This window comes from Panulirus ornatus, chromosome 57 (genome assembly GCF_036320965.1).
Source record: "Panulirus ornatus isolate Po-2019 chromosome 57, ASM3632096v1, whole genome shotgun sequence".
NCBI lineage: Eukaryota > Metazoa > Arthropoda > Malacostraca > Decapoda > Palinuridae > Panulirus > Panulirus ornatus.
In genome coordinates, this window is record NC_092280.1 from 30,923,802 (window position 1) to 31,063,500 (window position 139,699).

At 40.9% G+C, this 139,699-nt stretch overlaps 2 protein-coding genes across 5 annotated transcripts; both read left to right on the forward strand.

Annotated features, from left to right (window-relative positions):
• Positions 1 to 1,285: 1,285 nt before the first annotated feature.
• Nprl3 (GATOR complex protein Nprl3) lies at positions 1,286 to 89,236 on the forward strand. Of its 4 annotated transcripts, XM_071695049.1 has the most exons (12): positions 1,286 to 1,464; positions 6,333 to 6,442; positions 9,286 to 9,468; positions 23,598 to 23,732; positions 24,815 to 24,909; positions 38,069 to 38,177; positions 48,792 to 48,995; positions 52,404 to 52,501; positions 61,901 to 62,030; positions 62,249 to 62,594; positions 71,062 to 71,224; positions 84,338 to 89,236. In XM_071695049.1, exons 1-12 carry the CDS (start codon positions 1,353 to 1,355, stop codon positions 84,498 to 84,500), a joined length of 1,848 nt encoding a protein of 615 aa, XP_071551150.1. In that variant the 5' UTR covers positions 1,286 to 1,352; the 3' UTR covers positions 84,501 to 89,236. The 4 variants fall into 4 exon arrangements, with proteins under 4 accessions (XP_071551150.1, XP_071551151.1, XP_071551153.1 ...); XM_071695050.1 differs by lacking the exon at positions 48,792 to 48,995; XM_071695052.1 differs by lacking the exon at positions 84,338 to 89,236 and having other exon boundaries at positions 71,001 to 71,157.
• A 17,959-nt stretch (positions 89,237 to 107,195) lies between these two features.
• LOC139766415 (sodium/calcium exchanger regulatory protein 1-like) lies at positions 107,196 to 131,944 on the forward strand. The gene is made up of 4 exons (XM_071695057.1): positions 107,196 to 107,610; positions 118,999 to 119,171; positions 120,070 to 120,183; positions 131,350 to 131,944. Exons 1-4 carry the CDS (start codon positions 107,409 to 107,411, stop codon positions 131,401 to 131,403), a joined length of 543 nt encoding a protein of 180 aa, XP_071551158.1. The 5' UTR covers positions 107,196 to 107,408; the 3' UTR covers positions 131,404 to 131,944.
• Positions 131,945 to 139,699: the final 7,755 nt, after the last annotated feature.

A 139,699-nucleotide genomic window follows, 5' to 3' on the forward strand; every position in this document is an offset into this window, starting at 1 on the left:
CATCTGCTGCCTCTCCTGACAGTAAGACTGACTGATGATCCATCTGCTGCCTCTCCTGACAGTAAGACTGACTGATGATCCATCTGCTGCCTCTCCTGACAGTAAGACTGACTGATGACCCATCTGTTGCCTCTCCTGACAGTAAGACTGACTGATGATCCATCTGCTGCCTCTCCTGACAGTAAGACTGACTGATGACCCATCTGCTGCCTCTCCTGACAGTAAGACTGACTGATGATCCATCTGTTGCCTCTCCTGACAGTAAGACTGACTGATGATCCATCTGCTGCCTCTCCTGACAGTAAGACTGACTGATGATCCATCTGCTGCCTCTCCTGACAGTAAGACTGACTGATGATCCATCTGCTGCCTCTCCTGACAGTAAGACTGACTGATGATCCATCTGCTGCCTCTCCTGACAGTAAGACTGACTGATGATCCATCTGCTGCCTCTCCTGACAGTAAGACTGACTGATGATCCATCTGCTGCCTCTCCTGACAGTAAGACTGACTGATGATCCATCTGCTGCCTCTCCTGACTATGTAAGGCGTGAGGAGGGTGTAGTTCCTGGCCGGCCAGGTCATGCTTGAGAACCGGTGCTTGGTAAAGCATAACTCGTTCTTGGTAATTACTGAATGAACATGATGAGACTACTGTAATCTTTCATTGTGTAAACTAATAAACAATTTGCGAAAGCTGTAGAAAGAGCACGAAATATGAAATATTGATTTCCTATAAACATTTATTCAACCAGGACAATACAAACACAGGCAAACCAGACAACGACAGTTTTTACACAAGTCATTTTCACTTGAAAAAAATTGCACAGACTCCCTGCAGTCTTATTGTCTTGGGCAACAATAACTTTTTAAAAGATATTTAAAAACAATACACAGAAGTATTACAAACTAAAGTTGTGATGTAATGTCCCCCCCAAGATATACCACAAGCTTTTTCTGACCTTATACCAATAAGAACAATAGAAGCAGGTTCGTTCACAACACTGGATGGTTCATAAATTCATAACAACTTGAAAAGTAAGAGAAACTTTATGTCAACAACCATACAACCTGAGGTGGGTGACATCGACCTCCACTTTAGTTAAAGGCTTCAGGTCAATTTTAGGGAGTGTGAATATTTCAAATTACAGTATTCAAGAAAATAATAATTAAAACATTAAAGTTTTGAAGCTGAGAATAGAATAATTATATTGACATAATTTTGTATATAAGTGAGAATATCTAATGTTACAGTGGTCCTAATGATAATGTTTTGATGGTTTGTGTGTGTGTGTGTGTGTGTGTGATCAGCTGGTGACAGTGACACCAGATGATACTTACCCTTCTACGTCATGGATGTCAACCCTCTCTCTATTATCTTAGTCAAGAATGGAAGTAGAGGAGATAGATTGCTATTTCGATATCCTTATTCTGTAGATACAACTCTAGAGACGAAAACCAAAAGTAAGTTGTGGTCTATGAACATGTGTGACCTGCTGACTGACTGACATGTCCTTAGTCACAACTTAACCTTCATACCATTACCTTATTCACTCATAAAATGTACAGTACAAATATCATTCATGTACACATGATTATATGTTAAGGATATTAAATTATGATCCTGTACATTATATATTGAGAATATTAAGTTATATTACAAGAAATGGCTGGGCCTGTAAAGTGAGGGAAATGTAACGCAAAAGAAAAAAAACTACTATTGATGAACTTCTGTTTGATATCATAGAAATAAATGTCTAAGTAAACGCATATAACTAAACTCATTATCTAGAACTGCTATATATTACGATAATAAATAGGTACTACAGTGAGTAAAGATCAGGGAAAATGTTGGGTAATATTAGATGATAAGATATGACCCATGTAAAGCTTACCTCCCAGGTGGCAACATCACATTACCATATTCTCTATGTTGTTTGAAAGATACTTTAATGTTTTTTATTCTTGTGTAGGGTTTGTTGCCTGTGTGTTTATGTATGTCGTCTGACTGAATACTTTGGGTAACATTGACTTCCCACCACATCCAACTGATAACAAGGAAGGAAGATGACATCTTTATCTTCATATATTTCCAACTTGATATTAAAGACTTATGTAAATTCTTTTGCCAAATGAAGTTAGCAGAGGTTTTTACAGCTTCTGCTGATTTCTGGGAGCTTCACTTCCATTTGCTATACATTATCCTTGATCACCATAGCCATCCATGAATTACATAGTCATCACAGGCTAAAATGAATGCTTCAGATCACCTCCCCCTCCCCATAGTCTAAATGAATTTCCACCAAGTATTAGAAATACATTAATGCTTGTTTCCTTCTTATCCAATAATTGTTATAGTCGAGTCTCTAAACCACAACTTTATCATCTATTATGGTATTACTGAAAGATTTGTTGTTTATGTTTTTATTGCAGGGGTTCAAAAGTAAAGCTTTGTCTTATTACTTACATGACAAGGTTCTTGAGAATATGTCAGGATCTTTCTCTAGTTATAAAATTGCCTGGTACATGCACAGAATTCATGATAGGAGGTTGTGTGTTGTGCACTTATCTGTTCAATTATTTCTCATGTAATTATATTTCCTGGGAGTGGATCTGGCAGTGGATGGAACCATGGAAGCGGAAGTGGATCATAGGGTGGGGGAGGGGGCGAAAATCCTGGGAGCCTTGAAGAATGTGTGGAAGTCGGGAACATTATCTCGGAAAGCAAAAATGGGTATGTTTGAAGGAATAGTGGTTCCAACAATGTTGTATGGTTGCGAGGCGTGGGCTATGGATAGAGTTGTGCGCAGGAGGATGGATGTGCTGGAAATGAGATGTTTGAGGACAATGTGTGGTGTGAGGTGGTTTGATCGAGTAAGTAACGTAAGGGTAAGAGAGATGTGTGGAAATAAAAAGAGCGTGGTTGAGAGAGCAGAAGAGGGTGTTTTGAAATGGTTTGGGCACATGGAGAGAATGAGTGAGGAAAGATTGACCAAGAGGATATATGTGTCGGAGGTGGAGGGAACGAGGAGAAGTGGGAGACCAAATTGGAGGTGGTAAGATGGAGTGAAAAAGATTTTGTGTGATCGGGGCCTGAACATGCAGGAGGGTGAAAGGAGGGCAAGGAATAGAGTGAATTGGATCGATGTGGTATACCGGGGTTGACGTACTGTCAGTGGATTGAATCAGGGCATGTGAAGCGTCTGGGGTAAACCATGGAAAGCTGTGTAGGTATGTATATTTGCGTGTGTGAACATATGTATATACATGTGTATGGGGGGGGGGGTTGGGCCATTTCTTTCGTCTGTTTCCTTGCGCTACCTCGCAAACGCGGGAGACAGCGGCAAAAAAAAAACAAAAAAAAACATATGTACATATTCATACTTACTGCCTTCATTCATTCCTGTCGCCACCCTGCCATACATGAAATGACCCCCCCCCCCCCTGCTCCTCCTCCTCCACACACACACACACACACACACACACACACACACACACGCACGCACGCACGCACGCACGCACGCACACACACCCCCACAACACATGTGCAAGGCAGCGCTAGGAAAGGACAAAAAAGGCCACATTCGTTCACACTCAGTCTCTAGCTGTCATGTGTAATGCACCGAAACCACAGCTCCCTTTCCACATCCAGGCCCCACAAAACTTTCCATGGTTTACCCCAGACACTTCACATGCCCTGGTTCAGTCCATTGATGGTGCATCAACCTCAGTATACCACATCGTTCCAATTCACTCAGTTCCATGCATGCCTTTCACCCTCCTGTATGTTTAGGCCCTGATCGCTCAAAATCTTTTATACTCCATCCGTCCACCTCCAATTTGGTCTCCCACTTCTTGTTCCATCTACCTCTGACACATATATCCTCTTTGTCAATCTTTCCTCACTCATTCTCACCATGTGACCAAACCATTTCAGTACACTCTCTTCTGCTCTCTCAACCACACTCTTTTTATTACCACACATCTCTCTTCCCCTTTCATTACTTACTCCATCAAACTACTTCACACCACATACTGTCCTCAGACGTCTCATTTCCAACACAGCCACCCTCCTCTGCACAACCCTATCTATAGCCCATGCCTCACAACGATATAACATTGTTGGAACCACTATTCCTTCAAACATACTCATTTTTGCTCTCCAACCTAACGTTCTCGCCTTCCACACATTCTTCAACACTTCCAAAACCTTCGCTCCTTCCCCCACCCTGTGACTCACTTCCACTTCCATGGTTTAATCCACTCCCAGATATCTAAAACACCTCACTTTCTCCAGTTTTTCTCCATTCAAACTTACCTCCCAATTTACTTGTCCCTCAACCCTACTGAACCTAATAACCTTACTCTTATTCACATTTACTCTCAGCTTTCTTCATTCACACACTTTACCAAATTCAGTCACCAGCTTCTGCAGTTTCTCACCTGAATCAGCCACCAGTGCTGTATGATCAGTGAACAACAACTGACTCGTTTCCCAAGCCCTCTCATCCAAAACAGACTGCATACTTGCCCCTCTCTCCAAAACTCTGGCATTTACCTCCCTAATAGCCCCATCCATAAACAAATTAAACAACCACGGAGATATCACGCACCCCTGCCGCAAACTGACCTTCACTGGGAACCAATCACTTTCCTCTCTTCCTACTCATACACATGCCTTACATCCTTGATAAAAGCTTTTCACTGGTTCTAGCAACTTACCTCCCACACCATATACTCTTAATACCTTCCACAGAGCATCTCTATCAACTCTGTCATATGCCTTTTCCAGATCCATAGATGCTACAAACAATTTCATTTGTTTTTCTAAGTATTCTTCACATACATTCTTCAATGCAAACACCTGATCCTTACATCCTCTATCACTTCTGAAACCACACTGCTCTTCCCCAGTCTGATGCTCTGTACATGCCTTCACCCTCTCAATCAATATTTATTTATTTATTTATTTATTTTGCTTTGTCGCTGTCTCCCGCATTTGCGAGGTAGCGCAAGGAAACAGAAGAAAGAAATGGCCCAACCCACCCCCATACACATGTATATACACACACGTCCACACATGCAAATATACATACATATACATCTCAATGTACACATATATATACACACACAGACACATACATATATACCCATGCACACAATTCACACTGTCTGCCCTTATTCATTCCCATCGCCACCTCGCCACACATGGAATACCATCCCCCTCCCCCCTCATGTGTGCGAGGTAGCGCTAGGAAAAGATGACAAAGGCCCCATTCGTTCACACTCAGTTCACTCTCAATCAATACCTTCCCATATAATTTCCCAGGAATACTCAACAAACTTATACTTCTGTAATATGAACACTCACCTTTATCCCCTTTGCCTTTGAACAGTGGCACTATGCATGCATTCTGCCAATCATCAGGCACTTATCTATACACACATTGAATATCCTCACCAACTAGTAAACAACACAGTCACTCCTTTTTCAACAAATTCCACAACACTACCATCCAAACCCACCACCTTGCTGGTTTTCATCCTTTGCAAACCTTTCACTACCTCTTCTCTGTTTAACAAACCATTTTCCTGACCCTCTCACTATGCACACCACTTCGACCAAAGCACCCTATATCTACCACTCTAGCATCAATCACATTCAACAAACCTTCAAAATACTCACTCCTCCTCACCTCACCACTACTTGTTATTACCTCCCCATTAGCCCTCTTCACTGATGTTCCCATCTGTTTTCTTGTCTTACGCTCTTTATTTATCCTTCCAAAACATCTTTTTATTCTCCCTAAAATTTAACGATACTCTCACACCCCAACTCTCATTTGCCCTCTTTTTCACCTCTTGCACCTTTCTCTTGACCTCCTGCCTCTTTTATACATCTTCCAGTCATTTGCTTTATTTCCCTGCAAAAATCATCCAGTGCCTCTCTCTTCTCTTTTACTAACAGTCTTACTTTTTCATCCCACCACTCATTACCCTTTCTGATCTGCCCACCTCCCACCTTTCTCATGCCACAGGCATCTTTTGTGCAAGCCATCACTGCTTCCCTAAATACATCCCATTCCTCCCCTACTACCCTTACAATATTGTCATTAAATATCTCATACAGATGAGCCTGAAGATTTCACTAATTGCTCAGTATCCCTAGACTCACTGTTACCATCTTGAATTGACCAGTCAGAATACTTGATACCTTAAAGTTGTTTGGCTAACCACTGCTGTCTGGTAGCTGCATTCTAATGTGTGTGTTATAGATGGAACTTGAAATATGGTATTTAATCAGTTGGTGATGTAGTCTCTTGTGTCTGCAGACAATAGGGCAAATCCATATTCTGTGATCACTGAGGGGAATACCCAGATATCCCTGATGCCCCACACATCGAACATCTCTAATGGCAAGCTTGTTGGTTTCAGTGATAAGGTATGAAGTAAGAAATTTTTTATTTGCCTTTCGTACCACATTACTTAGTAATGAATTCAGTTTTTATTTTCAGTTAACATTAACTGATAGATTGATACAGATTAATTAACAGTTGGGAAGAGAAGGTTAAGGATTATTTAGAAGGATAAGTTTGAAGTGGACACAAGGGAAAATAATTATACATGATTGGTTGAACAGGACACTAATGACAAGGTACAGAATAGGGTTCCAGAGTGTTGGACAGAAGACACAGAAGGATATTGATAACTTGGTACAGTATAGAGTTCCAGAGTAGTAAGTTGTGTATCATAGAGCTTAAGTGTGTTAAGATATCTCTTAATACAAATATAAACACACAGAAGATAGAGTAAATAGACGTGTGATTGATCTGTTCTTATGTTAGAGTTTGATAAGTTTTATGCCTGGTAGATAAGCTATGAAGGAGATTAGTTAGGGGTTTTTCATCTGTAACAGTGTGCAAGTTTTCACTTTATTTTAGATGATTGAATATAGTGCTTCTGTGTAAATGAAAAAGTAAGAGGAATTAAGTTGACAGGCTGAGAAATCAAGGTTTGTCACTAAATCATCAATAAGTTAGAGACTGACTGTGTTGAATAAACAGGAAAATAAGGGTAACATAATGTAGCATCAGAGGAAATCATTAACATAGGCTGCCAAAGAGGTATGTTATATATTATAAATTATACTTAACTGCCGTCTCCTGCGTTAGTGAGGTAGCGCACGGATACACACGAGGAATGGCCCTACCCACCCACATATGCATGTACATATATAAATGCCCATGTACGCACAAATACATACATGCACATTTCAATGTATAGATACATATACATACACAAACATATACATATGTACACATGTACATATCCATACTTGCTGCCTTCATCCTTCATTTCCAACACATCCAACCTCCTCTGCACAACCCTATCTGTAGCCCATGCCTTGCAACCAGATAACATTGTTGGAACCTCTTTTCCCTCAAACATACCCATTTTTGCTCTCTGGGATAACGTTCTCGCCTTCCACACATTCATCAATGCTTCCAGAATGTTCACTCCCTCCCCACCCTGTGACTCACTTCTGCTTCCATGGTTCCATCCATTGCTAAGTCCACTCCCAGATATCTAAAACACTTCACTTCCTCCATTTTTTCTCCTTTCAAACTTACCTCCCAATTAACTTGTTCCTCAACCCTACTGAGCCTAATAACCTTGCTCTTATTCACATTTACTCTCCACTTTCTTCTTTCACACACTTTACCAAGCTTAGTCACCAACTTCTGCAGTTTCTCACCCAAATCAGCCACCAGCGCTATGTCATCTGAGAACAACGACTGACTCATTTCCCAAGCCCTCTCATCCAAAACAGACTGCATACTTGCCCCTCTCTCCAAAACCTCCCTGACAACCCCATCCATAAACAAATTAAACAACCATGGAGACATCATGCACCCCTGCCACAAACTGACATTCACTTGGAACCAATCACTTTCCTTTCTTCCTACTTGTACACATGCCTTACCTCCTTGGTAAAAACTTTTCACTGCTTCTTGCAACTTACCTCCCACACCATATACTCTTAATACCTTCTACAAAGCATCTCTATCAACCCTATCATATGCCTTCTCCTGATCCATAAATGCTACATACAAATCCATCTGTTTTTCAAAGTATTCGTCACGTTCAATCTTCAAAGTAAGCACCTGATCCACACATCCTCTATCACTTCTGAAACCACACTGCTCTTCCCCAATCTAATGCTTTTACTCTCTCAATCAATACCCTCCCATAAAATTTCCCAGGAATACTCAACAAACTTATACCTCTGTAATTTGAACACTCACCTTTATCCCCTTTACCTTTGTACAATGGCACTATACATGCATTCTGCCAATCCTCAGGCACTTCACCATGATCCATACATACACTGAATATCCTTACCAACCAATCAACAACACAGTCACCTTCTTTTTTTTATAAATTCCACTGCAATACCATCCAAACCCACTGCCTTGCTGGCTTTCATCTTTAGCAAAGCTTTCACCTCTTCTCTGTTTACCAAACCATTCTCCCTGACCCTCTCACTTTGCACACAATCTCGACCAAAACACCCTGTATCCACTACTTCTGTTTACCAAACCATTCTCCCTGACCCTCTCACTTTGCACACCACCTCGACCAAAACACGCTATATCTGCCTCTCTATCATCAAACGTTCACCAAACCCTCAAAATACTCACCAAACACGCTATATCTGCCTCTCTATCATCAAACATTCACCAAACCCTCAAAATACTCACTCCACCCCCTTCTCACTTCACCACTACTTGTTATTACCTCCCCATTTGCCCACTTCTCTGATGTTCCCATTTGATCTCTTGTATTTCATGAAAATTCAAATTAGAAAAGTACATTAGTGTCAAGTGTTGCAGATAATGTATAAGACTTATTCATTTCATCACATGAAATTAAGGTGCATTCCAGCAGGTTGTGAGGATGCTTGTGCTGCATTCATTATAAGTAGCTTGAAACATTAAGCCAAAATTTGTAATAAGTATGATCAGTTTTAAGTTTTTAGGTATCTTTATCATGTTAAAAAGCACTGAATAGCCATTAGGCTCAAACACTTTACAAATGCCATAAAATCATATCATTATTATGTTAGGTACCTCACTTCATTCACTCACATCCATACTCTATCTGTAATGTGCAGTGCATCAAAACCACAGCTCCCTATCCATAACCAGGTGTCACAGACCTTTCCTTGATTTACCCCAACCACTTCACAAGCCCTGGTTCACTCCATTTTCTTTCTTTTTTCAGGTTATGTCAAATCTTTTTGCTGTGAAGAGTGAACTTTGTGATAGCAAATTTGAACTGAAAGTTAATGATGTGAGATTTGTAGGCCACCCTGTACGTCTCAACCCTTCCAAGTCGCACAGTCAACCTCAGGACAAGAGAAAATCTTCTACAATCATTCTTTTTAATATTGTTTTTGCATTAAAGGTGAGCACTGATTTGTACATAAGATTTTGTATCAATTTTTGATATCTAAGGTTTTCCTTGAAAAAGGATTAAGATAGGTAATCCCCAAATTTCTATTTAGAACTTTCCATGAAAATGATGTATTTTAACTCCTCTATCACTTGATGCCATTTTGAATTGTAGGGATTTCAAAATTATATGATAAGTAAAGTCAGAATTCTGAAATAACAGTTGAAGAGTATTTTGCCATGGCCACAGTGTTAGTAGTGCAGTGGTCTTTATTCAGTATCTGAAGGTCCTTTAAATCCAAAATCCATTATATTGGGGTCCATTAACGCAGGAGACAGTGACAAAGTATATTGATAATATTTTATTTTATTTATTTTGCTTTGTCGCTGTCTCCCGCGTTTGCGAGGTAGCGCAAGGAAACAGGCGAAAGAAATGGCCCAACCCACCCCCATACACAATGTATACACACACACGTCCACACACGCAAATATACATACCTATACATCTCAGTGTACACATATATATACATACACAGACACATACATATATACCCATGCACACAATTCACACTGTACCCCCATTCATTCCCATCGCCACCTCGCCACATATGGAATACCTTCCCCCTCCCCCCTCATGTGTGCGAGGCAGCACTAGGAAAAGACAACAAAGGCCCTATTCGTTCACATTCAGTCTCTAGCTGCCACGCAATAATGTCCGAAACCACAGCTCCCTTTCCACATCCAGGCCCCACACAACTTTCCATGGTTTACCCTAGATGCTTCACATGCCCTGATTCAATCCACTGACAGCACGTCAACCCTGGTATACCACATCGATCCAATTCACTCTATTCCTTGCCCTCCTTTCACCCTCCTGCATGTTCAGGCCCCGATCACACGAAATCTTTTTCACTCCATCTTTCCACCTCCAATTTGGTCTCCCACTTCTCGTTCCCTCCACCTCTGACACATATATCCTCTTGGTCAATCTTTCCTCACTCATTCTCTCCATGTGCCCAAACCATTTTAAAACACCCTCTTCTGCTCTCTCAACCATGCTCTTTTTATTTCCACACATCTCTCTTACCCTTACATTACTTACTCGATCAAACCACCTCACACCACACATTGTCCTCAAACATCTCATTTCCAGCACATCCATCCTCCTGCGCACAACTCTATCCATAGCCCACGCCTCGCAACCATACAACATTGTTGGAACCACTATTCCTTCAAACATACCCATTTTTGCTTTCCGAGATAATGTTCTCGACTTCCACACATTCTTCAAGGCTCCCAGGATTTTTGCCCCCTCCCCCACCCTATGATTCACTTCCGCTTCCATGGTTCCATCCGCTGCCAAGTCCACTCCCAGATATCTAAAACACTTTACTTCCTCCAGTTTTTCTCCAATCAAACTTACCTCCCAATTGACTTGACCCTCAACCCTACTGTACCTAATAACCTTGCTCTTATTCACATTTACTCTTAACTTTCTTCTTTCACACACTTTACCAAACTCAGTCACCAGCTTTTGCAGTTTCAGTTTCTCACATGAATCAGCCACCAGCGCTGTATCATCATCGAACAACAACTGACTCACTTCCCAAGCTCTCTCATCCACAACAGACTTCATACTTACCCCTCTTTCCAAAACTTGCATTCACCTCCCTAACAACCCCATCCATAAACAAATTAAACAACCATGGAGACATCACACACCCCTGCCGCAAACCTACATTCACTGAGAACCAATCACTTTCCTCTCTTCCTACACGCACACATGCCTTACATCCTCGATACAAACTTTTCACTGCTTCTAACAACTTGCCTCCCACACCATATATTCTTAATACCTTGCACACAGCATCTCTATCAACTCTATCTTATGCCTTCTCCAGATCCGTAAATGCTACATACAAATCCATTTGCTTTTCTAAGTATTTCTCACATACATTCTTCAAAGCAAACACCTGATCCACACATCCTCTACCACTTCTGAAACCACACTGCTCTTCCCCAATCTGATGCTCTGTACATGCCTTCACCCTCTCAATCAATACCCTCCCATATAATTTACCAGGAATACTCAACAAACTTATACCTCTGTAATTTGAGCACTCACTCTTATCCCCTTTGCCTTTGTACAATGGCACTATGCACGCATTCCGCCAATCCTCAGGCACCTCACCATGAGTCATACATACATTAAATAACCTTACCAACCAGTCAACAATACAGTCACCCCCTTTTTTAATAAATTCCACTGCAATACCATCCAAACCTGCTGCCTTGCCGGCTTTCATCTTCCGAAGAGCTTTTACTACCTCTTCTCTGTTTACCAAATCATTTTCCCTAACCCTCTCACTTTGCACACCACCTCTACCAAAACACCCTATATCTGCCACTCTATCATCAAACACATTCAACAAACCTTCAAAATACTCACTCCATCTCCTCACCTCACCACTACTTGTTATCACCTCCCCATTTGCGCCCTTCACTGAAGTTCCCATTTGCTCCCTTGTCTACGCACTTTATTTACCTCCTTCCAGAACATCTTTTTATTCTCCCTAAAATTTAATGATACTCTCTCACCCCAACTCTCATTTGCCCTCTTTTTCACCTCTTGCACCTTTCTCTTGACCTCCTGTCTCTTTCTTTTATACATCTCCCACTCAATTGCATTTTTTCCCTGCAAAAATAATAATAGTAATATAATCCCTGGGGATAGGGGAGAAAGAATACTTCCCACGTATTCCCTGTGTGTCGTAGAAGGCGACTAAAAGGGGAGGGAGTGGGGGGCTGGAAATGCTCCCCTCTCATTATTTTTTTTTTTAATTTTCCAAAAGAAGTAACAGAGGAGGGGGCCAGGTGAGGATATTCCCTCAAAGCCCCAGTTCTCTGTTCTTAACGCTACCTTGCTAACGCGGGAAATGGCGAATGGTTTGAAAGAAAAAGAAAAAGTAATATATGTAATATGTGTATGGGGGTGGGTTGGGCCATTTCTTTCGTCTGTTTCCTTGCGCTACCTCACAAATGCGGGAGACAGAAAAAAAAAAAAAAAATAATAATGATGATGAATGGGATATAATGGCTGAGAATGTGTTTAGTGTAGACAGCATCACAAAGTTTAAGAAACTGTATGATAGTGGAGAATATTCAAGAGATGGGGCCCCAGAAGTATGAAACTCCCTCCCCATTCAATACAGAAAGGTGATTACACTCACACAAATAGATCTCCATGTAGCAGTTGGCGTTAATGACCGTCATGCATGCATGGGCAGCCTGGGATCAAACCCACATTGGTCCAAATCCTGGTCATTGCATCTGGTCCAAAGTCCACCCAGTTGTTCATCCTCCCATAAGGGCTGGTCAGTAGAATGAGTGCCTGGCATAAGCCAGAATGTGTGTGTGTGTGTGTGCATACATATATAGGAGTGAAGACATGGTATATATATGTGACTGAGTTTGGTAAGGTGTGTGAAAGAAGAAAGTTAAGAGTAAATGTGAATAAGAGCAAGGTTATTAGGTACAGTAGGGTTGAGGGTCAAGTCAATTGGGAGGTAAGTTTGAATGGAGAAAAACTGGAGGAAGTAAAGTGTTTTAGATATCTAGGAATGGATCTGGCAGCGGATGGAACCATGGAAGTGGAAGTGAATCATTGGGTGGGGGAGGGGGTGAAAATTCTGGGAGCCTTGAAGAATGTGTGGAAGTCGAGAACATTATCTCGGAAAGCAAAAATGGGTATGTTTGAAGGAATAGTGGTTCCAACAATGTTGTATGGTTGCGAGGCGTGGGCTATGGATAGAGTTGTGCTCAGGAGAGTGGATGTGCTGGAAATGAGATGTTTGAGGACAATGTGTGGTGTGAGGTGGTTTGATCGAGTGAGTAATGTAAGGGTAAGAGAGATGTGTGGAAATAAAAAGAGCGTGGTTGAGAGAGCAGAAGAGGGTGTTTTGAAGTGGTTTGGGCACATGGAGAGGATGAGTGAGGAAAGATTGACCAAGAGGATATATGTGTCGGAGGTGGAGGGAACAAGGAGAAGAGGGAGACCAAATTGGAGGTGGAAAGATGGAGTGAAAAAGATTTTGTGTGATCGGGGCCTGAACATGCAGGAGGGTGAAAGGAGGGCAAGGAATAGAGTGAATTGGAGCGATGTGGTATACCGGGGTTGACGTGCTGTCAGTGGATTGAAGCAGGGCATGTGAAGCGTCTGGGGTAAACCATGGAAAGCTGTGTAGGTATGTATATTTGCGTGTGTGGACGTATGTATATACATGTGTATGGGGGGGGTTGGGCCATTTCTTTCGTCTGTTTCCTTGCGCTACCTCGCAAACGCGGGAGACAGTGACAAAGTATAATAAAAAAAAATAAAAAAAAGAATGAATTATGTACATGTGTATATATGTATATGTCTTTCTTTTTTCTTTCTTTTAAACTATTCGCCATTTCCCGCGTTAGCGAGGTAGCGTTAAGAGCAGAGGACTGGGCCTTTTTTGGAATATCCTCACCTGGCCCCCTCTGTTCCTTCTTTTGGAAAATTAAAAAAAAAAATGTATATGTCTGTGTGTGTATATATATGTGTACATTGAGATGTATAGGTATGTATATTTGTGTGTGTGGACGTGTATGTATTTACATGTGTATGTAGGTGGGTTGGGCCATTCTTTCGTCTGTTTCCTTGCGATACCTCACTAATGCGGGAGACAGCGACAAAGCAAAATAAATAAATAAATATATATATATATATATATATATATATATATATATATATATATATATATATCTCGGAAAGCAAAAATGGGTATGTTTGAAGGAATAGTGGTTCCAACAATGTTGTATGGTTGCGAGGCGTGGGCTCCATATGGATAGAGTTGTGCGCAGGAGGATGGATGTGCTGGAAATGAGATGTTTGAGGACAGTGTGTGGTGTGAGGTGGTTTGATCGAGTAAGTAACGTAAGGGTAAGAGAGATGTGTGGAAATAAAAAGAGCGTGGTTGAGAGAGCAGAAGAGGGTGTTTTGAAATGGTTTGGGCACATGGAGAGAATGAGTGAGGAAAGATTGACCAAGAGGATATATGTGTCGGAGGTGGAGGGAACGAGGAGAAGAGGGAGACCAAATTGGAGGTGGAAAGATGGAGTGAAAAAGATTTTGTGTGATCGGGGCCTGAACATGCAGGAGGGTGAAAGGCGGGCAAGGAATAGAGTGAATTGGAGCGATGTGGTATACCGGGGTTGACAAGCTGTCGGTGGATTGAATCAAGGCATGTGAAGCGTCTGGGGTAAACCATGGAAAGCTGTGTAGGTATGTATATTTGCGTGTGTGGACGTATGTATATACATGTGTATGGGGGTGGGTTGGGCCATTTCTTTCGTCTGTTTCCTTGCGCTACCTCGCAAACGCGGGAGACAGCGACAAAGCAAAAAAAAAAAAAAAAATATATGTATATATATATATATATATATATATATATATATATATATATATATATATATATATATATATATCAGCGAACAACAACTGACTCACTTCCCAAGCTCTTTCATCACCAACAGACTTCATACTTGCCCCTCTTTCCAAAACTCTTGCATTTACCTCCCTAACAACCCCATCCATAAACAAATTAAACAACCATGGAGACATCACACACCCCTGCCGCAAACCTACATTCACTGAGAACCAATCACTTTCCTGGGTAGATCTACTATGCCTAAAAGATGGTGGAAATGAGACAAAGGCCCCCTTTTTTATTTCTTCCACGAAAGGTTTCTGAGGAGGACTACAATAGAACTGACCTTCCTCATACTGATGATACAGCGCTGGTGGCTGATTCATGTGTGAAACTGCAGAAGCTGGTGACTGAGTTTGGTAAAGTGTGTGGAAGAAGAAAGTTAAGAGTAAATGTGAATAAGAGCAAGGTTATTAGGTACAGTAGGGTTGAGGGTCAAGTCAATTGGGAGGTGAGTTTGAATGGAGAAAAACTGGAGGAAGTGAAGTGTTTTAGATATCTGGGAGTGGATCTGGCAGCGGATGGAACCATGGAAGCGGAAGTGGATCATAGGGTGGGGGAGGGGGCGAAAATTCTGGGGGCCTTGAAGAATGTGTGGAAGTCGAGAACATTATCTCGGAAAGCAAAAATGGGTATGTTTGAAGGAATAGTGGTTCCAACAATGTTGTATGGTTGCGAGGCGTGGGCTATGGATAGAGTTGTGCGCAGGAGGATGGATGTGCTGGAAATGAGATGTTTGAGGACAATGTGTGGTGTGAGGTGGTTTGATCGAGTGAGTAACGTACGGGTAAGAGAGATGTGTGGAAATAAAAAGAGCGTGGTTGAGAGAGCAGAAGAGGGTGTTTTGAAGTGGTTTGGGCACATGGAGAGGATGAGTGAGGAAAGATTGACCAAGAGGATATATGTGTCGGAGGTGGAGGGAGCAAGGAGAAGAGGGAGACCAAATTGGAGGTGGAAAGATGGAGTGAAAAAGATTTTGAGTGATCGGGGCCTGAACATGCAGGAGGGTGAAATGAGGGCAAGGAATAGAGTGAATTGGAGCGATGTGGTATACCGGGGTTGACGTGCTGTCAGTGGACTGAATCAAGGCATGTGAAGCGTCTGGGGTAAACCATGGAAAGCTGTGTAGGTATGTATATTTGCGTGTGTGGACGTATGTATATACATGTGTATGGGGGGGGTTGGGCCATTTCTTTCGTCTGTTTCCTTGCGCTACCTCGCAAACGCGGGAGACAGCGACAAAGTATAATAAAAAAATATAAAAAAATAATATATATATATATATTTTTTCATACTATTCGCCATTTCTCGCATTAGCGAGGTGGCGTTATGAACAGAGGACTGAGCCTTTGAGGGAAATCCTCACTTGGCCCCCTTCTCTGTTCCTTCCTTTGGAAAATTAAAAATGAGAGGGGAGGATTTCCAGCCGCCCCGCTCCCTTCCCTTTAAGTTGCCTTCTACAACACGCATTTGGCAGCGGATGAAACCATGGAAGCAGTATAATGTGTGGATGGTTCGGATGAGAAACTGCAGAAGCTGGTGACTGAGTTTGGTAATGTGTGTGAAAGAAGAAAGCTGAGAGTTAATGTGAATAAGAGCAAGGTTATTAAGTACAGTAGGACAAGTCAGTTGGGAGGTAAGTTTGAATGGAGAAAAACTGGAGGTAGTGAAGTGTTTTAGATATCTTGGAGTGGATTTGGCAGCAGATGGGACCATGGAAGTGGAAATGAGTCACAGGGAGGTGGGGAGGGGGAGAAAGTTCTGGGAGCATTGAAGAATGTGTGGAAGGCAAGAATATTATCTTGGAAAGCAAAAATGGGTATGTTTGATTAATTGTGGTTCCAACAATGTTATATGGATGCGAGGCGTGGGCTATTGATAGGGTTGTGTGGGGGGGGGGTGGATGTGTTGGAAATGAGAGGTTTGAGGACAAAATGTGGTGTGAGTGGTTTGATCGAGTAAGTAATGAAAGGGTAAGAGAGATGTGGGGTAAAAAAATAAGTGTGGTTGAGAGAGCAGAAGAGGGTTTATTGAAATGGTTTGATCACATGGAGAGAATGAGTGAGGAAAGATTGACAAAGAGGATATGTGTGTCAGAAGTGGAGGGAACGAGAAGAAGAGGGAGACCAAATTGGAGGTGGAAGGATGGAGTGAAGAAGATTTTGAGCGATTGGGGCCTGAACATGCAGGAGGGTGAAAGACGTGCAAGGAATAGAGTGAATTGGAACGATGTGGTATACCAGTGTTGACGTGCTGTCAATGGATTGAACCAGGGCATGTGAAGTGTCTGGGGTAAACCATGGAAAGTTTTGTGGAGCCTGGATGTGGAAGGGGGCTGTGGTTCTGGTGTATTAAATATGACAGCTAGAGACTGAGTGTGAATGAATGTGGCCTTTGTTGTCTTTTCATAGCGCTACCTCGCGCACGTGCGGGGAAGGGGGTTGTCATTTCATGTGTGGTGGGTTGGCAGTGGGAATGAGTAAAGGCAGCAAGTATTAATTATGTACATGTGTATATATGTATATGTTTGTGTATGTATATATATGTATACGTTGAAATGTATAGGTATGTATATTTGCGTGTGTGGACATATATGTATATACATGTGTATGTGGGTGGGTTGGGCCATTCTTTCACCTGTTTCCTTGCGCTACCTCGCTAACGCGGGAGACAGCGACAAAGTATAATGAATAAATATATAAATATATATATATATATATATATATATATATATATATATATATATATATATATATATATATATATATATTGGATGTTGGGGATGAGAGAGCTTGGGAAGTGAGTCAGTTGTTGTTCGCTGATGATACAGCGCTGGTGGCTGATTCATGTGAGAAACTGCAGAAGCTGGTGACTGAGTTTGGTAAAGTGTGTGGAAGAAGAAAGTTAAGAGTAAATGTGAATAAGAGCAAGGTAATTAAGTACAGTAGGGTTGAGGGTCAAGTCAATTGGGAGGTGAGTTTGAATGGAGAAAAACTGGAGGAAGTGAAGTGTTTTAGATATCTGGGAGTGGATCTGGCAGCGGATGGAACCATGGAAGCGGAAGTGGATCATAGGGTGGGGGAGGGGGCGAAAATTCTGGGGGCCTTGAAGAATGTGTGGAAGTCGAGAACATTATCTCGGAAAGCAAAAATGGGTATGTTTGAAGGAATAGTGGTTCCAACAATGTTGTATGGTTGCGAGGCGTGGGCTATGGATAGAGTTGTGCTCAGGAGGATGGATGTGCTGGAAATGAGATGTTTGAGGACAATGTGTGGTGTGAGGTGGTTTGATCGAGTGAGTAACGTAAGGGTAAGAGAGATGTGTGGAAATAAAAAGAGCGTGGTTGAGAGAGCAGAAGAGGGTGTTTTGAAGTGGTTTGGGCACATGGAGAGAATGAGTGAGGAGAGATTGACCAAGAGGATATATGTGTCGGAGGTGGAGGGAACGAGGAGAAGAGGGAGACCAAATTGGAGGTGGAAAGATGGAGTGAAAAAGATTTTGTGTGATCGGGGCCTGAACATGCAGGAGGGTGAAAGGAGGGCAAGAAATAGAGTGAATTGGAGTCATGTGGTATACAGGGGTTGACGTGCTGTCAGTGGATTGAAGCAAGACATGTGAAGCGTCTGGGGTAAACCATGGAAAGCTGTGTAGGTATGTATATTTGCGTGTGTGGACGTGTGTATGTACATGTGTATGGGGGGGGGGTTGGGCCATTTCTTTCGTCTGTTTCCTTGCGCTACCTCGCAAACGCGGGAGACAGCGACAAAGTATAAAAAAAAAAAAAAAAAAAAAAAAAAATATATATATATATATATAATCACTATCTCGTGGAGGTGAAGGTGAAGATTTGTAGAGGTTTTCAGAAAAGAGGAGAGAATGTTGGGGAGGAGAGAGTGGTGAGAGTAAGTGAGCTTGGAAAGGAGACTTGTAGCAGGAGGTACCAGGAGAGATTGAGTGCAGAATGGCAAAAGGTGAAAGCAAATGATGTAAGGGGAGTATGGGAGGAATGGGATGTATTTAGGGAAACACTGATGGCTTGCACAAATGATGCCTGTGACATGAGAAAGGTGAGAGGTTGGCATATTAAAAAGGGTAGTGAATGGTTGGATGAAGAAGTAAAATTGTTAATGAAAGAGAAGTAAGAGGCATTTGGATGATTTTTGCAGGGAAGTAGTGCAAATGACTGGGAGATGTATAAAAGAAAGTGGCAGGAGATCAAGAGAAAGGTGCAGGAGGTGAAAAAGAAGGCAAATGAGAGTTGGGGTGAGAGAGTATCATTATATTTTTGGGAGAATAAAAAGATGTTTTGGAAGGAGGTAAATAAAGTGCGTAGACAAGAGAACAAATGGGAACATCGGTGAAGGGGGCAAATGGGGAGGTGATAACAAGTAGTGATGAAGTGAGGAGATGGAGTGAATATTTTGAAGGTTTGTTGAATGTGTTTGATGATACAGTGGCAGATGTAGGGTGTTTTGGTCGAGGTGGTGTGCAAAGTGAGAGGGTCTAGTGGAATGGTCTGGTGAATAGAGAAGAGGTAGTGAAAGCTTTGTGGAAGATGAAAGCCGTCTAGGTGGCTTGTTTGGATGGTATTGCAGTGGTATTTATGAAAAAAGAGGGTGACTGTGTTGTTGGTTGGTTGGTAAGGATATTCAGTGTATGCATGGATCATGGTGAAGTGCCTGAGGATTGCCAGATTGCATGCATAGTCCTTACAAAGGCAAAAAGATATAGGTGAGTATTCAAATTACAGAGGCACAAGTTTGTTGAGTATTCCTGGAAAATTGTATGGGAGGTCATTGATTGGGACAGTAAAGGCATGTAGAGCATCAGATTGGGGAAGAGCAGTGTGGTTTCAGAAGTGGTAAAGGATGTGTGGATCAGGTGTTTGATTTGAAAAATGTATGTGAAAACTACTTGGAGAAACAGATGGATTTGTATGTAGCATTTATGGATCTGGAGAATTCATATGATAAGGTGGATAGAGATGCTTTGTAGAAGGTTTTAAGATTATATAGTGTGGGAGGTAAGTTGCTAGAAGCAGTGAAAAGTTTTTACCAAGGATGTAAGGTGTGTGTACAAGTGGGATGAGAGGAAAGTGACCGGTTCCCAGTGAATGTTGGTTTGTGGCATGGGTGTGTGATGTCTCTATGTTTGTTTAATTTGTTTATGGATGGGGTGTTAGGGAGGTTAATGCAAGAGTTTTGGCAAGAGGGACAAGCATGCAGTTTGTTGTGGATGAGAGGGCTTGGGAAGTGAGGCAGTTGTTGTTTGCTGATGATACAGCACTGGTGGCTGATTTGGGTGAGAAACTGCAGAAGTTGGTGACTGAGTTTGGCAAAGTGTGTGAAAGAAGGAAGTTGAGAGTAAATGTGAATAAGAGCAAGGTTATTAGGTTCAGTAGGGTTGAGGAACAAGTTAATTGGGAGATAAGTTTGAATGGAGAAAAACTGGAGGAAGTGAAGTGTTTTAGATATCTAGGAGTGGACTCAGCAGCAGATGGAACCATGGAAGTGGAAGTGAGTCACAGGGTGGGGGAGGGAGTGAAGGTTCTAGGAAGAATGTGTAGAAGGCAAGAACTATATCTCGGAGAGCAAAAATGGGTATGTTTGAAGGAATAGTGGTTCCAACAATGTTATATGGTTGGGAGGCACGGGCTATAGGTAAGGTTATGTGAGGAGGGTGGATGTGTTGGAGATGAAATGTTTGAGGACAATATGTGGTGTGAGATGGTCTGATTGAGTAAGTAATGAAAGGGTAAGAGAGATGTGTGGTAATGAAAAGAGTGTGGTTGAGAGAGCAGAAGAGGGTGTGTTGAAATGGTTTGGACACATTGAGAGAATGAGTGAGGAAAGATTGACAAAGAGGATATATGTGTCAGAGGTGGAGGGTAGAAGGAGAAGCAGAAGACCAAATTGGAGGTGGAAGGATGGAGTGAAAAAGATTTTGAGGGATCAGGGCCTGAACATACAGGAGGGTAAAAGGCTCGCAAGGAATAGAGTGAATCGGAATGATGTGGTATATCGGGGCCAACATGCTGTCAGTGGATTGAACCAGGGCATGTGAAGCGTCTAGGGTAAACCATGTAAAGGTGTATGGGGCCTAGATGTGGGGAGGGAGCTGTGGTTTCGGTGCATTACACGTGACAGCTAGAGACTGAGTGTGAACGAATGAGGCCTTTTTTTTCTGTTCCTGGCGCTGATGGTGGTGGTGGTGGGGGTAAGGGGGGGATTCTGTTTCATGTGTGGTTGAGTGGCAATGGGAATGGATGAAGGCAGCAAGTATGGATATGTACATGTGTATATATGTCTGTGTATGTATATGTATGTATACGTTGAGATGTATATGTATGTATATGTGTGTGTGTGGGCGTTTATGTATATATATGTGTGTATGTGGGTGGGTTGGGCCATTCCTTGTCTGTTTCCTTGCTCTACCTTGCTAACATGGGAGACGGTAATTAAGTATAATAGATAGATATATAAGTAAATATACACATAAACGCCTATATACGCACATATGCATAGACATATTTTTTTTTTTTTTTTTTTTTTTTTTTTTTTTTTTTTGCCGCTGTCTCCCGCGTTTGCGAGGTAGCGCAAGGAAACAGACAAAAGAAATGGCCCAACCCACCCCCATACACATGTATATACATACGTCCACACACGCAAATATACATACCTACACAGCTTTCCATGGTTTACCCCAGACGCTTCACATGCCCCGAATCAATCCACTGACAGCACGTCAACCCCGGTATACCACATCGCTCCAATTCACTCTATTCCTTGCCCTCCTTTCACCCTCCTGCATGTTCAGGCCCCGATCACACAAAATCTTTTTCACTCCATCTTTCCACCTCCAATTTGGTCTCCCTCTTCTCCTCGTTCCCTCCACCTCCGACACATATATCCTCTTGGTCAATCTTTCCTCACTCATTCTCTCCATGTGCCCAAACCATTTCAAAACACCCTCTTCTGCTCTCTCAACCATGCTCTTTTTATTTCCACACATCTCTCTTACCCTTACGTTACTTACTCGATCAAACCACCTCACACCACACATTGTCCTCAAACATCTCATTTCCAGCACATCCATCCTCCTGCGCACAACTCTATCCATAGCCCATGCCTCGCAACCATACAACATTGTTGGAACCACTATTCCTTCAAACATACCCATTTTTGCTTTCCGAGATAATGTTCTCGACTTCCACACATTCTTCAAGGCTCTCAGAATTATAGACATAATACCTGGACATATTCATACTTGCTTGCCTTCATCCATTCCTGTTGCTGTCCCACCCCACAGGAAACGGTATCATTAACCCCCCGCTTCTGCGAGGTAGCACTAGGAAAACAGACAAATAAGGCAACATTCGTTCACACTCAGTCTCTAGCTGTCATGTATAATGCACTGAAACCACAGTTCCCCATCCACATCCAGGCCCCATAGACCTTTCTGTGGTTTACCCCAGATGCTTCACATGCCCTGGTTCAATCCATTGACAGCACATCAACTCCAGTATACCACATCGTTCCAATTCACTCTATTCCTTGCAAGCCTTTTACCCTCCTCAGGCCCTGACCACTCAAAATCTCTTTCACTCCATCCTTCCACCTCCAATTTGGTCCCCACTTCTCGTTCCCATCACCTCTGACACATATATCCTCTTTGTCAATCTTTCCTCACTCATTCTTTCAATGTGACCAAACCATTTCAACACACTCTCTTCTGCTCTCTCAACTTCACTCTCTCTATTACCACACATCTCTCTTACCCTTTCATTACTTAGCTTAGTTATGTACGTATGTATGTAAAGAGTTTACTATCATATGTTACCTTATGATTTTGATAGTTGCTATTTATTTCTGAGCTGGTATTTTACTCTTCATTTATAGAAAGAATTTTTTTATAAGTTTTTCTTTAAGTTCTTAAACATCTAATTATATTCCTTTGCCCTAAATCCATAGAGTATATCGGTATATCATTTGTAGATTGGTGAAATGAATTATTTTTTAGAATACTGATGCAGTGACTCCCCACAGTTGTATGTATGCATATTTTAACTCTTTTTAGAATTTAGGTAGATCATTGACTTCCTTTAATCTTCCAAAATGTGTTACTTTAATTACCCATCAGTTCTTAAGGTAATTTTTTCTGGCTTCCCTTTCACTAGAATTTCGGTCTTGGATTGGCAGTCCATATTGCCAGGAGGATGGATAAGATGAGGAAATTTTATGCTACAATAATCAAATACTGTTTTTCTCTTTCTTTACTCTTTCTAAAACTAACTCTTTGTTTATTTTCTTACGGATAAATGCCCCAGTGTTAAACCTTCAATTACACTCCAGCTTCCTTGTCTAATTATTGATGAAGTTAGTGGAGAAAAGTGGTTTTAATGAAGATTCTTCTTTTGCCATTGTGCTAGTACATCAATCTTCAGACCATACTTTCCATTTCTGTTTGGGTTTGTATTTACTGGGAAGTGGTTGGCATGCATGCCTCTTAACTTGGTCTCGTTAAGTAGGCACAGTGGAAAGAGAACCTCTCTTCACCAAACCTTCAACTTGACATTAATATTTTTGTTGCACTGTTTTATGTAATTGTATATTCTGATTTTCTTTCTAAGGCAACCCTTAACCATGATGTTGTGAATTGTTATCATGACTTGAGTATGAGGCTTGGCCTGGCCCTGCGTCATGAAGAGTATCGCTGCCAGTTCCTCTCATCTGAAACCAAGATTATGCTTTCAGCACATGATGAGGTATTTGAAGTAACATGTATTGTTAGTCTCTTTATGAAGATTTTTTTTCCATAAATGCTCCTCCCAACTTAAAAACAAATGAATGGTAGCTTCATTTGCATGTATCACCTCTTGCTGTTATTTAGAATTTAATGGAACCAGAGACTTTCATCTACAGCCAAGCCCTACAGGGTATTCCTTGATTTACCTTGGATGATAAGAAATGCTGACATTATTTTGTGCCTCATGATATAGATTTAATGCTGTCAGATATCTTGGTTTAGACATCTTTTTACATTTGTATTCTTATGATAATTTGTAAAGACTTTGATTCTCTATTATCACAGACCCAATAGTCTCTTGCTGTTTGTATTTGTATAGCATGGAGTGAATTTTGAGCCTAGTCATCAATAGGTTCCCTTCCCATGATATTAATCCTCCCCTTAAAAGAAGTAGGTTTCATGGATTTGCTGTGTCTGTGAAGAACCCAGCTTTCATAGCTTTAAAGTTACTGCATTGCTAAAGCATGCCACTGTGGTTGCTGTGGTAACCATATGTCGCCAAGGGTCAAAATGTATTTTTACATAGAAAATGACTCCAGTCATAATGTAATAGCCTTAGTGACCACAACTTTGAGTCATCACCACTCAAATTTTACAATTCATTATCATTTCATTTTAGATGTGAATATTGTTAGTTACCCTTTGAGGAATGAACCTTGAAATTTTGGAAAGTTTCCAGAACTGGGGTTTATTGAAAATCAAAGAATTTTGATGTTTTTCATATTTCTGCCTATCAGGCCTGATCTTGAAGGCACCTATACCCATGATTGGTGCCTTTTTTTTAAGCACAGGTATGGAAATAAGTAGATGAATGAATAAGTGAATACATAAGTAAATGTTTGGTTTTGCTCTTATCTCTTCATATACTCTAATTTTGGTTTATTACCACCCTTTTGCCTTTTTTCATTGCATCAGTTTATTTTTTCATCTCCTTTGTCTTTTTCTCTTCTTTGAAGTCCCTTATACTCCATTATGTGAATTAAAGATGGAGCACTGTGGTAAGTACAACTGCATTCATTCATTGCCGTATATTTTCTTTAGGCCTCCCAGCTGCCTGAAAATGGACAAGTATCACCATTCCAATTAATCTTGGATCGCAGCCTCCTAGCCAGGCATCTCAGGCAAGCTTATGAAGAGTAAGTGTCACTTGTCATTATGATCAATGAAGACCACAGTTACCATTTACTTATTTTCTTTTCTTTTTTTAATTTAATTTTTTTATCATATACCTGAAGTAATAGGTAGGATGGTATCCGTCGTCTGTGCAAACATGATTGTAGTAGAAGTATTTTTCTTCTGTCTAGTTGATTGCTTTATGAGCACTGAGAGAGCATTTTGCCCAGTGGGGTAGAATCCATTAACCACCCTACCAATTTGATGGGAATCTGCCTGAGTTCACCACCCATCAACAACCATCCACCTTATGGTGTTAGCAAGTCACTCACTTGGGGTGTCCCCTCAGTTAGTCTATGACAGCCCATACCATGATGTCACCTTTGGACATGAGTTGGTGGATCAAGCTTCCTTGCATTCCTGACATTTTACTAGCTCATCATTAAAGCCACACAGTTGTGGGGTAGTTCTTGCTACATTCACTATCTTCTTCATCATGGAATAGTATCCTTTAATACTGTTAGAGTTTGTATAAACAGTTGTAGGTATTTTATTTTTTCTTTCCTTTGAAGCAAATTTTTAGGCAATTAAATTTTCAGGCAATTTAGGCATTTTTAGTGTTTGTGATAGTGCAGATTTCCTTGTTTTTCTACCCACTCCCCCAACCTCTGACTCTTCATGTTTTCTTATTCTTTATCTGAATGGAGGACTGAGCGTTTGGGCCCAGATGGAGGGATAGTTTTCCACAGAGGCATGGATTAAAATTGTATTGTTGATTGGGTGACATGTTCAAACCCAAGGGTAATTTAAAACTCCTTAGGGTTGAGCTTTATGCTGTCATGTCCACAAATGTTTTTTGCCTTTGATTGTAGCTGCTTTTCCAAACAATAAGGGGCTCAAGCCTCAAGGGGAAGAGGTTTTTCTTTCATGGAACCTTTTCTTTCCCACACATGACATGGTTACCAGGAGCATCTTGTGGACAGAGCCTTGACACACCGAATTGTAGTAGGGGATGACAGACCTTCATTGCTATCCCACACCCCCAACTGGTTCTCCCCAGAGGTTTAAATTTCTCTGAAGACTTCTTTTCTGGGATGTCTTCAGTCGTAGTTTATGTACCTTTCTGGGAGTTTCACAACTTTTCCACTCACATTCCAAAGTCTTTGGTGGGTGATATAAAGCAGAACCCAAACTCGCAAATATTTCTAATACTGCATTTGTTTCTAAACCTCTGGGGTTTTCTCATTTTAGGGCCTCATGCTAGGATTTAAGTGGAATTCAGCTTCATGTAACCTCCCATTAGTTTTTGTGAGTTTCTCACTATGTTTAATTGACAATTTTGTAATTAAAGTCCTTTTCTGTCGACCTGAAAAATAGGTCTTCCCACTGATTGGGGTGTTCTGGAACAGAAACTACTGTGAGTTTTTGACACTGATTGGGGTGTTCTGGAACAGCAGCCATTGGGAGTTTTTGACATTGATTAGAGAGAGGTGCCCTGGGAGCTCTTGTTCTTTGTCTTTTGTCCAATCTTTCATCTTCCTTACATGATTGTCACATTGTCCTCTTTCTTACCATAGGATGTTGACATTCTTCTTAGCTAAACATCACCATTTGCTGAGTCTAAAGATTGCAGTATTGCAGCTGTTCAGGTTTCAATGAGGCAGGTTACCCACACTCAGAATACATCTCCCATGGCAGCTGCACATCCTCCATGTGCTTCTTAACCCTTGAAAGGTGTTTTGTCAGAGATGGATAGTAGTTCTCAAATCAGCTGATTCTCTGAACGATGTCTACTTCTGCAGCACACTTTTTTGAGAAGAGATCTGTAAATTTTACATACTAAACACTAGAGAGAGGGACAGAACTTCTTCCTTCTCCTGGACCATTAAGCAATCAATACAAGAATTTGGTTTCAGGACCTCTGCCATGTTCTCAGCTGACATACATTTGTCTTTAAGCTATTCCTGTAAACTGAAGGTGTCAGTTCCTTCTGTATCCTCCTGTTTCTTCACAGACTTCTGTTGTTCCTCAGTCATTTTCTTTTCCCGCTCTTAAATCATCTACTAAACCTTAGAACATTCCTTTGGAACTAGTTCAACTCAAGAATGTGGTAGTACAAGAACAGGGCCCTTTGAATGTTTCTCCAACTTGACTTTTTCCTTTAGGAGATGACTTAGAACCACCTCTTCATCTCTTCTAAACAAGGCCCCCGTCCCCATGATGGTAGAACATTTTCGGTTCTGTCCTGTTTTGATGGAAGTATCCAACTTTTATTTTGTGAAGGGTCAGATTCAGGAAATCGTATTTAAAGGATTCTGCTCCAAAGGAAAGTGAGCCCTCATATTTCTGTTACTTTTAAAAGATTTGAAAGAAATTGTTAGATTCAGTTAAAGGTAATGCTCGAATACGAAATGATCTTTTTTAAAATCTTGATTGCCATTTCCTGTGTGAGTAAGATAGCACCAGGAATAGACATGCCTATCATTTGATATGTAATACAGTAGTTTGTGCTGACCTTCTTTCCTACTCACGTATGTTATTTATTTATTCATTATACTTAATCACTGTTTTCCGCGTCAGCGAGGTAGCACCAGGAAGAATGGCCAATCCACTCATACATATATGGGGATATGGAGAGAAAGAATACTTCCCACGTATTCCCTGCGTGTCGTAGAAGGTGACTAAAAGGGGAGGGAGCAGGGGCCTGGAAATCCTCCCCTCTTGCTTTTTTTTTTAATTTTCCAAAAGAAGGAACAGAGAAGGGGGCCAGGTGAGGATATTCCTCAGAGGCCCAGTCCTCTGTTCTTAACACTACCTTGCAAATGCGGGAAATGGCGAATAGTTTGAAAAAAGAAAAAAATATTTATATGGGTTGGGCCATTTCTTTCGTCTGTTTCCTTGCGCTACCTCGCAAACGCGGGAGACAGCGACAAAGCAAAAAAAAAAAAATATATATATATATATATATATATATATATATATATATATATATATATATATATATATATATATGTGAATAAGAGCAAGGTTATTAGGTACAGTAGGGTTGAGGATCAATTCAATTGGGAGGTGAGTTTGAATGGAGAAAAACTGGAGGAAGTGAAGTGTTTTAGATATCAGGGAGTGGATCTGGCAGCGGATGGAACCATGGAAGCGGAAGTGGATCATAGGGTGGGGGAGGGGGCGAAAATTCTGGGAGCCTTGAAGAATGTGTGGAAGTCGAGAACATTATCTCGGAAAGCAAAACTGGGTATGTTTGAAGGAATAGTGGTTCCAACAATGTTGTATGGTTGCGAGGCGTGGGCTATGGATAGAGTTGTGCGCAGGAGGATGGATGTGCTGGAAATGAGATGTTTGAGGACAATGTGTGGTGTGAGGTGGTTTGATCGAGTAAGTAACGTAAGGATAAGAGAGATGTGTGGAAATAAAAAGAGCGTGGTTGAGAGAGCAGAAGAGGGTGTTTTGAAATGGTTTGGGCACATGGAGAGAATGAGTGAGGAAAGATTGACCAAGAGGATATATGTGTCGGAGGTGGAGGGAACGAGGAGAAGAGGGAGACCAAATTGGAGGTGGAAAGATGGAGTGAAAAAGATTTTGTGTGATCGGGGCCTGAACATGCAGGAGGGTGAAAGGAGGGCAAGGAATAGAGTGAATTGGATCGATGTGGTATACCGGGGTTGACGTGCTGTCAGTGGATTGAATCAAGGCATGTGAAGCGTCTGGGGTAAACCATGGAAAGCTGTGTAGGTATGTATATTTGCGTGTGTGGACGTATGTATATACATGTGTATGGGGGTGGGTTGGGCCATTTCTTTCGTCTGTTTCCTTGCGCTACCTCGCAAACGCGGGAGACAGCGACAAAGTATAATAAAATAAAAAAAATATATATATATATGGTTATGTTTGAAGGAATAGTGGTTCCAACAATGTTGTATGGTCGCGAGGCGTGGGCTATGGATAGAGTTGTGCGCAGGAGGATGGATGTGCTAGAAATGAGATGTTTGAGGACAATGTGTGGTGTGAGGTGGTTTGATCGAGTAACGTAAGGGGAAGAGAGATGTGTGGAAATAAAAAGAGCATGGTTGAGAGAGCAGAAGAGGGTGTTTTGAAATGGTTTGGGCACATGGAGAGAATGAGTGAGGAAAGATTGACCAAGAGGATATATGTGTCGGAGGTGGAGGGAATGAGGAGAAGTGGGAGACCAAATTGGAGGTGGAAAGATGGAGTGAAAAAGATTTTGTGTGATTGGGGCCTGAACATTCAGGAGGGTGAAAGGGGGGCAAGGAATAGAGTGAATTGGATCGATGTGGTATACCGGGGTTGACGGGCTGTCAGTGGATTGAATCAGGGCATGTGAAGCGTCTGGGGTAAACCATGGAAAGCTGTGTAGGTATGTATATTTGCGTGTGTGGACGTATGTATATACATGTGTATGGGGGTGGGTTGGGCCATTTCTTTCGTCTGTTTACTTGCGCTACCTGGCAAACGCGGGAGACAGCGACAAAGCAAAAAAAATATATATATATATATATATATATATATATATATATATATATAAAAAGAGAAAAGTAAATGGATTTATATGTAGCATTTATGGATCTGGAGAAGGCATATGATAGAGTCGATAGAAATGCTCTGTGGAAGGTACTAAGAATATATGGTGTGCGAGGCAAGTTGTTAGAAGCAGTGAAAAGTTTTTATCGAGGATGTAAGGCATGTGTACGTGTAGGAAGAGAGGAAAGTGATTGGTTCTCACTGAAGGTAGGTTTGTGGCAGGGGTGTGTGATGTCTCCATGGTTGTTTAATTTGTTTATGGATGGGGTTGTTAGGGAGGTGAATGCAAGAGTTTTGGAAAGAGGGGCAAGTATGCAGTCGGTTGTGGATGAGAGAGCTTGGGAAGTGTCTGTTGTTGTTTGCTGATGATACAGCGCTGGTGGCTGATTCATGTGAGAAACTGCAGAAGCTGGTGACTGATTCTGGTAAAGTGTGTGAAAGAAGAAAATTAAGAGTAAATGTGAATAAGAGCAAGGTTAGTAGGTACAGTAGGGTTGAGGGTCAAGTCAATTGGGAGGTAAGTTTGAATGGAGAAAAACTGGAGGAAGTAAAGTGTTTTAGATATCTGGGAGTGGATCTGGCAGCGGATGGAACCATGGAAGCAGAAGTGAATCATAGGGTGGGGGAGGGGGCGAAAATCCTGGGAGCCTTGAAGAATGTTTGGAAGTCGAGAACATTATCTCGGAAAGCAAAAATGGGTATGTTTGAGGGAATAGTGGTTCCAACAATGTTGTATGGTTGCGAGGCGTAGGCTATGGATAGAGTTGTGCGCAGGAGGGTGGATGTGCTGGAAATGAGATGTTTAAGGACGATATGTGGTGTGAGGTGGTTTGATCGAGTAAGTAATGTAAGGGTAAGAGAGATGTGTGGAAATAAAAAGAGCGTGGTTGAGAGAGCAGAAGAGGGTGTTTTGAAATGGTTTGGGCACATGGAGAGAATGAATGAGGAAAGATTGACCAAGAGGATATATGTGTCAGAGGTGGAGGGAACGAGGAGAAGTGGGAGACCAAATTGGAGGTGGAAAGATGGAGTGAAAAAGATTTTGAGTGATCGGGGCCTGAACATGCAGGAGGGTGAAAGGCGGGCAAGGAATAGAGTGAATTGGATCGATGTGGTATACCGGGGTTGACATGCTGTCAGTGGATTGAATCAGGGCATGTGAAGCGTCTAGGGCAAACCATGGAAAGTTCTGTGTGCTGGATGTGGAAAGGGGGCTGTGGTTTTGGGCATTTTTGCATGACAGCTAGAGACTGAGTGTGAACAAATGGGGCCTTTGTTGTCTTTTCCTAGCGCTACCTCGCACACATGAGGGGGGAGGGGGATGTTATTCCATGTGTGGCGAGGTGGCGATGGGAATAAATAAAGGCAGACAGTATGAATTATGTACATGTGTATATATGTATATGTCTGTGTGTGTATATATAAGTGTACATTGAGATGTATAGGTATGTATATTTGTGTGTGTGGACGTGTATGTATATACATGTGTATGGGGGTCGGTTGGGCCATTTCTTTCGTCTGTTTCCTTGCGCTACCTCGCAAACGCAGGAGACAGCAACAAAGCAAAATGATAATAAAAAATTAGAAGAGAGAATGTTGGGGTGAAGAGGGTGGTGAGAGTAAGTGAGCTTGGGAAGGAGACTTGTGTGAGGAAGTACCAGGAGAGACTGAGTACAGAATGGAAAAAGGTGAGAACAAAGGAGGTAAGGGGAGTGGGGGGGAGGAATGGGATGTATTTAGGGAAGCAGTGATGGCTTGCGCAAAAGATGCTTGTGGCATGAGAAGCGTGGGAGGTGGGTTGATTAGAAAGGGTAGTGAGTGGTGGGATGAGGAAGTAAGATTATTAGTGAAAGAGAAGAGAGAGGCATTTGGACGATTTTTGCTGGGAAAAATGCAAATGAGGGGGAGATGTATAAAAGAAAGAGACAGGAGGTCAAGAGAAAGGTGCAAGAGGTGAAAAAGAGGGCAAATGAGAGTTGGGGTGAGAGAGTATCATTAAATTTTAGGGAGAATAAAAAGATGTTCTGGAAGGAGGTAAATAAAGTGCGTAAGACAAGGGAGCAAATGGGAACTTCAGTGAAGGGGGCTATTGAGGAGGTGATAACAAGTAGTGGTGATGTGAGAAGGAGATGGAGTGAGTATTTTGAAGGTTTGTTGAATGTGTTTGATGATAGAGTGGCAGATATAGGGTGTTTTGGTCGAGGTGGTGTGCAGAGTGAGAGGGTTAGGGAAAATGATTTGGTAACAGAGAAGAGGTAGTAAAAGCTTTGCGGAAGATGAAAGCCGTCAAGGCAGCAGGTTTGGATGGTATTGCAGTGGAATTTATTAAAAAAGGGGATGACTGTATTGTTGATTGGTTGGTAAGGTTATTTAATGTATGTATGATTCATGGTTAGGTGCCTGAGGATTGGTGGAATGCTTGCATAGTGCCATTGTACAAAGGCAAAGGGGATAAGAGTGAGTGCTCAGATTACAGAGGTATAAGTTTGTTGAGTATTCCTGGTAAATTATATGGGAGGGTATTGATTGAGAGGGTGAATGCATGTACAGAGCATCAGATTGGGGAAGAGCAGTGTGGTTTCAGAAGTGGTAGAGGATGTGTGGATCAGGTGTTTGCTTTGAAGAATGTATGTGAGAAATACTTAGAAAAGCAAATGGATTTGCGTGTAGCATTTATGGATCTGGAGAAGGCATATGATAGAGTCGATAGAGATGCTCTGTGGAAGGTATTGAGAATATATGGTGTGGGAGGTAAGTTGTTAGAAGCAGTGAAAAGTTTTTATCGAGGATGTAAGGCATGTGTACATGTAGGAAGAGAAAAAAGTGATTGGTTTTCAGTGAATGCTGGTTTGCGGCAGGGGTGTGTGATGTCTCCATGGTTGTTTAATTTGTTTATGGATGTGGTTGTTAGGGAGGTGAATGCAAGACTTTTGGAAAGAGGGGCAAGTATGCAGTCTGTTGTGGATGAGAGAGTTTGGGAAGTGAGTCAGTTGTTGTTTGCTGATGATACAGAGCTGGTGGCTGATTCGGGTGAGAATCAGCAGAAGGTGGTGACTGAGTTTAGTAAAGTGTGTGAAAGAAGAAAGCTAAGAGTAAATGTGAATAAGAGTAAGGTTATTAGGTACAGTAGGGTTGAAGGACAAGTCAGTTGGGAGGTAAGTTTGAATGGAGAAAAACTGGAGGAAGTGAAGTGTTTTAGATATCTGGGAGTGGATCTGGCAGTGGATGGAACCATGGAAGCGGAAGTGAATCATAGGGTGGGGGAGGGGGCGAAAGTTCTGGGAGCGTTGGAAAATGTGTGGAAGTCGAGAACGTTATCTTGGAAAGCAAAAATGGGTATGTTTGAAGGAATAGTGGTTCCAATAATGTTATATGGTTGCGAGGCATAGGCTATTGATAGAGTTGTGCGGAGGAGGGTCAATGTGCTGGAAATGAGATGTTTGAGGACAATATGTGGTGTGAGGTGGTTTGATCAAGTAAGTAATGAAAGGGTAAGAGAATTGTGTGGTAATAAAAAGAGTGTGGTTGAGAGAGCAGAAGAGGGTGTGTTGAAATGGTTTGGTCACATGGAGAGAATGAGTGAGGAAAGATTGACCAAGAGGATATATGTGTCAGAGGTGGAGGGAACGAGAAGTGGGAGACCAAATTGGAGGTGGAAAGATGGAGTGAAAAAGATTTTGAGTGATCGGGGCCTGAACATGCAGGAGGGTGAAAGGCGTGCAAGGAATAGAGTGAATTGGAACGAAGTGGTATACCGGGGTCGACGTGCTGTCAGTGGATTGAACCAGAGCATGTGAAGTGTCTGGGGTAAACCATGGAGAGTTCTTGGGGCCTGGATGTGGAAAGGGATCTGTGGTTTCGGTGCATTATACATGACAGCTGGAGACTGAGTGTGAACGAATGGGGCCTTTGTTGTCTTTTCATAGCGCTACCTTGCACACATGCCGGGGGAGGGGGTTGTCATTTCATGTTTGGTGAGGTGGCAATGGGAATGAATAAAGGCAGACAGTATGAATTATGTACATGTGTATATATGTATATGTCTGTGTGTGTATGTATATGTATATGTTAAGATGTATAGGTATGAATATTTGCGTGTGTGGACGTGTATGTATATACATGTGTATGTGGGTGGGTTGGGCCATTCTTTCATCTGTTTCCTTGCGCTACCTCGCTAACGTGGGAGACAGCAACAAAGCAAAATAATAATGATAATAATAATCTCTCTTACCCTTTCATTACTTACTCAATCAAACCACCTCACACCACATATTGTCCTCAAACATCTCATTTCCAACAAATCCACCCTCTTCCACACAACCTTATCTATAGCCCATACCTCGCAACCTTATAACATTGTTGGAACCACAATTCCTTGAAACATACCCATTTTTGCTCTCCGAGTTAACATTCTCACCTTCCACACATTCTTCAACGCTCCCAGAACCTTCACCCCCTCCTCACCCTGTGACTCACTTCTGCTTCCATGGTTCCATCTGCTGCTAGATCCCTCCTAGATATCTAAAACACTTCTCTTCCTCCAGTTTTTCTCCATTCAAACTTACTTCACAGTTAACTTGTCCCTCAACCCTAGTGAACCTGATAAACTTGCTCTTATTCACATTTACACTCAGCTTTCTTCTTTCACACACTTTACCAAACTCAGTCATTAACTTCTGCAGTTTTTCACCTGAATCAGCCACCAGCGCTGTATCATCAGCGAACAACAACTGACTCACTTCCTAAGCCCTCTCATCCACAAAAGACTGCATACTTGCCCCTCTCTCCAAAACCCTTGCATTCACCTCCCTAACAACCCCCATCCATAAACAAATTAAACAACCATGGAGACATCATGCACCCCTGCCACAAACCAATATTCACTGGGAATCAGTCATTTCCTCTCTTCCTACTCGTACACATGCCTTACATTCTTGATAAAAACTTTTCACTACTTCTAGCAACTTACTTCCCACACCATATACTCTTAATACCTTTGACAAAGCATCTCTGTCATCTCTATCATATACCCTCTCCAGATCAATAAATGCTACATACAAATCCGTCTCTTTTTCCAAGTATTTCTCACATACATTCTTCAAAGCAAACACCTGATCCACACATCCTCTACCACTTCTGAAACCACACTGCTCTTTCCCAATCTGATGCTCAGTACATGCCTTTACCCCCTCAATCAATACCCTCCCATATAATTTTCTAGGAATACTCAAGCAAACTTATACTTCTGTAATTTGAACACTCACCTTTATCCACTTTGCCTTCGTACAATGGCACTATGCATGCATTCCATCAATCCCTAGGCACTTCACCATGAACCATACATACATTGAATATCCTCACCAACCAGTCAGCAACACAGTCACCCTCTTTTTTAATAAAGTCCACTGCAATATCATCCAAACCCACCGTCTTGCCGGCTCTCATCTTCCACAATGCTTTCACTGCCTCTTCTCTTTTCACCAAACCATTCACCTTGACCCTCTCACTTTGCACACCACCTCAACCAAAACACCCTAAATCTGCCACTCTATTGTCAAACATATTCAACAAACCTCCAAAATACTCACTCCATCTCCTTCTCACTTCACCACTACTTGTTATTACCTACCCATTAGCCCCCTTCACTGATGTTCCCATTTGTTCTCTTGTCTTACGCACTTTATTAACCTCTTTCCAAAGTATCTTATTCTCCCTGAAATTCAATGATGCTTTCCCACCCCAACTCTCATTTGCCCTCTTTTTTGCCTCTTGCATCTTTCTCTTGACCTCCTGCTTCTTTCTTTTATACATCTCCCAGTCTTTTGCTTTACTTCCCTGCAAAAATTGTCCAAATGCCTCTCTCTTCTCTTTCACTGACAATCTCACCTCTTCATCCCACTACTCACTACCCCTTCTTATCTGCCCACCTCCCAACTTCTCATGCCACGTTCATCTTTTGTGCAAGCCATCACTGCTTCCCTAAATACATCCCATTTCTTCCCCACTCTCTTTTCCATCATTTGCTCTCACCTTTTTCCATTCTGGACTCAATCTCCCCTGGTACTTCCTCACACAAGTCTCCTTTCCTAGCTCCCATACTCTCATCACTCTCTGCACCCCAACATTCTTTTCTGAAAACCTCTACAAATCTTCACCTTCGCCTCCACAAGATAATGATCAGACATCCCTCCAGTTGCCCTCTCAGCTTATTAACATCCAAAAGTCTCTCTTTCACGCACCTGTCAATTACACATCTCTCCTACTTACATACATATACTTATGTATATTTCTCTTTTTAAACCAGGTATTCCCAATCACCTATCCTATTTCAGCACACAAATCTACAAGCTCTTCACCATTTCCATTTACAATACTGAACACCCCATGTACTCTAATTACATCCTCAACGACCACATTACTCATCTTTGCATTCAAATCACCCATCACTATAACCCAGTCTTGTGCATCAAAGCTGCTGACACACTCACTCAGCTGCTCCCAAAACACTTGCCTCTCATGATCTTTCTTCTCATGACCAGGTGCATAGGCACTAATCATCACCCATCTCTCTCCTTCCAGTTTCAGTTTTACCCATATAAATCTAGAGTTTACTTTCTTAAACTCTATCACATACTCCCACAACTCCTGTTTCAGGAGTATTGCTACTCCTTCCCTTGCTCTTGTCCTCTCACCAACCCCTGGCTTTACTCCCAAGACATTCCCAAACCACTCTTTCCCTTTACCCTTGGGCTTCGTTTCACTCAGAGCCAAAACATCCAAGTTCCTTTCCTCAAACATACTACCTATCTCTCCTTTTTTCTCATCTTAGTCACATCCACACACATTTAGACACCCCAATATGAGCCTTCAAGGAGGATGAGCACTCCTGGCATGACTCCTCCTTCTGTTTCCCCTTTTAGAAAGTTAAAATACAAGGAGGGGGATGCCTGACAGATGATATTCATAATTGTTCTTCAGTTAGAGGTAGTACCAATCAAACTGAAAAGTGTTTCATACTTTTTTTAAGGATCTGACCAACCAAATGTGACTGAAGCTTCATGTTTAAAATTTTTGTGTAGCCTGTTTCATAATGAGAAAATTGCTACCATCACAATCACTTCCTATAAGTGTGCCCTCTAAGAATCTTTATCAGTTAGCATTAACATTAATTTCTATGTTCCTTTTTGAGTCAGATTGCTTAAATTTTTTATTTTTAGGAGACCAGCTGATTCTTCATTGCATCCCACATTGGAGATATCCAGGGACCTAGATCTTTTATAGTTCTAAAAGCTTTATAGGTAATATGGCTTTGCAATGTGTCCTCATAAAACCTCTTTTCCTTTATAGCCATAGATTCTGAAAATAAAGTTAGTAAAGCACAAGAATCTTTTTTTTAAGAAGGACCTTTTATGGTCAAGATTACCATGGATCTGAAGTTCCTGGTCAGAAATAATCTTTTGAATTTGCAAATAGTTCTATCATAATTAAATGTGAGGATTTCTTCATTGGAACTTTCTCCTTGCTGTCCAGTGAAAAATCATGTTTGTTCAGAGTTCAAGAAACTTCTTTCAGCAAGAAGCACCTCATGTATGATTAAGAAACTGGTCCTGCTTGTGCATCCTAGTCTGTCTGCCAGAGTCTGCCGTGTCTTCTCAGGAGTCTTTCCCTAGAGGAAATCAGCAAGAGTCATTTGTGGCATTCATATAACATTTTGTAAGATGTCACCCTAATCTGGATATAGTGGATATCCTTCATGTGGCTCTGGGTGGAGTAGGGCATGATCCTGCATGGATCTCAGACTGCTGTTTGAGGTGATATTCTCTCTGTTTTCCTATTGGCTGATTAATAGTGTCAGATGATCAATTAATGCTTTTTTCTCTAAGCCCCCTTCATTTGCATATGCTTTTTTTGTTCATAATACTTTCAACTTTATGAGAAGACTTTAAGATTCTAAGAATTATGTTCATTTTCCCTCTTTTGGCAGAGCCCTGTGGGGAGTGTTTTTGTTTATTTCCTTTCCAGTCCTATCCCTGTGAACCTTCTCAGAAAATATTTTCTCACTGTTTGCTTTGAGTGTCCTGGGACAAACACTGGCTATTACTGTCTTGGGGCAGACATCTGCTATGACTTGTCATTTTGGCGCAGACACTGGCTGATTGTCCTGGGGGCATATACCTGGCTGTGATTGTTGTGGGGCAGACACTGGCTGTAATTGTCATGGGGGAACACCATAGATATACAAATCTGCAGAATGCAGGAAACTTGAACCACCATCTTAGGTCAGATAGTAACATGGCTAAGGAGGTTCTATGATTGGCAGAGGACTGGTCAACACCACAGGGCAGGTGGTTGTTTATAAGGTGGTGAATTTATGGAAATTTCCAGTTTCCTGTTAGTAAGTTAGAGGGTTCAAGCCCATTGCAAGTGTAGTGCTCTGTCATTACTTACATGGCTCCATCTTGTAAAGAAAAGGTTTATCATTCTTCAAAACCTACCGTTCATTCTCTGATGATTTGTAGATAATGACACCTTAGATGAGTTATCTGCTAGATATCAAAATGTTCCATAGGAAATAATGAAAAGGGCATGTTTGACACATCATACTGAGTCTTAGTCTCTGGATTTCAGGTTATGTGGATCAGGTATCGTTCAGCTTCGGCTTAACAAGTGGATTGAAGTTAGCTTTTGTTTGCCACAGAAAGTTCATCACAGTTTGGCCACTGGACAGCCAGTTGATGTAAGTTGCACTTTAAGAGCTACATTTAGTTTATTCTTCTTATTCCTTTAAGTAGAAGATTAGTTTCAGGTATTGGACAAAATACAAATGTTATCTGTGGATGACAGTGAAATTTAGGGACTCCTCCATGGTGAAGCTGTTAATGTTGCTGACTGTGACACATTCTCAGGCTGCCCGGTGTTGAGCACATAGTTTCGAATCCACAGTCAACCCAGCTGTTCATCATCCCCTTCAGGTTGGTTAATAAGTTTTTTTTTTCTTAAGAAGGAACAGAGAAGGAGGCCTAGTGAGGATATTCCCTCTAAGGCTCGGTCCTCTGTTCTTAATGCTACCTCGCTAACACGGAAAATGGCGAATATTTATGAGCATTGAAGAATGTCTGGAAGGCGAGAACGTTACCCGAGAGAGCAAAAATGGGTATGTTTGAAGGAATAGTGGTTCCAACAATGTTATATGGTTGTGAGGCATGGGCTATAGGTAAGGTTGTGCGGAGGAGGGTGGATGTGTTGGAATTGAAATGTTTGAGGACAATATGTGGTGTGAGATGGTTTGATCGAGTAAGTAATGAAAGGGTGAGAGATGTGTGGTAAAAAAAAGTGTGGTAACAAAAAGAGTGTAGTTGAGAGAGCAGAAGAGGGTGTATTGAAATGGTTTGGTCACATGGAGAGAATGAGTGAGGAAAGATTGACAAAGCGGATATATGTGTCAGAGGTGGAGGGGATGAGGAGAAGTGGGAGACCAAATTGGAGATGGAAGGATGGAGTGAAAAAGATTTTGAGCGATTGGGGTTTGAACAAACAGGAGGGTGAAAGGTATGCAAGGAATAGAGTGAATTGAAACATTGTGGTATACTGGGATTGATTTGCTTTCAGTGGATTGAACCAGGGCATGTGGAGCATCTGGGATAAACCATGGAAAGCTTTTTGGAACCTGAATGTGGAAAGGGAGCTGTGGTTACGATGCATTACACATGACAGCTAGAGACTGAGAGTGAACGAATGTGGCCTTTCTTGCCATTTCCTAGTGCTACCTGTTTCATGTGTGGCGGGGTGGCAACAGGAATGGAGGAAGGCAGCATGTATGAATATGTATATGTTTTTATTATTATTATTATTTTGCTTTGTCACTGTCTCCTGCGTTTGCGAGGTAGCACAAGGAAACAGACAAAAGAAATGGCCCAACCCACCCCATGCACATGTATATACATACACGTCCACACATGCAAATATACATACCTATACATCTCAATGTACACATATATATACACACACAGACATATACATATATACACATGTGCATAATTCATACTGTCTGCCTTTATTTATTCCCATCACCACCGCGCCACACATGGAGTAACATCCCCCTCCCCCCTCATATGTGCGAGGTAGCGCTAGGAAAAGACAACAAAGGCCCCATTTGTTCACACTCAGTCTCTAGCTGTCATGTAATAATGCCCAAAACCACAGCTCCCTTTCCCACATCCAGGCCCCACAGAACTTTCCATGGTTTACCCCAGATGCTTCACATGCCCTGATGCAATCCATTGACAGCACGTCGACCCCAGTATACCACATCGATCCAATTCACTCTATTCCTTGCCCGCCTTTCACCCTCCTGCATGTTCAGACCCCGATCACTCAAAATCTTTTTCACTCCATCTTTCCACCTCCAATTTGGTCTCCCACTTCTCCTCGTTCCCTCCACCTCTGACACATATATCCTCTTGGTCAATCTTTCCTCACTCATTCTCTCCATGTGCCCAAACCATTTCAAAACACCCTCTTCTGCTCTCTCAACCACGCTCTTTTTATTTCCACACATCTCTCTTACCCTATTATTACTTACTCGATCAAACCACCTCACACCACATATTGTCCTCAAACATCTCATTTCCAGCATATCCACCCTCCTGCGCACAACTCTATCCATAGCCCACGCCTCGCAACCATACAACATTGTTGGAACCACTATTCCTTCAAACATACCCATTTTTGCTTTCCGAGATAATGTTCTCGACTTCCAAACATTCTTCAAGGCTCCCAGGACCTTCGCCCCCTCCCCCACCCTATGATTCACTTCCGCTTCCATGGTTCCATCCGCTGCCAGATCCACTCCCAGATACCTAAAACACTTTACTTCCTCCAGTTTTTCTCCATTCAAACTTACCTCCCAGTTGACTTGACCCTCAACCCTACTGTACCTAATACCCTTGCTCTTATTCACATTTACTCTTAACTTTCTTCTTTCACACACTTTACCAAACTCAGTCACCAGCTTCTGCAGTTTCTCACATGAATCAGCCACCAGCGCTGTATCATTAGCGAACAACGACTGACTCACTTCCCAAGTTCTCTCATCCCCAACAGACTGCATACTTGCCCCTCTTTCCAAAACTCTTGCATTCACCTCCCTAACAGCCCCGTCCATAAACAAATTAAACAACCATGGAGACATGAGTCATGAGAAGAAAGATCATGAGAGGCAAGTGTTTTGGGAGCAGCTGTGTGAGTGTGTTAGCAACTTTGATGCACAATACCAGGTTAGAGTGATTGGTGATTAGAATGCAAAGGTGAGTAATGTGGCAGTTGAGGGTGTAATTGGTGTACATGAGGTGTTCAGTGTTGTAATGGAAATGATGAAGAGCTTGCGGATTTGTGGGCTGAAAAAGGACTGGTGATTGGGAATACCTGGTTTAAAAAGAGAGATATACATAAGTATATGTATGTAAGTAGGAGAGATGGCTAGAGACCATAATTGGATTACGTGTTAATTGATAGGCGCGTGAAAGAGAGACTTTTGGATGGTAATGTGCTGAGAGAGGCAACTGAAGGGATGTCTGATCATTATCTAGTGGAGGTGAAAGTGAAGAATTGTAAAGGTTTTTAGAAAAGAAGTGAGAATGTTGGGGTGAAGAGAGTGGTGAGAGTAAGTGAGCTTGGAAAGGAGACTTGTGTGAGGAAGCATCAGGAGAGATTGAGTGCAGAATGGAAAAAGGTGAGAGCAAATGATGCAAGGAGAGTGGAAGAGGAATGGGATGTATTTAGGGAAGCAGTGATGGCTTGTGCAAAAGATGCTTGTGGCATGAGAAAGGTGGGAGGTGGGCAGATTAGATAGGGTAGTGAGTGGTAGGATGAAGAAGATTGTTAATGAAAGAGAAGAGAGAGACATTTGGACGATTTTTGCAGGGAAGTAGTGCGAATGACTGGGAGATGTATAAAAGAAAGAGGCAGAAAGTCAAGAGAAAGGTGTAAGAGGTTAAAAAGAGGGCAAATGAGAGTTGGGGTGAGAGTATCATTAAATTTTGCGGAGGATAAAAAAGATGTTTTGGAAGGAGGCAAATATAGTGCGTAAGACAAGAGAACAAGTGGGAATATCTGTGAGGGGGGCTAATGGGAGGTAATAACAAGTAGTGGTGAAGTGAGAAGGATATGGAGTGAGTATTTTGAAGGTTTGTTGAATGTGATTGATGATAGAGTGGCAGATATAGAGTGTTTTGGTCAAGGTGGTGTGAGAAATGAGAGGGTCTGGGAGATTGGTTTGGTAAACAAAGAAGAGGTAGTAAAAGCTTTGCAGATGATGAAAGCTGGCAAGCCAGCAGGTTTGAATGGTATTGTAGTGGAATTTGTTGAAAAAGGGGGTGACTGTGGTGTTGACTGGTTAGTAAGGATATTCACTGTATGTATGTTTCATGGTGAGGTGCCTGAGGATTGGCAGAATTAATGCATAGTGCCATTGTATAAAGGCAAAGGGGATAAGGGTGAGTGTTCAAATTACAGAGGTATAAGTTTATTGAGTATTCTTCTGAAATTATATGGGAGGGTATTGATTGAGAGGGTAAAGGTGTGTACAGAGCATCAGATTGAGAAAGAGCAGTGTAGTTTCAGAAGTGGTAGAGGATGTGTGGATCAGGTGTTTGCTTTGAAGAATGCATGTGAGAAATACTTAGAAAGGCAGATGGATTTGTATGTAGCATTTATGGATCTGGAGAAAGCATATGATAGAGTGAATAGAGATGCTTTGTGGAAGTTCTTAAGAGTATATGGTGTGGGAGGTAAGTTGCTAGAAGCAATGAAAAGTTTTTATCAAGGATGTAAGGCATGTGTATGTGTAGGAAGAGAGGAAAGTGATTGGGTCTCGGTGAATGTCTGTTTGTGGCAGGGGTGTGTGATGTCTCTGTGGCTGTTTAATTTGTTTATGGATGGGTTGTTAGGGAGGTAAATGCAAGAGTTTTGGAGAGAGGGGCAAGTATGCAGTCTGTTGTGGATGAGAGGGCTTGGGAAGTGAGTCAGTTGTTGTTCGCTGATGATACAGCACTGGTGGCTGATTTGGTTGAGAAACTGCTGAGGTTGGTAACTGACTTAGGTAAAGTTGAAAGTCAATGTGAATAAGAGCAAGATTATTAGGTTCAGTAGGGTTGAGGGACAAGATAATTTGGAGGTAAGTTTCATTGAAGAAAACCTGGAGAAGGTGAAGTGTTTTAGATATCTGGGAGTGCACTTGGCAGCAGATGAAACCATGGAAGCAGAAGTGTTTCACAGGGTGGTGTAGGGGATGAAGGTTCTGGGAGCATTGAAGAATGTGTGGAAGGCAAGAACGTTATTTCTGAGAGCAAAAGTGGTTATGTTTGAAGGAATAGTGGTTCCAACAATGTTATATGGTTGCAAGGCATGGGCTATAGATAGGATAGTATGGAGGAGGGTGGATGTGTTGGAAATGAAATGTTTGAGGACAATAAGTAGTGTGAGGTGGTTTGATTGAGTAAGTTATGAAAGGGGAAGAGATTTTTTTTCATACATATTCGCATTTCCCGCATTAGTGAGGTAGCATTAAGAACAGAGGACAGCCTCAGAGGGAGTATCCTCACTTGGCCCCCTTCTCTATTCCTTTTGGAAAATCAAAAACAGGAGGGGAGGATTTCCACCCCCCGCTCTTTCCCCTTTTAGTCGCATTCTATGACACACAGGGAATTCGTGGGAAGAATTCTTTCTCCCCCATCCCCAGGGATAGGTAAGAGAGATGTGTGGTAAAAAAAGAGTGTGGTTGAGAGAGCAGAAGAGGGTGTGGTGAAATGGTTGGGACACATGGAGAGAATGAGTGAGGAAAGATTGACAAAGAGGATATATGTGTTTGAGGTGGAGGGAACAAGGAGAAGCAGGACACCAAATTGGAGGTGTCAGTGGATTGAACCAGGGCATGTGAAGCATCTGAGGTAAACTGTGGAAGGTGTTGTGGGGCCACATTGTTCTAATTCACTCTATTCCTTGTATACCGGGGTCAGTGTGCTGTCAATGGATTGAACCAAGGCATGTGAAGCATCTGGGGTAAACCATGGAAAGTTTTGTGGGGCCTGGATGTCAAAAGGGAGCTGTGGTTTTGGTGCATTATACATGACAGCTAGAGACTGAGTGTGAATGAATGTGGCCTTTGTTGTCTTTTCCTAGTGCTACCTTGCACGTGTGTGAGGGGAGGGGGTGTCATTTCATGTGTGGCAGGGTGGCATTGGGATTGAATAAAGGCAGCAAGTATGAATTATGTACAAGTGTATATATCTGTGTATGTATATATATATGTATATGTTGAATTGTATAGGTAAGTATATGTTCGTGTCTGGACATGTATGTGTATACATGTTTATGTTGGTGGGTTGGGCCATTCTTTTTTCTGTTTCCTTGCACTACCTCGCTAACGCAGGAGACAGTGACAAAGTATAATATGTATAAAATATATATATATGTTTATGGATGGGGTTGTTAGGGAGGTGAATGCAAGAGTTTTGGAAAGAGGGGCAAGTATGAAGTCTGTTGTGGATGAGACAGCTTGGGAAGTGAGTCAGTTGTTGTTCGCTAATGATACAGCGCTGGTGGCTGATTCATGTGAGAAACTGCAGAAGCTGGTGACTGAGTTTGGTGAAGTGTGTGAAAGAAGAAAGTTAAGAGTAAATGTGAATAAGAGCAAGGTTATTAGGTACAGTAGGGTTGAGGGTCAAGTCAATCGGGAGGTAAGTTTGAATGGAGAAAAACTGGAGGAAGTAAAGTGTTTTAGATATCTGGGAGTGGATCTGGCAGTGGATGGAACCATGGAAGCGGAAGTGGATCATAGGGTGGGGGAGGGGGCGAAAATCCTGGGAGCCTTGAAGAATGTGTGGAAGTCGAGAACATTATCTCGGAAAGCAAAAATGGGTATGTTTGAAGGAATAGTGGTTCCAACAATGTTGTATGGTTGTGAGGCGTGGGCTATGGATAGAGTTGTGTGCAGGAGGGTGGATGTGCTGGAAATGAGATGTTTGAGGACAATGTGTGGTGTGAGGTGGTTTGATCGAGTAAGTAAAGTAAGGGTAAGAGAGATGTGTGGAAATAAAAAGAGTGTGGTTGAGAGAGCAGAAGAGGGCGTTTTGAAATGGTTTGGGCACATGGAGAGAATGAGTGAGGAAAGATTGACCAAGAGGATGTATGTGTCGGAGGTGGAGGGAACGAGGAGAAGTGGGAGACCAAATTGGAGGTGGAAAGATGGAGTGAAAAAGATTTTGTGTGATCGGGGCCTGAACATGCAGGAGGGTGAAAGGAGGGCAAGGAGTAGAGTGAATTGGATCGATGTGGTATACCGGGGTTGACCTGCTGTCAGTGGATTGAATCAGGGCATGTGAAGCGTCTGGGGTAAACCATGGAAAGCTGTGTAGGTATGTATATTTGCGTGTGTGGACGTGTATGTATATACATGTGTATGGGGGTGGGTTGGGCCATTTTTTTTGTCTGTTTCCTTGCGCTACCTCGCAAACGCGGGAGACAGCGACAAAGCAAAAAAAATATATATATATATATATATATATATATATATATATATATATATATATATATATATCAGGTTTTTGCTTTGAAGAACGTATGTGAGAAATACTTAGAAAAACAAATGGATTTGTATGTATCATTTATGGATCTGGAGAAGGCATATGATGGAGTTGATAGAGATGCTCAGTAGAAGGTATTAAGAATATATGGTGTGGGAGGCAAGTTGTTAGAAGCAGTGAAATGTTTTTATCGAGGATGTAAGGCATGTGTATGAGTAGGAAGAGAGGAAAGTGATTGGTTCTCAGTGAATGTTGGTTTGTGGCAGGGTGCTTGATGTCTCCATGGTTGTTTAATTTGTTTATTGATAGGGTTGTTAGGGAGTTGAATGCAAGAGTTTTGGAAAGAGGGGCAAGTATGCAGTCTGTTGTGGATGAGAGAGCTTGGGAAGTGAGTCAGATGTTATTTGCTGATGATACAGCGCTGGTGGCTGATTCATGTGAGAAACTGCAGAAGCTGGTGATGAGTTTGGTAAAGTGTGTGAAAGAAGAAAGCTGAGAGTATCTGTGAATAAGAGCAAGGTTATTAGGTACAGTAGGGTTGAGGGACAAGTCAATTGGGAGGTAAGTTTGAATGTAGAAAAACTGGAGGAAGTGAAGTGTTTTAGATATCTGGGAGTGGATTTGGCAGTGGATGGAACCATGGAAGTGAATCATAGGGTGGGGAAGGGGGCGAAAGTTCTGGGAGCGTTTAAAAATGTGTGGAAGTCGAGAACACTATCTTGGAAAGCAAAAATGGGAATGTTTGAAGGGATAGTAGTTCCAACAATATGATATGGTTGCGAGGCATGAGCTATACATAGGGTTGTACGGAGGAGGGTGGATGTGTTGGAAATGATATGTTTGAAGACAGTATGTGGTGTGAGGTGGTTTGATTAAGTAAGTAATGAAAGGGTAAGAGAGATGTGTGATAATAAAAAGAATGTGATTGAGAGAGCAGAAGAGGGTGTGTTGAAATGATTTGGTCATACGGAATGATTGAGCGAGGAAAGATCGACAAAGAGGATGTATGTCAGAGGTGGAGGGAACAAGGAGAAGCAGGAGACCAAATTGGAGGTGGAAGGATGGAGTGAAAAGATTTTGAGAGATCGGGACCTAAACTTGCAGGAGGGTGAAAAGCATGCATGGAATAGAGTGAATTGGAATGGTATGGTATACTGGGGTTGACGTACCATCAAAGGACCAAACCAGGGCATATGAAACATATGAGGTAAACCATGGAATCAGCCACCAGAGCTGTATCATTGGTGAACAAACTGGCTCACTTTCCTGGCCCTCTCATCCCCAACAGACTGCATACTTGCTCCTCTCTCCAAAACTCTTGCATTTACCTCTTTAACCAACCTGTTCATAAACAATTTTAACAACCAAAGGGACATCACCCACCCCTGCTGCAGATCGACTTCACTGGGAACCAATCACTCTCTTCTCTTCCTACTCAAGACATGCCTTACATCCTTGGTAAAAACTTTTCATTGTTTCTAGCAGCTTATCTCCCACCCTATATATTCTTAAGACCCTCCACAGAAGATGTTTATCAAACCTACCATATGCTTTCCCCAGATCCATAAATGCCACTTGCAAATCCATCTGTTTTTTTAAGTATTTCTCACATATATTCTTCAAAGCAGACACCTGATCCACACATCCCCTACCACTTCTAAAACCACACTGCTCCTACCCAATCTTATGCTCTGTATATTCCTTCACCCTCTCAATCAATACCCTCCTATACAATTTTCCAGGAGTACTCAATAAACGTATGTCTCAGTAGATTGAACACTCACTTTTATCCCCTTTGCTTTGTACAATGGCACTATACTTGCTATATATATCCCACCACGGGCAGCTTGTGGGATGTCTGATCACTGTCTTGTAGAGGCGAGGGTGAAGATTTCTAGAGGTTTTAGAAAAAGAGGAAACAATTTCGGGGAGAAGAGAGCTTGGAAAGGAGACTTGTGTACAGAAATACCAGGAGAAATAGAGTGTAGATTGACAACAGGTGAGAGTAAGTAAAGTGAGGGGAGTTGGTGAGGAATGAGAGGAATTTGAGGAAGCACTTAATGATGGCTTGTGCAAGAAATGCATATGTCATGTGAAAGATGGGAGGTGGGCAGATTAGAAAGGGTAGTGAGTAGTGGGATGAAAAAGTAAAGTTGCTTGTTAAAGAGAAAAGAGAGGTGTTTGGGCAGTACTTACAAGAGAGGAGTGCAAATGATTGGGAGATGTACAAGAGAAAGTGGCAGGAGGTCAAGAAGAAGGTGCAGGAAGTGAAAAAGATGGGAAATGAGAGTTGGGTTGAGAGAGTATCATTAAACTTTAAGGAGAAGTAAAAGATGTTTTGGAAGGAGCTAAATAATGTGCAAAAGACAAGAGAACAAACGGGAACATTGGTGAAGAGGGCAAAAGGGGAAGTGATAACAGGTAGTAATGAAGTGAGGAGGAGATGGCATGAGTATTTTGAAGGCTTGTCAGACGTTTTTGATAATAGAGTGGCAGGTGTAGGGTCGAAGTGAGAGACTTATGGCGAATGGTTTGGTGAAGAAAGAAGAGGTGGTGAAAACCTTGCATAAGATGAAATGATGCAAGGTGGCTGTAGTGGATGGTATTGCTGTTGAATTTATTAAGAAAGAGGATGACTGTGTTGTCGATTGGTTGATAAGGATTCTCAGTGTTTATATGGACCATGGTGAGATGCCTGAGGATCGGTGGATTGCATGTATAGTGCTGTTATATAAATGCAAGAGGGATAAAGGATTGTTCAAATTACAAAGGTATAAATTTGTTGAGCATACCTGGAAAATTGTATGGGAGGGTATTGATTGAGAGGGAAAAAGGCATGTACAGAGCATTAGACTGGGGAGGAGCAGTGTTGTTTCAGAAGTGGTAGATGATTTGTGGATTAGGTGTATGCTTTAAAGAATGTGGGTGAGAAATATTTAGAAAAACATGGATTTGTAAGTACTATCTGTGGATGAGGAGAAGGCATATGATATGGTTGTTAGAGTTGCTTTGTGGAAGGTATTAGGAATATTGTGTGGAAGGTAAGCTGTTAGAAGCAGTAGGAAGTCTTTATCAAGGGTGTACGGCATATGTACGAGTATGAAAATAGAAGCAGTGAGAAATTTCTATGAAGGGTGTAAGGTGTGTGTATGAGTAGGAAAAGAGGAGAATGGATGAAAAGTGAGTCAGTTGCTGTTTGCTGATGAAACAGCATTTGTGGCAGATTCAAGTGAGAAATTGCAAAAGTTGGTGACTTCTGAAATCTCATTGTTCCTTCCCTGTCTGATGCTCTGAACATGCCTTCACCTTCTCAGTCACTACTATCCCATACAACTTACTATAAACACGAAACAAACTTACTCTGTTATACTTTTTGGTAATACAACTTCCCATTTCGTGCAATATGTGGTGCTTTTAGCTCAGAGACATATGTCTCTGTATTTCTTGAGTTTTCAAGCTGAAAATATTCTCAGTTTATTATAACATTTTTGTTACTCCATACTTTAGACAGACTAGACTGATAAAAAATTTTATTGTTGGTAGTTTTATATTTTACATTTGGTAGTGGTTTCTGTGAATTCTAGTATATTGGTTGAGCAAACCAGCTGACTACTTATTGTCAGTATTGTTTTGCTTTTGAGAAGTATAGGTACAGTATACTTACTGTTGGCTTTTGTTCTCATGAGAACCTTGAAAATTAGTCAAGTGAACACCATAAATGCACTGTTTAATGTGACTGGAATCCTCTTACATACCTTTCTTATTTCCAGTGTGAAGGCTTGTTGCGTGGTTTGCAAACACTAAAACCTTACCATACATTGCTTTTATTGGTGGAGCGGTCGGACCTGTTGCGTTCACTCTCACCTGATGCTTCACAAGCACTGTGGCGACTGTTGAGTGTCGAAGAGTCTCATCTCACTCCGTTCTTTACCTTGGCTGCTGATGCTGATCTTACACTAACACAGGTGTTTATGGTATGTACTGAGAAGTCTGATTGCAGACAGTCTCTTAGATATGTCTTGACTAGATATGTGGCCTTTTCATGTGTACCATGCCACCTTTTCTCACATTCAGAGCAGAGTGGTGTTTACAGCATCTTTTCTAAAATACATGGGTTACTGACCATTTTCATGACTTCAAGTGTCATATAATTTCCAATAGCAGTACTTGGAATATTTGCTTAGGAATTTTGCGTGTTACTGTGGGTTTCAGATGAGGGAATCAGTGGTTGCCTACACACATTAAGAAAAAAGGATGTGTGAAAAGAATTACACACATTGAGGAAAGCACAAGTAGAGGGAGCATGAACAATTGGAGAGATATATAAGAAAAAATGAAGATGTGCATGTATAACTTGGGCATTATAGTTGGGATTAGAAGAGCATCAAATTAACTAAAGAAATTTTAGGAAATATATATAGAGTGAAGAAATCATCAGAAATGCATTGATGAAAGTCTTTTAAAACCATAGAGCCTTATAACTTTTGTGATACATGAAGATTTATAGCATTATGATTGAAGGTAAATGATAGAGCCATGTAGGATGTGTGGTAGATGAAAGATCTTTTAGCAGTATGACTGAAGATACAGGAAAAGGTTATAGTATTTTTTTATCATACTTTGTTGCTGCCTCCCACGTTAGTGAGGTAGTGCAAGGAAACGGAAGAAAGAATAGCCCAACCCACCCACATACACATGTATATACATACACGTCCACATATGCACATATACATACCTATACATTTCAACATGTACATATATATACACATACAAATATATGCTGGAAAGGATCACAATTTTGCGAGTGATCAAGATATTCTTATGAGTCCACGGGGAACATGAAACACAATAAGTTCCCAAGTGCACTTTCGTGTAATAACACATCATCAGGGGAGACACAAGAGAGAAATATAACAGTCAGTTGGTATACATCGAAGAGACGAAGCTAGGACGCCATTTGGTAATCATGTGATTGTCCAAGACAGACAACAAGCATTCATAAACTTATCATTTTACAAATTTTATCAACAATAACATTATCTAATTTGTATAGACCATCACTACTATTAAGAGTTAATAACTGTGATGACATTACTCCAGTCACTACAATGATCACGTTAAAAACTATGATCACTGTATTGACTGGAGTAATGCCATCTCAGTTTTTAACTCTAAATCTATTACCACGAGAAATATCATTGAATCTGTTATTAGATACACACATACAGAGGGACAAGTTAGTTTAGATGTAAGTTTGGATAGAGAAAAGTTGGAGGAAGTGAAGTGTTTTGGACACCTGGTAATGGACATGGCAGCAAGTGGAACCATGGAAGCAGAAGTGAGTCATAGGGTGAGGGAGGGCATGAAAGTTCAGGGAGTGATGAAGAATATATGGAGATAACTTTATCTTGGAGGGTAGAAATGGGTACATTTGAAGGAATGGTAGTCCCAACAGTATTATATGGTTGTGAGGCATGGGCTATAGATAGGATTGTGCAGAGGAGAGTGAATGTGTTAGAAATGAAATGCTGTGAGTTGGTTTGATCAAGTAAGTAATGAAAGGGTAAGAGAGATGTATAGAGGTAAAAAGAGTGTGGTTGAGAGAGTAGAAGAGAGTGCATTGAAATAGTTTTGATATATGGAAAGAACGAGTGAGGAAAGGTTGATGGAGAGGATGTATGTGTCAGAAGTGGAGGGAACAAGGAGGATGGGGAGACCAAAGCTTTTATTACCTCTTCTCTGCTTACCAAATCATTTTCCCTAACCCTCTCACTTTGCACACCACCTTAACCAGAACACCCTATATCTGCCACTCTATCATCAAACACATTCAACAAACCTTCAAAATACTCACTCCATCTCCTTCTCATATCACCACTACTTGTTATCACCTTCCCATTAGCCCCCTTCACTGAAGTTCCCATTTGCTCCCTTGTCTTACGCACTTTATTTACCTCCTTCCAAAACATCTTTTTATTCTCCCTAAAATTTAATGATACTCTCTCACCCCAACTCTCATTTGCCCTCTTTTTCACCTCTTGCACCTTTCTCTTGACCTCCTGCCTCTTTCTTTTATACATCTCCCACTCATTTGCATTTTTTCCCTGCAAAAATCATCCAAATGCGCCTCCACAGTTGAGCACGTGATCAAGCTTATTCCTATGAGTCCATGGGGAAATGAAGCACGATAAGTTCCTAAGTGATTATTACACAAAAGTGCACTTGTGAACTTATAATGTTTCATTTCCCCATGGACTCATAGGAATATGTATATATGTAACACATACATAGATGTACATGTATGTGTGTATATGTATTTACACCTGATCCCATACTTATGACCATCTGTGCATACAACTGGGAAAAAATATAAATTAAGTAATAAGATTTATGAAATATGAAATAAAGAATCTGAGATAAAATATAAAAAGAAACTGCAGAATCACATAATAAAGCTGGTTAATAAAAAATAAGATAATCATGAAAGAAATTGAGTAGGATAAAAGAATGCTGTACAGGTATATGAATTCTACATGCCATGCTGACATGCATCTGATTTACGTCCATTTCGAGATCCAACCGGTCAGTCAGAACGGAACTCAGACATATGTCGGGGAGGGGTGGATATATGTGTGTGAGCAGATATGCCTTTCTTGGTCTGTTTCCTAGTATTAACTTGTTAATGCGGGAAATGGCAATCAAGTATTAAAAAAGATTCTTAGTTTTATCAGCAAAAACATCACACTTTTTCAATAATTGCATCACAAACTTGTATCTGTCTTACTGTGACTCAAGTTTTACAACCCAAGAATACAATATACAATTTTATGGTCCCTTTTAAGAAATAAGGTCAGTTTTCCCTCACATATACTAAGTGACAAGGCATAGTGACTGCTTTTGTTTTTTCAGTGTCTATCATTATCATTCACTATTACCAGTTGTCATTTCTGTCTGTGCCTCACACTCACATCCAGATGTATTTGTAAATATCCCCATAAATGTAAATATTGGTTTACTGTGGTTTCTTTTATTAGCTTTAGTCACCATTTCAGCAGCCTGGGCCCAGCATAGGCAGTCGGGGTAAAGGAACCCCAGTAATTACTCCAGGTGTGCTCCAAGTATTGTGTATTAATAGTGAAAGTGTATGGCTGATACATCATACAGAACCCCCTGTACCATGTCAGTTTGTTGTCTATCAGGAGTTAACGATCCCAGTAAACATTTGATCTAAAGTACATCTTCACAAGACTTGACACTAAGTTCTCCTTCATGAATTTTTGTACAACTAAATTGTAAAAGGGGCTACTGTTCTAAATGACTATGACTGTGTTACTCATTTTATGATACATGTTAAAGACAAATTGCTGTTGTGGTACTTGCAGTTGGTTGGTCACCTAGTGTACTGGGGCAAGGCCACAATCATCTATCCAGTCTGCAGCACAAATGTGTATGTTCTTTCTCCAAATGCTCCCACCATTGTGTAAGTATCTGTTATATGTACAGTGATACTAGGAACTACTGTGTAACTGTCAACCCTTTCCCAAATCCAAATTCTCACAAGTAAAGTTTTGAATTTGATATTCCCTCTTGAATCACTCATACTAGAATAACAGTGTGTGTATTACTCATTGGTGTGTGTAGTGGATATACTTTAAAGAGTGCACAACCCATGTATTTGCCCATGTAAAGCAAATTTCTTGAAATATTAATTAAAAAGTTATTCTCACACTTGTGTACTATCTAATGGATGCTGAAGCCAGAGATTAGAAAACACTTTATACTTAATTTTGTAACTTTGTATGAGACGCAAAACAATCACATTTAGGGGTCACACAGTCATATACTTCTTGTAACTTCTTGTTGAGCCAACCTTAGGCTTTTCAGCCTATATAAATCATTGTTATTATTATTACATTATTATACTTTGTTGTGTTCTCCCGCATTAGCGAGGTAGTGCAAGGAAACAGACAAAAGAAAGGCCCAACCCACCCACATACAAATGTATATACATACATGTCCACACACACACATATACATACCTATACATTCCAACATATATATATATATATATATATATATATATATATATATATATATATATATATATTTTTTTTTTTTAATACTTTGTCGCTGTCTCCCGCGTTTGCGAGGTAGCGCAAGGAAACAGACGAAAGAAAGAACCCAACCCCCCCCATATATATATATATATATATATATATATATATATATATATATATATATATATATATATATATACCTACACAGCTTTCCATGGTTTACCATGGAAAGCTGTATAGGTATGTATATTTGCGTGTGTGGACGTGTGTATGTACATGTGTATGGGGGGGTTGGGCCATTTCTTTCGTCTGTTTCCTTGCGCTACCTCGCAAACGCGGGAGACAGCAACGAGGTATAAAAAAAAAAAAAATATATATATATATATTTTTTTTCTTTCAAACTATTCGCCATTTCCCGCATTAGCGGGGTAGTGCTTTTAGAACTAAGCCTTGGTAAATAAATGGATTTCGTCTTGTGAAACCAGTGTGTCTACATATACTGTCCATGACATTTTCTTGTAATTATTCCCTGGGGATAGGGGAGAAAGAATACTTCCCACGTATTCCCTGCGTGTCGTAGAAGGCGACTAAAAGGGGAGGGAGCGGGGGGCTGGAAATCCTCCCCTCTCGTTTTTTTTTTAATTTTCCAAAAGAAGGAACAGAGATATATATATATATATATATATATATATATATATATATATATATATATATATATATGATATATATATATATATATATGGTGTGGGAGGAAAGTTGTTAGAAGCGGTGAAAAGTTTTTATCGAGGATGTAAGGCATGTGTACATGTAGGAAGAGAGGAAAGTGATTGGTTCTCAGTGAATGTAGGTTTGCGGCAGGGGTGTGTGATGTCTCCATGGTTGTTTAGTTTGTTTATGGATGGGGTTGTTAGGGAGGTAAATGCAAGAGTTTTGGAAAGAGGGGCAAGTATGAAGTCTGTTGGGGATGAGAGAGCTTGGGAAGTGAGTCAGTTGTTGTTCGCTGATGACACAGCGCTGGTGGCTGATTCATGTGTGAAACTGCAGAAGCTGGTGACTGAGTTTGGTAAAGTGTGTGGAAGAAGAAAGTTAAGAGTAAATGTGAATAAGAGCAAGGTTATTAGGTACAGTAGGGTTGAGGGTCAAGTCAAGTGGGAGGTGAGTTTGAATGGAGAAAAACTGGAGGAAGTGAAGTGTTTTAGATATCTGGGAGTGGATCTGGCAGCGGATGGAACCATGGAAGCGGAAGTGGATCATAGGGTGGGGGAGGGGGCGAAAATTCTGGGGGCCTTGAAGAATGTGTGGAAGTTGAGAACATTATCTCGGAAAGCTAAAATGGGTATGTTTGAAGGAATAGTGGTTCCAACAATGTTGTATGGTTGCGAGGCGTGGGCTATGGATAGAGTTGTGCGCAGGAGGATGGATGTGCTGGAAATGAGATGTTTGAGGACAATGTGTGGTGTGAGGTGGTTTGATCGAGTGAGTAACGTAAGGGTAAGAGAGATGTGTGGAAATAAAAAGAGCGTGGTTGAGAGAGCAGAAGAGGGTGTTTTGAAGTGGTTTGGGCACATGGAGAGGATGAGTGAGGAAAGATTGACCAAGAGGATATATGTGTCGGAGGTGGAGGGAACAAGGAGAAGAGGGAGACCAAGTTGGAGGTGGAAGGATGGAGTGAAAAAGATTTTGTGTGATCGGGGCCTGAACATGCAGGAGGGTGAAAGGAGGGCAAGGAATAGAGTGAATTGGAGCGATGTGGTATACCGGGGTTGACGTGCTGTCAGTGGATTGAATCAAGGCATGTGAAGCGTCTGGGGTAAACCATGGAAAGCTGTGTAGGTATGTATATTTGCGTGTGTGGACGTATGTATATACATGTGTATGGGGGGGGGGTTGGGCCATTTCTTTCGTCTGTTTCCTTGCGCTACCTCGCAAACGCGGGAGACAGCGACAAAGTATAAAAAAAAAAAATATATATATATATATATATATATATATATATATATATATATATATATATATATATATATATATATATTGACAGCACATCGACCCCCGTATACCACATTGTTCCAATTCACTCTATTCCTTACACGCCTTTCACCCTCCTGCATGTTTAGGCCCTGATCACTCAAAATTTTTTTCACTTCATCCTTCCACCTCCAATTTGGTCCCCACTTCTCCTTGTTCCCTCCACCTCTGACACATATATCCTCTTTGCCAATCTTTCCTCACTCATTCTCTCCATGTGACCAAACCATTTCAAAACACCCTATTCTGCTCTTTCAACCACACTGTTTTTTATTACCACACATCTCTCTTACCCTTTCATTACTTACTCGATCAAACCACCTCACACCACACATTGTCCTCAAACATCTCATTTCCAACATATCCACCCTCCTCTGCACAACCCTATCTATAGCCCACACCTCGCAACCATATAACGTTGTTGGAACCACTATTCCTTCGAACATACCCATTTTTGCTTTCCGAGATAATGTTCTCGCCTACCACACATTTTTCAACGCTCCCAGAACTTTTGCCCCCTCCCCCACCTTATGGCTCACTTCCGCTTCCATGGTTCCATCCCCTGCCAAATCCACTCCCAGATGTCTAAAACACTTCACTTCCTCCAGTTTTTCTCCATTCAAACTTACCTATCAATTGACTTGTCCGTCAACCATACTGTACCTAATAACCTTGCTCTTATTCACATTTACTCTCAGCTTTCTTCTTTCACACACTTTACCAAACTGAGTGCAGAATGGAAAAAGTTGAGAGCAAAGGACGTAATGGGAGTAGGGAAGAATGGGATGTATTTAGGGAAGCATTGATGGCTTGTGCAAAAGATACTTGTGGCATGAGAAGCAAGGGAGGTGGGCAGATTAGAAAGGGTAGTGAGTGGTGGGATGAAGAAGTAAGATTATTAGTGAAAGAGGAGAGAGAGGCATTTTGATGATTTTTGTAGGGAATTAGTGCACATGACTGGGAGATGTATAAGAGAGAGAGGCAGGAGGCCAAGAGAAAGGAGCAAGAGGTGAAAAAGAGGATGAATGAGAGTTAGGGTGAGAGAGTATCATTAAATTTTAGGGAGAGTAAAAAGATGTTTTGGAAGGAGGTTAATAAAATGCGTAAGACAAGAGAACAATTGGGAACATCGGTGAAGGGGGCTAATGGGGAGGTCATAACAAGTAGTGGTGATGTGAGGAGATTGAGTGATAGAGTGGCAGATACAGGGTGTTTTGGTCGAGGTGGTGTGTGAAATGAGAGGGTTAGGGAGAATGATTTGGTAAACAGAGAAGAGGTAGTGAAAGCTTTGCAGAAGATGAAAGCCGGCAAGGCGACGGGTTTGTATGGTATTGCAGTGTAATTTAAAAAAGGGGGTGACTGTGTTGTTTACTGGTTGGTAAGGATATTTAATGTATGTATGGCTCATGGTGAAGTGCCTGAGGATTGGCAGAATGCATGCATAGTGCCATTGTACAAAGGCAAAGGGGATAAAGGTGAGTGTTCAAATTACAGAGGTATAAGTTTGTTGAGTATTCTTGGGAAATTATATTGGAGGGTACTGATTGAGAGGGTGAAGGCATGCACAGAGCATCAGATTGAGGAAGAGCAGTGTGGGTTCAAAAGTGGTAGAGGATGTGTGGATTAGGTGTTTGCTTTGAAGAATGTATATGAGTGAGGAAGAGCAGTGTGGGATCAGAAGTGGTAGAGGATGTGTGGATTAGGTGTTTGCTTTGAAGAATGTATGTGAGAAATACTTAGAAAAACAAATGGATTTGTATGTAGCATTTATGTATATGGAGAAGGCATATGATAGAGTTGATAGAGATGCTCTGTGGAAGGTATTAAGAATATATGGTGTGGGAGGCATGTTGCTAGGAGCAGTGAAAAGTTTTTATCGAGGATGTAAGGCATGTGTATGAGTAGGAAGAGAGGAAATTGATTGGTTCTCAATGAATGTCGGTTTGCGGCAGGTGTGCATGATGTCTCCATGGCTGTTTAATTTGTTTGTAGATGAGGTTGTTAGGGAGGTGAATGCAAGAGTTGTGGAGAAAGGGGCAAGTATGCAGTCTGATGTGGATGAGAGGGCTTAGGAAGTGAGTCAGTTGTTGTTCGCTGATGATACAGCACTGGTGGCTGATTTGGGTGAGAAACTGCAGAAGCTGGTGACTGAGTATATATAAATCATATGTAAAGTATTAGGATTGTGTTCTTGGAAACAAGAAATTTTGATTATTTTATAGAACATGAAATATTTTTAACATTTGAAGCTGGACTTTATAATTGAAAGTATAAATTTCTTCTGAGGTATATAAGTTCCTAATTAATTTTTTCACAGTTTTGTAACTAAACTTCATAAGGAAGCCAAGATAACTCAGCTTATTTTTGAGCTTTTAACGTTTTGATATCCTTGAGGATAGGGGAGAAAGAATACTTCCCGCGCATTCCCTGCATGTCGTAGAAGGCGACTAAAGGGGACAGGAGCAGGGGTCTAGAAACATTCCCCTCCTTGTATTTTAACTTTCTAAAAGGGGAAACAGATTTAGATTGAACCAGGGCATGTGAAGCGTCTGTGGTAAACCATGGAAAGTTCTGTGGGGCCTGGATGTGGAAAGGGAGCTGTGGTTTCGGTGCATTATACATGACAGCTAGAGACTGAGGGTGAATGAATGTGGCCTTTGTTGTCTTTCACTAGCGCTACCTCGCGCACATGCAGGGGGAGGGAGTTGTCATTTCATGTGTGGCGGGGTGGCGATGGGAATGAATAAAGGCAGCAAGTTTGAATTATGTACATGTGTGTACATGTATATGTGTGTATGTATATGTATGTGTAGGAAGAGAGGAAAGTGATTGGTTCTCGGTGAATGTAGGTTTGCGGCAGGGGTGTGTGATGTCTCCATGGTTGTTTAATTTGTTTATGGATGGGGTTGTTAGGGAGGTGAATGCAAGAGTTTTGGAAAGAGGGGCAAGTTTGAAGTCTGTTGGGGATGAGAGAGCTTGAGAAGTGAGTCAGTTGCTGTTCGCTGATGATACAGCGCTGGTGGCTGATTCATGTGAGAAACTGCCGAAGCTGGTGACTGAGTTTGGTAAAGTGTGTGAAAGAAGAAAGTTAAGAGTAAATGTGAATAAGAGCAAGGTTATTAGGTACAGTAGGGTTGAGGGTCAAGTCAATTGGGAGGTGAGTTTGAATGGAGAAAAACTGGAGGAAGTGAAGCATTTTAGATATCTGGGAGTGGATCTGGCAGCGGATGGAACCATGGAAGCGGAAGTGGATCATAGGGTGGGGGAGGGGGCGAAAATTCTGTGAGCCTTGAAGAATGTGTGGAAGTCGAGAACATTATCTCGGAAAGCAAAAATGGGTATGTTTGAAGGAATAGTGGTTCCAACAATGTTGTATGGTTGCGAGGCGTGGGCTATGGATAGAGTTGTGCGCAGGAGGATGGATGTGCTGGAAATGAGATGTTTGAGGACAATGTGTGGTGTGAGGTGGTTTGATCGAGTAAGTAACGTAAGGGTAAGAGAGATGCGTGGAAATAAAAAGAGCGTGGTTGAGAGAGCAGAAGAGGGTGTTTTGAAATGGTTTGGGCACATGGAGAGAATGAGTGAGGAAAGATTGACCAAGAGGATATATGTGTCGGAGGTGGAGGGAATGAGGAGAAGTGGGAGACCAAATTGGAGGTGGAAAGATGGAGTGAAAAAGATTTTGTGTGATTGGGGCCTGAACATGCAGGAGGGTGAAAGGAGGGCAAGGAATAGAGTGAATTGGATCGATGTGGTATACCGGGGTTGACGTGCTGTCAGTGGATTGAATCAGGGCATGTGAAGCGTCTGGGGTAAACCATGGAAAACTGTGTAGGTATGTATATTTGCGTGTGTGGACGTATGTATATACATGTCTATGGGGGTGGGTTGGGCCATTTCTTTCGTCTGTTTCCTTGTGCTACCTCGCAAACGCAGGAGACAGCGACAAAGCAAAAAAAAATGTGCGAGTGTGGACATGTATGTATATACATGTGTATGTGGGTGGGTTGGGTCATTCTTTCGTCTGTTTCCTTGTGATACCTCACTAACGCGGGAGACAGCGACAAAGTATAATAAAAAATAATATAAAAGATATGGAAAAGTTTACTTTGCTTGATATGGAAATGTTTACTCTGATACATAAGGAGAAGTCTTCTCTTAATAGAAATGGAAAAGTCTGCTCAGATATTGAAAGTTAACTCTGATAGATATGGAAAAGTCTGCTTTGATAGATATGGAAAAGTGTATTCTGATATATATAGAAAAGTCTGCTCTGTTAGATACGGAAAAGTCTACTCAGATAGGAAAAGTCAACTCTGAAATGATTTAGAAATGGCATGAATAAATAACCGGTTAGTATGGTATTTTATCCTGAATCTTAAAATTTCTAAATTCATGCAGTTTAGTACAAAGTACTGTTTGTTGGCACAGAGGACTGACTCATTTTGATTGATTTATAGGGATATAGAGGCCGATTTGATACAGGTGGTACCTCTTTAATCGAGCAACCTTGGGATCTTGCCATGGCTGGAAAACAGAAATTGACCCCAAAGAGAACCCCATTTAAATATATGTCCAACCCTTAGTCTTGCCAGCTCATTCTACATATATATTGCTCTGTTATCAAAGGTGGAACAAAGTGTAAAACAGGAAATGATACAGCCATTAATGCTCCCAAACAAGGTTTTTATTGTTACTTCAGATTACATCAGAAGTACCCCCAGATGGAGACTGCAATATCTTGGGGTAAGGGTTTTTCGTGACATACAATGCCAATATAGGGCAGATTCATCAGCATTATACACTTGTTCATGGGCTAAGTTTTCTGCTACCACTAACTATGCAGATTCATCCACAGACTTTGTCCCAGCTTTGTGAGGGGTAGTTAATGTAATGAATGACCATAGGTTGGTAGTTGGCTTTGGTTGACTCGTGTTACTAATGTTTTTTAATGTTATTGTCAAGGCAACCAGCCCACACTGCATCAGTCCCAACCAGGCAGCTGGCTTGTACACTCATCCTCACCCTGTACATATTGCTGTTGGTTGTTTGATAGAGAATTGGAGTTTTTATTGATTCTTTTAATATGACCTTACACTACAAGCTTTGATGTCAGCACTACACTTTTCATTGCACACACTATGTACTGAAATTCCTTGTAACCATCCTTGCGAATATTCACAGTCATAGTCTAGCTTTAGTTCTCTATGAAAAACTTTAGTGTGCTCGATAAGCAATTCCCCAGAAATGCTTACACCTTCATTCCGTGGGAGCTTATACCACTTTATAAGTGCACTGTCTAATTCTGCACTCCTGGCACCTTTCAAAGTTTTCTGAAACTAAACTTTTCTGGCTTTCATTTTTGGCAAAAACTGAATATAAGAAATTAACAGGACTCTTAATTAGCTTGGTTGCAGTGTTAACAGATTTTTGCACCTTAGCACTGCTAACAGCATTGCCCTGGTGGCAGATCCACAAACTAATGTTGGCAGATTCAAAACGTGCCAGACCATGGGAGTTGCTGGACCGCAGAGCGCTGGGTTAGAGAGGTACAACCTGTATTCAGTTTCTTTAATAGTAAGGTGTCTTTGGGAACTGTCTATACTTTTGTGATTAATAGGATCTTGTACCATAGACTCGTTCAATCAAACAAGAACATCCACAATGCATGTTGTGAAAGCATGTCAAAGGAGACCCATCAGTAATGGGAAAAAAATTAAGAAAACATCTGTTCTGTTGCAGTTTGCCCTATTTTTTATCTTATTTGCTTAGAGTTATGTTCAAAGAATAGTGGTTTACCATGTGTAGTGGTTTGCATGGCATAAAGATTTATTACTAGTTTTGCAATGGACCATGTTTTCCCAAGAGTAAAAAATTGAGCTTACAAGTTTCCCTAACCCATTTTTTCAAGAAGAATCAACCCCATACAATGGGCAAGTGCTCAATAGGGACTAATGATGTTCACCATACAACCTTAATAATGCTACCTGCATTGGAAAGAGCCACTGATTCCCTTGTTTGCCAAAGGCATGTATAGATGCCATGTGTTATGCACAACTCAAATTAGCTTGAAGGAGAACCTCAAGGCCCACTTATTGAGAGAACATCATGGAGGGAGGACATAGCAAATATTCTTGCCCTGACCTCTTTCTCAAAAGTGTATACAAATAAGATTTTGTGGGATGACAGTAACAGCCAACCATCATATCTGAACATGTTACAATACTATAAAGAATTATTTTGAATATATTATTAGAGATAAACTCAGTGTTCAAGGATAGTGGAGTTAAGTTAGAGGGATGATGACATATTGGGGTTGCAGTTCTCCATATTCATTAAGGTTTAAAGACCACATAAGTAGTTATTTCTCTTTATCTTTCTCAAAAATGTATAAACATTGAACATCCTGAAAAGGTTTAAATAACTTTTTTGTAGGGGCAGGAAAATTGAAGTGGCACTCTAAAGATTCTAAGTGTCTCTGGAAAATGGACTAATGATTAACCATCCTAAACAAACAACCATTGCCAGGAGAAGTTTTCCTTCATCTTCTTTTTTGAGAAAGGTGCATTTAATTACAAACAAAACAAAACAGAACAATTTAGATTTCTTTAAACCAATTGTAAGATTTAGATCTTCCTAGAGATTCAGCGTAAAGTTTAGCTCCAGTATCTTGTCTTCTCTGCTTTTGAGGAAAACTTGCCACACCTTTTCTCTTGAGAGATGTCACCAAAAAAAAAAAAAATTTGTTGTAAAGGTAGAATATATAGATTGTTAATTATATTCATCTCTCGTACCAGAAATAACCACCTATCTGAGAGGTTTAGTGAGCAATTTCATGGTTCTTCTCTGCTCACTGCGATGGCAGACTTTTCTCTTCCAACTACTCTGAGTGATAAGTGCCATCCTATTAACTCTCCCCATCAACAGGTAACTAAAGTTTTGAACTATCCTCTAGGTATTTTATTCATTCAAGGGGATTAACTCCTGTTATATTTTTGGCACTTACAAGAAGATTATCTCTTTTTATTGTCTTTGTTTGTTTATTACTTGAATTTTTATATATATTATAGATATAGATATTTCTAACATAAAATGTCATTTTATCTTTATATGCAGTTTTTTCACACACCACTTACCCTTTACAGCAAGAACAAGTTCAGCAGGTATTGTGGATGTTGAAACAGGGTCTGCTACAGCAGTTACACACTTATGTCTACCTGGCTCCTCCTCCATCTTTTGACACTGAAGGAATACGACTGTGGGGTCGGGAGATAGGAGGAACTGGACCATTAGGCAGCCATGGGACCAGCTCTCCAGCTAGTACAAGCATTCCAACACCAACTGTCCATGAACCTCCTCCTCCCTCTCCTGAACCATCTTCATTGGCACCTCAGCAACATGCTAATCACCATTCAGACATTACTCGGGATGCTCTCCATCATGCAGTGGTGCAGCTTTGTCAGCCAGCATCAGAAAGTGATTTAGGCTCTGGTGAGAAAATGACTTTTGTTTTGTTTGTAAATGTAAGCTAAAGAGCTGTTCACATCGTGGTCCAGGATGGATTCATTGAACATAATCATACCAAAACATTTTTAGTTAATTCAGGCATTCACTTGACAACACATGGGGTCCAGAACTAAGCTCATCATATCTAGAAATGTAAGGGCTGTCTGCAAATGCATAATACCATTTATCATTGAAAGTTTCAGACTATACATGTAATTGATTTATGTCCAAGGAAGAAAATTTTTTTAGTGAATGGCTTAGAGGCAAGCACTGTTTTACAGATATTTTATTTAGCAGTTAGCTGCTAAAAGATTTGCATAGGTTGTCACATTCATAGACATCTTTGATATTATCTTCATGGTCATAAGATGAAGTGAACGGTTTGATTTGATTCAATTAGTTTATAAATTTCTGCCTTGTATCAGAGTTTAATGTACTAAAAGTTATGTTACCTATGTGTAATTACTTATTATTTGCACTGTACGGGCAGGGAGTTTTACACTCATAGGGCCTTATTTCTTTAACATTTTGTAGTATCATGCAACTTCTTAATCTTGTTTGCTGTCTGCATTAACCATGTCCCTCAGTCAGTCTACCTGTATATCTGTATCTTTGATGCCTGCTCCCTCCTGGAACTCCATCAAAAGGGTGGCCACAGCAATAGAGCCTCCATAACTAGGGAATCAAAGTGCTACCTCTTAAGCTTTAGTGCTTCACCTTTAATAGGCCACTGACAGAGGGCAACTCTAGCACAGTGTTTTCAGAGGCTCCTACCTAATGTTCCTATCTGCTACTTCTTCCTAATGTTTCTACCTGTTGCTCCAGCCTAAATGTTTCTTCCTACTACTTTTATCGATTGTTCCTACCATTTTGGCACAAAGCAGGGCTGGCTTATAGTGCTCACCACAAGAAAATTTAGAGTTACAAAGAATGAGCTGTGTGAGTTGAGTGGTGTCAAGTGTTATGTGTGACAAAGAGAGAATGTATGTTTGTAGACAGAATGCCAGTAGTCCATGTGTAGGTGAGGCAGAAAGAAAAGACAGCTGCATGGCAGAGGAGTGGATCTTGACAACCACCAAAGTGCTGGCTCACTGTGCAGCTGTTACTAACCCTCTCCTTACCCAGATAGGTAGTATTGGGAACATACCTTCTGGTCTTTGGCTGCCAGTTACCATCCTACCCCAGTCAGTTTGTTCCATTCATCTGCCACTCTTGAACTATAGGAGTATCTTTACATCCATATTAACAAGTTTCTTATTAAATTTCATGCCAAGTCATCTCGTTGCTTTGTCCCTGCATCTCTCAAAGAACTGTCCATCTTCTACATTGTTATTCTTTTATTAAAACTTCAAAGATTGTGATCAGGTCTCCCTTCACTCTTTTGTCTTCCAAGGTGGGTAAATTTAAGGCCTTCAGCTTTTCCTTGTAACTTAGCTCTCTTATTCTGTTTTTGTTGCCCTCCACTGGACCTTCTCTTTGACTCTTTGTGCTTCTTTTGGTTTAGTTTTGGCCTTATGTAGGCAATGAATAGCTTGGTAAAGTTTCCTTATCCATATACTTGAAAGCTATTCTGACATTTGCTAGGAAACAGTATGTCCCTTTAACTATTCTTCTAATATGGGACTTTGGCAACAGATTAGGGGCAGTGTTGACTCCCAGATCCTTCTCACACACAGAATCCTGGAGCTTATTTCCTGCTGTGTAATAATCATATTGTTATCATCTTTCCCTTTGTCCCATTCTCATCACTTTACATTTGCTTGGGTTGAAATTCATCTACCACATTTCATACTAACTTTAGAGTCTGTTTAGGTTCCCTTGTAAGCTGATGCAATACTCCTCAATATTTACTTCTTTCATGTACTTTGTAACATCTGCAAACATATTCAGGTAGGATTCCATACCTTCAGGCAAATCATTGATATAGATCAAGAAGAATGATAGTCCCAGGACTGAGCCATGTGGCACTCCACTAGTCACCTCAATCCATTTGCAAAAGGCTCCTCTAAGATGCATTCTTGGTTCCCTCCCACTGAGATAATCTATCCATTGTAGGAGTTTCCTCCCATATTCCTGCCTGATAATCCAGCTTCTTCATCAATATCTGATGATTACAGTGTCAAATACTTTTTGGCAGTCCAGATACAGACTGTCCACCAGCCTTCCTCCTCATTCATGACTGAGCTCATTCCCTTGTAGGACTAAGAGGTTAGTTACACATTGACACAAAGGAGGGAGAGTATAGAAGACAGAACACTGAAAAACACTACTTTGGATAAATTAAGATGGAGTGATTGATTCATCATCATTTACAAGGACAGATCAGCCAGAGGAGAAACTAAAGAGGGGACCTGGAGATGTCAGTTCTCTCTTAGTACTTTCTTTGTGATAGCTTAATAAAGGAGGAATTATTTTATATAACTTCAAAACCATTTCATTAGAATGAATTCAGTTATAAATTGGCATCTTTTTGATGAAATAGAAACCAGTAGTTGCAATGATTTCCAGGAATTTGATTATTCTCTATAATTGAACCTCGAGGTGTCAATTTTTTTGATACTTTCTTCATGATAGTATTATACAGGAGGAATTTTTGACATAATTACTAAAACGTTTGGTTAGAATGAAGTCATTTATAAATTGGCATCTTTCTGATGAGAAAGAAACCAGTAATTGGCATTGTTTTCCAGGAATATAAATATTTCCACATTATAGCTTGAACAAATTAGAATCACCAGCCATGGACAAATGATACAACTGCTTATCTCAAGGTCCTACAACTAACTTAAATGTATATTACAACCAAAATAATCCTTAAAACCCTGTAGAAGATACTACAGCTTGGCTAAAGAGTCAATAGTTCAAGGAAGATGGTATAAGCAGTCCAACTCCATTTACAAAAGAACCAAAAAAATTCTGAAAAGAATGTTGTGGATAAGGCTTCCATAAATTCATCAAGAGTCAGTTGTCAGTTAAGGGATAGCTATTCAGACCAAGGTAATCAAAGTGTTTTCACACAGGAAGACACTATAGCCCAAACACCAATGAGATGGAATGGGAATGAGGTTTTGACAATTGTTGAGATTTCTAGAAAAGTGATGACAGATAGTGATGAATTGAGGAGATGGAGTGAATATTTTGAAAGACTGCTGAATGAATGAACATTTAGGCAGGAACATTAGGTAGTAGTTAATAGAAACGTTAGATAGGAGCCTCTGCAAACACTGTGCTAGAGTTGCCCTCTACCAATGGCCTGTTAAGGATGAGGCACTAAAGGCTAAGAAGCAACAATGGAATTCACTAGTTATTGATACTCTATTGCTGTGGCCATCCCTTTAAGGGAGTTACAATTGGAACAGGTGTCAGAGATATAGATAGCCGAATGTGTTTGATGATAAGGTGGCAGATATTGAGCTTTGGATCTGGGTGGTATGTGAAGTGAGAGAATCATGGAGGGTTTGGTAGGAGAATGGGTGGTGAAAGCCTTACATAAGATGAAATGTAACAAGACGGCAGGAGTGGATGGTGCTGCTGCTACATTTATTAAGACAGAGAAGTTTGTGTTAATTGGTTGGTAAAGATTTTTAATGTAAGTTTGGATCATGGTGAGGTGCATGAGGATTAGTGAAATGCATGTATAATACCACTGTATAAATGTAAGAGGGATAAGGTGAGTGTTCAGATTAAAGAGGCATAAGTTTATTGAGTGTACCTGGTAAGATGTATGTCATGGTATTGATTGGGAGGGTGAAGGCATGTACAGAGCATCAGACTGGGGAGAAGCATCATGGTTTCAAAAGTGGTAGAGGATGTGTGAATCAGATGTTTGCTTTGAAAATGTGTGTGACAAAGAGAAAAAAGGATTTGTGGCAATTATGGATATGGAAAAGGCATATAACAGGGTTGATAGAGATGCCTTGTGAAAGGGCTTAAGAATATATGGTGTGGGAGGAAAGCTGCTGGAAGCACTGAAAAGTTTCTATCAAGGGTATAAAGTATGTGTTCGAGTAGGAGGAGAGGAGAATGAATGGTTCCACATGAAGGTTGGTCTGTTTAATTTGTTTATGGATGGGGTGGCTGGGTAGGTAAATGCATGTCTTGGAGAGAGGGGCGAGTATGCACTCTGGGGAATGAGAGGTCCTGGGAAATAAGTCAGTTGTTGTTTGCTGAAGACACAGCACTAGAGGCAGATTTGAGTAAGAAATTGCAGAAGTTGCTGACTGAGTTTGCAGGAGTGTTTGAAAAGATGAAATTAAGAGTAAATGTGAATAAAAGCAAGATTATTAGGTTTAGTAGGATTGAGGGACAGGTTAGTTGGGGTGAGTTTGAATGGAGAAAAATTGGATGAAGTGAAGTGTTTTAGATACCTAGGAGTAGATATGGCAGTAAATGGAACCAGGGAAGTAAAAAATGAGTCATAGGATGGGTTGAGGGAACAGAGGTTCTGGAGGTGCTGAAGAATATGTGGAAAGACAGAACATTATCCGGGATAGCAAGTTTGAAGGTACTATAATCCCAAATATATTACAGCTCACTCTCTCTAGGCTTGGAAGTGTCTTTTCATTTAGCATGGGAAGGTTCATCTGATGCATTTATTGCTCATTTTAACCTGAAATATCTAATTTTTAACATTTTCTTTTGGTTTATTTGGAAGTTTAAGAACAACACACTTATTTAGATGTCTCACCCTGAGCCTTTTAGGATGAGCACACCTTGCCTGGCCCCATCTTCTGTTCCATCATTTAGAAATTGACATGCAACAAGGGATGGATATGCAACCTCCTACTTGAACCCCTTTTAGTTACCTTTTATGACATGCAGGGAATACAGAAGTAGAATTCTTTCCTCCCCACACGAGGAATAGGAAGTTTAAGAATAGTTGGAATTGTCCATACTGAAGGTTAAGAGATTATATTGGAGTAAGATATACCAGTGATAGGATATAAGCTAAATTTGATATAAACAAGCTGTGAAATTAGCAATTACCAGGTTTATATGAATAGTGTAGAAAAGTATTTTAAGACAAGGAGAGTCATGCTTGTTTTGGTACTTTATGTAAACAGTGGAAATTTACATTTCTTACAAAGTGTTGTTCATGATGAAATTTGGACTTCCAGGTTCATTAACTAGTTGTTCTGGGTTTATGTTGTTGGAGTTGTAAAGGTAAGTGCCATTGACCCCAGGCAGGGATATAGCTGCAATTTGGTGTTGGACACCTAGTTGCAAAAACATCATATTGTTTCAATATGCATTCGTAATTATCGAAATTATAAATTAATTTATAAAGTTTGGCATACTCTTCTGTGGAGTAGATGCTAATTGCTATTGCTTTTAAATTATTCTTTGCTCTCCTTTAAGACCCCATCCCTATCCCACACTTGTTGAACATTGGTTGGCCTAGCCAGTGGACCTGGACCTGTCTTGTGTCATTTGGTGAACACTCTTTTTATATACTTTAAAGTTGCTTCTATGCCTACATATAAAGAGGCAAGTAGTACTATGGCTGAAGCTTTTTATTATGAAGAAACAAGCATGATATCTGCATTCACACAAAACTACTTTAATTGATGAATAGGTAAGACAGTGATTTAATTTGGTTTTTATCATTATACTTAATCACTATTTCCCCGCGTGAGCGAGTTAGCACAAGGAAACAGATGAAGAATGGCCCAACCACCCACATACACATATACATACATAAATGCCCATACACGCACATATACATACATATACATTTCAACGCTTATATATATTTTATATTTATTATACTTTGTCGCTGTTTCCTGCATTAGTGAGGTAGCGCAAGGAAATAGACGAAAGAATGGCCTAACCCACCCACATACACATGTATATACATTCAACGTCCACACATGCACATAAACACACCTATACATTTCAACGTATACATACATACACAGACATATACATATTTACACATGTACATATTCATGCTTGCTGCCCTCATCCATTCCTGTCGCCACCATACCACACATGAAATGGCACCCCCCCCTCATGCGCACGCAAGGTTGCACTAGGAAAAGACAACAAAGGCCACATTCATTCACACTCAGTCTCTAGCTGTCATGTGTAATGCATCAAGACCACAGCTTCCTTTCCACAACTAGGCCCCACAAAACTTTCCATGGTTTGCCCCAGATGCTTCACATGCCCTGATTCAATCCATTGACAGCACGTCCACCCCGGTATACCATATTGTTCCAATTCACTCTATTCCTTGCATGCCTTTCATCCTCCTGTATGCTCAGGCCCTGATCGCTCAAAATCTTTTTCACTCCTTCCTTCCACCTCCAATTTGGTCCCCTACTTCTCTTTGTTCTCTCCACCTCTGACACATATATATCCTTTGCCAATCTTTCCTCACTCATTCTCTCCATGTGACCAAACCATTTCAATGCACCCTCTTCTGCTCTCTCAACCACACTCTTTTTATTACCACACATCTCTTGTACCCTTTCATTACTTACTCAATCAAACCCTCACACCACTTATTGTCCTCAATCATTTCATTTCCAACACATCCACCCTCCTCCGCACAACTCTATCTATAGCCCACGCCTCACAACCATATAACATTGTTGGAACCACTATTCCTTCAAACATACCCATTTTTGCTCTCTGAGGTAATGTTCAACGTGTACATACATATACATACACAGACATCTGCATATATACACATGTACATATTCATACTTGCTGCTTTCATCCATTCCCGTTGCCACCCTGCCACACATGAAATAGCTTCCCCCCCCCTCCAGCGAAGTAGCGCCAGGAAAAGCCAAAAAAGTCCACATCTCTTCACATTCAATCTCTATCTGTCATGCGTAATGCACCAAAACCACAGCTCCCTTTCCACATCCAGGCCCCACAGACCTTTCCATGGTTTCCTTTAGAGGCTTCACATGCCCTGGTTCAATCCATTGATAGCACGTTGACCCCAGTATGCCACATCATTCCAATTCACTCTGTTCCTTGCACACCTTTCACCCTCCTGTATGTTCAGGCCCCGATCACTCATAATCTTTTTTCACTCCATTCTTCCACCTCCAATTTGGTCTCCCGCTTCTCCTTCTTCCCTCCAACTCTGACACATATATCCTCTTTGTCAATCTTTCCTCACTCATTCTCTTCATGTGTCCAAACTATTTCAATACACCCACTTCTGCTCTCTCAACCACACTCTTTTTATTACCACACAGCTCTCTTACCCTTTCATTACTTACTCGATCAAACCACCTCATCCCACACATTGTCCTCAAACATTTCATTTCCAACACATCCACCTTTCTCCACACAATCCTATCTATAGCCCATGCCTCACAGTCACAGAAAATTGTTGGAACCATTATTCATTCAAACATACCCATTTTTGCTCTCCATTAACGTTCTCACCTTCCACACATTCTTCAACATTCCCAGAATCTTCGCCCCCTCCCCACCCTGTGATTTACTTCTGCATTCATGGTTCCATCTGCTGCTAAGTCCACTCCCAGATATCTAAAATACTTCACTCCCCCCAGTTTTTCTCCATTTAATACTTACCTCCCAATAAATTGTCCCTTAGCCCTACTGAACCTAAACCTAATAACCTTGCTCTTATTCACATTTATTCTCCACTTTCTTCTTTCACACACTTTACCAAAGTCAGTCACCAACTTCTGCAGTTTCTCACCCGAATCAGCCACCAGCACTGTATCATCAGTGAACTACAACTGACTCACCTCCCATGCCCTCTCATCCATAACAGACTGCATACTTGCCTCTCACTCCAAAACTCTTCCATTCACCTCCCTGACCACCCCATCCATAAACAAATTAAATGACCATGGAGACATCACTCACCCTTGCCGCAAACCGACATTCACTGGGAACCAATCACTTTCCTCTCTTCCTACTCATACACATACTCTTAAAACCTTCCACAAAGCATCTCTATTAACCTTATCATATGCCTTTTCCAGATCCATAAATCCTACATACAAATCCATCTGTTATCTAAGTATTTCTCACATACATTCTTCAAAGCTAACACCTCATCCACACATCCTCTACCACTTCTGAAACCACACTGCTCTGTATATGCCTTCACCCTCTAAATCACTACCTTCCCATATAATTTCCCAGGAGTACTCAACAAACCTATGTTTCTGTATATTTGGACACTCACCTTTCTCCCCTTTGCCTTTCTACGGTGGCACTATGCATGCATTCCACCAATCCTCAGGCACTTCACCATGATCCATACATACATTGAATATCCTTACCAACCAATCAACAACAGTCACTCCCTTTTTTAATAAATTCCACTGCAATACCATCCAATAGTAAATGTAAATTAATAATAAGTATGTCTCTTATATATTGTACTTTCAGAATTCATTTTCAATAGATTATGCAATGAACATAGAACAGTAATCCAGCAAGTATCCTTCAGTGTGTAGTGATGAGAGGAGCCCAAGTCCAGGAGTGACCATTAACACCACACCTGAAGATTCAGTTTATCGTCATCTGGATGCTGTGTTGTCTCCTGCAGAAAAAGAAATGGTGATGAAAGTAGAGGCAGCACGTAATCCTGAAGATCTCAAACTCTTTACAAAGTATGTTGTGTCCCTTAACTGTGCCTCATTTATGTTCATCGTTGGGCATAATAACTAGACTAGGAGCTATGAATGATATATTTGCCTGTGTTCTCTGCATACTGTAAAATGATTTTCTCAATTCTGCATTGCACCCAGGTTATATTGCTCATGTATGTGTAACACAGTCTACAACTTCTTGATTATTACACATTTTTTCCTTTTTCTTTTAAACTTGTTTGTTGTTTCCCATGTTAATACGGTAGCGCCAGGAACAAAAGATAAAAGGCTGTTTTTGCTCCCACCCATTCTCTAGCTGTCATTTGTAGTGCACTGAAACCACCATCCCTTTTCCACAACTGGGCCCTACAGACCTTTCCATGGTTTACCTCAGCTGCTTCACATGCCATGGTGCAGTCCACTTCATTCCAATTCACTTTATCCTGTTGATGCCTCTTCACCTCCTTCATGTTCAGGCCCAGATCACTCAAAATCTTTTTCACTCCCCTTTCTTTTTGACCCCTGTGTTTCTGACACATAAATCCTCTTTTGTTAAGCTTCCCTCATTTACCCCATATGTCCAAAGCATTTCAGCACACCCTCATCAGCTTTCTCACCAAGCTCTTTTTTTTTTATCACTTTTCTTTTGCCCTTTTATTACTTACTCGATCACACTACATCACTACATTTTGTCCTAAAACACTTCATTTCCAGCTGATCCACCCTACTTCACACATCTTCTATACCCCATGCCTTGCACATGTACACCATTGTTGGGACTAATATTTATTTATTTATTTATTTATTTTGCTTTGTCGCTGTCTCCCGTGTTTGCAAGGTAGCGCAAGGAAACAGACGAAAGAATGGCCCAACCCACCCACATACACATGTATATACATACACGTCTACACACACACATTATACCTTCAGATATACCCATTTTTGTCCTCCCAGATAACAGCTTCTCTTTCCAGACATTTTTCACTGTGCCCATACATATACATATCAACATATACACATATACATACACTGAAATATACATATATACACATGTACATATTCATACTTGCTTGCCTTCATCCATTTCTGGTGCTACCCCACTCCACAGGAAACAGCATCGCTACCCTGCTTCAGCGAGATAGCGCCAGGAACATAGACATAAAAGGCCACATTCTTTCACAAGCAGTCTCTAGCTGTCATGTGTAATGCACCGAGACCACAGATCCCTATCCACATCCAGGCCCCACAGACCTTTCCATGGTTTACCCCAGACGTTTCACATGCCCTGGTTCAGTCCATTGACAGCATATCAACCTCGGTATACCACATCGTTCCATTTCACTTAATTCCGTGCACACCTCTCACCCTCCTGTATGTTCAGGCCCCAATCACTCATATCTTTTTCATTCCATCCATATAAAGTTTTGTGGGGCCTGGATGTGGAAAGGGAGCTGTGGTTTCAGTGCATTACACATAACAGCTAGAGACTGAGTGTGAACAAATGTGGCCTTTGCTGTCTCTTCCTAGTGCTACCTTACACGCATGCGGGGGGGAGGGGGTGTTATTTCATGTGTGGTGGGATGGCGGTGGGAATGGATGAAGGCAGCATGTATGAATATGTACATGTGTATATATATGTTTTCCCTGGGGATAGGGGAGAAAGAATACTTCCCACGTATTCCCTGCGTGTCGTAGAAGGCGACTAAAAGGGAAGGGAGCGGGAGGCTGGAAATCCTCCCCTCTCGTTTTTTTTTTTCCCAAAAGAAGGAACAGAGAAGAGGGCCAGGTGAGGATATTCCCTCAAAGACCCAGTCCTCTGTTCTTAACGCTACCTCGCTATCGCGGGAAATGGCGAATAGTATGAAAGAAAGAAAGAAAAGAAAGTATATATATGTATATGTCTGTGTATGTATATGTATGTATACACTGAAATGTATAGGTATGTATATTCCTATGTATATATGCGTGTGTGGGCGTTTATATATATACATGTGTATGTGGTTGGGTTGGGCCATTCTTTCGTCTGTTTCCTTGCACTACCTCGCTAATGTGGGAGACAGCGTCAAGGTATAATATATATATATATGTATATATATATATATATATATATATATATATATATATATATATATATATATATATATATATATATTTTTTTTTTTATTTTATTTTATTCGCCATTTCCCGCGATAGCGAGGTAGCGTTAAGAACAGAGGACTGGGCCTCCGAGGGAACATCCTCACCCGGCCCCCCCCTCCGTTCCTTCCCTTGGAAAATTAAAAAAAAAAAAAAAAAACGAGAGGGGAGGATTTCCAGCCCCCCGCTCCCTTCCCTTTGAGTCGCCTTCTACGACACGCAGGGAATACGTGGGAAGTATTCTTTCTCCCCTATCCCCAGGGATAAAATAAATATATATATACACAGGCGTGCGAAAGAGAGACTTTTGGATGTTAATGTGCTGAGAGGTGCAACTGGAGGGATGTCTGATCATTATCTTGTGGAGGCTAAGGTGAAGATTTGTATGGGTTTTCAGAAAAGAAGAGTGAATGTTGGGGTGAAGAGGGTGGTGAGAGTAAGTGAGCTTGGGAAGGAGACCTGTGTGAAGAAGTACCAGGAGAGACTGAGTACAGAAAGGAAAAAGGTGAGAACAATGGAAGTAAGGGGAGTGGGGGAGGAATGGGATGTATTTAGGGAATCAGTGATGGATTGCGCAAAAGATGCTTGTGGCATGAGAAGAGTGGGAGGTGGGTTGATTAGAAAGGGTAGTGAGTGGTGGGATGAAGAAGTAAGAGTATTAGTGAAAGAGAAGAGAGAGGCATTTGGACGATTTTTGCAGGGAAAAAATGCAATTGAGTGGGAGATGTATAAAAGAAAGAGACAGGAGGTCAAGAGAAAGGTGCAAGAGGTGAAAAAGAGGGCAAATGAGAGTTGGGGTGAGAGAGTATCATTAAATTTTAGGGAGAATAAAAAGATGTTCTGGAAGGAGGTAAATAAAGTGCGTAAGACAAGGGAGCAAATGGGAACTTCAGTGAAGGGCGCAAATGGGGAGGTGATAACAAGTAGTGGTGATGTGAGAAGGAGATGGAGTGAGTATTTTGAAGGTTTGTTGAATGTGTTTGATGATAGAGTGGCAGATATAGGGTGTTTTGGTCGAGGTGGTGTGCAAAGTGAGAGGGTTAGGGAAAATGATTTGGTAAACAGAGAAGAGGTAGTGAAAGCTTTGCGGAAGATGAAAGTCGGCAAGGCAGCAGGTTTGGATGGTATTGCAGTGGAATTTATTAAAAAAGGGGGTGACTGTATCGTTGACTGGTTGGTAAGGTTATTTAATGTATGTATGACTCATGGTGAGGTGCCTGAGGATTGGCGGAATGCGTGCATAGTGCCATTGTACAAAGGCAAAGGGGATAAGAGTGAGTGCTCAAATTACAGAGGTATAAGTTTGTTGAGTATTCCTGGTAAATTATATGGGAGGGTATTGATTGAGAGGGTGAAGGCATGTACAGAGCATCAGACTGGGGAAGAGCAGTGTGGTTTCAGAAGTGGTAGAGGATGTGTGGATCAGGTGTTTGCTTTGAAGAATGTATGTGAGAAATACTTAGAAAAGCAAATGGATTTGTATGTAGCATTTATGGATCTGGAGAAGGCATATGATAGAGTTGATAGAGATGCTCTGTGGAAGGTATTAAGAATATATGGTGTGGGAGGAAAGTTGTTAGAAGCAGTGAAAAGTTTTTATCGAGGATGTAAGGCATGTGTACGTGTAGGAAGAGAGGAAAGTGATTGGTTCTCAGTGAATGTAGGTTTGTGGCAGGGGTGTGTGATGTCTCCATGGTTGTTTAATTTGTTTATGGATGGGGTTGTTAGGGAGGTAAATGCAAGAGTTTTGGAAAGAGGGGCAAGTATGAAGTCTGTTGGGGATGAGAGAGCTTGGGAAGTGAGTCAGTTGCTGTTCGCTGATGATACAGCGCTGGTGGCTGATTCATGTGAGAAACTGCAGAAGCTGGTGACTGAGTTCGGTAAAGTGTGTGGAAGAAGAAAGTTAAGAGTAAATGTGAATAAGAGCAAGGTTATTAGGTACAGTAGGGTTGAGGGTCAAGTCAATTGGGAGGTGAGTTTGAATGGAGAAAAACTGGAGGAAGTGAAGTGTTTTAGATATCTGGGAGTGGATCTGGCAGCGGATGGAACCATGGAAGCGGAAGTGGATCATAGGGTGGGGGAGGGGGCGAAAATTCTGGGGGCCTTGAAGAATGTGTGGAAGTCGAGAACATTATCTCGGAAAGCAAAAATGGGTATGTTTGAAGGAATAGTGGTTCCAACAATGTTGTATGGTTGCGAGGCGTGGGCTCCATATGGATAGAGTTGTGCGCAGGAGGATGGATGTGCTGGAAATGAGATGTTTGAGGACAATGTGTGGTGTGAGGTGGTTTGATCGAGTGAGTAACGTAAGGGTAAGAGAGATGTGTGGGAATAAAAAGAGCGTGGTTGAGAGAGCAGAAGAGGGTGTTTTGAAGTGGTTTGGGCACATGGAGAGAATGAGTGAGGAAAGATTGACTAAGAGGATATATGTGTCGGAGGTGGAGGGAACGAGGAGAAGAGGGAGACCAAATTGGAGGTGGAAAGATGGAGTGAAAAAGATTTTGTGTGATCGGGGCCTGAACATGCAGGAGGGTGAAAGGAGGGCAAGGAATAGAGTGATTTGGAGCGATGTGGTATACCGGGGTTGACGTGCTGTCAGTGGATTGAATCAAGGCATGTGAAGCGTCTGGGGTAAACCATGGAAAGCTGTGTAGGTATGTATATTTGCGTGTGTGGACGTATGTATATACATGTGTATGGGGGGGGGGTTGGGCCATTTCTTTCGTCTGTTTCCTTGCGCTACCTCGCAAACGCGGGAGACAGCGACAAAGTATAATAAAATAACATAAATAAATATATATATATATATATATGGATGGGGTTGTTAGGGAGGTGAATGCAAGAGTTTTGGAAAGAGGGGCAAGTATGAAGTCTGTTGGGGATGAGATAGCTTGGGAAGTGAGTCAGTTGTTGTTCGCTGATGATACAGCGCTGGTGGCTGATTCATGTGAGAAACTGCAGAAGCTGGTGACTGAGTTTGGTAAAGTGTGTGAAAGAAGAAAGTTAAGAGTAAATGTGAATAAGAGCAAGGTTATTAGGTACAGTAGGGTTGAGGGTCAATTCAATTGGGAGGTGAGTTTGAATGGAGAAAAACTGGAGGAAGTGAAGTGTTTTAGATATCTGGGAGTGGATCTGGCAGCGGATGGAACCATGGAAGCGGAAGTGGATCATAGGGTGGGGAGGGGGCGAAAATTGATCCAATTCACCCTATTCCTTGCCCTCCTTTCACCCTCCTGCATGCTCAGGCCCCGATCACACAAAATCTTTTTCACTCCATCTTTCTACCTCCAATTTGGTCTCCCACTTCTCCTCGTTCCCTCCACCTCCAACACATATATCCTCTTGGTCAATCTTTCCTCACTCATTCTCTCCATGTGCCCAAACCATTTCAAAACACCCTCTTCTGCTCTCTCAACCACGCTCTTTTTATTTCCACACATCTCTCTTACCCTTACGTTACTTACTTGATCAAACCACCTCACACCACACATTGTCCTCAAACATCTCATTTCCAGCACATCCACCCTCCTGCGCACAACTCTCTCCATAGCCCACGCCTCGCAACCATACAACATTGTTGGAACCACTATTCCTTCAAACATACCCATTTTTGCTTTCCGAGATAATGTTCTCGACTTCCACACATTCTTCAAGGCTCCCAGGATTTTCGCCCCCTCCCCCACCCTATGATCCACTTCCGCTTCCATGGTTCCATCCGCTGCCAGATCCACTCCCAGATATCTAAAACACTTTACTTCCTCCAGTTTTTCTCCATTCAAACTTACCTCCCAATTGACTTGACCCTCAACCCTACTGTACCTAATTACCTTGCTCTTATTCACATTTATTCTTAACTTTCTTCTTTCACACACTTTACCAGACTCAGTCGCCAGCTTCTGCAGTTTCTCACATGAATCAGCCACCAGCACTGTATCATCAGCGAACAACAACTGACTCACTTCCCAAGCCTCTCATCCACAACAGACTGCATACTTGCTCCTCTTTCCAAAACTTGCATTTACCTCCCAAACAACCCCATCCATAAACAAATTAAACAACCATGGAGACATCACACACCCCTGCTGCAAACCTACATTCACTGAGAACCAATCACTTTCCTCTCTTCCTACACGAACACATGCCCTACATCCTCGATAAAAACTTTTCACTGCTTCTAACAACTTGCCTCCCACACCATATATTCTTAATACATTCCACAGAGCATCTCTATCAACTCTATAATATGCCTTCTCCAGATCCATAAATGCTACATACAAATCCATTTGCTTTTCTAAGTATTTCTCACATACATTCTTCAAAGCAAACACCTGATCCACACATCCTCTACCACTTCTGAAACCACACTACTCTTCCCCAATCTGATGCTCTGTACATGCCTTCACCCTCTCAATCAATACCCTCCCATATAATTTACCAGGAATACTCAACAAACTTATACCTCTGTAATTTGAGCACTCACTCTTATCCCCTTTGCCTTTGTACAATGGCACTATGCACGCATTCCGCCAATCCTCAGGCACCTCACCATGAGTCATACATACATTAAGTAACCTTACCAACCAGTCAATAATACAGTCACCCCCTTTTTTAATAAATTCCACTGCAATACCATCCAAACCTGCTGCCCTGACGGCTATCATCTTCCGCAAAGCTTTTACTACCTCTTCTCTGTTTACCAAATCATTTTCCCTAACCCTCTCACTTTGCACACCACCTCGACCAAAACACCCTATATCTGCCACTCTATCATCAAACACATTCAACAAACCTTCAAAATACTCACTCCATCTCCTTCTCACATCACCACTACTTGTTATCACCTCCCCATTTGCGCCCTTCACTGAAGTTCCCATTTGCTCCCTTGCCTTACGCACTTTATTTACCTCCTTCCAGAACATCTTTTTATTCTCCCTAAAATTTAATGATACTCTCTCACCCCAACTCTCATTTGCCCTCTTTTTCACCTCTTGCACCTTTCTCTTGACCTCCTATCTCTTTCTTTTATACATCTCCCACTCAGTTGCCTTTTTTTCCCTGCAAAAATCGTCCAAATGCCTCTCTCTTCTCTTTCACTAATAATCTTACTTCTTCATCCCACCACTCACTACCCTTTCTAATCAACCCACCTCCCACTCTCCTCATGCTACAAGCATCTTTTGCGCAATCCATCACTGATTCCCTAAATACATCCCATTCCTCCCCCACTCCCCTTACTTCCATTGTTCTCACCTTTTTCCATTCTGTACTCAGTCTCTCCTGGTACTTTTTTTATTTTATTTTTTTTATTTTGCTTTGTCACTGTCTCCCGCGTTTGCGAGGTAGCACAAGGAAACAGACGAAAGAAATGGCCCAACCCACCCCCATACACATGTATATACATACATGTCCACACATGCAAATATACATACCTATACATCTCAATGTACACATATTTACACACACAGACACATACATATATACCCATGCACACAATTCACACTGCCTTTATTCATTCCCATCGCCACCTCGCCACACATGGAATACCATCCCCCTCCCCCCTCATGTGTGCGAGGTAGCGCTAGGAAAAGACAACAAAGGCCCCATTCGTTCACACTCAGTCTCTAGCTGTTATGCAATAATGCCCAAAACCACAGCTCCCTTTCCACATCCAGGCCCCACCCAACTTTCCATGGTTTACCCCAGACGCTTCACATGCCCTGATTCAATCCACTGACAGCACGTCAACCCCGGTATACCAGATTGATCCAATTCACTCTATTCCTTGCCCGGCTTTCACCCTCCTGCATGTTCAGGCCCCGATCACTCAAAATCTTTTTCACTCCATCTTTCTACCTCCAATTTGGTCTCCCACTTCTCCTCGTTCCCTCCACTTCCGACACTTATATCCTCTTGGTCAATCTTATATAACTTATATCTTGGTCAATATATATATATATATATATATATATATATATATATATATATATATATATATATATATATATATATATATTTTCTTTTTTCAAACTATTCGCCATTTCCCGCATTAGCAAGGTAGCATTAAGAACAGAGGACTGGGCCTTTGAGGGAATATCCTCACCTGGCCCCCTTCTCTGTTCCTTCTTTTGGAAAATTAAAAAAAAAAAAAAAAAATAAACGAGAGGGGAGGATTTCCAGCCCCCCGCTCCCTCCCCTTTTAGTCGCCTTCTACGACACGCAGGGAATACGTGGGAAGTATTCTTTCTCCCCTATCCCCAGGGATTATATATATATATATATATATATATATATATATATATATATATATATATATATATATATATATATATATATATATATATATTTTTTTTTTTTTCATACTATTCGCCATTTCCCGCATTAGCGAGGTAGCTTTAAGAACAGAGGACTGGGCCTTTGAGGGAATATCCTCATATGGCCCCCTTCTCTGTTCCTTCTTTTGGAAAATTTAAAAAAAAAATGAGAGGGGAGGATTTCCAGCCCCCCGCTCCCTTCCCTTTTAGTCGCCTTCTACGACATGCAGGGAATACGTGGGACGTATTCTTTCTCCCCTATATATATTTATCTATTTATCCACTTTGCCCCGTCGCCGTCCCCCGCACCAGCGAGGCAGCGCAAGGAAACAGACAAAAGAATGGCCCAACCCACCCACACACACATGTATACACACACACGTCCACACACACCACATATACATACCTATACATCTCAACGCACACACACATATACACACACAGACATACACATATATACCCATGCACACAATTCACACCGTCTGCCCCCATTCATTCCCATCGCCACCCCGCCACACATGGAACAACAACATCCTTCCCCCTCATGTGTGTGAGGCAGCGCTAGGAAAAGACAACAAAGGCCCCATTCGTTCACACTCAGTCTCCAGCCGTCATGCAACAATGCACCGAAGAAGATTTACTGTTCTGTAACAAAGTCATTCCTAATAAACTTAAAGACGACCTAAATATGGCTCTACACTGTAGGGAATTACAGCTTTTGGATTTAAGCAGTAGTGATCCCATCAACCTTTTGATGTTTTACAAGCAGTCTACAAAACAGTCACTGGGTCATCTTAAATTGCAGTATGAAAACAAGCTGGCATCTGCAGCAGATGAGGTTCCTCAGGGTGCATCATTAAGGGGAGAGGACACAAGAATGAACACCACAGGCAGTGTGATTCACCAGAAACTGGGCTGTAATCATGAGGAGATACCCCATATAAAGAAAGTTACTGCAGCTATATCTAATGTTCCTTTGAAATCAGAGAATGCAGCGCTTGAAGGTTTCCGAGTATCAGAAGTACAAGTAGAAGCATATGCTCCTTCTGTCTTTCATTTGTATAAAGAACTTGGGGAGCTAGGCATCATTAATGATATTCCACCTTGGTTAGAAAAAATGAGAACCAATGGGAAAACGTACTGTAAAGCCAAATATTTATAGGACTTTGATTAGTTTCTTTTATGTTTCATGAACAAAATATTCTGAATGGTAAAGCATATATACATATATACATATATCCCTGGGGATAGGGGAGAAAGAATACTTCCCACGTATTCCCTGCGTGTCGTAGAAGGCGACTAAAAGGGGAGGGAGCGGGGGGCTGGAAATCTTCCGCTCGGTTTTTTTTTTTTTTTTTTTTTTCCAAAACAAGGAACAGAGAAGGGGGCCTGGTGAGGATATTCCCTCCAAGGCCCAGTCCTCTGTTCTTAACGCTACCTCGCTAACGCGGGAAATGGGGAATAGTTTGAAAGAAAAGATATATATATATATTATCCCTGGGGATAAGGGAGAAAGAATACTTCCCACGTATTCCCTGCGTGTCGTAGAAGGTGACTAAAAGGGAAGGGAGCGGGGGGGGGGGGCTGGAAATCGTCCCCTCTCTTTTTTTTTTCCAAAGGAAGGAACAGAGAAGGGGGCTGGATGAGGATGTTTCTTCAGAGGCCCAGTCCTCTGTTCTTAACGCTACCTCACTGACGCGGGAAATGGCGAATAGTATGAAAGAAAGAAAGAATATATATATATATATATATATATATATATATATATATATATATATATATATATATATATATATATATATATATTTCCAGCCCCCCGCTCCCTCCCCTTTTAGTCACCTTCTACGACACGCAGGTTTTTTTTTTTTTTTCTTTTTTCTTTTTTTTTTTTCAAAAGAAGGAACAGAGAATTGGGCCAGGTGAGGGTATTCCCTCAAAGGCCCAGTCCTCTGTTCTTAACGCTACCTCGCTAATGCGGGAAATGGCGAATAGTTTGAAAAAAAAAAAAAAATATATATATATATATATATATATATATATATATATATATATATATATATATATATATATCCCTGGGGATAGGGGATGAAGAATACTTCCCACATATTCCCTGCGTGTCATAAAAGGCGACTAAAAGGGGAGGGAGCAGGAGGCTGGAAATCCTCCCCTCTCGTTTTTTTTTTCTTTTTTTTAATTTTCCAAAAGAAGGAATAGAGGGGGGCCAGGTGAGGATATTCCACAAAGGCCCAGTCCTCTGTTCTTAACGCTACCTCGCTAATGCGGGAAATGGCGGATAGTTTAAAAGAAAAAAAGAATATATATATATATGGAAGGTGAGAACATTATCTCGGAAAGCAAAATGGGTATGTTTGAAGGAATAGTGGTTCCAACAATGTTATATGGTTGCGAGGCATGGGCTATAGATAGGGTTGTGCGGAGGAGGGTGGATGTGTTGGAAATGAGATGTTTGAGGACAGTATGTGGTGTGAGGTGGTTTGATCGAGTAAGTAATGTAAGGGTAAGAGAGATATGTGGAAATAAAAAGAGTGTGGTTGAGAAAGCAGAAGAGGGTGTTTTGAAATGGTTTGGGCACATGGAGAGAATGAGTGAGGAAAGATTGACCAAGAGGATATATGTGTCGGAGGTGGAGGGAACGAGGAGAAGTGGGAGACCAAATTGGAGGTGGAAAGATGGAGTGAAAAAGATTTTGAGTGATCGGGGCCTGAACATGCAGGAGGGTGAAAAGCTTGCAAGGAATAGAGTGAATTGGATCGATGTGGTATACCGGGGTTGACGTGCTGTCAGTGGATTGAATCAGGGCATGTGAAGTGTTTGTGGTAAACCATGGAAAGTTGGGTGGGGCCTGGATGTGGAGAGGGAGCTGTGGTTTCGGGCATTATTGCATGACAGCTGGAGACTGAGTGTGAACGAATGGGGCCTTTGTTATCCTTTCCTAGCGCTACCTCGCACACATGAGGGGGGAGGGGGATGGTATTCCATGTGTCGCGAGGTGGCGATGGGAATGAATAAAGGCAGACAGTGGGAATTGTGTGCATGGGTATATATGTATGTGTCTGTGTGTGTATATATATATGTGTACATTGAGATGTATAGGTATGTATATTTGCGTGTGGACGTGTGTGTATATACATGTGTATGGGGGTGGGTTGGGCCATTTCTCTCTTCTGTTTCCTTGCGCTACCTCGCAAATGCGGGAGACAGCGACAAAGCAAAATAAATAAATAAATAAATATTATATATGCATATATACATATATGTATATATGTATATATGTATATATGCATATATACAATATGCATATATACCCTAGCCTGAGCCAGGTACCCATTTTACCGACCATCCCCTAGGGGTGGATGAACAGCTGAGTTAATGGTGGACCAACTGCTGTAACTAGGATTCGAACCTATGCGCTTGACCCTGGGAGGCCCATGGATGTATCACAGTGTGCTCATATACTCTCCTTTCGCTTTAACTGGCAGTTTTACATCATCTCACCACTTGGTACTATTTCTCACCTGCCTTGTGTAACATGCCTTACACATACCACACGCTTCTCTCGCATATGCCAGCACTGCTTCTCTAAATACTTATCATTCCTCATCCTTTACACTGGCTTCATATCATTTATTCTTACCTTTGGCCAATCTATTCTCAATCCTTCATCATTATTTCTTTATACACATCTCTTGTCTAAGTTCACTTACTTTCATCTTTCTCTTCTAACCCATATCGTTTCCTCTTTTCTGAAAACCTCAACAAAGCTTCACCCTCACCTCCACCGGTAATGGGTCAGACATCCCACTAGCTGTCCCTCTCAGCGCACTCACATTCCAGTGTCTTTTCTGGATGCCTGTCAATTAGTGTGTTATCCAGTAATGCCTGTGGACCATCTTTCCTACTCACATACATATACTTTGTTATGTCACTTTTTTAACCAAGTATTCCCAATCACCTGCACACATCTCTACAAGCTGTTCGTTATTTCCATTCACCATACTGAATACCCCATGCCCCCAATTATACTTTCAACTTTCACATTACTCATTGCATTTAAGTCGGCTGCTACAGTGCTCACCTTTGCATGTATATCATCCATCACTTATACCCAGCCTCTTGTATGAAACTGTTGAGACCCTCACTAAGTTGCTCCCAAAATGCTTGCCTCTTATCATCCTCCTTCTCATGGCCGGATGCATAAGCACTAACAATCATGCATCTCTTGCACCCCACTTCACTTTCTACAGACATCAGCCTGGAGCTCACTTCCGTACATTCTTTCACACATTCCCACAACTGTTTCAGCTATAGTGGTACCCTTTCCTTAGCTTTTGCCCTCACACCAGCCCCTGACTGTACTCCTAAGACATTCCTAAACCATTCTTCCCCTATACACTTGAGCTTTGTTGCACTCAGAGCCAAAACATCCAGGTTCCTTTCATAAAACATATTACCTATATCTCCTTTCTTCTCTTTTTGATTACATCAACACACATTCAGATACCCCCAGCCTGATCCTTTGAACAAGATTAGCACTCCTTGCTTGGATATTTTTTCTATTTAATCTTTTAGAAATTGAAACATTATTGATAAGATGTTTGTCTGTGACTGTACTTGAATATATGTGATATATGAATATACATATATTGATTTGTTACTTTATCTTAAGGCTGTGTGTGTATTTCCGGGGCTGCCACCACCTAGAAGAGATGATGTACAGGGTTAATCTTCGACGATCACAGCTGCTTCAACTTATTGATAAATTCCGCCAAGTTCTTATCACATGTCAACATCCAGATGACTCCATTACTCTCTCCATCCACAGTAAATGATGCTCTGTAATATTTAGATAATACTGTAGATAAGAATAATGTTTATGTGCCCTGTGCTCAACACAGAAAATTGTTTTTTCTTAATTTCCCTTCTCCATTAGGCAAATGGATGCAGAGAAGCCATATTCTGATTTGGATCCCTGATTACATATGAACTCCTAAGAGCATATTGCTCATGTGATGGATATATGACTTCTTTACTTTTGTTTTGTTACCTGATCATCGGTATCTGAATAATGAACATGTTTTGCTAAATTTTAAAACTATACTAAAATCTGTCATTTGTAAATCATTTGCATTTTTTTGTTAAATCAAGGCATAGAAAAAATTTAATAAGGAAAGTTTCAATATATACACTGAAGCATATGCATAGGTTTTTTTTTGTTTTGTTTTTTTTTTGTCTCCCGCGTTTGCGAGGTAGCGCAAGGAAACAGATGAAAGAAATGGCCCAACCCACCCCCATACACATGTATATACATACGTCCACACGCAAATATACATACCTACACAGCTTTCCATGGTTTACCCCAGACGCTTCACATGCCCTGATTCAATCCACTGACAGCACGTCAACCCTGGTATACCACATCGATCCAATTCACTCTATTCCTTGCCCTCCTTTCACCCTCCTGCATGTTCAGGCCCCGATCACACAAAATCTTTTTCACTCCATCTTTCCACCTCCAATTTGGTCTCCCACTTCTCCTCATTCCCTCCACCTCCGACACATATATCCTCTTGGTCAATCTTTCCTCACTCATTCTCTCCATGTGCCCAAACCATTTCAAAACACCCTCTTCTGCTCTCTCAACCACGCTCTTTTTATTTCCACACATCTCTTTTACCCTTACGTTACTTACTCGATCAAAACACCTCACCACACATTGTCCTCAAACATCTCATTTCCAGCACATCCATCCTCCTGCGCACAACTCTATCCATAGCCCACGCCTCACAACCATACAACATTGTTGGAACCACTATTCCTTCAAATATACCCATTTTTGCTTTCTGAGATAATGTTCTCATAGGTATCCATATGATTATTTGAAGCTTAAACCTGGGTCAAACATCAGCTTTGTTGTGTATATGCTTTCTTAGCATAGTACGTTGCTTCTTGGTGTTTTGCTTGTGCTCACTGATGGCATTTAGAATATATAGGAAATTATTAATACAAACTACTCTTGTTTTGTAAATTAAGGTGGTGTAGACTCTACAAAGGAGGATTTTATCAGGCAGTAGTAGATGGCAGGCAGCTGCCGACCATGGTGTTATATTACCTGTACTGCCTGCCTGGGTACTGGGAGGATCAGTGCCTGCTGCATAGTGAGCCAGCACTTCAGTGGTACTCAAGTTGCTCTCCTTTGAACCAAGAAGTTGTCTTTCCTTTCTGCCTTACCCACATGTGGATTATTAACATTCTGTCTACAAACATACAATCTCTTCTTGTCACATAACACTTGACCAACAACTCACACAACTAATTCTTCCTAACTCAAGATTTTTCTATGGTGAGTGCTATGCATTAGCTCTGCCTTTTGTCAAAATGGCTGGAGCAATGAATAGAAGTAGTAGTTAGGAATATTAGACAGGAGCATTAAGTAGAAACTTTAGGTAGAAGTAGTAGGTAAGAACAGCTGGGAGCATTAGGCAGAAGTAGTAGGTTGGACGATTATAAGTACCTCAGCATCCTTGATGGAGCAGGAGGGCAGTGAAAATTCTACAGTGCCCTGCTAGAAGAGGGGCTCCATAACATCACCAGAGCCCCTCTAAATCCTCAACAATGGATTGCGTTACTCGTGGGACATTTGGTGCCAAAGCTCATGCATCACTTGGTGCTGGGTGAAGTGTATAAGACAGTTAGCACACACGGACAGATGGGTGTGAGTGGAGGTTTGCCGCTGGCTCTGTCTAGCCCATGACATGCCCTGTGCATACTTCCACTCGGCGGCAGGAGATGGTGGGCTTGGTATACCAGACTTTGTCTTGACCGTCCGGTTGAATAAACAAGCCAGGTTTGAGAAGTTACTCACCTCGACTGATCCCGTGATTCAGGCGGCTGTCTGGGAGCCTGCAGTGTTGAGCAAGCTCCCGTGCTGGACTGGACCCGCTTGCATTGCTGGTGGACAGGTGGGTAACAAACTCGAACGTCATCACCCATGGAGGGCCAATCCGGTCAGCACCGTTGACGCTGGGGGTCTCGCTCCATCTGCTGCCTTGCCTCAGGTTAGCAGATGGGTGAATAACGGGAACCGTTTCCTGTCCGGTTCTGACTAAGTGAAGGCCGTCCAAGTGAGGATTGGCACTTTGCCCACCCCTGCTAGAGCTTCCAGAGGCCGGCCTGAGATCAACGGCCTCTGTTACACTTGTCAGAAGCCGGGTATGCTCAGGCATATCGCACAGATGTGCCCCCATACCCATGGCGGGAGGGTGAAGAGGTATGATAACATCAGTGCCTATTTGGCCGGATGACTGAGGCAGAGGGGTTACAAGGTGTCCTGCGAGCCCCACATTCCAATTGTGGGGTCCTTTAGGAAGCCAGACATCGTGGCTTCCAAAGGTACAGAGGCCTACATAATAGACATTTAGGTCTCTGGTGTCCATTTCGCACTTTCAGCTGCACACCAGCATAAGTGCAGCTATTATGGCACCCCAGAAGTCCTGCAGGGCATACGGGATTTCACCGGCAAAGGCATCGTGCATGTGACATCTGCCACATTGAATTGGAGTGGCGCATGGTGCCAAGAAAAAGCGAGTGCTCTCAGAGGGTTAGGGCTTACGTACCAGGACCTTGAGGTGTGCACCATCAAAGCCCTAACCTGGACTCACTCCCTTCACAGGATGTGGTCCAAGAGCACAGGTTGAAAGTCGGAGCCTGCCTTGTCCATCTCGTGTTGGCCAACAGATTGGTGGAGGTCATTTCCCCCTTTGTGTGCTTGGGTGGGCGGGATTAGGCTGTTCACCCGTGGCTCCATGGGCTGGTACCAGTTCCTGAGGTCGGGTTGTCGTGATGGATGGTGGACGCCTTGGCGGGGTTGCCCATTGCTTCTGTACGACAGGCCGCACTGGAAGGTGAGCGGTGCTGGAGAGTCACTGTGTGTTTAGTCGGTAGGTAAGGTATGTTTCGAACCAGCAGCTGACTGCCACCTCTCAGCTTACTTCTGTCTATGCTATCAGCAATCTGATCTTAAATCTTCCTCTTATTGTATCCATACACTCCCCTCAATTAACAACTTCTTTCGCTGTCAACACATAGTTAGGTCGCCTACCGACACACCCCCATGCTAAGTAGCAAATTAAAATAAAAAAAAAATGCACAGATTGTTGCTGTAGTTAAACTTTCCTGCACGGTCCATCACTAATTAGGAATTGATGAAGAAAAATAGACACATTAGGTAACAGTAATTGCTGGGAACATTAAGTAGCAGTTTTGAAAACACTGTGCTAGAGTTGCCCTCAGCCAGTAGCCTGCTAAGGATGAGGCATTAAAGGCTAAGAAGTGGCACTGGATTTCAGCAGTTATGGAGACTTTTGCCATGGCCACCCTCTCCAGGGAGTTCCCAAAGGGAATAGACATCAGAGATATAGATAGATACATGGAATATTATAACAATGCAGTAGTATTTAATAAAAGGCAAATAAGCTGTAGATAGAGAAAGATTTAAGTAAATGTTCATGAGTTAGGGATGTAGTAATCAGCAGGTGCCTCTTTTCTGTATTGTATATCACATATTATAATGAAAAGCAAAGGATGATTGCATCTTCAGTATTGAGATATGTTTCATGAAAATTTGTGTTTGTCTACCAAAAATATTAATTTGCACTTTTGTGTGGGTGGCATAGTTGCAAACATTTTCAAGAGACTGTGTAATGGTCTTTTTATGTTTGTGTTCTTTATGTCATTCTTTTTTTAGAAACTGAAAATTTGATAAATTGATTTTTGATTTTTATATACATTACACATGGCAACTAGAGACTGGATGTGTGTGAATTAAACCATTTTTCATTTTTTTCCTGACTTTCATTTAACTAGGAAAAGCAGTGTAAATACAAAAAATTACTTATTTACCTTTCCCATCTTAAATAGGTAGCATCCAGAACAGGCAACTCAGTGGTCTCTTGACAACCAGGTTTTAGCTTGCTTGTATAATCATTTAGATACAGTTTGTAAGTTTAGGGAGGATTGTGATGATTTATGTAAGTGTAAGTATAGAGGTGTTTAGAGATAGGATTGTGGTTATTTATGTAAGTAGTTATAGAGGTGTTTAGAGACAGGATTGTGGTTATTTATGTAAATGTAAGTAGATATAGAGGTGTTTTGAGAAAAATTATAGATAGCTGTCTGGTTGAACTGCGTTAACTGTTAATTATGTATCATCTTCATAAATGCTTTCTTACTCAAATTCATGGTAAATGGATGCTGTTCATTTATGTCTCAGTTAAAGAATTTGCAGATTTGGAGAGAATTTGAAGTTTAGAGATGGTTTTGTGTGAGTTGCATACCTCTAAAGCAAGGAAAGGCATGCAGTTCATGTGTACATATATATAACGATGTAGTGTGTTATATCACTGAGAAAAATTAACTTTTCTACTTTTTATATGACTGCTGTATTATATTGAGGAATTTTGTGTAAGTGTGAGCATATATGCTTTAATAATATTGTCCAGAACTAGTCATGTTGCTGTCATGTAAATAGAATGGAAACCTGTGCACTATAAATTGATAAGTAGATGAATGGCGTCTTTCATTTTCATTAATTTATATTTTACTTGGGTTAAAGGAAATATTTTACAGGGATAAATGAGTTAGGGAACACATTTCATGAGAAAGATGTAGAGATATATAGTGACATTAATACTGGGCAGATTGGTATAAAAGTGGGGCATTGGTCAAAGCAGAGAGAGATTATCTTATATGTGACATTGATAGTCTAGGTTTATTTCTGTTATGGTCACATATTTTTTTCCCATATTAAATTAATCCTTGTTAAGTAGATTGAAGGTTGGTACTAAAGAGATAAACTGGAAATGTAATTTTGTTAGATCTGAAACTGATAGGACATAATACCATAGGTAGTATATATTACATTATTATACTATACTTTGTCGCTGTCTCCCACATCAGCAAGGTAGCTCAAGGAAGCAGATGAAAGAATAACCAACCCAACCACATACACGCCTACACACGCACATATACATACCTATACATTTCAACGCAAACATACATATACATACACAGACATATACATATATACACATGTACATATTCATACTTGCTGCCTTCATCCATTGGTAGTAAATCCATAAATAAGATATCTCTCTTTTAAAGATAGTGAATGTTGACATCATGCCACTAGTTATGAAGAAAGAGATTCGTACAATTTAGTAGCGCATGTGATTTTATAAGTCGTTCAGCTCAGCCATGTTCCAATTAGTCCCGACATCTTTAACCACTCCTAATTACACAACAAAATCTCAGACATTCGGAAACTTGCCAAGATAGTGCTATCTCGAAATTCTCCAAACCCCTAGTCTCTCCTTCCACCTGTCACCCCATGTGACTTATGGTCAGTATCTAGATTTCTAAAAAAAAATCATCAGGGAAAGTATTCTACAGTCTTTCCTCCACAACACATCATGGATGACTTCAGCAATGTACAACAACCCTCCGGGACTGTACCAGTGGCAACAGACATGAGTAAATCATTCAATATGCAAAATGCAAAAGATGCTTGACACCAGCTTTCAAAAATGAAAGTGGCTAGCCAACATCAAAACAGGCCATTCAACAAAGGTTTCATCTTGAAAATCCTCAAATTGAAATAATACTGGTAGTCCCCTCAGACTAACATTTAGTTCATTTAACGTGTGAAGTAGAAAATACAGTCCTCGAAAAGAAAGGTTTATGCCCTTCCAAGTACTGTAGGTATGTGAATGACTTTCATGTTGTGCATAATGGAGAACATTAGCAGCATCTTCAACAAGCTATGAAGAAAGTTTGCCTATAAACTTAGTGCAAATGGTAAAATTCCCTTTCTATATGTATTAGTTCCATCAGAAAATGACCAATTTACCATGTGTCTACAAAAACCCACAGACTAAGGGAAGTACACAGCATATGAGAATAATTCATCATGAACACTTTCCAACTGAAATATCAAGTAAATGACTTACGATAAATAATGGATACTCAAAGATATTGATCATGAACATCACAAAATTTTTGACTAGTCCATACACTCCCCAGTCACAGGCCCATTTGAACAATATGTTTAAGGTATTTTACAAAAATCAAATGTCATAAGCATATAAAGCAGCTGAACATGTCATGCAAGACATTATCCAGAACAATATATACAGCACCAGCAACACCCAAATGATAAGCTCAGGTTTGTTATCTACCACAAGAGTCCCAAAGTGAGTCACTACATAATGAAAAATAATGTGACTCAAGATGAAGACCCTTTCAAGGCAACCAACATAGTTTACAAATCTGATTGTTCTTATGAAGGCTGTAAACTTCATTCTAATAGCTATACAAGAATGATCACATCTTTGAATTACAGACTTACGATGCACCTGCATGGTAGTGCACTCAAATGCTGTGTGGAAAGGGATTACAGTACTACTTTTATATGACAGTAAATGGTGGACAATATGAGAATTCTTAAACATTGCAGCAGTCACAACAAATTACACAGAAGCAGTTTTTATCAAAGAAGTTTCCCCCTTACTCAAAAACAAGCAAACAGCCCTTCCAAGCAACAAAGAGTATTGCAGGGAAGGTCCCATGTTGCTGACCTCATGCATGAGATCCGACGACCTACAGCCCCCAGTCTCTTCTCGCCATCATGGAGTTGACAGCTGTCTCCAAGATTTCAATTTGCCTCTGCATATATCATTTTCAGTGTTTTCAAGATTTTGTTAGATTCATTTCTATTCGTATGATGATGCCTGGAGGACTAAAGCACATTGTGTAAGTTCTGAAAATTAGTGCAAATTGTATGTGGGAATTTACTTTTCCACCTTTCTGAAGAATTTTGAACATATGTGTAGAATTTAGAAAAAAGTAAAAAGGCTAATTTTTTTCCCAAACTTGATCACGGTGTCCTGCTTTAGTGATGAACACCAGGAACAGAGGAAGGCCACATACATTTTCTAGCAGTCATGCTTAATGCACAGAAACCACAGCTATCTACCACCAGGTCCCATATAACTTTCCATGGTTTACCCCTTACACTTGACATGCTCTAGTTCAGCCCATTGACACCAAGATGACCCAAGTATACCACATTGTTCCAATTCACTCTTGTCCCATGCATGCCTTTCACCTTCCTGCATGTTCAGGCCCAATCACTGAAAATCTTTTCACCTCAATCTTCCATCTCCAATTTGGTCTTCCCATTCTCCTTGTTCCCTCCATTTCCAACACATAAATTCTCTTTGTCAACTCATTCTCTCCACATGCCCAGAACATTTCAACACACCCTCCTCTGCTCTCACAACCACATCCTAATCATTACCACACATCTCTCTTACCCTTTTATTACATACTTGATAAAAACCACCTCAAACCACATATTGTCTTCAAAACATTTCATTTTCAACACATCCACCCTCCTCCGCACATCCTCATCTATAATCCAAGCCATGCATCTTTACAATATCTTAGCAATCACTATAATATCAAATATGCCTATTTTCACCCTCCCAGGTAATGACAACTTTTTCCACACATTTTTTAAATACTCATAGAACCTTTGTCCTCTTATCCAGACTATGACTCACTTCTGCCTCCATGGTTCCATATGCTGCCATGTCCACTCCCACTTATCTAAAACACTTCCTTTAAATTTTCTCCATTCAAGTTCAAACCCTAGCTACTTTGTCCCTCAACCCGCTAAATCTACTAACATGCTTTTATTCACAATTACTCTCAAGTTCTTCCTTTCACACACTCATACAACCTCAGACACCAACTTCTGTGGTTTCTCTTTCAAATATACCACCACTACTGTGTCATCAGCAAACAGAAACTGACTCACTTCCCAGCCCAACCCCCCCCCCCCTTTTTTTACAGACTTCGTACTCGCTCCTCTCTCGTAGACTCTTAAGTTTACCTTCCTAGTAATCTATTCGTAAACACACTAAACAGCCATGGTAACATCACATTCCCTTTGGCGCAGATCAACCTGAACCACTCATTCTTCTTTTCCTACTTGCATATTTTCTTCCTACACCATATATTCTTAAAACCTTCCACAAGGCATTGCTATCAACCCCATCATATGGTTTCACCAGATCCATAAATGCCACATTCAAAGTCTTCTGTTTCTCTTAGTATTTTCACATTTTTAACCTAAACACCTGATACACACATCCTTTAGCACTTCTGAAACACTGCTCCTCCCAAATCTGATGCTTGAATATGTCTTCAACCTATCAATCACAACTCTCATACAACTAACCAAATACACTGATAAAACTTGTACCTCTGTAGTTTGAACACTCACATTTGTCCCTCTTGCCATTATACGACGGTACAACATATACATTCCACCAATCTTCAGACACTTTACATTGATCCATATATACACAAAATCCTTACCAAACAATCAACAACACTTCAGAAATTCAACTGCGTTTTCATCTCCGCCCCCTGCCACACTTCATCATATGCAAGGATTTCACCAAACCCTCTTTCCATAATTTTTTACGTTGCTTACCACCCTAACCTAATCACATTCATTAATCTTCCTTAATTGCCCCTTCACCAATGTAACCAACTGTTCCATAATTTATGTCTATTAAATTCATTCTAAAGCATCTTATTCTCCCCGTAGTTCATTATTTCTCGCTCACCCCTGCTGCTTTCTCATGTACACCTTCCAATTAACTGCCCTCCTTTCAAAGTATCGCTCCTGTACTTTTATTTTCTCTCTACCAACTAACTTCATTCCATCACTTTTATTACCCTCCCCACATACCCCCTTCCGCATGCCACACGGTTCTCTCGCACTTGCCAGCACTACTTCTCTAAATACCTTCCATTCCTCACCCACTATCACAGCCTTTTTTCACTCACACCTTTTGCCATTTTACATTCAGTCTCTCCTGGTATTTCTTCCTAAAAGTCTCTCTTCCAAGCTCACTTACTCTCACCACTCGACACCCACTACATTACCTCTTTCCCGAAAACCACTACAATTATTCATCCTCGCCTCCACAAGGAAATGATCAAACGTCTGACCAGCTGCATGCATTCACATCTAGTAATTTATCATCTGTCACTTACTCCACTACTGCCAGCTGACCCCACCTACTCACGTAAGTCTACTTACACTTATGAGATAATGAAGCCTTTCTTTGTTTCAGGCACTATCTCGCTAAAGAGAGAAACGGCGAACATGTAGAAAATTACACATTTGCTGATAACGAGGGACTAAAAAGTAAATCTAGAGAGCATTTTCGTAAAATACATATTGTACCCTGGATTGAACGTGTTTCATTTTTCCTCATGGTTATTAGCATATACTTGACCCTATTGCATATATATATATATATATATATATATATATATATATATATATATATATATATATATATATATATATATATATATATATAGGAACAACTTTGTCCGGAGTGACATTTGTAAATGCTGGGTTAATAATATGAGGTAGAGCGTCACTTTACCGTTCATAACATTTAACCAAAACCATTTTAAGAGTATAATGTTTGGGAGTAAGATAAAGTGTACACTCCAGTTACATGAACGGGAATAGTAACAATGAAAATGAACATTTGGCAACACACGTCATTTAAAACGAGGACATGGAGTCGAGGCGGGTTGGTTGCTGGTGTGGAGGCAAGTGTTGCCAGCCAAGTATGTTGAATGACACCAGTGTAGACCATCATTACACGGGCCGGGAAGTCAACCACACAACTTTTATTTCGTCATGCAGACGTTGGCCAAGTAACTGCTCGACCTGCCACTCCCGCGACAGTGAAGGAGTTAGTGTGATTTGTGACAACTGATGAGGTGAAGTGGCAAGACGAGACATGGCCTGAGCGGAGGCCACATCTGGTGTACCCAACATCTCAGGTTCACTGCAATAGCTAAAGGGAGGCGGTTTGGCGCAACAGAACATACAAGAACATGTAGGTGAACATTAACAAGAACATGTAGGTGAACATTAACAAGAACATGTAGGTGAACATTAACAAGAACATGTAGGTGAACATTAACAAGAACATGTAGGTGAACATTAACAAGAACACTGACCACATCATAATGACGACCTGCCGGCAACCTTTTACATTGTGACGTACGGAAGTGGGTGATAACAAGCTTGTTACCACGCCCACATCTGCTTGTTTACCTTCACATGAAAATTACATAAATAATTTTCATAGAATGATATAGAAATGATCACTTGCACAGATAGCGATATTTACTGAACACGTGATTAAACTTAATTAGCTATGGAAACTTAGTTACGTGTTTTGTAACTTAGTTACTTGTACTAAATTTGTGCAAAACAGGTGAAGTATTCCATTGTACAAAAAACATTGTTTCCTCCATTACTTCCAACTGGAGAAGTAATGGAGTAGAAGCAGCGTACAGGAAGAACCTTCACTACACATTACAATGCTGCAAGATTGAAAGGCCCGTGCAATACACCAGATGTCTTCCCGTGCAATACACCAGGCGTCTTCCCGTGCAATACACCAGGCGTCTTCCCGTGCAATACACCAGATGTCTTCCCGTGCAATACACCAGGCGTCTTCCCGTGCAATACACCAGGCGTCTTCCCGTGCAATACACCAGATGTCTTCCCGTGCAATACACCAGGCGTCTTCCCGTGCAATACACCAGGCGTCTTCCCGTGCAATACACCAGATGTCTTCCCGTGCAATACACCAGGCGTCTTCCCGTGCAATACACCAGGCGTCTTCCCGTGCAATACACCAGATGTCTTCCCGTGCAATACACCAGGCGTCTTCCCGTGCAATACACCAGATGTCTTCCCGTGCAATACACCAGATGTCTTCCCGTGCAATACACCAGGCGTCTTCCCGTGCAATACACCAGGCGTCTTCCCGTGCAATACACCAGGTGTCTTCCCGTGCAATACACCAGGTGTCTTCCCGTGCAATACACCAGGCGTCTTCCCGTGCAATACACCAGGTGTCTTCCCGTGCAATACACCAGATGTCTTCCCGTGCAATACACCAGGCGTCTTCCCGTGCAATACACCAGGCGTCTTCCCGTGCAATACACCAGATGTCTTCCCGTGCAATACACCAGGCGTCTTCCCGTGCAATACACCAGATGTCTTCCCGTGCAATACACCAGATGTCTTCCCGTGCAATACACCAGGCGTCTTCCCGTGCAATACACCAGGCGTCTTCCCGTGCAATACACCAGGTGTCTTCCCGTGCAATACACCAGGTGTCTTCCCGTGCAATACACCAGGCGTCTTCCCGTGCAATACACCAGATGTCTTCCCGTGCAATACACCAGGCGTCTTCCCGTGCAATACACCAGATGTCTTCCCGTGCAATACACCAGGTGTCTTCTAACATTTGCACTAATTTACATACAACAATAACAAGTTTAGATGTAGCATCATTGGTTACGTCTGCATCATATTTAATGTCTCATTATGACTGGCTGAACATGTGTGCCAGGTTGTAGTGTTCATTGTATGTCCTGGTTATTAGCGTGTCTGTATTTCTACGATATTTTTGTGTCTGTATTTTCTGACTGACCATCTGTGATGAATCATACGATATATATATATATATATATATATATATATATATATATATATATATATATATATATATATATATATATATATATAGCAGGTTTGGATGGTATTGCAGTGGAATTTATTAAAAAAGGGGGTGACTGTATTGTTGACTGGTTGGTAAGGTTATTTAATGTATGTATGACTCATGGTGAGGTGCCTGAGGATTGGCGGAATGCGTGCATAGTGCCATTGTACAAAGGCAAAGGAGATAAGAGTGAGTGCTCAAATTACAGAGGTATAAGTTTGTTGAGTATTCCTGGTAAATTATATGGGAGGGTATTGATTGAGAGGGTGAAGGCATGTACAGAGCATCAGATTGGGGAAGAGCAGTGCGGTTTCAGAAGTGGTAGAGGATGTGTGGATCAGGTGTTTGCTTTGAAGAATGTATGTGAGAAATACTTAGAAAAGCAAATGGATTTGTATGTAGCATTTATGGATCTGGAGAAGGCATATGATAGAGTTGATAGAGATGCTCTGTGGAAGGTATTAAGAATATATGGTGTGAGAGGCAAGTTGTTAGAAGCAGTGAAAAGTTTTTATCGAGGATGTAAGGCATGTGTACGTGTAGGAAGAGAGGAAAGTGATTGGTTCTCAGTGAATGTAGGTTTGCGGCAGGGGTGTGTGATGTCTCCATGGTTGTTTAATTTGTTTATGGATGGGGTTGTTAGGGAGGTAAATGCAAGAGTCCTGGAAAGAGGGGCAAGTATGAAGTCTGTTGGGGATGAGAGAGCTTGGGAAGTGAGTCAGTTGTTGTTCGCTGATGATACAGCGCTGGTGGCTGATTCATGTGAGAAACTGCAGAAGCTGGTGACTGAGTTTGGTAAAGTGTGTGGAAGAAGAAAGTTAAGAGTAAATGTGAATAAGAGCAAGGTTATTAGGTACAGTAGGGGTGAGGGTCAAGTCAATTGGGAGGTGAGTTTGAATGGAGAAAAACTGGAGGAAGTGAAGTGTTTTAGATATCTGGGAGTGGATCTGGCAGCGGATGGAACCATGGAAGCGGAAGTGGATCATAGGGTGGGGGAGGGGGCGAAAATTTTGGGAGCCTTGAAAAATGTGTGGAAGTCGAGAACATTATCTCGGAAAGCAAAAATGGGTATGTTTGAAGGAATAGTGGTTCCAACAATGTTGTATGGTTGCGAGGCGTGGGCTATGGATAGAGATGTGCGCAGGAGGATGGATGTGCTGGAAATGAGATGTTTGAGGAAAATGTGTGGTGTGAGGTGGTTTGATCGAGTGAGTAACGTAAGGGTAAGAGAGATGTGTGGAAATAAAAAGAGCGTGGTTGAGAGAGCAGAAGAGGGTGTTTTGAAATGGTTTGGGCACATGGAGAGAATGAGTGAGGAAAGATTGACCAAGAGGATATATGTGTCGGAGGTGGAGGGAACGAGGAGAAGAGGGAGACCAAATTGGAAGTGGAAAGATGGAGTGAAAAAGATTTTGTGTGATCGGGGCCTGAACATGCAGGAGGGTGAAAGGAGGGCAAGGAATAGAGTGAATTGGAGCGACGTGGTATACAGGGGTTGACGTGCTGTCAGTGGATTGAATCAAGGCATGTGAAGCGTCTGGGGTAAACCATGGAAAGCTGTGTAGGTATGTATATTTGCGTGTGTGGACGTGTGTATGTACATGTGTATGGGGGGGGGGGGGTTGGGCCATTTCTTTCGTCTGTTTCCTTGCGCTACCTCGCAAACGCGGGAGACAGCGACAAAGTATAAAAAAAAAAAAAAAAAAAAAAATATATATATATATATATATATATATGTATATATATATATATATATATATATATATATATATATATATATATATATATATATATATATATATATATATATATATATATATATATATATATATATATCTTTCAGCAGCTGACCAATGTATGACACTAGGGGCTGGCTGGCACCTTCCCGAACCCACTCCCACCACCCAAGATACCACACCAACAAGCACAAACGAAGCTCCTCCACACGAATGAGGAGCTTCCACACGAACAAGCAGCTTCCACACGAACGAACATCTTCCACATGAACGAGCAGCTTCCACAGGAAGTAGGATGTGCGTGAGATGGTGTCTTCCCGAGGTTGTATAAAGCGCGGCCAGAAACACCAGCTTAACTTACAACACAAGGTGTTACATAGACAACATAATTATCACCTGAATATTTTGGCCTCTAGCGTTACGTTACGTTACGTTACGTTAGGTTTTAGGTTGGGTTGGGTTAGGTTAGGTTGTACGTTGGGTTGGGTTAGTTTAGGTTTTAAGTTGGGTTAGTTTTTTGGTTGGGTTAGGTTAGGTTTTAGGTTGGGGTAGGTTAGATTTTAGGTAGGGTTGGGTTAGCTTAGGTTTTAGGTTGGTTAGGTTAATCTTTAGGTTGGGGTAGGTTAGATTTTAGGTTCGGTTAAGTTAGGTTTTAGGTAGTGTTGATTTAGGTTTTAGATCTGGTTAGGTTTGATTTTAGGTTAGGTTAGGTTGTATTTGGTTATTGAACAGGGAAAACTTAACGTAAATCAGCTGAGAAAAACAATGGGGGAGAGGAAGGGGGGCGGGGGGGGGGGGGGGGGTTGAGGTGATCCCAGAAAATATAGGAAGTGTTGCAGCCAGTTTTCTTGTGTGTGTCTTGAGGAAGACCAAGTGTTGCAGCCAGTTTTCTTGTGTGTGTCTTGAGGAAGACCAAGTGTTGCAGCCAGTTTTCTTGTGTGTGTCTTGAGGAAGACCAAGTGTTGCAGCCAGTTTTCTTGTGTGTGTCTTGAGGAAGACCAAGTGTTGCAGCCAGTTTTCTTGTGTGTGTCTTGAGGAAGACCAAGTGTTGCAGCCAGTTTTCTTGTGTGTGTCTTGAGGAAGACCAAGTGTTGCAGCCAGTTTTCTTGTGTGTGTCTTGAGGAAGACCAAGTGTTGCAGCCAGTTTTCTTGTGTGTGTCTTGAGGAAGACCAAGTGTTGCAGCCAGTTTTCTTGTGTGTGTCTTGAGGAAGACCAAGTGTTGCAGCCAGTTTTCTTGTGTGTGTCTTGAGGAAGACCAAGTGTTGCAGCCAGTTTTCTTGTGTGTGTCTTGAGGAAGACCAAGTGTTGCAGCCAGTTTTCTTGTGTGTGTCTTGAGGAAGACCAAGTGTTGCAGCCAGTTTTCTTGTGTGTGTCTTGAGGAAGACCAAGTGTTGCAGCCAGTTTTCTTGTGTGTGTTGAGGAAGACCAAGTGTTGCAGCCAGTTTTCTTGTGTGTGTCTTGAGGAAGACCAAGTGTTGCAGCCAGTTTTCTTGTGTGTGTCTTGAGGAAGACCAAGTGTTGCAGCCAGTTTTCTTGTGTGTGTCTTGAGGAAGACCAAGTGTTGCAGCCAGTTTTCTTGTGTGTGTCTTGAGGAAGACCAAGTGTTGCAGCCAGTTTTCTTGTGTGTGTCTTGAGGAAGACCAAGTGTTGCAGCCAGTTTTCTTGTGTGTGTCTTGAGGAAGACCAAGTGTTGCAGCCAGTTTTCTTGTGTGTGTCTTGAGGAAGACCAAGTGTTGCAGCCAGTTTTCTTGTGTGTAATAGTCAGTCCAAAATTTGTCTCCTCCTGTTGAGGAAGTTTTGGCCAGAACACAAAGTGGATTATGTAAACAAAGATCAATCTAGGATTGATGTATGACGTCAGACATCAAGTGTGAACGCATTTCATCATTTCACTTGTCTTATGTAAGCGGATTAGGTAAACAAACACATAAACATAACTTATCATCATCATAACACAACCAACAACACCGCGCTCTTCCGGTGTTACCCACAACCCTGTGTATCACTGTGTATCCTGGCTGGCTGGTTGACTGGCTGACTGGTTGACTGGCTGACTGACTGACTGGCTGACTAGTCGACTGACTGGCTGACTGCTTGGCTGGTTGACTGACTGGCTGACTGACTGCTTCACCATGAAATGATTCCGTGGACCTGGAGAGAGAAATGCTGGGAAATACTATGTTACTATGGTAGTCCTCTGGTGTAGTGGTATGTATATATACATACATCCATCATACATACATCCATCATACATACATCCATCATACATACATACATACATCATACATACATCCATCATACATACATACATACATCATACATCCATCATACATACATCCATCATACATACATACATCCATCATACATACATACATACATCATACATCCATCATACATACATCCATCATACATACATACATCCATCATACATACATACATACATCATACATACATCCATACATCATACATACATCCATCATACATACATCCATCATACATACATACATCATACATACATACATCCATCATACATACATACATCCATCATACATACATCCATCATACATACATACATACATCATACATACATACATCCATCATACATACATCCATCATACATACATACATCATACATACATACATACATCATACATACATACATACATCATACATACATCCATCATACATACATCCATCATACATACATACATCATACATACATACATACATCATACATACATACATCCATCATACATACATCCATCATACATACATCCATCATACATACATCCATCATACATACATCCATCATACATACATACATCCATCATACATACATCCATCATACATACATCCATCATACATACATACATCATACATACATACATCATACATACATACATACATCATACATACATACATCATACATACATACATACATCATACATACATACATCATACATACATACATACATCATACATACATACATCATACATACATACATACATCATACATACATCCATCATACATACATCCATCATACATACATACATCATACATACATCATACATACATCCATCATACATACATCCATCATACATACATCCATCATACATACATACATACATCATACATACATCCATCATACATACATCCATCATACATACATACATCATACATACATCCATCATACATACATACATCCATCATACATACATCCATCATACATACATCCATCATACATACATACATACATCATACATACATACATCATACATACATACATCCATCATACATACATCCATCATACATACATCCATCATACATACATACATCATACATACATCCATCATACATACATCCATCATACATACATACATCATACATACATACATACATACATACATACATACATCATACATACATACATCATACATACATACATACATACATACATCATACATACATACATCATACATACATACATACATCATACATACATACATCATACATACATACATCCATCATACATACATCATACATACATACATACATACATACATCATACATACATACATACATACATACATCATACATACATACATACATCATACATACATACATCATACATACATACATCATACATACATACATACATCATACATACATACATCATACATACATACATACATACATACATACATACATACATACATACATACATCATACATACATACATACATCATACATACATACATCATACATACATACATACATCATACATACATACATCATACATACATACATACATCATACATACATACATCCATCATACATACATCATACATACATACATACATACATACATCATACATACATACATACATACATCATACATACATCCATCATACATACATCCATCCATCATACATACATACATCATACATACATACATCATACATACATACATCATACATACACACATCATACATACATACATACATCATACATACATACATACATACATCATACATACATACATCATACATACATACATACATACATACATACATCATACATACATACATACATACATACATCATACATACATACATACATACATACATCATACATACATACATCATACATACATACATACATACATCCATCATACATACATCCATCATACATACATCCATCCATCATACATACATACATACATACATACATACATCATACATACATACATCATACATACATACATACATACATACATCATACATACATACATCATACATACATACATACATACATACATACATAGTTATGTCAGTTGACAAGTGAGGAGTAAGGCCTCCGTCTATGATCAGGGCTGCATCAATGACCTTTGTCTGTTTCCCAGGCAACACTATGACCTTTATCATGTATTTACTAACCAGTAATTACCATCATGTGTGTCCTAGGTGGTAACCATCATGTGTGTCCTAGGTGGTAACCATCATGTGTGTCCTAGGTGGTAACCATCATGTGTGTCCTACGTAGTAACCATCATGTGTGTCCTAGGTGGTAACCATCATGTGTGTCCTAGGTGGTAACCATCATGTGTGTCCTACGTAGTAACCATCATGTGTGTCCTAGGTGGTAACCATCATGTGTGTCCTAGGTGGTAACCATCATGTGTGTCCTACGTAGTAACCATCATGTGTGTCCTAGGTGGTAACCATCATGTGTGTCCTAGGTGGTAACCATCATGTGTGTCCTACGTAGTAACCATCATGTGTGTCCTAGGTGGTAACCATCATGTGTGTCCTAGGTGGTAACCATCATGTGTGTCCTACGTAGTAACCATCATGTGTGTCCTACGTAGTAACCATCATGTGTGTCCTAGGTGGTAACCATCATGTGTGTCCTAGGTGGTAACCATCATGTGTGTCCTACGTAGTAACCATCATGTGTGTCCTAGGTGGTAACCATCATGTGTGTCCTAGGTGGTAACCATCATGTGTGTCCTAGGTGGTAACCATCATGTGTGTCCTAGGTAGTAACTATTTACTGGTAATCATGATATTGTTTCTTCACGGAAAATACATGTCACATATAATGAAATAACTTTCCATACTGTATGTGTGTGTGTGTGTGTGTGTGTGTGTGTGTGTGTGTGTGTGTGTGTGTGTGTATGTGTGTGTGTGTGTGTGTGTGTATATAAAGGTCAGAAGGGTAAGGTGGACGGGTCAGGAAGACAACATAATCTCGTCTATATACAAATGGCATCCCTTTCCGGGATATTGTGCAACTCACTCTACACTGACACCCGGTATAACCAACATACTTGAAGACAGTGACACCCGGTATAACCAACATACTTGAAGACAGTGACACCCGGTATAACCAACATACTTGAAGACAGTGACACCCGGTATAACCAACATACTTGAAGACAGTGACACCCGGTATAACCAACATACTTGAAGACAGTGACACCCGGTATAACCAACATACTTGAAGACAGTGACACCCGGTATAACCAACATACTTGAAGACAGTGACACCCGGTATAACCAACATACTTGAAGACAGTGACACCCGGTATAACCAACATACTTGAAGACAGTGACACCCGGTATAACCAACATACTTGAAGACAGTGACACCCGGTATAACCAACATACTTGAAGACAGTGACACCCGGTATAACCAACATACTTGAAGACAGTGACACCCGGTATAACCAACATACTTGAAGACAGTGACACCCGGTATAACCAACATACTTGAAGACAGTGACACCCGGTATAACCAACATACTTGAAGACAGTGACACCCGGTATAACCAACATACTTGCAGACAGTGACACCCGGTATAACCAACATACTTGAAGACAGTGACACCCGGTATAACCAACATACTTGAAGACAGTGACACCCGGTATAACCAACATACTTGAAGACAGTGACACCCGGTATAACCAGTAGTGGTTTCCTACAAGGTGTTGTAAATGTGTTGTCAGTATGAGAGTATAAGTTAAGATTCGTTCCTGTTCATTGAGGGTGATGAACGAGGTGGTTGTGGATGTAAGGGTTCACATGATGACCAAGATGCGGGTCCTCCTGCTCTCACACACTCACACGACTCTCACTCACGACACTTTAACTCTCACACACACGACTCTCACTCACGACACTTTAACTCTCTCACACACACACACACGACTCTCACTCACGACACTTTAACTCTCACACACACGACTCTCACTCACGACACTTTAACTCTCTCACACACACTCACACGACTCTCACTCACGACACTTTAACTCTCACACACACGACTCTCACTCACGACACTTTAACTCTCTCACACACACACACACGACTCTCACTCACGACACTTTAACTCTCACACACACACACACACACACACGACTCTCACTCACGACACTTTAACTCTCACACACACACACACACGACTCTCACTCACGACACTTTAACTCTCACACACACACACACACGACTCTCACTCACGACACTTTAACTCTCACACACACACACACACGACTCTCACTCACGACACTTTAACTCTCACACACACACACACACACACGACTCTCACTCACGACACTTTAACTCTCACACACACACACACGACTCTCACTCACGACACTTTAACTCTCACACACACACACACACGACTCTCACTCACGACACTTTAACTCTCACACACACACGACTCTCACTCACGACACTTTAACTCTCACACACACACACACACGACTCTCACTCACGACACTTTAACTCTCACACACACACGACTCTCACTCACGACACTTTAACTCACTCACGACACTTTAACTCACACACACACACACACGACTCTCACTCACGACACTTTAACTCTCACACACACACACACGACTCTCACTCACGACACTTTAACTCTCACACACACACACACACACGACTCTCACTCACGACACTTTAACTCTCACACACACACACGACTCTCACTCACGACACTTTAACTCTCACACACACACACACACGACTCTCACTCACGACACTTTAACTCTCACACACACACGACTCTCACTCACGACACTTTAACTCTCACACACACACACACGACTCTCACTCACGACACTTTAACTCTCACACACACACACACACACGACTCTCACTCACGACACTTTAACTCTCACACACACACACACACACGACTCTCACTCACGACACTTCAACTCTCACAACAATATTCAATACTCCAAACTTTGTCATCACAACAACATGTATGGCTCACATAACTGCACTACCTTAATAACTTCAACAAAACGACACAACATTACAACTGTTGTAGTACATAACTGACTACCAAGCCATGGTTACCAGAGGAACCTACACACACACACACACACACACACACACACACACACACACACACATATATATATATATATATATATATATATATATATATATATATATATATATATATATATATATATATATATATATATCCCTGGGGATAGGGGAGAAAGAATACTTCCCACGTATTCCCTGCGTGTCGTAGAAGGCGACTAAAAGGGGAGGGAGCGGGTGGCTGGAAATCCTCCCCTTTCTTGTTTTTTTTTTAATTTTCCAAAAGAAGGAACAGAGAAGGGGGTCAGGTGAGGATATTCTCTCTAAGGCCCAGTTCTCTGTTCTTAATGCTACCTCGCTAACGCGGGAAATGGCAAATAGTATGAAAAAAAAAAAAAAAAAAAAATATTTTTGCTTTGTCGCTGTCTCGCGCGTTTGAGATGATCATACTTGTCCGTGATGATAGTATGAAGGTGAAGTCACACTTCAGGAGTTCATATAATTATATTCTACTTGTAATTTATGTACACATGTGGCAGGACATGTTTCGTGGAGACAATCCACTTCATCATCATCAATACTTAACAAAGTTATTTAGATGCCAACCTCACACCAATCCGTGTAGGTCCACCACTGTGTGTGGTGGTGACCATTGTGAGGTAGAGTGGTTTAGGAGGGTCTGGGCGTTGACCTGGCCAGCTGGATGTCTTATGAACAACATTCTTTATTTTCGTGTTTTGTCAATGTTCTCATAATGATTTGTTTGATGCTAGGATGGGCTTTAAAGTTGCCTGGGGACGAATTAAAGTTCTTAGTATTAGAAATTACGACACATTCAATGACGTTACGTGTGGCATAATCAGAAGAGGGGAAGAATGGGACTGGGTATTTAAGGTGTACAGAATGGTCGTTTTCATGACAATGTTTAGTCATGGCATTTTTGTGGTCATGCCTGTGTCATAATGACATGCTGCCAATATCACCTCTCACTCACCGCCGGTCTGACCAATGTAGACATTCTTCCATGCCTTGTAAACTGCAGGTGGAAAGATGGAGTGAAAAATATTTTGAGTGATCGGGGCCTGAACATGCAGGAGGGTGAAAGGAGGGCAAGGAATAGAGTGAATTGGAACGAAGTGGTATACCGGGGTCGACGTGCTGTCAATGGATTGAACCAGGGCATGTGAAGCGTCTGAGGTAAACCATGGGAAGTTTTGTGGGGCCTGGATGTGGAAAGGGAGCTGTGGTTTCGGTGCATTATACATGACAGCTAGAGACTGAGTGTGAACGAATGTGGCCTTTGCTGTATCTTCCTAGCGCTACCTCGCGCACATGCGGGGGGAGGGGGTTGTTATTTCATGTGTGGCGGGGTGGCGACGAGAATGGATGAAGGCAGCAAGTATGAATATGTACATGTGTGTATATGTATGTATACGTTGAAATGGATATGTATGTATGTATATGGGCGTTTATGTAAATACGTGTATGTGGGTGGGTTGGGCCATTCCTCGTCTGTTTCCTTGCGCTACCTAGCTGACGCGAGAGACGGCGATTAAGTATATATATATATATATATATATATATATATATATATATATATATAGTTAGTAATGAAGTAAGCTATGGATGGAGTCATGTTTACTAACGTGTTAATAACTGTCAGGTTGCACGGTGTGTTCCCTGCCACCTTAAAGCAAACACAAGCCTTAGAGAGAGAGAGAGAGAGAGAGAGAGAGAGAGAGAGAGAGAGAGAGAGAGAGAGAGAGAGAGAGAGAGAGAGAGAGACAGGAAGAGCGTAGGTTAGGTAGCTTGGCTGGGCTTTTGTAATTTAACATGAGCCACTTAACAGCAATCAAGTAATCATCCGATAATTAATGCCTACACAGTGAACAAGGTCTAACATGCAAGTGATTTACATTGAAACATTGCATGAAGTACATGATGAGAGGACATTACTGGTACAGTAACGAGAGGGAATGGGTGATGGTGGTGGTGGTAGCGTCGTCAGGCTGGCTGGGCCGCCACACCAGGCAGTCGTGAGTCGGCCAGCGTCAGGCAAGCATCACACGGTACCTCCTCCCTCCTCCAGCCTCCTCAACTCGTCAAACATGTCTAAGATCGTGGGAAAGTACAAGATGGAATCCTCCGACAATTTTGATGAGTTCATGAAAGCCCTGGGTAAGTACTTCACATGGAATAGCATGACGTACTACTAGTCATAATATGTTAGCCAGCAACATGGATCAATACACCAGCCGGCTGCACGTGTTCCTCTCTTACCACATGATGGTTCCTCATACCACACTACTATACATCATCATGATGGTTCCTCATACCACATACTACTGTACATCATCATGATGGTTCCTCATACCACATACTACTGTACATCATCATCATCAAGACGTATCATTATAATCTTCATTGTGTATTACAGTCATTTCATTTTGAATGTCTGTAAGGTTTAAGGTGTAAGCCTTTATTTGTGGTAAATCTTACCATTGTTAGGTAGCTTGTATGTTATTCACCACTTGTGGTGTTTTATATAGAAATAATTCAGAGTTATATGGTTCCTGTTAGGTAGTTCAGGTATAAGTGCAGTCTGGCAGATGTTAACCATCATTGTATGGTGTCCACACACACACACACATGTGGTAGACAACGTTTGTGTTGTTGTGTGTTGATGGTGCCAGCTTGTACTGGATATATAAACCAGTTTTACATGGTAGTTAGGTAGTTCCTGGTGGGGGTTGACGGTTGATAATGGTTTCCAACGTGAACCAGAAACATTCATTAACATGGTTTGTTTGAATGAGAAAGAAGCCAAGGTAAGAGTTAGCGTAATGCTAACCAGTTTGGTGATATATCAACGTTATTATTGTAATTCTGTATTAGATGTGCCACTATCAGTAATATTTTTTTATGATTTCAGAAACCTTTAAGTTTTAATGAATACAGAAAGTTCAGCTGTTTGATGTCATTTTTGGATGTGAACAACTGGTGTGTTCAGGTTGGTGTTGTATTGGCTGATACCTCATTGTAAGCTGTTCTAATAATTAGAGCGAGCAAAGGAATTGGTCTGCATTACCTTCATAAAGTTGCATTGAAAACCTTACCTAGGCATCCCTAGCAACCCAGAGTTTCCCGATTTTATGATTTAAAAATATGATCATTAAGTTGGCCATGGTTAAGAGAGTGAGTAGAGGCAACCATCTGCCATGGTGTACTTACCATGTAGTCTTTCTATCAAGTAGTAGTAGTAGTAGTAGTAGTAGGTAGCTTTCAAATTTAATGTTGAACTTTAAGGTAGTAGCAGAATCATGGACTATATCACCCTCTCACTCATGATTTATCACCGAATTTCTTATATCAGAAATATTCCGGCGTGAGTTACATGGTTAGGTTAGATTAAGTAGGTATATAACTCTTAACATACTTTGTTACAGTCACATACGTTAGTCGTAAGGTGGGTTGAATTAGGTTTAGGCCGGTTTACTTGCAAATTAGGGTTAGTTTGGTTATTTGTTAGTTATGTTAGGGTTAGTTTGCTTACTTGTTAGTTATGTTAGGGTTAGTTTGCTTACTTGTTAGTTATGTTAGGGTTAGTTTGCTTGTCAGTTATGTTAGGGTTAGTTTGCTTACTTGTTAGTTATGTTAGGGTTAGTTTGCTTACTTGTTAGTTATGTTAGGGTTAGTTTGCTTACTTGTTAGTTATGTTAGGGTTAGTTTGCTTACTTGTTAGTTATGTTAGGATTAGTTACGTTACTTGTAGTTTAGGTTAGGGGATGGTACTGTGAGTTGCGTTACGTTAATCGCATTTTTACATTTCATGTCCATCTGCCCTAAAACTCGGTCCTCTTGGCCGGGATATCGATTCTTTCAGTTCTTAATGACAATCGCAGTTAAAGAGTCGAATGCCTAAGTATTGAGTCATGATATTACTTCAGTTTGGTCATTTCATTGATGATGCGGTGCTAAACTGGTAAATTTCCAGTTTGATTCCACATTGTTATTAGCTTTGAAAATGAAAATATTTTCTGCGATGTGATTACTTATGAAACCTTGATTGATATCCTTTATGATCGAGATTTAATGTACTAATCACTATTTTATTGAAATATATCAGTTACACCCATGATGGACACCAGCAAAATGGCGTCGCTTGCCAAACTAGGCTCAACGGCCGGCCATGTATGTCATCACGAGCAATAGACGAATTTTATATTATATTTCTACTAATATTGTGTGAACTACATAACCGTTTTATGTTTTTGGTGTTACGTTGTGTTTACGTAGAGTTACAATGTTAGGGTTTTCGGTGAGTTAGGCCAAGATTGGATTGAAGTAAGTTGGGTTTACATTGTTATATGTTAGTTATATTGAAGTGGTCAACAACGTTGGGGTAACCTATGGTTTGTTGTATAAGCTACAGTGAATATAGGCAAGGTTTACGGTGAGGGAGATATGGCTTACGTTTAGGTAGGTTAGAGTTACAGTGACATGGGTTACGTTTAGGTAGGTTAGTCACAGTGACTTGGGTTAGAGGAATGGGAAAGTGACGTCGATTTTGGATGGAGTAACGTAGGAAGGGTTGTGATAAGAATGGCTGAGGTGGGAGTATGTAGGGTCAGGCTGAGGTGGGAGTATGTAGGGTCAGGCTGAGGTGGGAGTATGTAGGGTCAGGCTGAGGTGGGAGTATGTAGGGTCAGGCTGAGGTGGGAGTATGTAGGGTCAGGCTGAGGTGGGAGTATGTAGGGTCAGGCTGAGGTGGGAGTATGTAGGGTCAGGCTGAGGTGGGAGTACGTAGGGTCAGGCTGAGGTGGGAGTATGTAGGGTCAGGCTGAGGTGGGAGTATGTAGGGTCAGGCTGAGGTGGGAGTACGTAGGGTCAGGCTGAGGTGAGGTTGACTGGTTCAAGGGAGCGGTTTGTCTGGCCTAACAGTTATGGGGTGAGGTGTCCCGCGTATTTGGTAGTTTCGTGCAAATAATTCATCTATTCACTCATAAGAACAAAAAAGACAGAGTGTATATTGTATGGTTTATTCACTCATAAGAACAAGAAAGACAGAGTGTATATTGTATGGTTTATTTGTATTGCACATGGCAAGTTGAGAGTGTATATAAGGCCGTGTGTTGGTGATGGATGTGGTGGGAGAAGCATATGTATGTACATTAACACCACCAATATTACCTACCCTCCATCCATAAACTGAACAGAACAGTCGTAGTTTTGATGTATTTGTCACTATGATGACCGGCCTTATTAGAGGTTCAGCATGGGTGAAAACCTTAGTGAATATGTGCAAGCAGAGGCCGTAATAACATAGTGACTCCACTAAGTCAGAAAATCTTGTCTTGTGGCCAGTGGACGTGTATCCCTACCTGTATTAGGACAGTTATATTTCCATCCATCCTCTTAGTGTAACTCATTAACAACAATGGTCTGGCCAGGATTGGTCGTATACGACAAAGGAAGTTGAGAGGGTATGCATTATTATTATATCGTCCGGACGGTAATAATAGGAATGGTTTTTCTCTGTCAATTATGACGTATAAGACATACCATCACCAGGTGGCTGTTTTACTTACACGTAGTTATTTGTAAAGTTATTATAAAAGACTGCAATGTTGGGTCTTGGTTAAATATTTTCTTCTGTTTTTCTGGTCTTAAGATGTTTATAATAGTTATGGTGGATTATGTATGTGTACAGACTAGTGAAGCATTGCACCTTACCCTCTGTTACTCTTAACTAAGGTTCACATTATTCCAGTCATTGGGCCTCTAACTAACTGTTGTATCTGGGAACTCGCATGGAAAGATCAATGATATTCCGGTCAAACTCATTCATATGTTGCCATTGCAGGAAAGTTAAGGATGATGTGAGTGGGTAGGTCTTATGATTGTATTAGCTGCTCATAGGCGTCAAAGGCGAATTAAACAAGTAAGAGTTCCACTGGTTACCACTGCTACATAACATTTAGGCTCTGCTCTGCCAAGGTTAGTTAGGCTTGGTATTTGTAACACCCATGACAAAATGAATGTCCTTGTATGAAGTCTTTTATACATCAAACTTTACAACTCAGTATTTTTGTTTCAAAACTCGTGACTCTCCTGTGTTTTGATGTGTGACTATCAGTTAAGTCAGTATACAAGTTTAATATCACTGGCATATAAGCTGTCTTGCAAACCCTGTATTACACAATAGCTGGGAGTCCTTTGGAGGTGGTGTAGCTTCTCCAGATAACAAATCCCATAATACAAATGTTAATTTCCTTCCTGTACAGGAGTAATGCTTTCCCGTCCTGTCTCTATCTAGTATATTACAAGTCAAGTTCACAGCTGGACGTCCATCTTGCCATTTCTGACCACCAAACTTGACCCATATTCTTGCCCTTTATGTATGTACTGTTCATATTCTTTCCCTGTATTGTATTTTGTTCTGCATGAGTTAGATGTTTGTGTGTTTGTTCGTAATTAGGTAAGCCGTATATACTCTACCAGTCACTTGTTTCACGTACTAACTATGGAGTCCACCATGTCTCGCCCTCCATCTTCTGCCATCTCTCTTCATCATCTTGACGAAATGACCAGTTTTAAAGGCCAGGTGGTTTAGGTCCTGAAAAACTCGTGTTCTTTTCATGTCTTTTCACTTATTTTTTTTATTCTTATTTTGTGTTTTGGTGAGCGTGAATGTGGTGTATATCAGCTTTGGCCTGATTAAACTTGAGTAATGGCTTCCATATTTAGGTCATATTTTTTAAATTTAATTTGTTTCTTTAATATGTACCTTATTGTTATCTTGTTTCTTAGATATATACCGATTTGTTATCTTGTTTCTGTAATATCTACCTTATTCTTATGAAAATGTATTAGATAATTTTCATATGGCATAATTGCCCGCTTTCCTCTCATCTGCAAGTTTGCTCTGGAGCCACAATCATTGTATTACCTTCCTGCTTAACTAAATACTTATGTCATCAAGTGATGGTTTTAAATTTCACACAATTCAGTCTCTCTATCAGCTTATCTACCAGAAAGCGATTTGATAGCTCCAATTTTCTCGACCTTCGTTCTGTACATTTGAAAAAATCCCTTGTCACTTTTTTTTTTTGCCTCGTTAACTGTCTTAATTTTGTAATTTCAATTAGATTTCCTAATCTCTGATTTTACCATTCTCTTAATTTGTGTTAGCTGGTCAGTGTCCCCCCCCCCCCCGTATTACCTTGTATAAGTCATACTTATGTCCTATTATAAGGTGTATAATCTATTAATTATTCATTTTAGGTCATTATTGTTAGTCCTATATGAATTACTTCATTCTCGTTCGTTTTTCATTGTTACCTGGAACATTTGTACGGCAACTTGCTGTTAATGGGTCGCCTGACCCCACACACCAGGTCACCCACCTTCATTACTCGCACCTGATCGATAGTAGTAAGGTCATTACTCGCACCTGATCAATAGTAGTAAGGTCATTACTCGCACCTGATCAATAGTAGTAAGGTCATTACTCGCACCTGATCAATAGTAGTAAGGTCATTACTCGCACCTGATCGATAGTAGTAAGGTCATTACTCGCACCTGATCAATAGTAGTAAGGTCATTACTCGCACCTGATCAATAGTAGTAAGGTCATTACTCGCACCTGATCAATAGTAGTAAGGTCATTACTCGCACCTGATCAATAGTAGTAAGGTCATTACTGGCACCTGATCAATAGTAGTAAGGTCATTACTGGCACCTGATCAATAGTAGTAAGGTCATTACTCGCACCTGATCAATAGTAGTAAGGTCATTACTCGCACCTGATCAATAGTAGTAAGGTCATTACTCGCACCTGATCAATAGTAGTAAGGTCATTACTCGCACCTGATCAATAGTAGTAAGGTCATTACTCGCACCTGATCAATAGTAGTAAGGTCATTACTCGCACCTGATCAGTAGTAGTAAGGTCATTACTCGCACCTGATCAATAGTAGTAAGGTCATTACTCGCACCTGATCAATAGTAGTAAGGTCATTACTCGCACCTGATCAATAGTAGTAAGGTCATTACTCGCACCTGATCAATAGTAGTAAGGTCATTACTCGCACCTGATCAATAGTAGTAAGGTCATTACTCGCACCTGATCAATAGTAGTAAGGTCATTACTCGCACCTGATCAATAGTAGTAAGGTCATTACTCGCACCTGATCAATAGTAGTAAGGTCATTACTCGCACCTGATCAATAGTAGTAAGGTCATTACTCGCACCTGATCAATAGTAGTAAGGTCATTACTCGCACCTGATCAATAGTAGTAAGGTCATTACTCGCACCTGATCAATAGTAGTAAGGTCATTACTCGCACCTGATCAATAGTAGTAAGGTCATTACTCGCACCTGATCAATAGTAGTAAGGTCATTACTCGCACCTGATCAATAGTAGTAAGGTCATTACTCGCACCTGATCAATAGTAGTAAGGTCATTACTCGCACCTGATCAATAGTAGTAAGGTCATTACTCGCACCTGATCAATAGTAGTAAGGTCATTACTCGCACCTGATCGATAGTAGTAAGGTCATTACTCGCACCTGATCAATAGTAGTAAGGTCATTACTGGCACCTGATCAATAGTAGTAAGGTCATTACTCGCACCTGATCGATAGTAGTAAGGTCATTACTCGCACCTGATCAATAGTAGTAAGGTCATTACTGGCACCTGATCAATAGTAGTAAGGTATCTGTGTAGCCTCGCAAAGTTGGCCTTGCCAAAGTCGAGAAGGAACATGTCATTCTCCTCCTTGTCATGTTCACATCTTTCATTATGTTCAATATTATTTCCTTGTACTCATTATTAATGTATTGACATTGAAGTAATTGTTAGTTATCCGTAAAGTCTGTATATAACTGTGGTAAGATCGAGTCCAGCTGAATGTGAAATCTTACAGTAAAAATGAAATTTCTCTTCATAATACATCAGAAAAGGTATTTAAGATTTTTATATTTGGAACAAGTCTGTTTGTGTATGATGTCCAGTAATATTAAACTATAAGACAAGACTTGTATCCGCACATTAGAATGTGTCTGTCCAATGTACAGTATGGCTTCTTATATTGTGAAGAATTGCTGTATAACTTCATATACATCACCACTGGTGTAGTTACGTCATATACATCACCACTGGTGTAGTTACGTCATATACATCATGACTGGTGTAGTTACGTCATATACATCATCACTGGTGTAGTTACGTCATATGCATCACTGGTGTAGTTACGTCATATACATCATGATTGGTGTAGTTACGTCATATACATCACTGGTGTAGTTACGTCATATACATCATGACTGGTGTAATTACGTTATATACATCATGACTGGTGTAATTACGTTATATACATCATCACTGGTGCAGTTACGTCATATACATCATCACTGGTGTAGTTACGTCATATACATCATCACTGGTGTAGTTACGTTATATACATCATGATTGGTGTAGTTACGTCATATACATCATGACTGGTGTAGTTACGTCATATACATCATGACTGGTGTAGTTACGTTATATACATCATCACTGGTGTAGTTACGTTATATACATCATGATTGGTGTAGTTACGTTATATACATCATGATTGGTGTAGTTGTCATATACATCATGACTGGTGTAGTTACGTCATATACATCATGACTGGTGTAGTTACGTTATATATATCACTGGTGTAGTTACGTCATATACATCATGACTGGTGTAGTTACGTTATATACATCATGATTGGTGTAGTACGTCATATACATCATGACTGGTGTAGTTACGTCATATACATCATGACTGGTGTAGTTACGTCATATACATCATGACTGGTGTAGTTACGTCATATACATCATGACTGGTGTAGTTACGTTATATACATCATGATTGGTGTAGTTACGTCATATACATCATCACTGGTGTAGTTACGTTATATACATCATGACTGGTGTAGTTACGTCATATACATCGTGACTGGTGTAGTTACGTCATATACATCATGACTGGTGTAGTTACGTCATATACATCATGACTGGTGTAGTTACGTTATATACACCATGATTGGTGTAGTTACGTCATATACATCATCACTGGTGTAGTTACGTCATATACATCATGACTGGAATAGTTACGTTATATACATCATCACTGGTGTAGTTACGTCATATACATCACTGGTGTAGTTACGTCATATACATCATGATTGGTGTAGTTACGTCATATACATCACTGGTATAGTTACGTCATATACATCACTGGTGTAGTTACGTTATATACACCATGATTGGTGTAGTTACGTCATATACATCACTGGTGTAGTTACGTCATATACATCATGACTGGTGTAGTTACGTTATATACATCATCACTGGTGTAGTTACGTCATATGTTGCTAGTCACACGTCTTAATTATGACCGGATATGTTGATAAGGGAAGACCCTAGACAAGGTTACTGAGCCTCCTGAGGTCTGATCCTTGTTACTTAATTGGACAATGGTTGGCAACACAAGATGATTAATATAACAACGGTTTGCCGGCAACACAAGGTAATTAATATAACAACGGTTTGCCGGCAACACAAGGTAATTAATATAACAACGGTTTGCCGGCAACACAAGGTTACAACATAGCGGAGCATCTCTGGGTGGTTGTCTTCTGCCATGTTTACTCACGTAACTGCTTTTCTTGTCATCATTTGATGGTTCTGGATGGGACAAGTATCTAAATGAATATTTTGTCCATGATAATCAGTAACTTATGAACTGCATAAACTAACGAGCATTCAGAGTGCTCCAAGAACAGCTTGTACCAACTGCCTTCCCTTGTTAATGTGGTGGTGATATGTGCGTGTGACACGCCTGTGCAACATAGAAATGTGGTGGTGATGTGTGCGTGTGACACGCCTGTGCAACATAGAAATGTGGTGGTGTGTGCGTGTGACACGCCTGTGCAACATAGAAATGTGGTAGTGATGTGTGCGTGTGACACGCCTGTGCAACATAGAAATGTGGTAGTGATGTGTGCGTGTGACACGCCTGAGCAACATAGAAATGTGGTGGTGATGTGTGCGTGTGACACGCCTGTGCAACATAGAAATGTGGTGGTGTGTGCGTGTGACACGCCTGTGCAACATAGAAATGTGGTAGTGATGTGTGCGTGTGACACGCCTGTGCAACATAGAAATGTGGTAGTGATGTGTGCGTGTGACACGCGTGAGCAACATAGAAATGTGGTGGTGATGTGTGCGTGTGACACGCCTGTGCAACATAGAAATGTGGTGGTGTGTGCGTGTGACACGCCTGTGCAACATAGAAATGTGGTAGTGATGTGTGCGTGTGACACGCCTGTGCAACATAGAAATGTGGTGGTGATGTGTGCGTGTGACACGCCTGTGCAACATAGAAATGTGGTGGTGTGTGCGTGTGACACGCCTGTGCAACATAGAAATGTGGTAGTGATGTGTGCGTGTGACACGCCTGTGCAACATAGAAATGTGGTAGTGATGTGTGCGTGTGACACGCGTGAGCAACATAGAAATGTGGTGGTGATGTGTGCGTGTGACACGCCTGTGCAACATAGAAATGTGGTAGTGATGTGTGCGTGTGACACGCTTGTGCAACATAGAAATGTAGTGATGTGTGCGTGTGACACGCCTGTGCAACATAGAAATGTTTCCAGGAAAAGTCAATGAAAGTCAGGCTTCAAGCGTGACGTCAGGGCCGGGGTGGGGCCAGCGTGGCTGCTCATTGGTGGCGATGGTGGGGAGACGAGCGGTGGTTGGTGGAGGTGGGGGTGTGGTCGCCTCGTACGACCATCATCGTGGTGTGGAGTGGCGTCTTGTGATCTCATCCCAGTACAAACTTGGCGTCATGCAGTTTCGTCAGATGGTAGCCAGCCAGCCAGCCAGGCCAGTGACATGCTGCAGTATTCTTGGGTCATGTAGGGTAGTTAGTTGTTGTAATAGATGCCATCCCTAGGGTTAGTGAGGGTAGCTGTTGGTGGCAGTTGTCACTCTCGACCCATAATGTCAGAACCAGGGACACCCAGCCACCACAGTGATATTATTAGAGCAACATCATGTACACGTTAATGCTTTCATCTCTGCAAAAAGAAAGCTAATTTACTTGTTATTGTTGTAAAGATTTTGTAGTTTTCTGTGTGTGTGAATGTACATTTTGTAAATGATAATTCCAAAGAATTACTTTATGTAATTATATTAAGCTTGTGTGGGGTGCAGCGGTCAACCCTACATTAAAATACGCTCCCTGAAACACTACTACACACTGAAAATTAGAGTGAGTTACACGTTGTTATATAATGCTGTCTACACCCACCATAACTTGATGGTGTCTACACCCACCATAACTTGTGTTGCCATCCTAGGGCAGTAACCAAGGCCATACCTTGTGTTGCTAGCCTAGGGCAGTAACGAGGGCCACACCTGTTGCCATCCTTGGGCAGTAACGAGGGCCACACCTTGTGTTGCTAGCCTAGGGCAGTAACCAAGGTCACACCTTGTGTTGCTAGCTTAGGGCAGTAACCAAGGCCACACCTTGTGTTGCTAGCCTAGGGCAGTAACCAAGGCCACACCTTGTGTTGCTAGCCTAGGGCAGTAACCAAGGCCACACCTTGTGGCCATGCAATTGTCACAATATTGGTTGGGAGGAGGGGGGGGGGAACGTAAGAAGAATAGTTTATGTTTGAGGGGCGGTACATGTGGACCTAACTATGGATGTGTTCTATAGTCAGACACTCATACATAAAGTTTCCCCACCAGTTAAGCCTAAGAAAAAGAATTTGTTTTTTCAAATCTGCTGCAAGGAAAAGGTCTTTCATGTAAGTAAAAGGTCTTTCGTGTAAGTAAAAGGTCTTTCATGTAAGTAAAAGGTCTTTCGTGTAAGTGAAAGGTCTTTCATGTAAGTAAAAGGTCTTTCATGTAAGTAAAAGGTCTCATGTAAGTAAAAGGTCTTTCATGTAAGTAAAAGGTCTTGCGTGTAAGTAAAAGGTCTTTCATGTAAGTAAAAGGTCTTTCGTGTAAGTAAAAGGTCTTTCATGTAAGTGAAAGGTCTTTCATGTAAGTAAAAGGTCTTTCGTGTAAGTAAAAGGTCTTTCATGTAAGTAAAAGGTCTTGCGTGTAAGTAAAAGGTCTTTCACGTAAGTAAAAGGTCTTTCATGTAAGTAAAAGGTCTTTCATGTAAGTAAAAGGTCTTTCATGTAAGTAGAAGGTCTTTCGTGTAAGTAAAAGGTCTTTCATGTAAGTAAAAGGTCTTTCATGTAAGTACAAGGTCTTTCATGTATGTTAAAGGTCTTTCATGTCATTTGAGCTTGTACCCAGATTTTCAAAGGTTGTATCAGCAAAACATTATGATTGTAAAGTATCAGAAATTAGGGGCTTGTGGCACATGGTATTGCCTTTGGATGAATATTATGTACTGTTGAAGTTGAGGTGTCTTGGCCATGGTAGGATGAACATGTCTTTCATGTGGCAGTCATACTGTCATGTTCCAGGTGTATATATGGTATTATAAAGTTGATGTGTATTGTACAGGTGTTGGCTTGGTGATGAGGAAGATGGGTAATGCAGCAACACCAACAGTAGAGATCACCTTGGAGGATGGTGTGTACATACTGAAGACCATCACAACCTTCAAGACCACTGAGATCAAGTTCAAGTTGGGCGAGGAGTTCCAGGAGACCACTGCTGATGGCCGCACTGTCAAGGTACATTAGAAACTTGCTATTACTTTAGATCCATCCACTAGGTACAGGTCATTGTCTTGTTACATCTGCCAGGTACAAGTCACAGTCCTTTTCCATCTGCCAGGTACATGTCATGGTCTTACAATGGTCCCTTTAGGTACCATTGTTGCATGAATCTTGGCCTACCATATTGTTTTTCTTTCTCTTAAATCACTTGACATATTATGGATGCTCAATACAGTAATTGATCATTTCTGTTCAAGTTTTGGTTCAAGGACATATTTTCCTGTGTTTTATTTGTTGTGACTTGCTTGAGTAATGAGAAAAAAGGATGTATAAGATGCAATATGTAGAATATATTGGAGGATTGCTTTATTTTGATCACTGAACTTTACATAAGTCAGTCATAGGGAAGTAGTTAAGCAAGCTCTCAAACCCTGAACAGAGCCTTAACACTCAGGATAAATGAAGTGGGAGAATAAGAGAGAATATTAGAACAAAAGACTTGCAGCGGCATAAGTATTAATTGTTTATTTTATCCCAGTAATCTTTATATCCATTCTTGCATTTATAGTCCATTTGTAGTTGCAGTTGTATAAAAGTCTTTAAGTTGACAGAAGTGGAAATTACTTTTAGTCATTGAATTATGCTTTTAGATGTTTCTGAAGTGTTTCTTGATGCTGTCATTACACTTACTTTTATTAGATATTGAAATTGCTTATCTTGCTGCTGCAGTTATTACTATTTTAGATTAATCTATAAATCATGTAAAAATGTCTGCATTTGTTTTTGCTATTGGTTCCTCTAACATTGAATTAGGGGCCAGTAAACTTGTCTCTCTCTTAGTTAGATGAATACGAATATCTGTATTGCTGAACATTTGTAAACTACATATGGACATTTTTTGGCTTCTCAACAGTCAACCATTACTTTGGATGGCAACAAGATGATCCATAATCAGCTTGGGGACAAAGAGAAGGAGGAGAAGGACTCTGTTCTCGTTCGTGAGTTTACAGATACAGAAATGCTCATGGTAAGACTCCTTAATTGTGGCAAGGATTCTTGGTTTGCACTTCATTAAGAGACTATTGTCTCATACCTCGAAAAGCTACTAATTATAGTGATCAACAGAGATTTTGTCCCATGGGAAAAATATGTCTTTCTTGTATATTTTTGCATGCTGAATCCAAATATTCATTTTTTTATTTATTTTGCTTTGTCGCTGTCTCCCGCGTAAGCGAGGTAGCACAAGGAAACAGACGAAAGAATGGCCCAACCCATCCACATATACATGTATATACATACACGTCCACACACGCAAATATACATACTTATACATCTCAATGTACCCATATATATACACACAGACATATACATATATACACATGTACATAATTCATACTGTCTGCTTTTATTTATTCCCATCGCCACCTCCTCACACGTGGAATAACAACCCCCTCCCCTCTCATGTGTGCGAGGTAGTGCAAGGAAAAGACAACAAAGGCCCCATTCGTTCACACTCAGTCTCTAGCCGTCATGTAATGATGCACCGAAACCACAGCTCCCTTTCCACATCCAGGCCCCACAAAACTTTCCATGGTTTACCCCAGACGCTTCACATGCCCTGGTTCAATCCATTGACAGCACGTCGACCCCGGTATACCACATCGTTCCAATTCACTCTATTCCGTGCACGCCTTTTACCCTCCTGCATTTTCAGGCCCCGATCACTGAAAATCTTTTTCACTCTATCTTTCCACCTCCAATTTGGTCTCCCACTTCTCCTCATTCCCTCCACCTCTGACACATATATCCTCTTGGTCAATCTTTCCTCACTCATTGTCTCCATGTGACCAAACCATTTCAAAACACCCTCTTTTGTTCTCTCAACCACACACTTTTTATTTCCACACATCTCTCTTACCCTTAAATTACTTACTCCATCAAACCACCTCACACCACATATTGTCCTCAAACATCTCATTTCCAGCACATCCACCCTCCTGCGCACAACTCTATCCATAGCCCACGCCTCGCAACCATACAACATTGTTGGAACCACTATTCCTTCAAACATACCCATTTTTGCTTTCCGAGATAATGTTCTCGACTTCCAAACATTCTTCAAGGCTCCCAGAATTTTTGCCCCCTCACCCACCCTATGATTCACTTCTGCTCCGATGGTTCCATCTTTTGCCAAATCCACTCCCAGATATCTAAAACACTTTACTTCCTCCAGTTTTTCTCCATTTAAACTTACCTCCCAATTGACTTGACCCTCAACCCTACTATACCTAATAACCTTGCTCTTATTCACATTTACTCTTAACTTTCTTCTTTCACACACTTTACCAAACTCAGTCACCAGCTTCTGCAGTTTCTCACATGAATCAGCCACCAGCGCTGTATCATCAGCAAACAACAACTGACTCACTTCCCAAGCCTCTCATCCACAACAGACTGCATACTTGCTCCTCTTTCCAAAACTTGCATTTACCTCCCAAACAACCCCATCCATAAACAAATTAAACAACCATGGAGACATCACACACCCCTGCTGCAAACCTACATTCACTGAGAACCAATCACTTTCCTCTCTTCCTACACGAACACATGCCCTACATCCTCGATAAAAACTTTTCACTGCTTCTAACAACTTGCCTCCCACACCATATATTCTTAATACATTCCACAGAGCATCTCTATCAACTCTATAATATGCCTTCTCCAGATCCATAAATGCTACATACAAATCCATTTGCTTTTCTAAGTATTTCTCTCATACATTCTTCAAAGCAAACACCTGATCCACACATCCTCTACCACTTCTGAAACCACACTGCTCTTCCCCAATCTGATGCTCTGTACATGCATTCACCCTCTCAATCAATACCCTCCCATATAATTTACCAGGAATACTCAACAAACTTATACCTCTGTAATTTGAGCACTCACTCTTATCCCCTTTGCCTTTGTACAATGGCACTATGCAAGCATTCCGCCAGTCCTCAGGCACCTCACCATGAATCATACATACATTAAATAACCATACCAACCAGTCAACAATACAGTCATCCCCTTTTTTGATAAATTCCACTGCAATACCGTCCAAACTTGCTGCCTTGCCGGCTTTCATCTTCCACAAAGCTTTTACTACCTCTTCTCTGTTTACCAAATCATTTTCCCTAACCACCCTCTCACTTTGCACACCACCTCGACCAAAACACTCTATATCTGCCACTCTGTCATCAAACACATTCAACAAACCTTCAAAATACTCACTCCATCTCCTTCTCACATCACCACTACTCGTTATCACCTCCCCATTAGCCCCGTTCACTGAAGTTCTCATTTGCTCCCTTGTCTTACGCACTTTATTTACCTCCTTCCAAAACATCTTTTTATTCTCCCTAAGATTTAGTGATACTCTCTCACCCCAACTCTCATTTGCCCTCTTTTTCACCTCTTGCACCTTTCTCTTGACCTCCTGCCTCTTTCTTTTATACGTCTCCCACTCATTTGCATTTTTTCCATGCAAAAATCGTCCAAATGCCTCTCTCTTCTCTTTCACTAATAATCTTACTTCTTCATCCCACCACTCACTACCCTTTCTAATCAACCCACCTCCCACGCTTCTCATGCGACAAGCATCTTTTGCGCAAGCCATCACTGCTTCCCTAAATACATCCCATTCCTCCCCCACTCCCCTTACCTCCTTTGTTCTCACCTTTTCCATTCTGTACTCAGTCTCTCCTGGTACTTCCTCACACAAGTCTCCTTCCCAAGCTCACTTACTCTCACCACTCTCTTCACCTCAACATTCTCTCTTCTTTTCTGAAAACCACTACAAATCTTCACCTTCACCTCCACAAGATAATGATCAGACATCCCTCCAGTTGCACCTCTCAGCACATTAACATCTAAAAGTCTCTCTTTCGCACTCCTATCAATTAGCACGTAATCCAATAAAGCTCTCTGGCCATCTCTCCTACTTACATACGTATACTTATGTATATCTCGCTTTTTAAACCAGGTATTCCCAATCACCAGTCCTTTTTCAGCACATAAATCTACAAGCTCTTCACCATTTCTATTTACAACACTGAACACCCCATGTATACCAATTATTCCCTCAGCTGCCACATTACTCACCTTTGCATTTAAATCACCCATCACTATAACCCGGTCTTGTGCATCAAAACCACTGACACACTTGTTCAGCTGCTCCCAAAACACTTGCCTCTCATGATCTTTCTTCTCATGCCCAGGTGCATATGCACCAATAATCTCCCATCTCTCTCCATCAACTTTCAGTTTTACCCATATCAATCTAGAATTTACTTTTTTACACTCTATCACATACTCCCACAACTCCTGTTTCAAGGGTAGCTACTCCTTCCCTTGCTCTTGTCTTCTCACTAACCCCTGACTTTACTCCCAAGACATTCCCAAACCACTCTTCCCCTTTACCCTTGAGCTTTGTTTCACTCAGAGCCAAAACATCCAGGTTCCTTTCCTCAAACATACTACCTATCTCTCCTTTTTTCTCATCTTGGTTACATCCACACACATTTAGACACGGTAGTCTGAGCCAGCGAGTCATCATGGGCCTGCAGAAACAAGACTGGAAATGTTGGGATATTAATGCAGTGGCCACTCTGAGTAGTAGTTCTCTGTCACTTGAAGGCAAGAACTCCATTGTCTTTTCCTCTCGACAGATTGTGCTTTTTTATATTAAAAGTTGTGCTGATACCCCATCATTATAATGCTGAGAAACTGAATAGTCTGCATTCTTACCGCTACATCTGCAGTGAACTGACATTCTTATTGCAAAAATGTTCTTCACACCCCTCATTAAAAATGTTATGAGTATTACTTTGGTTGTAAAGTGGGTGACAAGGATATAAGTTGGCCCCCCCCATATTTATTGTAATATATGTGTCAGGCCTCTCACAATATGGGCAAAAGGTTCATGCCATATGCCTTTTGCCATTCTTGTGGTTTGGAGAGAACCTAAAGATCATGCTTCACATTGCCACTGCCTGACTTGTATATATGGTATAACATCAGAATCCAAGCATGCTGTTAAGTATCCTAATTTTCCATCTGCTATGATGCCAGTAGAAATGTGACACTGAGTGATGATGAGTCTGGTAATGAGAAAGTAGGCTAAGTAGAGGTCAATATAGATCCAACATTTGAAGCAAGCTGTTCTGAGTCAAGATCTTAATGGTCTCACCTGTGTTTTAAATTTCTTTGAAAAGCAAGCCAAACTTTTGGGTTCCAGGTTAAAGGGTTGGAATCCTCTGCAGAATGAAACTAAAGTCTGTTTTTTATTGTGATTACCATGCCGTTTTCAAATAGCTTTTTCATATACAGCACTAGGGTGCAATATGAGTCTAAAAATCCACTTTTTGGACTTGCTCTTAGACTTTTTCCCAGAAAATCTTGGGGTAGTCATTGATGAGCATGGCAAAAGATTTCACTTGGACATTTTGGATGTGGAAAAACAGTACCAAGGAAAGTGAAGCTCCTCTATGTTGGCAGATTACTGCTGGACACTAAGAAGGAATGTTCCTTAGGCCAAATATAGCCAAAAATTGTACACTTCTACATTTCAGAGGTAAGTTTTTAATTGTGATACCAGCCTTATTTATGAATGATTAATATACCCTTATTGTAAAATTTTATTGCTCTGTCACTTAAAAACCATGCATGATAGAAAAATAAAACTTTTGTTGACCGTTGTTATTGTAGTTATATATTTTAGGTGAAGTAATTTGATCATATGGTTGTTGGAGAAAGTTTTCCTGTTTATTAGGGACAGAAGGCAAATGCAGGATACTAGGAATTAGTGCCTCGCCAAATGGTAGGATTGTTACTGTACCTTTCAGTACTCACTGTCATAAAGTGGCACCAGTTGTTGCTATTTTCATGAAATAATTGTGAATTTAGAACTCGCATTTATGAATCTGGAGAAGGCATATGATAGAGTTGATAGAGATGCTCTGTGGAAGGTATTAAGAATATATGGTGTGGGAGGCAAGTTGTTAGAAGCAGTGAAAAGTTTTTATCGAGGATGTAAGGCATGTGTACGTGTAGGAAGAGAGGAAAGTGATTGGTTCTCAGTGAATGTAGGTTTGCGGCAGGGGTGTGTGATGTCTCCATCATACTCATAGATACTTAAATTCTCTCGCGTCTTCTTGTCTTTCTACCCCCAAATCCACAGCACAATTTAGTACACTCTTCTTTCACTCTGTGGTTTTACAAAATCTATACTTTTGCTCTTTTTCCTTTCAAACACCATTACTGTACTTGCATTAACCTTCAATTACCTATGCTTACACATCATAAAACACAGTTACAATCTTCTGCAACTCCTCTTCACTCAGCAAACAACAGAATATCATTCACAAACAGGCTTGCCACTAGCCACCATATCACTACCACTCTCCATCTCTGCACCTCTTTTCCCTGGTTTTGCTTTCATCTCTCTTATCACTCCAACCCACCCACATACACATGTATATACATACATGCCCACACACACACATATACATTTCAGTGTATACATACATATACATACACAGACATATACTTGTGTACATATTCATACTTGCTACCTTTATCCATTCCCATCGCCACCCCGTCACACATGAAATGGCACCCCCCTCCCCCTGCGTGTGTGCAAGGTAGCGCTAGGAAAAGACAACAAAGGCCACATTCGTTCACACTCATTCGGTTTGCAGCAGGGGTGTGTGATGTCTCCATTGTTGCTTAATTTGTTTATGGATGGGGTGGTCTCGGAGGTGAATGCAAGAGTTTTGGAGAGAGGGGCAAGCATGCAGTCTGTTCTGGATGAGAGGGCCTGGGAAGTGAGTCAGTTGTTGTTTACTTATGATACAGCGCTGGTGGCTGATTCAGGTGAGAAAGTGCAGAAGTTGGTGACTGAGTTTGGTAAAGTGTGAAAGAAGAAAGGTGAGAGTAAATGTGAATAAGAGCAAGGTTATTAGGTTCAGTAAGGTTGAGGGACAAGTTGATTGGGAGGTAAATTTTTTGAATGGAGAAGGGCTGGAGAAAGTAAAGTGTTTAGATATCTGGGAGTGGATTTAACAGCATGGAACCATGGAAGCAGAAGTGAGTCACGGTGGGGGAGGGTGCAAAGGTTCTGGAAGTGTTGAAGAATGTGTGGGAGGCGAGAATGTTATCTTGGAGAGCAAAAATGAGCATGTTTGAAGGAATAGTGGTTCCAACAGTGTTATATGGTTACAAGGCATGGGCTATAGATAGTGTTGCGCGGAGGAGGGTGGATGTGTTGAAAATGAAATGTTTGAGGACAACATGTAATGTGAGATGGTTTGATTAAGTAATGAAAGGGTAAGAGAGATGTGTGGTAATAAAAAGAGTGTGGTTGAGGGAGCAGAGGAGAGTGTGTTGAAATGGTTTGGTCACTTGAAGAGAATGAGTGAGGAAAGATTGACAAAGAGGATGTATGTGTCAAAGGTAGAGGGAACGAGGAGAAGCGGGAGACCAAAGTGGAGGTGGAAGGATGGAGTGAAAAAGATTTTGAGTGATCAGGGCCTGAACATACAGGAGGGTGAAAATTGTGCAAGGAATAGAGTGAATTGGAATGATGTGGTATATCGGGGTTGACGTGCTGTCATTAGATTGAACCAGGGCTTGTGAAGTGTCTGGGGTAAACCATGGAAAGTTTTGTGGAGCCTGGATGTGGAAAGGGAGCTGTGGTTTTGATGCATTACACATGACAGCAAGAGACTGAGTGTGAACGAATGTGGCCTTTTTTTGTCTTTTTCAAGTGCTACCTTGGGGGGGGTGCTTTTACATGTGTGGTGGGGTGGTGACAGGAATGGATGAAGGCAATGAGTATGAATATCTACATGTGTATATATCTGTGTATGTATATGTATGTGTATGTTGAAATGTATAGGTATGTATATGTGCATGTGTGGTCGTTTATATATATACATGTGTATGTGGTTGAATTGGGGCATTCTTTCATCTGTTTCTTTGCACTAATTGGGAGGTAAGTTTGAATGGAGAAAAACTGGAGAAGGTGAAGTGTTTTAGATATCTTTAAGTGGATTTAGCAGCGGATGGAACCATGGAAGTGGAAGTGAGTCACATGGTGGGGGAGGGGGCGAAGGTTCTGGGAGCATTGAAGAATGTGTGGAAGTTGAGAACATCCCCTGTCTTTCCTAAAAACCCCTTGCTCTTCACTTATTCTGCATTCAGTCACTTGCATAATCCTGTCAGTTAACATTCTGGCATACACTTTTCCTAGTTTACTTAACAAACTTATCCCCTGTAAATGCTACATACATCCTTAGCACCTTTTACATGTGTGGTGGGGTGGCGACAGGAATGGATGAAGGCAATGAGTATGAATATCTACATGTGTATATATCTGTGTATGTATATGTATGTGTATGTTGAAATGTATAGGTATGTATATGTGCATGTGTAGTCGTTTATATATATACATGTGTATGTGGGTGAATTGGGGCATTCTTTCATCTGTTTCTTTGCACTAATTGGGAGGTAAGTTTGAATGGATAAAAACTGGAGGAGGTGAAGTGTTTTAGATATCTTTAAGTGGATTCAGCAGCGGATGGAACCATGGAAGTGGAAGTGAGTCACATGGTGGGGGAGGGGGCGAAGGTTCTGGGAGCATTGAAGAATGTGTGGAAGTTGAGAACATCCCCTGTCTCCTAAAAACCCCTTGCTCTTCACTTATTCTGCATTCAGTCACTTGCATAATTCTGTCAGTTAACATTCTGGCATAAACTTTTTCTAGTTTACTTAACAGACTTATCCCCTGTAAATGCTACATACATCCTTAGCACCTTTTCCTTTGAATAAAAGAACGATAATACCTTTCACCCAATCCTCAGGTACAACCTTCTGTTTCCATGCTGAATTACATATAAGATGCATCCACTCTGTAACACTTTCTCCATACTTTAGCCATAATCCCACCCACTCTAGGTGCCTTTCCTACCTTCAGCCTCATTATTGCCCTTTTTACCTCCCTTTTTGCAGTAGGCCCTTGCACTTGTATTGTCTTCCTTCCCTCCTTCATATCCATGTATGTGACTACTGCTGCCTCTGCTTCTCCCACATCCATTAGTTCTTTAAAATACTCTTCCCATCTTTCACTTCCTCCTTTTCATTCAGCAGCTCTTCTACCTTACTTCTCACGTTAATATTTCCACTCTTACATCCACCACTTTCTTTTTTCACCTCCTAGTATAGTTTCTTATTTTCCCAAAACTTTTCACTTCCTTCAAAATCTTCTGCTCTTTTTTTGCTTTCCTCTATTAGCATCTTATCATTCCACTTACATATCTTGTCTTGTTCCCTTCTTTACTGAACTTCCACTGGTACATTCCTATTGAGCAATCTACCATATGCCTTTTTCTTCTATTTCACAGCATTTCTAATCTCTTCTGTCCACCATGTATTTCCCTTTTTATTCCAGTATCTCACTACCTTGTATCCAACTACTGATTCTCCAACCTTTAATTGTATTTCTCTTAACATTTTGAACAGCTCATTCACACATGACTGCATTCCTACATTCACTACACTTTCATCAAAGCTTTAAGTTACCATCCTTTCACACTCCTCCCTGCAGTTTTTCTGATTCATCTCTCTTGCCAACACTTTTACCTCCATTCTTCCTAACACCATACCTCTACTTCTCTCTGATCTTCATTCCCACAAGAACTGAAATGGTCAGAGTTTCCAAAGAATCCTCTCATGGCTTTATCATCTAGCACAGCCTTTCGTGATGTTTCATCCACTGCCACATAGTTGAAGTCCTTTGCTCTTCTCTTCCATCATCCTCATCCATAAATATCTGTGAATCATCTTGTGCTGAAAAAAGGTGTTTGCAAGGAATAAACCCCTCTCAGCACAAACATACAATGATGTTGATCATCTTGGAGGTGAGAGTGTAGGTGAAGAATACAAGGAGTAATGGCAGAACTTTATTGCTTAACGTTGAGAGTGTAGGTGAAGAATGCAAGGAGTAATGTTAGAGCTTTATTGCTTTAACGTTTTGACCCACACCTTGTGGGCTACCTGAGAATTTTGCTCCCGGCTTGGATGTTGTACTCCAGACTCTGCACCTCACAACCAATGACCTTGCTGCTTTTGTTACACACACAAAACTTTCCCTATGGTATGTGTTATTATTTACTTTGATGTATGGAGCTTCAATTCTTTTTCTCATTCAACAAGGATGTATCCGAAACTCTGGTTAACCATCCTTGAGAACATCCTTTAGTTTTTTCTTCTTTCACTGCATCGTGGAACAACTTTGTCTACCCAGTCAATATTGACCTGGTATAGCTGCCCCCTCAATTGTTTGTTGATAAATCCAGTCCTTTAAAATTTGATAACACATCATGGATCTTGCTTTGATGCAAAGTTTTACACCTGCATGCTTAGGCTAATTATTTTCTGCAAAAATCTTAAAAATTCCCCTCTTTGATTTGAAATCTTGACCTGTCGAAGTGCCATGATAATTCTTAGATGTATCTTTCTGGATTTTTTTTGAATATTCAACTTTCTTTGCAATTAAGAGCAAATCGTATATATGTTTTGCATCATAACACATCAAGTTTCTTTTAGAAGACAGTGTGATTGTGTATGAGGCAAAATTTTGGAAAACACGAGTTATGTGCCTTAGAATGGTATGTTATTTGTACTGGTGTAAATTTGGGTATCAAACAGTTGAACCAGCTACTAGGAAGACTGACACTTTTTTATTCCTGGATTATTAGCTTTAATTTTTTCCCATTATAACTGAATTGGCAAAAGAGCACCTGTAGTGTTATCTTTAATGCTTTATGCTTCTTGAGGAAAATTTTATTTCTTGTGTTTTGTTTAGTATATTCTCATTTGCCAGAAATATTATGGATTGTATAAGAAACAGAGAAAGGCAAGACTGCATATAGTGGAATTCCCTAGGTTTACTTTCCAGAGTATGAAATTACTTTTTATCTTTTTTTAGTCTCATCTCTGGGCATTGCAGCACCATCTTCCATGAAGCCTTACTTTGATTTTCATACATATTTATCATACATAATCAGTTTCCCATGTCATCGGGGTAGCGCCAGGAAACAGACGAAGAATGGCTCATCCACTCATATACATGTATATATATATATATATACGTAAATGCCCATATACGCACATATACATACATATACATAACATACGCAGACATGTACATATATACGCATGTACCTATCTATACTTGCTTGCCTTCATCCATTCCTGTTGCTACCCTGCCCTACAGGAAACCGCAATTGTTACCCCCCGCTTCAGTGAGGTAGCGTCAGGAAAACAGACAAAAACGGCCACATTCATTCACACTCATTCTTTAGCTGTCATGTGTAATGCACCGAAACCACAGCTCCCTATCCACATCCAGGCCCCATAGACCTTGCCATGGTTTACCCCAGATGCTTCACATGCCCTGGTTCAGTCCATTGATAGCATGTCGACCCTGGTATACCACATCATTCCAATTCACTCTATTCCTTGCATGCCTCTTACTCTGCTGTATTTTCAGGTGCTTCAGTGAGGTAGTGCCAGGAAAACAGACGAAAAGGGCCACATTCATTCACACTCATTCTTTAGCTGTCATGTGTAATGCACCGAAACCACAGCTCCCTATCCACATCCAGGCCCCATAGACCTTTCCATGGTTTACCCCAGATGCTTCACACGCCCTGGTTCAGTCCATTGACAACATTTTGACCCTGGTATACCACATCATTCCAATTCACTCTATTCCTTGCATGCCTCTCACCCTCCTGTATTTTCAGGTCCTGATTGCTCAAAATCTTTTTCACTCCATCCTTCCACCTCCTATTTGGTCTCCTGCTTTTCATTGTTCCCTCCACCTCTGACACATATATCCTCTTTGTCAGTCTTTCCTCACTCATTTGCTCCATATGTCCAGACAATTTCAACACACCCTCTTCTGTTATCTCACCACACTCTTTATTTCCACACATCTCTCTTACCCTTTCATTACTTACTTGATCAAACCACCTCACATCACATATTGTCCTCAAACATTTCATTTCCATAAAAAAAGTTTTGTGGCTGTTGAGTTTACTGCTGTTGCGAAGTATTGTAAGAATGAATTTCTTTTTCCTTTCAGGAATGTAAGGTTGATGATGTTGTATGTAAACGTGTCTACAAACGTCAGGAATAGATTGAACATTCTGGCTGCACTTTTGTGCCAAAGATGGTAACTTCATGGTGGACACCAATCAAATGATAACGATAAATAGGTATTGTTTGTTTATGATTACTGCCTCATTAACAGTAGCATTGATACTACCCTGCAACTCTCAAAAGAAGTGATCATATATTTGAATATTACATGACAAAGTAATTGCATTGGCTGTAACAAGTTGTATTTAATTTTAGCATTATTTGTGGCTGTCCAGCAAATGCTCCATCTTATTGTATGTGTTATTCATACTGTATTTTTTTAATCCTTCTCTTCTTACTTTGCTCAAAATAGTTTTGGTATGGCGTTTTGTATTTAGCTACAATGTTAAACGCTATTGAATTAGATGTGAACGTGTTTGTGATGAAATATCTGATTTAGAAATGTTTGCAACTTATTTTTTTCCCATTTAATCTTTGTCATTTTCCCAATTAGACTAAATGTTAAGGATGAAAATGCAAATTATTGACACTAGGGTATCAACATTTTGTAATCTTTATATATTAAATTTCCATCTTTGTATAGTGTTTTCTAATTCATTGTAATAGCTGAAAATTATTGTAATGATTTTCATTATTTTTAGGATGCTTTATTTAAATCTAAGGTAGTTAGGAAGAAAGTTGAGAGTAAATGTGAATAAGAGCAAGGTTATTAGGTACAGTAGGGTTGAGGGTCAAGTCAGTTGGGAGGTAAGTTTGAATGGAGAAAAACTGGAGGAAGTGAAGTGTTTTAGATATCTGGGAGTGGATTTGGCAGCGGATGGAACCATGGAAGCGGAAGTGAATCATAGGGTGGGGGAGGGGCAAAAATTCTGGGAGCTTTGAAGAATGTGTGGAAGTTGAGAACATTATCTCGGAAAGCAAAAATGGGTATGTTTGAAGAAATAGTGGTTCCAACAGTGTTGTATGGTTGTGAGGCGTAGGCTATGGATAGAGTTGTGCGAAGGAGGGTGAATATGCTGGAAATGAGATGTTTGAGGACAATATGTGGTGTGAGGTGGTTGAGAGAGCAGAAGAGGGTGTTTTGAAATGGTTTGGTCACATAGAGAGAATGAGTGAGGAAAGATTGACAAAGAGGATATGTGTCAGAGGTGGAGGGAACGAGGAGAAGTGGGAGACCAAATTGGAGGTGGAAAGATGGGGTGAAAAAGATTTTAAGTGATCGGGGCCTGAACATGCAGGAGGGTGAAAGGCGTGCAAGGAATAGAGTGAATTGGAACTATGTGGTATACTGGGGTTGACGTGCTGTCAATGGATTGAACCAGGGCATGTGAAGCATCTTGGGTAAACCATGAAAAGTTCTGTGGGGCATGGATGTGGAAAGGGAGCTGTGGTTTCGGTGCATTATTACATGACAGCTAGAGACTGAGTGTGAACGAATGGGGCCTTTGTTGTCTTTTCCTAGCGCTACCTCGCACACGTGAGGGGGGAGGGGGTTGTTATTTCATGTGTGGCAAGATGGCGATGGGAATGAATAAAGGCAGACAGTATGAATTATGTACATGTATATATATGTATATGTCTGTCTGTGTATGTACATGTATACGTTGAGATGTATAGGTATGTATATTTACGTATGTGGACGTGTATGTATATACATGTGTAGGTGGGTGGGTTGGGCCATTCTTTCGTCTGTTTCCTTGCGCTACCTTGCTAACGCGGGAGACAGCAACAAAGCAAAATAAATATATAAATGAATAGTTAGGAAGGTTTTATGGACTTACAACTTTAAAGAAGTGTAGTGTTATTCACTAAAGGAAGATTGAAGTATTTTAGATCAAAATGATGTGTGAAGGGTAAGAGTATGAATATGTAAAAGGAAGTTGAGAGTAGTTGTAAACAAGAGCACACTGCCTTTTTTTTTACAAAAACAAATGAGTTATGCTGTTGTCTACCCTACCTATACCATGTTCATTTTTAAACTATGTATTTGTAACACATACTTGCTGATGCATATAATCCATGAGTGTATTCTTTCACCGCTATCATTTTCATCTATGACCCTATGCTCACCTATCGCTCCCTCCACCTCACTGTTCCCCATCCACCCTTCCATTTGAATCATCTATCATACATTTTCTTCCCTAGACCTACATTCTCAGTTGCTCTTTCACACTGTGTCCAGAAGGCATCCTCAACCTCCTCTTCCATGTATGTGTATGTGGGTGTGTTTGAAGAAATAGTCATTCTAGCAGTATTTTATGGTTGCAAGGCATAGGCTATAGATGGGGTTGTACGTCAGAGGGTGAATGTGTTGGAAATGAAATGTTTGAGGATATATGTGGTTTGATCAGTTAAGTAATGAAAGGATAAAAGAGATGTGTGGTAATAAAAAGAGTGTGTTTGAAAGAGCAGAAGAGTGCATGTTGAAATGGTTTGGACATGGAGAGAATGAGAAAGGAAAGGTTGATAAAGAGGTGGAGGGAACAAGGTGGAAAGATGGAGTGAAAAAGATTTTGAGTGATTGGGGCCTGAACATGCAGGAGATTGAAAGGCATGCAAGGAATAGAATGAATTGGAACAATGTGGTATACTGGGGTCGATGTGCTGTCAATGGACTGAACTAGGGCATGTGGAAAGTCTAATGTAAACCATGGAAAAGTCTGTGGGGCCTGGATGTGGACTGGAAGCTGTGGTTTTGGTGCATTACACATGATAGATAGAGACTGAGTGTGAGTGAATGTGGCTTTTTTTTTTTTTTTTTGTATGTTTTTCTGGCGCTACCTCTGTGACGCAGGGGGTAGCAAGGCTATTTCCTAAAGAGCAGGGTGGTACCAGAAATGGACGAAGACAAGCAAGTATGAATGTGTACATGTGTGTATATGTCTTTGTATGTGTATATATGTATATGTTGATATGTATATGTACATGTATATGCGTATGAGTGGACGGGTCTTTTTTTGTTTCCTGGCGCTACTTCATTGACGTAGGAAACGGCAATCAAGTATAATGGTAATAGTAATAATGATAATAATGATTGATAATAGGCAACTTTTCACCAATTAATCTTTGTGTTGGACCTGCAGTCAAATATCTTGTCAAACCAATCTCTTCATTAACAGTGTCACACTTTCTCCAGTATTACTATTTGCATTAACTTGAGTGCCTGACGTCACATCCTTCACTCCTTCCGACTCATAGGTCCCATTACCATTAGTATGCATCTGCATTTGAAGTTACGTGATTATAAATTCAAAAAACAACTGAGAACTTATCCTGTACATAAAAGGTGAAGGATGCAGATGAGCATGCACACATGCAGATATACAAGCATGTGGACATGGATTTGAATGGCTCTTCAGAAGTTCTTTTTGCTTTTCAGAGGCAGCTTAATAGGAAGGATACTATTGGTAATGTTGAGAGTAAAAGCATGAAGCATACATTCCAGTTTAAGTTAGAAAAATTGTGAGGATCTGATGTGGAGGCAGTTAGGAAAGTGTGTGGTGCAACATGTATAGTGCAGTAAGAGAGGTACAATATGAAGAAAAAATATTTGAGAAAGTTGGTGTACTTACTTACAAGGACTTAATAACAAGATTTTGCTAAAAGGCAGTGTTAATGAGTGGCACTCACTGCAGGAAAATATTGTTACCAAAGACTAGTTTTATGAGTTACGTTTTGACGGATGTTATGTACAATAAGGAGACATTGTATGTTTGCACACTTCAACCAGCTGCCTATGTTTGGTTGAGGCAGAAAGATAAGACATCTAATTGGGCTAAGGAGTGACACCTGACAGCCACCAAAGCACTGTTCTACTGCACAGCCATCTCTAACCTTCCCTGATATACCCAGGTAGGTAGTAGTATCAGTAGTTTATCTCTCTGGTAAGTGTCTGCCTATCACCTACTACTCACTAAAGGAGGCAAAAAACAAAGTTTGGAAGAACCTGAATCTGTCAGAAAATAGCCCTGAATGGGTAGAATAAATACTCCTGAATGTATGTTCATGGCATTTTGCCATAAAAGAAAAATGGATGAGGTTTCCTGATGAAAATGGAATCTGAATTTAAAACAGAATTACAAACTATTCTGTAAAGAGGTGGATGAAAGTAGAAGATAGGTATGTATGGTTAAAGAATGAAAGTGTAATAGACAATTATTATGTGGATCTGGATAGTGAAGAGTGGTCAATTACTTGATGACTGAACAAAGGTAATAATTGTTTTGTAGTATAAAGGATGTGGGAGTAAAAGTGAGTAGCAAAATTGGTGCTGAAAAATGGAGAGCAACCAATTGCTCACCAACAAAATCATCATGAAAGCAATGTAAAATAATGTGAAAAATAGTAATTTAAGGGCAATTACTTGATAATACAATAACAATAAATGACAACCAGCATAACCAGTGATACAAAAGTAAAATTGAATGCCAGGGAATTCTTTTCATATATATTTGTTTGATGTTTGGCTTATACAGGTACACCAGCAATTTTCTGGCAACTGATGGTTCGGCATCTTCTTTAGTCTGGACAAAATTACTTGAAGGAACTTGAAATAACCGTGGCCACCAGACTAGGCCACTGGGCGGCCACAGATGGCGTTGTGTGTAGGGTGCACTTATTTACATTCTTTAAACTTCACTTGTTGGTGGGTGGTGATACTACAATTCTGTGAGATTCTTAGCTTCTTTTGCTAAAATTTAACCCTAGCTATGGCTTCTAAGACATGAGAGTGTCAGTCATGATGTGAGATGTAAACACCAGTCCATATTGATCCAAGATAAAGTAGAACTGTTGAAAAAAATGGACTGTGGTGTTTCAATGCGTAATCTGTGTGACATCTACAGTATTGTTTCATCAACTGTTTATGGTATAAAGAAGCAAAGGGTGAAAATATTGAAATTCTCTGCAGACAGCAATTCCAAGAAGCAAATGACGGTTAGAAAGACTATGAAAGATGGTAAGAGTACTGAGCCGAATCAATGATGATGGAATGGTTTCGACAGTGTCGGAGTGATGGAGTGGACTTGTCGGGTAGCACAATAATGGACCAGGCTAAGTTGTTCCATAAAGAACTTAAATTACAACATGAGCATGACTATAGTGAAGGATGGCTTCAAAGATTCAAGAAGCATCGTGAAATTTCCATGAATAAAGTGTGGGGAGAAAAGCAGTCTGCAAACCACGAAGGAGTTGCTGAGTATGTGGATGAATTTGCGAAACTCGTAGCTGATGAGCACCTCAGTCCTGAGCAGGTGTATAATGCAGACGAAACTGCTTTATTCTGGTGATGCACACCTAGGAAAACACTAACAACGTGAGCATGACTATAGTGAAGGATGGCTTCAAAGATTCAAGAAGCATCGTGAAATTTCCATGAATAAAGTGTGCGGAGAAAAGCAGTCTGCAAACCACGAAGGAGTTGCTGAGTATGTGGACGAATTTGCGAAACTCGTAGCTGATGAGCACCTCAGTCCTGAGCAGGTGTATAATGCAGACGAAACTGCTTTATTCTGGTGATGCACACCTAGGAAAACACTAACAACAGAAGATGAAGAAGACCCCACAGGATTCAAACAATCTAAGGACAGACTTACCACCTTAGGGTGCTCAACCATTAAATATTTGTTTAATTTAAATTTCTAGTAGCCTGTGGCATACTTTAGACACATGGGAGATGTATAATTAGTGGGTTAGAAATGTGTTGATGAATTATTATTTTGTGACCACGGTTGGTCTGGCAAAATGGTTAATCCGATAAGGCTTTGGAGCCAGGAGTGCCAGAAAATCGGTGGTGTACCTGTATGTGCAAATGAGGCCTACCAACAACAGCTAGAATAGAGCTTTCATTATCTGTTATCAGAGCAAGAAAACGTCACATGTTTAAAAACTACCTGCTTACCTCACATGTACAACACTAAAAATTGAAGAAGAATGTCTCCTCAGCACAGTTGGCAAGGTGTTTGGTAAGATCATTTTAAGGGAGGATTAGAGAACCCTTAGTTGGTGAGGATTAAGATAGGTTAGGTGGGGGTTGTGCATATCAGATTTTTACACTTGACCCTTTCAGGACAGCAGCTTTATAGAAGTTGTTTTAACAGATGACAGATTTTGACAGATTTTTAACAATTTCTGAAATTGTAAAAAAAAAAAAAAAAAAAAGGAAAAAAAAAGTATTACCTTGCCTTATCTTTGTGCCCAAGGGACATATTACCTTACTTTCCTGCCCTAGGAGTCCATCTGTCTTCAGTGGGTCTCCTGAACAACAGGCTGTAAAATGCAGGCATGTTTGTGCACCTTCATGGAGAAAGTGTAGGGCAGCTGAGCAGTAACTGTTCTATGTCATTACTGTGGTAGTTGCATCATCGGCATGAAAGGTTTTGGGTTGTGTTGAATCTGTGCTTGTGACATTGTAGGGATGGGTGGTGTCCAGCATTAACAAGAAAGTGTAACTCGTGTTTGTCGGGGCATTTTGGTTCCAGATGATGACTATGACTGGATTGGTAGGGTGGTTGTTGGGTCATTACAGGGTGTATGATGAATGCTTAAGCGTGAGACAGGTTGAACTTTTTCATTTCAATGTGGGGATTGGTGGGTAGTTAGGGAATACTTTGGATGAGAAAGGCCTAGTGCTCTTGTAAAGAATTGAGTGCTGGGCACGTTGTGGTGGGATTATATTAGGAGGATCTTTATTTCATGTGTAGGTGTTGTGTTTGTGTTTGCTAGGCAGCCAGTTATTGTTCTGAGTGATCTGTTTTGTGTAGTTTGCAGCTTTTTTATTATATATTGTGTAGTTTGCAGCTTTTTTATACCTGCTTTTGACAGGGTGGAAGACCAGGCAGGTGCAGTAGAGTTTATGGTAGGGCAGATAATTTGTTAGTTTAGAATACTAAAGGATTGTTTTTCTTGTCCAAATCTAGTACTAGATAGGGCTCTGAGGGCATTTAGTTTATTGCTTTTGTGTTGATGTTTGGTGGACTGAGTGAAGGCATGTGTGTTGTGTGTGATGGCCAGAATAACACGTGTTTTGTCGAGTTGGAGCAGTTAACCATTTAAGGTGATGGAAGGAAGCAGGTTAGACTTGTGTTTGGGGTTAAATGGGCAACTAAAGACTTCTTTAAAGATGTAGAAATTCTGTTCTGGATGAGACACTTGTGTAATGTAATGTCCTGTTTGTTGTCGCTTCTGTGATCTCAGGCTTTTGTGAATGGTATTGTCAGGTTGTCCACACATGAGAAGACCTTTGTACTGAGGTTCACAGGAGGCAGTGGGAGAGCATCTAAGAAGATACTGAAGAGGGTTAGGGGATTACCTGCTCCTTAGGAAACTCCATTGAAGGGTTTCAGTGGTGAGGCCTTTGTGAGTGACTCTGACCAGGTAGCTGGCTATGACATTGGACAACCTCATTTTATCTTCTTGATGGTGTTGCCAAGTATCTTTAGTGTGAGGATGTCAGGTGATATAGAGATTTTTGTTGACATCTGTTGCCACTAATTTTGTGCTGGAGAGGGGGCTGTGGTTGGTTAGTGTGGATGAGATTAGGATATTTTCATTGATTCTTTGGTAGATTGATTTTTCATTGTTTGGATACTGAGAATAGAAATGATATAAGAGTTATTGGCGGGTTTTAGGATTGGTACTGTGTTAGCAAGTTTCTGGATGTAAGGGGATTTGTTCTGTAGCTAGGAGTGGTTGAAGATATCGTTAAGTACTTGGATTGCAACTGTGCCAAAGTATGTTATGTGAAGGTTTGATATGTTGTAAGGGCCTGTAACAGGAAAGTTCTTTGGGTTATAAGCCATTTAAAGGCAAAGGTGAGTTTTCAAATTATAGAGATATAAGACTGTTGAGTGTACCTGGTAAATTGTTTGGAATAGTGGTGATTGAGAGGATGGTGGCATGCACAGAGCATCAGATTTGGGAAGGATCAATATGGTTTTAGGAGTGATAAAGGATTTATGGATCAGGTGTTTGCTTTGAAGAATGTATGTGGAAAATACTCGGAAGGATTTGTGGATGTGACATTTATGGATCTGGAGAAGGTATATGATAGGGTTAATAGTAATGCATTGTGGAAGGTCTTATGAAAATATGGTATGGGAAGGAAGCTACTAAAAGACTTGAAATGATGAAGTTTTTAAACTTGAGAGTAACACGTGTGTCCATGTAAGTAGACAGGAGGATGAGTAGTTCCAGGTGAAGTTGGGTCTGTGATGTCACCATGGCTATTCAGTTTTTATGGTGAGGGTGGAGAGGGGGGTAAATGCAAGGGTCTTGGCGAGAGGGACGAGAGTGCAGTCTGTAGGTGGGAAGGAGGGGGAGAGAGACTGGTAAGC

Coding starts and splice junctions, on each gene's coding strand:
- Nprl3 (XM_071695049.1), top strand. CDS start 1,353: ATGGATGTCAACCCTCTCTCTATTATCTTAGTCAAGAATGGAAGTAGA. Junction 23,733..24,814: donor TGCTTTCAGCACATGATGAG/GTATTTGAAGTA, acceptor TATTTTCTTTAG/GCCTCCCAGCTGCCTGAAAA. Junction 71,225..84,337: donor GATCTCAAACTCTTTACAAA/GTATGTTGTGTC, acceptor CTTTATCTTAAG/GCTGTGTGTGTATTTCCGGG.
- LOC139766415 (XM_071695057.1), top strand. CDS start 107,409: ATGGGTGATGGTGGTGGTGGTAGCGTCGTCAGGCTGGCTGGGCCGCCA. Junction 107,611..118,998: donor TGAGTTCATGAAAGCCCTGG/GTAAGTACTTCA, acceptor TGTATTGTACAG/GTGTTGGCTTGGTGATGAGG. Junction 119,172..120,069: donor CTGATGGCCGCACTGTCAAG/GTACATTAGAAA, acceptor GCTTCTCAACAG/TCAACCATTACTTTGGATGG.